General features: G+C 43.4%; 5 protein-coding genes across 7 annotated transcripts; 3 read left to right on the forward strand and 2 right to left on the reverse strand.

Moving 5' to 3' along the window:
• Positions 1–27,423: 27,423 nt before the first annotated feature.
• On the forward strand, positions 27,424–35,510 carry lfng (LFNG O-fucosylpeptide 3-beta-N-acetylglucosaminyltransferase). Its single transcript, XM_014193069.2, has 7 exons — positions 27,424–27,997; positions 32,452–32,500; positions 32,801–32,903; positions 33,020–33,170; positions 33,300–33,551; positions 33,666–33,751; positions 33,897–35,510. Exons 1-7 carry the CDS (start codon positions 27,566–27,568, stop codon positions 33,961–33,963), a joined length of 1,140 nt encoding a protein of 379 aa, XP_014048544.2. The 5' UTR covers positions 27,424–27,565; the 3' UTR covers positions 33,964–35,510.
• Positions 35,511–45,015: 9,505 nt separating this feature from the next.
• ttyh3a (tweety family member 3a) lies at positions 45,016–109,030 on the reverse strand. Of its 2 annotated transcripts, none has more exons than XM_014193067.2 (14): positions 107,927–109,027; positions 91,090–91,259; positions 75,904–76,015; positions 75,441–75,661; positions 74,279–74,374; positions 70,129–70,201; positions 69,451–69,526; positions 64,351–64,406; positions 63,148–63,240; positions 62,140–62,232; positions 59,177–59,313; positions 57,009–57,185; positions 56,295–56,373; positions 45,016–48,783 (listed from the first exon to the last, which is right to left on the reverse strand). In XM_014193067.2, exons 1-14 carry the CDS (start codon positions 108,050–108,052, stop codon positions 48,613–48,615), a joined length of 1,680 nt encoding a protein of 559 aa, XP_014048542.2. In that variant the 5' UTR covers positions 108,053–109,027; the 3' UTR covers positions 45,016–48,612. The 2 variants fall into 2 exon arrangements, with proteins under 2 accessions (XP_014048542.2, XP_014048543.2); XM_014193068.2 differs by lacking the exon at positions 45,016–48,783 and adding an exon at positions 55,719–55,817 and having other exon boundaries at positions 107,927–109,030.
• Positions 109,031–110,220: 1,190 nt separating this feature from the next.
• LOC106601123 (sorting nexin-8) lies at positions 110,221–125,325 on the forward strand. Its single transcript, XM_014193065.2, has 13 exons — positions 110,221–110,365; positions 114,167–114,294; positions 115,042–115,171; positions 118,185–118,375; positions 118,895–119,015; positions 120,653–120,789; positions 120,925–121,005; positions 121,210–121,370; positions 121,617–121,746; positions 121,848–121,916; positions 122,259–122,408; positions 122,923–123,072; positions 123,317–125,325. The coding sequence occupies exons 1-13, from the start codon at positions 110,344–110,346 to the stop codon at positions 123,404–123,406; spliced, it is 1,560 nt and encodes a 519-aa protein (XP_014048540.2). The 5' UTR covers positions 110,221–110,343; the 3' UTR covers positions 123,407–125,325.
• Positions 125,326–125,566: 241 nt separating this feature from the next.
• nudt1 (nudix (nucleoside diphosphate linked moiety X)-type motif 1) lies at positions 125,567–128,105 on the reverse strand. 2 transcript variants are annotated; one of them, XM_045714266.1, is made up of 5 exons: positions 127,962–128,105; positions 127,208–127,388; positions 126,778–126,934; positions 126,368–126,513; positions 125,567–126,169 (listed from the first exon to the last, which is right to left on the reverse strand). In XM_045714266.1, exons 3-5 carry the CDS (start codon positions 126,927–126,929, stop codon positions 125,997–125,999), a joined length of 471 nt encoding a protein of 156 aa, XP_045570222.1. In that variant the 5' UTR covers positions 126,930–126,934; positions 127,208–127,388; positions 127,962–128,105; the 3' UTR covers positions 125,567–125,996.
• LOC106601122 (rRNA methyltransferase 2, mitochondrial) lies at positions 127,193–133,813 on the forward strand. The gene is made up of 3 exons (XM_014193063.2): positions 127,193–127,198; positions 128,004–128,217; positions 132,774–133,813. The coding sequence occupies exons 1-3, from the start codon at positions 127,193–127,195 to the stop codon at positions 133,187–133,189; spliced, it is 636 nt and encodes a 211-aa protein (XP_014048538.2). The 3' UTR covers positions 133,190–133,813.
• The last annotated feature ends 10,366 nt before the right edge of the window (positions 133,814–144,179 follow it).

A 144,179-nucleotide genomic window follows, 5' to 3' on the forward strand; every position in this document is an offset into this window, starting at 1 on the left:
GTATGTAAAGAAATAAAACAACAGTAAAAAGACAGGCTATATACAGTAGCGAGGCTACATACAGACACCGGTTAGTCAGGCTGATTGAGGTAGTATGTACATGTAGATATGGTTACAGTGACTATGCATATATGATGAACAGAGAGTAGAAGTAGCGTAAAAGAGGGGTTGGCGGGTGGTGGGACACAGTGCAGATAGCCCGGTTAGCCAATGTGCGGGAGCACTGGTTGGTCGGCCCAGTTGATGTAGTATGTACATGAATGTATAGTTAAAGTGATTATGCATATATGATAAACAGAGAGTAGCAGCAGCATAGAAAGAGGGGGGGGGGGGGGGAGTTGGGGAGGAGGGGCACACAACGCAAATAGTCCGGGTAGCCATTTGATTACCTGTTCAGGAGTTTTTAGAAGCCTTTTTGTCCTAGACTTGGCACTCCGGTAAAGCTTGCCATGCGGTAGTAGAGAGAACAGTCTATGACTGGGGTGGCTGGGGTCTTTGACAGTTGTTAGGGCCTTCCTCTGACACCGCCTGGTGTAGAGGTCCTGGATGGCAGGCAGCTTAGCCCCAGTGATGTACTGGGCCGTACGCACTACCCTCTGTAGTGCCTTGCAGTCAGAGGCCGAGCAGTTGCCGTACCAGGCAGTGATGCAACCAGTCAGGATGCTCTCGATGTTGCAGCTGTAGAACCTTTTGAGGATCTCAGAACCCATGCCAAATCTTTTTAGTTTCCTGAGGGGGAATAGGCTTTGTTGTGCCCTCTTCACGACTGTCTTGGTGTGTTTGAACCATTCTAGTTTGTTGTTGATGTGGACACCAAGGAATTTGAAGCTCACAACCTGCCCCACTACAGCCCTGTCGATGAGAATGGGGCGTGCTCAGTCCTCCTTTTCCTGTAGTCCACAATCATCTCCTTAGTTTTGGTTACGTTGAGGGATAGGTTGTTATCCTGGCACCACCTGGCCAGGTCTCTGACCTCCTCCCTATAGGCTGTCTCGTCGTTGTCGGTGATCAGGCCTACCATTGTTGTGTCGTCTGCAAACTTAATGATGGTGTTGGAGTCGTGCCTGGCCATGTAGTCGTGGGTGTACAGGGAGTACAGGAGGGGACTGAGCACACACCCCTGGGGAGCTCCAGTGTTGAGGATCAGCGTGGCAGATGTGTTGCTACCTACCCTCACCACCTGGGGGCGGCCCGTCAGGAAGTCCAGGATCCAGTTGCAGAGGGAGGTGTTTAGTCCCAGGATCATTAGCTTAGTGATGAGCTTTGAGGGTACTATGGTGTTGAACGCTGAGCTGTAGTCAATGAATAGCATTCTCACATAAGTGTTCCTTTTGTCCAGGTGGGAAAGGGCAATGTGGAGTGCAATAGAGATTGCATCATCTGTGGATCTGTTTGGGCGGTATGCAAATTGGAGTGGGTCTAAGGTTTCTGGGATAATGGTGTTGATGTGAGCCATTACCAACCTTTCAAAGCACTTCATGGCTACGGACGTGAGTGCTACGGGTCTGTAGTCATTTAGGCAGGTTGCCTTTGTATTCTTGGGCACAGGGACTATGGTGGTCTGCTTGAAACATGTTGGTATTACAGACTCAATCAGGGACATGTTGAAAATGTCAGTGAAGACACCTGCCAGTTGGTCAGCACATGCCTGGAGCACACGTCCTGGTAATCCGTCTGGCCCCGCAGCCTTGTGTATGTTGACCTGTTTAAAGGTCTTACTCACGTCGGCTACGGAGGGCGTGATCACACAGTCATACAGAACAGCTGATGCCCTCATGCATGCCTCAGTGTTGCTTGCCTCGAAGTGAGCATAGAAGTGATTTAGCTTGTCTGGTAGGCTTGTGTCACTGGGCAGCTCGTGGCTGTACTTCCCTTTGTAGTCTGTAATAGTTTGCAAGCCCTGCCACATAAAACGAGCATCGGAGCCGGTGTAGTATGATTCAATCTTAGCCCTGTATTGACGCTTTGCCTGTTTGATGGTTCGTCGCAGGGCATAGCAGGATTTCTTGTAAGCTTCCGGGTTAGAGTCCCGCACCTTGAAAGCGGCAAGGTGCGGGACTGCTAAATTGTAATTCTTCGCTACTATGGCCTATTTATTGCCTACCTCCTCATGCCTTTTGCACACACTGTATATAGACTTTCTTTTTTTCTACTGTGTCATTGACTTGTTTATTGTGTTATTGGCTTGTTTGTTTACTCCATGTGTAACTCTGTGTTGTTGTCTGTGTCACACTGCTTTGCTTTATCTTGGCCAGGTCACAGTTGTAAATGAGAACTTGTTCTCAACTAGCCTACCTGGTTAAATAAAGGTGATTTATTTTTTTTATTTTTTTATTAAATAACAGGGATGTTGGCCCTGTCGGGTGTTTGGAGAATGTCCTGTGCGTCTTGCTTGTTGAAGAAAAAATCTTTGTCTAATCCGAGGTGAGTGATCGCTGTCCTGATATCCAGAAGCTCTTTTTTTGCCGTAAGATACGGTGGCAGAAACATTATGTACAAAATAAGTTACAAATAACGCGAAAAAAACCACATAATAGCACAATTGGTTAGGCGCCTGTAAAACTGCTGCCATTTCTTCTGGCGCCATTTTGTAGAGAAGAACATGTCAGTGGTCATAGGTCAGTTAGATCGGTTCGCAGGATGTTTACCAGAGAATGGCAGAGATGTATTAATGGTGAGGACAGTACCAGGATGGGAACACAATGGACAAAACATCTTTCTTTTTTTGTATGGGTTAGTGCTATTAATAAACCAACTGAAGTTATGGGTCAAACAACATGAGATAAGGCTTTAGCAGAACAGTTGAAAGTTAACATTTATATTCAATTGATTTTAAGGCATGGCTCCCACATTCTGTAAGACTGTCTTTGCTAGTCAGGATTAAAGACTAATTCAAAAGAGTGTTTCACTGTGAGCGTTTCTTGTCTTCTTTTGTTGTAGGGTAACCTGAGCGTTCCACTCTTGCTAGAGACAGTATAGACCTACTGTTATCAGAGAGGAAACCCAGGCCGGAATCCTCTCCTGTCTCTCCCCACATCCATTTGTCACAGTTAGCCCTTGTTGTGACATTCACTTGAGCCCGTTACATCAGTTCTAGTAGAATCCATCTTGTCCCAACAACAACACACTGAATAAAGGACCCTCTTTAATAAGATGAGACACCAGTCAGTAATCTGCTGATATGGTTACTTTATTACAGTAAGCTTCGGAAAGCATATTAGACAAGTATAACTTTTGTTCTTCTGAGTGACAATTTTATCCAGAAAAAAAGATTGTCATTCATAATAGTTCCTATACAAACATTAGAAAAGAAGGATATGAGTCATTTGACATAACAAATAAAAACTTTCAAACAGAGAGCTCTTTTGATTTTCTGATGTTGTGAAGTCCTGTCCCAATAGTGTACGGATGTATTGGGGACAAATATAGCTCCTCTGTATTGTCTATCTGCTGGAAAGAGCCCCTCTAGATCAAAATGGACAGTTCTGCTCCAAGACAATGGGTGCTATTGTTTCCTCCTGAAAGGGGAGCATGTGCTTTGCTAATGCCGCACTTGCAGCAGCCAACCTCCGGGACAACTTCTACATTCAGTCTTTGATTAAGGAGCATAGTTAGCCATGGATGACTTCCTCCAAGGTGCCTGGAGGTTGTGGGAAAGGCCCAGTGAGCGAGTGTGGCGTCGATTGGGGCTGGCACTGGTCACAGTGAATGGGTCTGCGGAGGTTAACGATATTGGGGGGTGTCCAACAGAACCAATGGATTCAGTGTGGGGAGATTACATGATTACAGTCTCGGTCACAACTTGTCTTGGGGACAAAAGTGATGGTGTGTGTGGGTTACTGTGGTTGCGTGTGTGTTTACTAATGAGGCCTTAGTGGGGGAGCTTTAGCGATCGTCCCCTCCCCACCACATCATCAGGTCATATGAGCACAGATGCTCCGTCATCTCTCGCTCTCGCCTTGGTCCCCACAGAGCTGCCTTGAAAAAAATATGCATTGAGGGGAAAATGACAATGTTTAACGGGATATTTTACTTTGCCAAACTTAAGCTGATATAGTTAAATGTTCTGTCAAAAAGGAAGAACCAACATGTGGGGAGATGACACTTGAAGATACAGAGGTATGAATGCAGTAGGCCTATTTCCCAGTGAAGGCAAAGCCTGCTCCCCATGATCCATGCTAAGGGGGTGTTAGCTAAACACAGGCTAAACACAGGCTAACCCAGGCTTTACAGCCTAGTCCATACCCAGACTTCTGGGCTGGCCTGGGCCGGGGTGTTTATGTTCAGTCTGATCTCAGGCACATCTGTGTTGGGCCGTGTGGCTGGCAGGCTGGGCTGTGACTGTGATTAGCATGGCGCCCGTATGGAGCAGTCTGAGGGCTGAGGGGGCCGCTGCCTTGTGAAGGAGATTACTACACGAGCATAGGCAGGGAGGAGCACCTGCTGCTCTACTACTCTACAGACTAGCCTACCAGAGACACGGGCTCTCAGAAAAACACCCGGCATCTCCATAAACTAACACTATCTAATCTGTCTTTGGGACTGTTGTCACCCCACGCAATGCTGCAAGTCTGGCTCACATACTATTTCATCACAATACATGGCATCTAATTACCTGCGAGGAATTCTTAGTTGACAATTGTGCAATGTCATAGTATAACAAACTGATATATTATAACATCGTTGTGATGGTAGTCTGTGATTATTAGTGTTTATTCTAGAGAGATTATTAGACTAATTTTACTCATTTGACTGACCTGCTCCATGGGATCTTTGCCTATAGGTAAATTGACCCATTCTGTCCAGTCGTATAATGGACCATATAGTTGCACCAGGATCTTAACCTAACCTGGTCCTCATTGATGCTCCCTGAGGGAAATCAAAATGCTTGTAACGTGCAATAATCCTACAGTTTCCCACGGTTACTATGAGGGCTTAGCAGAAGTCTAATTACCCACAGGGGTCAGATATGCAGTATGTTTTCCTAATACCACGTAGGTAATAAGTCGGAACCATAGCCAAATGTAAAAGCACAAAATACAAACAATACCATGATTCATAATCTATTTACTACTTTCAAGTAATAAAATGAATATTGCATATAATATTAATCATATATATTAATTTCGTATTTGTCTTTATGTTATTTATAAAGGGTAAACTTAGATAAGCCCCTGTTGCATTCAGTAAAGGCTGACAGTTAAACAACATTTTACATTTCAGTCATTTAGAAGACGCTCTTATCCAGAGCGACTTACAGTTAGATTGTTCATCTTAATATAGCTAGGTGGGACAATCACATATCACAGTCATAGTAAGTAGTTTTTCTTCAATAAAGTAGTCATCAGCAAAGTCAGTAAACTTAGATATGCCCCTGTTGTATTCATTAAAGGCTGACAGTTAAGCAGGGTCTAGGATAATCCACTTATTATGAGAGGATCAGCTCTGTTAGACCCTCCACAAGGGGTAGGCTGCTGCCTTGTGTGATGGCGACATGGAGGTGCTATTGTTTTCCCTCAATGGAGCTGTGCCAGGAATGAACCTCCCTCAGCAGCAAATAGAGCAGAAGATTCCCTCAGCTGACTAGGATGAACAGTCTGGGGAGCAGAAGGCTGTGCGTGTATGTCTGTCTCTCTGTGTTTGTGTGTTTTTTTGGTTTTACTATCCTTGTGGGGACCAGAAATCCTCACTAGGATAGTAAAACATGGTCCCCACGAGGACAAAGGCTATTTTAGGCTTAGGGGTTAGGTTTAGGTTTTGGGTTACAATTAGGGTTATCGTTAGAATTAGGATTAGGGGTTAGGTTTAGGATTAGGTTAGGGTTAGGGATAAGGGAAAATATAATTTTGAATGGAAATAAATTGTAGGTCCCCACAAGGATAGTAAAACATATGCTTGTGTATGTGTTTGTGTGTGTGTGTGTGTGGGTGTATGTGTGTATGAGTGTCGGTGTGTTCACTTGAGTGCAGACGTGTGTGTGTGGGGGACACCTCATTATCATTCTGCTCTGCTGATATTCCAGACTGAGAGACAGACTGGCATTTCTGCCGAGCAGGTTGTATCCTCAGCATGTAGCATGTGGCCAGGCCTGCTCTACCCCAGTCATACAGACGGCCAAGCACGACTTTCAGTAAGCCTTGTTTACGTGTGGTCCTTGGTTTTTGAATTATTAATGGAGAATGTCTAATCAGTATTGGGCCATATGCATGTCTTGGAGTAAATTATGCATCACAAGATGGTAGTGGAATAAACACAGTTTAGTATAACAACAATCACAAATATGTATGTGATTATGTTGGACTCAATTTGCTAATGGAGGAGCCAAGAAGTGGTATGTGTCATTTATCACAAAAGGAGAAATGGGAGTAACTTGACATAAATTCTATGTGGGTTCCAACAGGAAATGCAGTCTTAGCATTCCATGTCAGTTCAATTACCAGTTAGTCTTTAGTAATTAGCTAGTCCTCTTTGTGTCATCTCTCACTGGTTTTCACATGGCAGTAAAGTAATTTAACAACCTTACAATCACATCTGCTTTACATTGTCGGCTGGTAATTCCCCTGGCCTCCCATGGTGCTATCCATTAAACCCTGCTCTCTGCTCAGCGTCACTGCTTTTATTTACCCTGGCTAAAGGCTAGGACATGATAGAGGGATGCTACTCTCCAGATTGGGCTCCCGAGTGGCGCAGCAGTCTAAGGCACTGCATCTCAGTGCTAGAGGCGTCACTACAGACCCTGGTTCTGATTCCAGGCTGTATCACATCCGGCCGTGATTGGAAGTCCCATAGGGCGGCGCACAATTTGTCTGGGTTAGGGTTTGGCCGGGGTATGCCGTCATTGTAAATAAGAATTTGTTCTTAACTGACTTGCCAGGTAAAATAAAATAAAAATACCTTACAAGACACAAGCCAGAAGGTTATCAATCAGGAACTGCTTGATAAATGAAATAATATGAATTTAGCCATTTAGCAGATGCTCTTATTGTCACGCCCTGACCTTAGAGATCCCTTTTATTCTCTATTTGGTTAGGTCAGGGTGTGACTAGGGTGGGAAATCTATGTTTCTATTTCTTTGTTGGCCTAGTATGGTTCCCAATCAGAGGCAGCTGTTTGTCATTGTCTCTGATTGGGGATCATACTTAGGCAGCCTTTTTCCCACCTTAGATTGTGTGATCTTGTTTTTGGTACTGTGCTGTATGCCCTACTGAACGTTACGTTTTCATTTTGGTTTATTTTGGTTTTATTTCGGTGTTCATCTAATAAAGAATGATGTACGCTTACCACGCTGCACCTTGGTCCAATCCTTCCATCGACGATCGTAACAGAAGATCCCACCACAAACGGACCAAGCAGCGTGGCCAGGAGGAGCAGACATCCTGGACATGGGAGGATATCTTGGACGGAAAGGGATCCTGGACGTGGGAAGAGATCCAGGCAGGAATGGATCGCCTTCCATGGGAGCAGACGGAGGCAGCGAGGGAGGATCAACGGCGACTCCGAAGTTCACGACCACGACGGAAGCCTGAGAGGCACACGGGGTGGTCGGCGGAGTCGAGGTGTGAACCAGAGCCAGTCAGGGAGTCGAGTGAGGAACTCGACGAAAGATTCCAGAGAGAGGTGTTGGCATTGAGAGCGCTGCAGAGCGGGCGTGCTGAGGAGTGTGACACTAGTCCGTTGTCATATGCACCAGTTTCACGCATCTGGCCTCCAGTGCGCCTCCCCAGTCCGGTACGTCCTGTGTCTCCTCCACGCACTCGCTCTAAGGAGCATGTGACCGTTCAGGCACCATGTTATGCGGCGATTCGCACTGTGTCGCCGGTGCGCCTTTACAGCCCGGTGCGTTCTGTGCCAGCTCCTCGCACTTGCCATGCGAAAGTGAGCATCCAGCCAGGACGGGTTGTGCCGGCTCAGCGCTCCTGGTCTCCAGTACGCCTCCTCGGTCCAGGATATCCTGCGCCAGCTCTACGCACTGTGTCGCCAGTGCGCCTTCACAGTCCAGTGCGTCCTGTGCCAGCGCCCCGCACTTGCCGGGCTAAAGTGAGTATCCAGCCAGGACGGGTTGTGCCAGCTCTATGCTCCAGACCTCCAGTGCGCCTCCATGGTCCAGTATATCCTGCACCGGTTCTATGCGACAGGTCTCCAGTGCGCCTCCACAGCTTAGTACGTCCTGTGCCTGCTCCTCGCACTCTTCCTGAAGTGCGTGTCACCAGTCTGGTGTCACCTGTCCCGGCTCCACGCACCAGGCCTCCAGTGCGCCTTCACAGTCCAGAGCTTCCGGCGACAGTTCCCAGTCCAGAGCTTCCGGTGACAGTTCCCAGTCCAGAGCTTCCGGCGACAGTTCCCAGTCCAGAGCGTCCGGCAACAGTTCCCAGTCCAGAGCTTCTGGCGACAGTTCCCAGCCCAGAGCTTCCGGCGACGGTTCCCTGTCCAGAGCTTCCGGCGACAGTTCCCAGTCCAGAGCTTCCGGCGACAGTTCCCAGTCCAGAGCTTCCGGCGACAGTTCTCAGTCCAGAGCTTCCGGCGACGGTCCACAGTCCGGAACCTCCTGAGACGGCTTACAGTCCAGAACCTCCTGAGACGGCTTACAGTCCGGAACCTCCTGAGACAGCTTACAGTCCGGAACTTCCTGAGACGGCTTACAGTCCGGAAACTCCTGAGACGGCTTACAGTCCGGAACCTCCTGAGACGGTCCACAGTCCGGAACCTCCTGAGACGGTCCACAGTCCGGAACCTCCTGAGACGGCTTACAGTCCGGAACCTCCTGAGACGGCTTACAGTCCGGAACCTCCTGAGACGGCTTACAGTCCGGAACCTCCTGAGATGGCTTATAGTCCGGAACCTCTTGAAACGGTCCACAGTCCGGAACCTCTTGAGACGGTCCACAGTCCGGAACCTCTTGAGACGGTACACAGTCCAGAACCTCTTGAGACGGTCCACAGACCGGAACCTCCAGTGATGATCCATGGCTCGAAGCCTCCAGTGATGATCCATGGCTCGAAGCCTCCAGTGGTGATCCATGGCATGAAGCCTCCAGTGGTGATCCATGGCACGAAGCCTCCAGTGATGATCCATGGCCCAGAGCCTCCAGTGGCGGTCGGCGGTCCAGAGCCTCCAGCGATAAGCCCCTGTTGCATTCAGTAAAGGCTGACAGTTAAACAACATTTTACATTTCAGTCATTTAGAAGACGCTCTTATCCAGAGCGACTTACAGTTAGATTGTTCATCTTAATATAGCTAGGTGGGACAATCACATATCACAGTCATAGTAAGTAGTTTTTCTTCAATAAAGTAGTCATCAGCAAAGTCAGTAAACTTAGATATGCCCCTGTTGTATTCATTAAAGGCTGACAGTTAAGCAGGGTCTAGGATAATCCACTTATTATGAGAGGATCAGCTCTGTTAGACCCTCCACAAGGGGTAGGCTGCTGCCTTGTGTGATGGCGACATGGAGGTGCTATTGTTTTCCCTCAATGGAGCTGTGCCAGGAATGAACCTCCCTCAGCAGCAAATAGAGCAGAAGATTCCCTCAGCTGACTAGGATGAACAGTCTGGGGAGCAGAAGGCTGTGCGTGTATGTCTGTCTCTCTGTGTTTGTGTGTTTTTTTGGTTTTACTATCCTTGTGGGGACCAGAAATCCTCACTAGGATAGTAAAACATGGTCCCCACGAGGACAAAGGCTATTTTAGGCTTAGGGGTTAGGTTTAGGTTTTGGGTTACAATTAGGGTTATCGTTAGAATTAGGATTAGGGGTTAGGTTTAGGATTAGGTTAGGGTTGGGGATAAGGGAAAATATAATTTTGAATGGAAATAAATTGTAGGTCCCCACAAGGATAGTAAAACATATGCTTGTGTATGTGTTTGTGTGTGTGTGTGTGTGGGTGTATGTGTGTATGAGTGTCGGTGTGTTCACTTGAGTGCAGACGTGTGTGTGTGGGGGACACCTCATTATCATTCTGCTCTGCTGATATTCCAGACTGAGAGACAGACTGGCATTTCTGCCGAGCAGGTTGTATCCTCAGCATGTAGCATGTGGCCAGGCCTGCTCTACCCCAGTCATACAGACGGCCAAGCACGACTTTCAGTAAGCCTTGTTTACGTGTGGTCCTTGGTTTTTGAATTATTAATGGAGAATGTCTAATCAGTATTGGGCCATATGCATGTCTTGGAGTAAATTATGCATCACAAGATGGTAGTGGAATAAACACAGTTTAGTATAACAACAATCACAAATATGTATGTGATTATGTTGGACTCAATTTGCTAATGGAGGAGCCAAGAAGTGGTATGTGTCATTTATCACAAAAGGAGAAATGGGAGTAACTTGACATAAATTCTATGTGGGTTCCAACAGGAAATGCAGTCTTAGCATTCCATGTCAGTTCAATTACCAGTTAGTCTTTAGTAATTAGCTAGTCCTCTTTGTGTCATCTCTCACTGGTTTTCACATGGCAGTAAAGTAATTTAACAACCTTACAATCACATCTGCTTTACATTGTCGGCTGGTAATTCCCCTGGCCTCCCATGGTGCTATCCATTAAACCCTGCTCTCTGCTCAGCGTCACTGCTTTTATTTACCCTGGCTAAAGGCTAGGACATGATAGAGGGATGCTACTCTCCAGATTGGGCTCCCGAGTGGCGCAGCAGTCTAAGGCACTGCATCTCAGTGCTAGAGGCGTCACTACAGACCCTGGTTCTGATTCCAGGCTGTATCACATCCGGCCGTGATTGGAAGTCCCATAGGGCGGCGCACAATTTGTCTGGGTTAGGGTTTGGCCGGGGTATGCCGTCATTGTAAATAAGAATTTGTTCTTAACTGACTTGCCAGGTAAAATAAAATAAAAATACCTTACAAGACACAAGCCAGAAGGTTATCAATCAGGAACTGCTTGATAAATGAAATAATATGAATTTAGCCATTTAGCAGATGCTCTTATTGTCACGCCCTGACCTTAGAGATCCCTTTTATTCTCTATTTGGTTAGGTCAGGGTGTGACTAGGGTGGGAAATCTATGTTTCTATTTCTTTGTTGGCCTAGTATGGTTCCCAATCAGAGGCAGCTGTTTGTCATTGTCTCTGATTGGGGATCATACTTAGGCAGCCTTTTTTCCCACCTTAGATTGTGTGATCTTGTTTTTGGTACTGTGCTGTATGCCCTACTGAACGTTACGTTTTCATTTTGGTTTATTTTGGTTTTATTTCGGTGTTCATCTAATAAAGAATGATGTACGCTTACCACGCTGCACCTTGGTCCAATCCTTCCATCGACGATCGTAACAGAAGATCCCACCACAAACGGACCAAGCAGCGTGGCCAGGAGGAGCAGACATCCTGGACATGGGAGGATATCTTGGACGGAAAGGGATCCTGGACGTGGGAAGAGATCCAGGCAGGAATGGATCGCCTTCCATGGGAGCAGACGGAGGCAGCGAGGGGAGGATCAACGGCGACTCCGAAGTTCACGACCACGACGGAAGCCTGAGAGGCACACGGGGTGGTCGGCGGAGTCGAGGTGTGAACCAGAGCCAGTCAGGGAGTCGAGTGAGGAACTCGACGAAAGATTCCAGAGAGAGGTGTTGGCATTGAGAGCGCTGCAGAGCGGGCGTGCTGAGGAGTGTGACACTAGTCCGTTGTCATATGCACCAGTTTCACGCATCTGGCCTCCAGTGCGCCTCCCCAGTCCGGTACGTCCTGTGTCTCCTCCACGCACTCGCTCTAAGGAGCATGTGACCGTTCAGGCACCATGTTATGCGGCGATTCGCACTGTGTCGCCGGTGCGCCTTTACAGCCCGGTGCGTTCTGTGCCAGCTCCTCGCACTTGCCATGCGAAAGTGAGCATCCAGCCAGGACGGGTTGTGCCGGCTCAGCGCTCCTGGTCTCCAGTACGCCTCCTCGGTCCAGGATATCCTGCGCCAGCTCTACGCACTGTGTCGCCAGTGCGCCTTCACAGTCCAGTGCGTCCTGTGCCAGCGCCCCGCACTTGCCGGGCTAAAGTGAGTATCCAGCCAGGACGGGTTGTGCCAGCTCTATGCTCCAGACCTCCAGTGCGCCTCCATGGTCCAGTATATCCTGCACCGGTTCTATGCGACAGGTCTCCAGTGCGCCTCCACAGCTTAGTACGTCCTGTGCCTGCTCCTCGCACTCTTCCTGAAGTGCGTGTCACCAGTCTGGTGTCACCTGTCCCGGCTCCACGCACCAGGCCTCCAGTGCGCCTTCACAGTCCAGAGCTTCCGGCGACAGTTCCCAGTCCAGAGCTTCCGGTGACAGTTCCCAGTCCAGAGCTTCCGGCGACAGTTCCCAGTCCAGAGCGTCCGGCAACAGTTCCCAGTCCAGAGCTTCTGGCGACAGTTCCCAGCCCAGAGCTTCCGGCGACGGTTCCCTGTCCAGAGCTTCCGGCGACAGTTCCCAGTCCAGAGCTTCCGGCGACAGTTCCCAGTCCAGAGCTTCCGGCGACAGTTCTCAGTCCAGAGCTTCCGGCGACGGTCCACAGTCCGGAACCTCCTGAGACGGCTTACAGTCCAGAACCTCCTGAGACGGCTTACAGTCCGGAACCTCCTGAGACAGCTTACAGTCCGGAACTTCCTGAGACGGCTTACAGTCCGGAAACTCCTGAGACGGCTTACAGTCCGGAACCTCTTGAAACGGCTTACAGTCCGGAACCTCCTGAGACGGCTTACAGTCCAGAACCTCCTGAGACGGCTTACAGTCCGGAACCTCCTGAGATGGCTTATAGTCCGGAACCTCTTGAAACGGTCCACAGTCCGGAACCTCTTGAGACGGTCCACAGTCCGGAACCTCTTGAGACGGTACACAGTCCAGAACCTCTTGAGACGGTCCACAGACCGGAACCTCCAGTGATGATCCATGGCTCGAAGCCTCCAGTGATGATCCATGGCTCGAAGCCTCCAGTGGTGATCCATGGCATGAAGCCTCCAGTGGTGATCCATGGCACGAAGCCTCCAGTGATGATCCATGGCCCAGAGCCTCCAGTGGCGGTCGGCGGTCCAGAGCCTCCAGCGATAAGCCCCTGTTGCATTCAGTAAAGGCTGACAGTTAAACAACATTTTACATTTCAGTCATTTAGAAGACGCTCTTATCCAGAGCGACTTACAGTTAGATTGTTCATCTTAATATAGCTAGGTGGGACAATCACATATCACAGTCATAGTAAGTAGTTTTTCTTCAATAAAGTAGTCATCAGCAAAGTCAGTAAACTTAGATATGCCCCTGTTGTATTCATTAAAGGCTGACAGTTAAGCAGGGTCTAGGATAATCCACTTATTATGAGAGGATCAGCTCTGTTAGACCCTCCACAAGGGGTAGGCTGCTGCCTTGTGTGATGGCGACATGGAGGTGCTATTGTTTTCCCTCAATGGAGCTGTGCCAGGAATGAACCTCCCTCAGCAGCAAATAGAGCAGAAGATTCCCTCAGCTGACTAGGATGAACAGTCTGGGGAGCAGAAGGCTGTGCGTGTATGTCTGTCTCTCTGTGTTTGTGTGTTTTTTTGGTTTTACTATCCTTGTGGGGACCAGAAATCCTCACTAGGATAGTAAAACATGGTCCCCACGAGGACAAAGGCTATTTTAGGCTTAGGTGTTAGGTTTAGGTTTTGGGTTACAATTAGGGTTATCGTTAGAATTAGGATTAGGGGTTAGGTTTAGGATTAGGTTAGGGTTGGGGATAAGGGAAAATATAATTTTGAATGGAAATAAATTGTAGGTCCCAAAAAGGATAGTAAAACATTTGGTTGTGTATGTGTTTGTGTGTGTGTGTGGGTGTATGTGTATGTGTATATGAGTGTCGGTGTGTTCACTTGAGTGCAGACGTGTGTGTGTGGGGGACACCTCATTATCATTCTGCTCTGCTGATATTCCAGACTGAGAGACAGACTGGCATTTCTGCCGAGCAGGTTGTATCCTCAGCATGTAGCATGTGGCCAGGCCTGCTCTACCCCAGTCATACAGACGGCCAAGCATGACTGCAGTAAGCCTTGTTTACGTGTGGTCCTTGGTTTTTTAATTATTAATGGAGAATGTCTAATCAGTATTGAGCCATATGCATGTCTTACAGTAAATTATGCATCACAAGATGGTAGTGGAATAAACACAGTTTAGTATAACAACAATCACAAATATGTATGTGATTATGTTGGACTCAATTTGCTAATGGAGGAGCCAAGAAGTGATATGTGTCATTTATCAGAAAAGGAGAAATGGGAGTAACTTGACATAAATTCTATGTGGGTTCCAACAGGAAATGCAGTCTTAGCATTCCATGTCAGTTCAATTACCAGTTAGTCTTTAGTAATTAGCTAGTCCTCTTTGTGTCATCTCTCACTGGTTTTCACATGGCAGTAAAGTAATTTAACAACCTTACAATCACATCTGCTTTACATTGTCGGCTGGTAATTCCCCTGGCCTCCCATGGTGCTATCCATTAAACCCTGCTCTCTGCTCAGCGTCACTGCTTTTATTTACCCTGGCTAAAGGCTAGGACATGATAGAGGGATGCTACTCTCCAGATTGGGCTCCCGAGTGGCGCAGCAGTCTAAGGCACTGCATCTCAGTGCTAGAGGTGTCAATACAGACCCTGGTTCTAATTCCAGGCTGTATTACATCCGGCCGTGATTGGGAGTTCCATAGGGCGGCGCCCACAATTGGCCCGGCGTTGTCTGGGTTAGGGTTTGGCCGGGGTATGCCATCATTGTAAATTAGAATTTGTTCTTAACTGACTTGCCAGGTAAAATAAAAATACCTTACAAGACACAAGCCAGAGGGTTATCAATCAGGAACTGCTTGATAAATGAAATAAATTCCTTCACAATGAATCTTGACATTTTAGTCATTTAGCAGATGCTCTTATTGTCACGCCCTGACCTTAGAGATCCATTTTATTCTCTATTTGGTTAGGTCAGGGTGTAACAAGGGTGGGAAATCTATGTTTCTATTTCTTTGTTGGCCTAGTATGGTTCTCAATCAGAGGCAGCTGTTTGTCGTTGTCTCTGATTGGTGATCATACTTAGGCAGCCTTTTTCCCACCTTAGATTGTGTGATCTTGTTTTTGGTACTGTGCTGTATGCCCTACTGAACGTTACGTTTTCGTTTTATTTTGGTTTTGTTTCGGTGTTCATCCAATAAAGAATGATGTATGCTTACCACACTGCACCTTGGTCCAATCCTTCCATCGACGATCGTAACACTTATCCATAGCGACTTAGTGCATTCATCTTAAGATAGCTAGGTGAGACAAGCACATATCACAGTCAAGTACATTTAACCTCGATTAAGTAGTTATCAGCAAAGGCAGTGCTAGTAGGAAAAGACAAGTGCTAGTGTTGCTGTTTTTTGCATGAAATGAACAATACTTTTTTAAGCCTGAGTATAATGAAAAATGAAGTAGACTCCCAAAATGACGAGTGTGTAACTGACACTGTGGCAATGCATTAAAAGTAGCTGTGAAGCTCTAAATAGATTACAGATGCATTATAATATCACTGATTGTGGTGAGAATTGACCCAGAGAGCCTAGCCCATCCGTCATTGTTCGTATTATGAAGGACACAATGATAGCGCTCTGGCAGGGCGAACGCCCTCGGCATCACACACGTTACAGGCAGGGCCTCTGTTGATGTAGACAGTGTCTCCCCTCTGCCTGTTGGGAGCCCCCAGGCTGCTGAGGGTAGGGAAGTTAGGGGTTTACACAGAGTTGTTCATTTCCAAACAGATCATGTATCAGTCCCTTCTGAAGAGTGAGACTCAAGGGAAGATATTTTTACCTGTGGTCGGAAGGAGACTGGTAGGAAGACAAGTTACACGGTTCAACGAAGAGGAACTGTTGATGAGGGAAGTCAGGGGAGGGGGGGCCGCGATAGCCGAACAACTTTCATGGCTAGTCTGAACCGAAACCACCTCAGATAAGTTGTTGATACTAATCCAATATGTAATTGTTCCCATTTCATTTAACATTTACATATTAGTCAGCAAACAATCATATCCAGAGTGACTTAAAGTTAATGCATTCATCTTAAGGTAGATAGGTGAAACAACCAGATATTACAGTCATAGTTAGCAAATGTTTCCTCAATAAAGCAGCTATCAACAAAGTCAGTGAGTGCAAGAAAGGTAAGGGTGTTAGTATTTTTATAGATTTTTTCAAGGGGGGGGGGGGTGCTATGGAATTAAATCTCATTTCAATTTGAGATGAAGTAATTCACACAATATACATATCACCCACATAACCCACACCTAACCTCAGCTGAGTCTAACCTCAGCAGTTTCCCATCTGAATCTCTCCCAGGCCAGCTCAGCAGTCAGTCCTGTGAGATTCTCACACATACTGTCATTTACACAGTATCAGTTCCCAGAGTTCCATTCTTCCACCATAATACACAGGCAGATCGGGTCCCCAGCCTGCATCTCTTCAGATTGCACATCTTACAAACACAAAGCCCTCCCAGGAACATGGGTGACAATTGAAAACAATCAAAACAAATTCAAAACCTGCCTCTCAGTGTCCCCCCTAGCATCCATAATTAGAACTGTCCAACTAAAGACAGTTAGTTGTCCCTCCCCCTCCCCCAGAACCCTATAGTCTTATGAAGGGTAGACTAGATCTCTCCCAGTGTAACCTGTCAATCAGCAGTGGTTCCCAGGACAACATGGGGTTAGACAAGGGGGAAGTTATGGGAAGCGTTAGTTAGGTTGAAAGAGTGGAAGTAGGGCAGGGACGGGGGGAGAACAGTGGGAGTCTGAACAGTTTTGCAAATGGACTGTGCAGCTCTATAGTTGTGGAAGAGAAGAGGAGGGTTGAGGAGAGAAGCGGCAGACTAATTATGACTCTGAAAGAACACTACGCTCACTCTATATAATACACCAGGGACAGGAATTGTATTTTTATTTAACTAGGCAGGTCAGTTAAGAACCAAAAAAAAATATAGATGTACTATTGTAAAGTGGTTGTTCCACTGGATATCATAAGGTGAATGCACCAATTTGTAAGTCGCTCTGGATAAGAGCGTCTGCTAAATGACGTAAATGTAATGTAAATGAGAGGTGGAGGCGGCAGTGGAGCCATTGTCCTGGTGGCATTTGTGGAAGGGTGGGTAAGCTCTGCACACAGAGATAGCTGGAGCTTTGCAGCATCATCGCTGTTGGGCTTGGCGGTGGCCTCGGTGGTTTGATGCTGTTGCTCATCACTCTCCTTCTCCTTAGTTTTGGTACTTTGACGAAGCCAATTTCTGATATCCATTGTGGCAGATTAGCTGGTTCGAGCTAGCTAAATAGGCTAAGGGTAATAACAGTAATGCTTTTAACAGCTAGCTAGCCTAGTGTGAAGCAGCTTCAATGGTAAACTTGACCCTGCCCTTACAAATTGAAATCAAATATTACAGGAGGAGGTGTATCACGTTATTCACTTAGCCTACCACAAAAGATGAGATAGAAGAAGCGTTCCCCACGCTTTTTAAGGATAGGTGATACGCACACACCACAGCACACCTGTCCATTATATAGGTATATAAAACTAAAAGTGAGGTTGCTAAAGTTTGAACTGAAGGGGCTAAGCCCCCTTTAGCCCCCTCGTCGAGCTGGACCAGTTATAAGAGTTTGTAGCTCAAACCGTTAGACTTTTACAGACATTTCCGTGAGAACAACTGTATTTAAAATAATTCACACATTTATGGGTAAATTTGATGTTTAAAAATAGACATGTTTTCATGTTTTTAACAGTAATTTTGATTAATTTCATCCATTGCAACTTGTCATGAAAATGTTTCTGTTATTCATTTAAAGTGTTGTGTTTCTGTCATACTCAGAGGCAGAGTAATTGGCAATTGAGCTAATCTGACATAGCCTACTGCAGGGTCATGGACAGACCTTTGGGGCGACAGGTGCTGTAAAAAAAAGGGGGGGGAAAAAGGGCCTTGCATGGTCACTGCATGCAAGTCAGATGACTGTGCACCTGGGGTGGGGGGTATTCTCTGAGATTCAAGAGCTCATGAAATTAGATAGATTGATGTGCAATTCGTTACATTCAAAATAAAACAAAAAATGCAAAGGGACTCAAAATAGAATGACTAAATAATTCCTTAAATTACTCAAATCCACCGAGCACTTTTTTATAGGAGCGCACAAGCGCAGGTGCTCGGGCACTGGTTGAGCCCTATCTGTACACGTGCCTGGTCTACTGGAATGACCTAAGATGGCTGCCGATATTGGAGATTTGGCTGCCAGTGCCATATCAACTTTTAGCTCTAACTTTCAACTCAGTTTCAATTGCTTCATCTGAGTTTCATCTGAATGATGACATTCTCAACTTGGTATAGAGAAATTGATCAAATGTATTTATAAGGGTAAATATGTGTTTGTATTTTTCAGTTATAGTGGCAAACTATGGGTACTATAATTTGACAAAGAAAGTGCCCAATATAGGGCACAAATTGAAGTATATTAATCGAGGTATCTCTTGAGAAATACAGTCTATCCTCTAGGGCAGGATAATTAAAATCTGACCCTATGAGGTGCAGACTACTGATGGTTTTCTGTTCTACCTGATAATTGTGTCCCAGTTATAAATCAGTCCATAATTAGAGAGAGAGAATGAAAAAAAGCAGTGGAACTGGCTTCGAGGTCCATATTTGAATTTGAGGGCTCTAGGGGTTTAGTGGGACCTCTACTACATAGACATCTCCTTCAGAAGGGGTGCCAGAGGACTGTTGGTGCCTGAGGGCTATTGAATGCAATGACAGTGGGCTACGACAATGTAAAAAAATCTAGCTATCGGAGTCAGATTTACTCTATAGCTAGATTTCGCTCTCTCCATAAATCTATCTCTGTCACATATTTGGTGCCTTTCTCTCAAAACAGTCCTCCTGAATTGTCCAACAATGTTACCATAGAAAAATGGCTGCCCAGGGCCCTAGGGGCCAAATCCGGGGTGGCTCTTTATTTTTGACTCAAATTGTTCAGCTTATTTTTAATTCCTCCATATTTACACAGAAATCATAGCAAATTGAGGGGGTTTTGTTGGTAACTACTTGCTTGACAAAGTCCTAACATTTTAGAAGGATCAAATATAAGGCTTTTAAAATGATGCCGTTTTTAAGTTGGCACTTTTATGGTTAAAGAGATAGTTCACCCAAATGACAAAATTACTCACTGGTTTCCATACCCTGTAAGCAGTCTATGGACAAGGTTTGACATCAAAATGACATATTGGTTTCCTTACCCTGTAAGCAGTCTATGAACAAGGTATGACAGCAATCCAAGGTATGACAGGTTTTGTTTACTTGGCCACTGTTTCAAATGCAAACTTTTTACACATACTTTATAGCGCGGATCAGAGTACCAAATGCTCCAGGATGCGGATCATACAGGGTATATGTGAAAGCACCCTGGGCCTCCTGAGTGGCGCAGTGGTCTAAGGCTGTGCCACTTGAGATCCAGGTTCGAGTCCAGGCTTTGCCGCAACCGAGAGACCCATGGGGCGGCGCACAGTTGGCCCAGCGTCATCCGGGTTAGGGGAGGATTTGGCCGGCAGGGATGTTCTTGTCCCATTGCACACTAGCGCCTCCTGTGGCGGGGCGGGTGCGGTGCATGCTGACATGGTCACCAGGTGTATGGTGTTTACTCTGACACATTGGTGCGGCTGGCTTCCGGGTTAAGCAGGCATTGTCTGAAGAAGCAGTTCATTCCAACAGAGACTACTTGTCTTCAGGCCCTAGCTGCCACAGCCAGCACCCACACAGTTCAAATTAGTCATTTCCAAATTTCTCATCACTTATAGTTCCATGAGCATAAAATATAAATTACATTTGTCAACAGGTATTAGAAGTTCTGATGATTACAGAACAATTAAAACTACGGATGCTGTAATACATCTCTTTATTCTCACTTTTCTCCCTCTTTCTAACTCTTTCCAAATATCACAATACTTGTAGCAGTAATGCAGCAGTAACTTCGGGAAGAGAGGCTGTTTGGGGTGTAATTGAGTCATCAAAATGTTTTCACTCTGCTCAACATGGGTACCATAGCAATATGTTAGTGTTGCAAGCCGAATAGAAGAGTTTCACCCAGGCCTTTATGGCAGAACAAGATGGAGTCAGTTGAACATGCCTGGACATGTCAGAGTGTAACCTGACCTGGAGCTGAATTAGATTGGTCATCTAATCCACTGTCATAGTACTGTAATCAATTAGATTAGCTGGAAATAAAGCACAAACCGCCCAACTGCAACTGGCAACCACTGCCAACGCTGCAGAAAAGGACTTCCAAAAATCTAGAAATATTCTGTCATGTCCAAAGAATTTAATGTATAAGTCAAACTTGTTTTAAAACAAAAATAATTCAGATCTGCCTAATAGCCTGCATGCAAGTTTAAGTGTTGAACATTGGGAAAGTGGTAGATACACAATATATGCAAAAATAGTGGATTCGGCTATTTCAGCCACACCCGTTGCTGACAGGTGTATCAAATCGAGCTGACCGCCATGCAATCTCCATAGACAAACATTGGCAGTAGAATGGCCGTACTGAAGAGCTCAGAGACTTTCAATGTGGCACTGTCATAGGATGCCACCTTTCAAACAAATCAGTTTGTCAAATTTCTGCCCTGCCATAGCTGCCCTGGTCAACTGTAAGTGCTGTTATTGTGAAGTGGAAACATCTAGTCTGTCCTTGGTTGCAACACTCACTATCGAGTTCTAAACTGCCTCTGGAAACAACATCAGTACAAGAACTGTTCATCGGGAGGTACATGAAATGGTATCTTAGGGCAGCCATTGGTATCTTAGGGCAGCCTAAGATATCAATGCGCAATACCAAGCGTTGGCTGGGGTGGTGTAAAACTTGCCACCATTGGATTCTGGAGCAGTGGAAACGCGTTCTCTGGAGTGATGAATCACGCTTCACCATCTGGGTTTGGCAGATCCTAGGAGAACGCTACCTGCCCGAATGCATAGGGCCAACTGTAATGGTCTAGGGCTGTTTTTCATGGTTCGAGCTAGGCCCCTTAGTTCCAGTGAAGGGAAATCTTATCTCTACAGCATACAATGACATTCTAGATGATTCTGTGCTTCCAACTTTGTGGCAACAGTTTGGGGAAGGCCCTTTCATGTTTCAGCATGACAATGCCCCCGTGCACAAATCGAGGTCCATACAGAAATGGTTTGTCGAGATCGGTGTGGAAGAACCTGACTGGCCTGCACAGAGTCCTGATCTCAACCCCATCGAACACCTTTGGGAGGAATTGGAACGCCGACTGCGAGCCAGCCCTAATCACTCAACATCAGTGCCAGACCTCACTAATGCTCTTGTAGCTGAATGGAAGCAAGTCCACGCAGCAATGTCCCAACATCTAGTGGAAAGCCTTCCCAGAAGTGGAGACTGTTATAGCATCAAAGTTATAACTCCATATTAACGCCCATGATTTTGGAACGAGATGATCAACGAGCAAGTATCCGCACACTTTTGGTCATATACTGTATCTTAGACTTGTAACTGCAAAAAAGTAAATATGCATATTTTAGAATATTAGTTATACACTGAGTGTACAAAACATTAGGAACACCTGCTCTTTCCATGACATAGACTGACTCAATGAATCCAGGTGAAAGCTATGATCCCTTATTGATGTCTCTTGTTAAATCCATTTCAATCAGTGTAGATAAAGGTTAAAGAAGGATTTTTAAGCCTTTAGACAATTGAGACATGGACTGTGTATGTGTGCCATTCAGAGGGTGGAAGTGCCTTTGAACGGGGTATGGTAGTACGTGCCAGCACACCGGTTTGAGTGTGTCAAGACCTGCAACACTGCAGGGTTTTTCACGCTCAACAGTTTCCCACTTGACACAACTGTGGGAAGCATTGAGTCAACATGTCCCAGCATCCCTGTGGAACACTTTAGACACCTTGTAGAGGCCATGCCCCAACGAATTGAGACTGTTTTGAGGGCAAAAGGGGGTGCAACGCAATATTAGGAAGGTGTTCCTAATGTTTAGTACACTCAGTGTAGTATGCCTTTAAAATATGTGACAGTGAACATTTGTTTCTCTCTCTCAGAGAAGGCATGTGGGCCTGGGCCAGAGAACCAGTAAATGAGAAACGGGCAGCAGGAGAAGCCCCTGCCTCTGCTTATTCTCCCAGCATGGACACACTAGCACTGATAGGATTACAGGTCACACCAGAAGTGAGAGCCAGGGGACTGGTCGGCCCCTCAGAAGTGGGTTTCAATTTCCTTGCCCCCCATGCAACATTAGAGGATGCTCTCCGCAGGATCATAAGAGGCAGAATGGCTCACTGCTTGACAGACAAATAAATAGAGCCTGTTTTTCTATATCGGTCCACAATACACAGATAGAGTTTCCATCAAGTTGAATGGAACCGCTCCAAAAAGACATACATGGGTTGATTTCTCTGTAAAGTAGGCCATAAGTCAGGTCTGGGTCTGGGACACTCCCTCTGTGGGATATTAGTGTTTTCCTGCTCACCCAGCAGAGAACAGAAAGACACTCTATCAGCAGGGTGTATGAGCAGGTCTGTGTCAAGAAACAATGAATCAAAGGCAGGAAAATATGGCTTTTATCACTGCGGCTACTTGCAAAATATGTCGACTAATCAATTTTTCAAAGAGAACGAAAGAGAGAAGAAGACAAGAAGACAGAGGAGTGGTTTGAGAAGGTCTTCCTCTCAGACTCAGAGCTGTGTTCATTTCCGCTTACTGGCACCATATTCAGGAACAACAGCATGACCGTGACTCAAGGCTTACAGGAGGCTTAACATTTTCCAGATCTCACAGAGAATCCAGAGGTACAGAGAGCTCATAAAATACTTCAAATAAATACAGCACACAGTTCATTCAATAAAAGGCAGGGATGCATTCAATTGTGGTCAACTAGAACACTGGTATAGTTATATTCACACAATTATACTTTCCAAGTTTTCAGTTCTTTTCGAAGTGTGCAATTCCTTTGACAATAAGTTGGTCTATGGCCAAGTCTAAGCATGTGATTGATTGATGATCTCCTCAGAGATACATTATCATTACTGTTTGTTTCCTTTAATGTAAAGTGCCTTCGGAAAGTATTCAGACCCCTTGAATTTTTCCACATTTTGTTACGCTACAGCCTTATTCCAAAATGGATTAAATAAATAAAAATCCTCAGCAATCTACACACAATACCCCATAAAGACAAAGCAAAAACAGGTTGTTAGATTTTTTTGCAAATTTAAAACAGAAATACCTTATTTACAGAAGTATTTAGACCCTTTGCTATGAGACTCGAAATTGAGCTCAGGTGCATCCTGTTTCCATTGATCATCCTTGAGATGTTTCTACAACTTGATTGGATTCTACCTGTGGTAAATTCAATTGATTGGACATGATTTGTAAAGGCACACCTGTCTATATAACGTCCCACAGTTGACAGTGCATGTCAGAGTAAAAACCAAACAATGAGGTCGAAGGAATTGTCCGTAGAGTTCCGAGACAGGATTGTGTCGAGGCACAGATCTGGAGAAGGGTACCTAAAAATGTATGCAGCATTGAAGGTCCCCAAGAACACAGTGGCCTCCATCATTCTTAAATGGAAGATGTTTGGAACCACCAAGACTCTTCCTAGAGCTGGCAGCCCGGCCAAACTGAGCAATTGGGGAGAAGGGCCTTGGTCAGGGAGGTGACCAAGAACCCAATGGTCACTCTGACAGAGCTCTAGAGTTCCTCTGTGGAGATGGGAGAACCTTCCAGAAGGACAACCATCTCTGCAGCACTCCACCAATCAGGCCTTTATGGTAGAGTGGCCAGATGGAAGCCACTCCTCAGTAAAAGGCACATGACAGCCTGCTTGGAATTTGCCAAAAGGCACCTAAAGACTCTCAGACCATGAGAAACAAGATTTTCTGGTCTGATGAAACCAAGATTGAACTCTTTGGCCTGAATGCTAAGCATCACGTCTGGAGGAAACCTGGCACCATCCCTACAGTGAAGCATGGTGGTTGCAGCATCATGCTGTGAGGATGTTTTTCAGCGGCAGGGACTGGGAGACTAGTCACGATCGAGGAAAATATGAACAGAGCAAAGTACAGAGAGATCCTTGATAAAAACCTGCTCCAGAGTGCTCAGACTGGGGTAAAGGTTCACCTTCCAACAGGACAACGACCCTAAGCACACAGCTGAGACAATGCAGGAGTGGCTTCGGGACAAGTCTCTGAATGTCCTTGAGTGGCCCAGCCAGAACCCAGACTTGAACCCGAATGAACATCTCTGGAGAGACCTGAAAATAGCTGTGCAGCAACGATCCCCTTCCAACCTGACAGAGCTTGAGAGGATCTGCAGAGAAGAATGGGAGAAACTCCCCAAATACAGGTGTGCCAAGCTTGTAGCATCATACCCAAGAAGACTCGATGCTGTAATCGCTGCCAAAGTTGCTTCAACATAGTACTGAGTAAAGGGTCTGAATACTTACATAAATGTAATATTTCATTTTTTTATTTTTATAAATTTGCAAAAATGTCTAAAAACCAGTTTTTGCTTTGTTGTTATGGGGTATTGTGTTTAGTTTGATGAGGAAAAAAATAAATGTAATCAATTTTAGAATAAGGCTGTAATGTAACAAAATGTGGAAAAAGTCAAGGGTTCTGAATACTTTCCAAAGGCACTGTATGTGTCTGTTTATAGTCAAGAGCAGCAAATCTTGTCAAATGCTGAAGGGGATGAGAAGCGAAGATGTAAATTAAATAAATAGAAAATGTATGTGTACAGGATTTGCCCAGAGCGATATGCAACCTCTTTACCATGTACAGATGCTTCCTATGGACGCACAGAGCAAGGCGAAACTGGATGTAGTCAGTTTCAACAGTGAGTGTGCAATCTTTCAGCACTGAGTGCATGTGTTTTGTAAGTTTCAGTGGTGAGAATAAGGCCTTAACAATAAGTGGTCTGACAGAGACATTTTTGTGGCTAGACACAAACAATAAAAAACAATAGTAATATTTCTCAATCTGACCTCAGAACTGACAGAAATGCTTTACCTCCCCGTTGTGCATAGATCCTACAGTGAATGAGGAATATAAATAGCACCCTTCTAATCATAACCACCCCACTCAGCCCCCCCAGGCCCTCTCTATTCAGATCCCCAGAGATGTTCAGAGAGAGATCAAGGGCTATTGTGTTTATTGGTGGGTCTGTGGGCACTCTCTGGTGGAAGTGGAATACTCTTTACAAAGGGGATTTAATTTAATTGAAATTCAGCGGTAACATCGTTAGAAGGGCTCAGGATGGGATGGAATGGGGTACTGTATGGTGTGGTGGGGCCGTTTAAGGGGAAAAGAAGGTTTTATGTTTTTGTTGTTGCTGTTGCTGTCAGTGGAGGGAAGACAGGAGCAAAAAGGGGGATGGCTGGCATGAAGCTGGTATAGAGAAGGACGTTCACTTAGTACATTTCACCCGCCATTTTAACAACTGTCATTGTCCCAGGAGTCCAAGGAGCTGTCTGACCAAAAGCCTTTTTAGAGGTGGGACGAATCTCTTGCAGAACCAGGAGAAAGAGCCTGTTGATCCAAGAAGAATGAGGGCCAGAGAGACAACCCCCTCTCCCTGGTTTCTTATACTTGTTTTTTAGCTTCCTTATTGTGAGCAGTTTTAAAAGATGCACAAAAGGACTTGTCGGCAGGAACAATTTAAAGTGAAAGGATTACTTCTCAGAAACATTTTGTGATTTTTGTTTGATTAAAAGCCCACCTTTCAGTTTGTTTTATAGGGACATTTATGGAGAAAGGCTTACTGGTTCTTCTCCTCCATCTCACAGTGTGTTCTCTAACTGGTTCTTCTCCTCCATCTCACAGTGTGTTCTCTAACTGGTTCTTCTCCTCCATCTCACAGTGTGTTCTCTAACTGGTTCTTCTCCTCCATCTCACAGTGTGTTCTCTTTTAGCTCAACCAGTCCTTGTGATGTTGGGTAAAAAAGAGGACTAGAAGTATAAAGGTTGTATCCATACCAATTTACTCTGGTTTACTTAGCTCAACAATAGAAGTGGTGGGGTAGGGCTTTAGCTAGATGACGGCAAATAAGGATAGTCAGTGTTAGAATATTCTTAATATGGCTTTAAAGCTAACCCCTATAACCAAAAGATGATTTGACATGATTCACATGCTTTTTCACATCAAACAGTGTTTTAAATTTAGAAACATGAGATTATAATTCTCATCCAATAGTTTGCTTGGTCCATTGGCCATTCTCTGGTCTGAGACTGAGACTGGTGGGAATGAGTGTGGGTATTCAGACCTGTCACTGCCAGCTGCACGGCAGTCGGTCTGCTGGAACTCATGTCACGTCTAGGGGTCAGCCACCCCACTGGTTGAGAGACAGAATTTAAATAACAAGGGCTGAGGAATTGCCAACTGTTTAAAGCCCTTACAAGGTCCATGCAGAATAATTGCATTTGCTTGGCTGGTGAACAAGCTGTCCAAACTTGGCAGAATTTGAATAAGTTCACAAAGAATTTCAATGAGGAGTCCAACTTTTTATATCTGAGAGACATTTGTAAGACGTTGAACGTAGCCAAATGTTCCAGAATCCACCGGTTCTAAATGGAAGTTTCCAATGGTAGGCCTAATCAATCATTGTGAACTCATAATCCTGCTCTGTAACCAAACTAAAGAAATGCTTCATTCTCAAGGACGTATGTATAAGTAGCCTAAATATAATCAAGATTTATTCAATTAGGCACCATCTGTTGTAGATTGTGAGGCTCAGATGTTCTTTCCACAAACAGGCCAACTAAAGCCAGATAGGTTTGTTAATTATTCAAGCCTATTTGAAAAATGCTACTTTTCACCACCACCAGCTGCAGACAAGGTGCTAACTGAAAGCATTAACAATGTCCACCTGCTGCTTTCTTAGAGTAAATCTTTCACTCTTATCTGTAACTGCCATGGGACTTCCCTGATAAGGAAAACCATAGGATTTGATGCCATCCTTAATCTCCTCAAGCTAATATTACTTCTTTATTCAAATGTATATGTCGCATGCTCACACAGAAACATATTTGATGTTCTATTTACCAAATGACTATAAAGGCCTACTTATAGTAGATTCAAGAACAAGCAAAGTGCCTATAGAAAATTGCTGTCGGCTAAGCAGAATGTGAAAACTTTGGCGGGCAAGGAATTCAAAAGTAACAAGGGGCTTAAATAATTTATTTCACACACACGCAAACACACACACACACACACACACACACACACACACACACACAGCACGCACGCTCGCACGCACGCGCACACGCCTCATGTCGTGGGCGTGTCTACGATTTAGATCTGCCCGGGGGAGAGTCTTTTCTCAGCGTCCCCACAATATAGCACAGTGGCACATTACAGACCGCCCATGAGGCGTGGCTAGCTTGAAGGGCAGGTTATAAAGTTGGGCTAGGACAAAATTGCATTGTATTACAATAATGCAGACGCACGGGACGGCTGTTTAATTTTTTGTTCTATCTGGAGAGAATTACTATATGGACTTTCAATTTAGGTGATTCTCAGTATACAACTACATATTGTAGTTTTGACATATATCAACATGTCGAAAAGTTATGGTAAGAAAACGGTTATCTCTATAACCAGTGCAGGATTCACCTGCCTTATGTTGCTCTTGGTGGTCGCGCAGCATCAAAGAGTTCAGGTAGATGAGGTTCCAAACCAGAGAGAGATGGGGACGCGCTCACTCCAGAGCATGGACACCTTGGCTACGGACGGAGTGAAGGCTGTTCAGCAACCGGTCAACACGGAGGCGCAGGCAAAGAAAGGATTCTCTGCGTATTTTTCCAAGTTGACCCGGGGACGGAGAGAAGCAGACAAGCCTGCAGGGTCCGCTCAGTCAGCGACAGACGCGTCCCCCGCAGAGGACATCAGTGCAGATGACATCTTCATCGCTGTCAAGACCACAAAGAAGTTCCATCAGTCTCGACTAAATCTCCTTCTGGATACCTGGATCTCTAGAAACATGCAGCAGGTAAGCCAACAATACTACATTATTATCAGAAGAATATGGTTAATTTGAAATCGTTCATGGACATAGCCTAGAATAAAACAATCACATATTTCCACTAGGTTTCCTTTAGTAGGCTTAGGCTAGGCAATTTACCATAGGACAAAATGCTTTTACAAAAATAGGCAAAAAAAACTAATATTCTCCCATAAAATATGCTTCACAACAAGCCACCAATGAGAGTTAAGTGTTGCTGCTGACCAGCTCAAACATCTGTTCCACTCATGTCAGGTGAGATGGGTGATAACTGTTTGTTCCTGAACTGTCCATGTTACCCTCTTAATTATGCAGAGTTCTTTAGGCTCTGTCACTTTATTCTTCCTTGAGTGATGCCCCTGAGAACATGGGGAGCAGTTTCAAGCCTCTGCACCCCCCTCGTTTCCCCTCTTTTTCACCCCCTCTTTTGGGAGTCCCTGTGAATGCCCTGGTGCAATGTATGTCTCACAGCAGCAGCTCCAGTGCTGTCCCCTCTCCAGGGCTAACAAAGCGTCTTTCTGAAGGGGGAAGAAAAGCTTTCCCAGCCCCCTTGTCTCAGCCGCTCCATGGGAACGTGGGAGCTGAGTCTGGGTCAAGCAGCCAAGGGGATGCTTGGGACAAAGGGGTGCCTTTATAGGGAAGTTTGTGCTGGGAGCAACACGCTGAGTTTGAAAATGCAGCCCTGAGAACCAAGCTCTTTTAGGCTGGTGCACAAAGGCACTCACAGCCGTAGTCGAGAGGAAACAGAGGCTAGTCATAGTGATTTTATCCACTACCCAGAGTTGTCACGCATATTTCTCAAAAGTCAATTAAATTCTCCTCAGGCACAATCACACATTCTTTATCCACCTTCTTTTGAGAACTCTTCTTTCCATCCCAAGCCAAACCCCACTCTGTTTTGGGTGTTTTGAAGGTTAGTCATGGCAACACTGTCTCTCTTTGTATGCAGAGGAAGTGGGGTGAGAAAATTGAACTTTGAACACATAAGATGCATCACATGATCAAATACAGTAGCCCATTCAAAAAACTCCCTCAAGTCCCTCCATTCTATAATGGTCTGTGGTGCGTTTTCTACACCCAATACAGGGAAAGTCTAGATCTGACATCTGTCCAAGTTCTTAAACTAGCCCCCCCCCACTCCAGGACAGGTTTATGCTCTGTAAGATGGGCTGTCAATAGAGTTTGGGGAGTAGCAGTTTACATGGCCATTGAGTGTGTTGTGCTTACTGTAGTGGTGGATGATGTAAGTTAACTCTTTCTCTCTCTCTGAGATGGGTTAACAGCAGGGTTTAATCAGGCAGCTGGTGGGAGCCAGTGCAGGCATAAAGAACAGCCTGGGCCCACAATACAAATGGGAGTTCCTGGAGGAAGGCTGACAGGTGGCCAGAAGTTAGAGAACAAAGGATGGTTCTAATGCCAGTCATAGGAATCAGGTCATTCCCAGCACATATGGACATCTGCACCCAGGCTATATGATACTGCTCAATTGATGAACACCTGTGGAGCTCAGCTGACTGAATCCAGTTGGTCATGTTTGTAGCTGGTATCTGAAGCTGGTAGAGATATCATGGCATTCTGCCAGCAGGTGAGGCCTAACTAGAACTGTTCACTGGGCAGATCAGAGCCCTGATTTGTATTTCCAGCACAGGATATACACCTTTTCTGTTTCCTTAAGCCAACGGACGTGCTATCAGATAATGTTTACATGTAAATAGAGGGTAGATCCAATCTGTGATTACCATGATAGAATTGTGGCTTACTGTGCCTGGCAGAATAATTTATCTGATTTAGTATTATGGTCAGAAGTGAGTTTTTTTTCTTACATCAAACGAAAGTAGTTATTGGTGGAAAAAATGATTTGGTTCAGAGAGTAGTTGGTGTAGTGAAAGGCCCAATTGTTTTTTGTGAGTCATAAGTTAGTGAGTAAGCAAAAGTACTGTGACATAATATGATAAATACTATGTTGTTTTTTACAAGTTGTTATTATGCACGGGTTGTTCAAATAGTAGGCCCTTGTTTCCGGTGTTTCAGCAGATTTCCCCCCTGGAACAATGCAGCTTCCCTAGTGAGTGAGCCTCAAAACAATGAGAGAACAAACTGTGCAGCAACAGCATTCTCTGGCTTGTAGTACTCTGGGCTCTGCAGTACATAACTAGCTACAAAACACAGGTTGAAATCTAGCTCTAAACTACACATCAATGGGCATTATAAGGGTATTGACTTTGGTTGTGTCTGGACAGGACAGCTGGTAGCCTGGCACTGGCAGTGATGTCATAGTGGTTTGATATGCATTCCATTTTTTTATTTAAATTATACTAATTTGCCAGCACTCCCAAAACGAACGTCTGTACGTCTGGCAGTTTGGAAGAAGACTTGGCTCCATTGTTGAGTTAATCAAATAGCCCTTCACAGTATGAAGGAATGAGTCTGAATATCTAGCTGGTCAGAGTGGGAAAGTGTCATTGTGTGTCTGTAGGTGGCCTGTTCTCTGTCCTGTACTGTAGTCCACACTCCCGTGACTTTAGTGCTGTGCCAAAGCTAAAGGGAAGGGAGAACGTGACATGGTTGAGTGAGGGGGGGTGGGGGGGTGCGGAGTAGGTGGTTGTTGATGGAGGGAGATGAGTGGAGGGGAGTGCAGTCCGTGCCCTTCCTTCCCGGAGATCTAGAGACAGCCAGCCAGGCACCATGCTCTGCTCAGACTGGGCTTTGCCCGGCCTTTCTTTTGCGGGGAGGAGTGCAGTCACGCCCCACAACACAGCCCTCATATCATTTGTGGTTCAGACAGTCATCATAAAAAAAAATGTTTATTCTCCTCACGGGGCAGGACTTAATATTTATGAAACCATGGGTGTAAATGAATTAGTATTCCATTTGAGTGACTTCTTTAATGTTTCAGTTAAGACAAAAGCCATTTAGCCCTTTGGAGACTTTTCTTTAGTTAACTGCTGCAGCTGTATGCAAATACCAGCAAACATAGTTAGAATTTACCCAGTGGAGGCCCTTAACCAGCATGAAAACACCCAGCATTGTTCTATTGAAGAGGGACAGCGTATGGGGTGGTGAGAGAGGGGGGGAACGGGGGATGGGTAGGAGCTTGAAGTGGGGGTGAATGACCACACACAGATTTCGATTTACTAATCAGCAGTGAGACCCCCCCCCATCAGCCCCTCTCGACCCCTTTCTGTCAGTACCCAGGCCGCTCTGGCAGCTGCCTCAGTGATTAGGCTATCCATTCAGCGGGACTTAAAGCAAACAGCGCCAGCCTCTGATCCCTTTACCAGTGAAACCACCACCCTTCCTTAACCAAACACAGGCCCAGGGCCTTGCAGCATCCATCGCACAACATCTGCTCCCTGTTTGTTGGGCAAACCAATCAGATAAAGCTTTGGCACCGATGGCAGATAGTACTGAAGTGTAGAAATGGGAGGGGAGTTATTAGAAAAGTGAATGTCTTTGCCTTATCGCCCTCTGGCAGGAACTCAGCCAGCCCCACTGTTAAGATACAGATCTCAGATGGCTGTTGCTGCTCAACAGTCAGTGGCAGCAATCAATTAGTGGGAATGTGGGGTTGGTTCAGTTATAATAAACTGTTGGGAGGTCGCGAGAAAGGGTAGGAGGGAGTGGGGCTGAGTGGGCGCTGCTACCTGGTGTGTTGGGGCACGCGGCGGAGATAAGGCAGGTGCTGTCTCACAAGGGGGGAAGCGTAAACGGGCAACGGCAGACACACACAAACAGGCAACGGCAGACACAAACAGGCCATGGGGGCTCTTTCATCAGCCCTGTCTGACTGAGGAAGAGCTGCCTAGCACCTGCTAAGCCCTACCCACCATAAAACAACTCCTAATCCCTACCTGCTCTTTTAAGTGTGCCACTGAGGCTGCCTTTTGTTGTTAACTAATCACCAGCCTGCAGTATTCTAACCTTGACAGCTTTATTCTTTGGCTGCTAAGACCTTACTCTGTGTCACACAGGTGGTGCTGAAATTATCATTGGTGATGTCCCCATTGATATCTGTATGATGGCCATCGAATTTATATTTGTATTTCTAGACAACATGTTGGAGCTAGGGAGTGGGTACAGATCCAGAATGGAATTGGGTCTTAATGGTATTGGGGGTTAGGGGGGTGATGGTTGCCTCCCTCTTTGTTCTATGTCTGGGATACTTTTGGGGGGCCTGCACAGTTGCCATGGAGAGAGGGGAACCTTGCATAAGAGGCCTTTATTAGAGTGGGGCTTGTTTAACTCTGTGTTCTCCACATGCATAAACGACTGCTGATAGATGTTCATCACACTGAATTCAATGTGTAGTGAACAAGGACATCAGACACACTGTAGTTTGGACTCCAGTTGATTCTTGTGCCACCACTTGTTCTGTGAGGGGCTTTGATTTCATGGATTTCCACTCCCACAATGTGATCTGATGTATTTTCCCTCCTTTTCAGACATACATCTTCACAGATGGAGAAGATGAGGAGCTGAAGAAGAAAGTTGGTGAGTTTGGGATTTTTGTAGAAACATTTTAGTTCTCATTTTATATTTATCTTAACCTGAACAGTAGCTGGGATTAGTTCATCATTAAACGTCCAGATTTGATAGTGAGAAACCAAGCCCCTTTTTTAATCCCCATGGAATGTGTTGCTTTGAGCTCCTGGGGCATGTAGTCTTAGTGTCAGGTGGTGTTAAACTGTGTGGAAAAGGCTCTAACAGCACTATAGTTACAATTACTGGCATTAACTACCTAGTAAGGTACTAGTTTGTAACTCACAATCTCCTCCCTCATTGTTCCTACAGGGAGTCACGCCATCAACACCAACTGTTCAGCAGCACACAGCCGCCAAGCTCTATCCTGCAAGATGGCTGTGGAGTACGACAAGTTCATTGAGTCTGGGAAAAAGTAAGTGTCTATTTAAAGTGATGAATTTACCCAGGCTGTATATCATTCTAGACTTGATCGTGATTATTGTTCTAATTGAAATATTGTAACGCTTTAACAATGGTTTCCCCTCTTAGGTGGTTTTGTCACGTGGATGATGATAACTACGTTAACATGAGGACTCTAGTGAAGCTGCTGTCCCACTACCCCCACACCCAGGACATGTACATTGGCAAGCCCAGCCTGGACCGGCCCATCGAGGCCACAGAGAGGCTAGGAGACAAGATGGTAGGTGGACTTAGTCCTCCTGGCCTATGACAACTTTTCAATTGGATATTAAAGTTTGAGGTGCTTCAGAAGGGTTGCATAACAACAACCTAACATGCTCGCTGTCTCTTTTTTTAAATTTTCTTCCAGAGACCAGTAAACTTCTGGTTTGCTACTGGGGGAGCCGGCTTCTGTGTGAGTCGAGGCCTGGCTTTGAAGATGAGCCCATGGGCCAGTGGCGGCCATTTTATGAACACGGCAGAGAAGATTCGTCTGCCTGACGACTGCACCATCGGCTACATCATCGAGTCGGTGCTGGGGGTGCCTCTGACCCGCAGTAACTTCTTCCACTCCCATCTGGAGAACCTCCAACAGGTGTCCAGATCTGAACTTCACAAACAGGTGAGATGTGAACGTGTGTCCGTCCGTCGTTTCACTGTGAGAATAGAGTTTCAGCATTTATCAGAACTTATTGGGCAGTGTTGCTTATTTCTTTCCCGTATTTGCTTATTCCAGATCACATTGAGTTATGGAATGTTTGAGAACAAGAGGAACATCATCAATATGAAAGGGGCTTTCCCAGTGGAGGAAGACCCATCAAGGTGAGACATTACCCTCTGCATGACTACTAATACACATGGCGATCCTACTCTACTTGAACTATCTTGACTGTAAAGAGGGTATATCTATTTTTTCTCTGTTAATCTAACCTCCATGTCTCTCTCTCTCTCTCTCCTTGTGTTCCAGGTTTAAGTCTGTGCACTGTTTGCTGTACCCAGACACCCCTTGGTGCCCGCTTCAGGTTGCCTACTAGGTGACCGGCTCCTTTGGTATCCTCGTCCCCGCCGTGCCTCGGTATCTGAAAGGCTGGTGGGGACCCGTGTTTGGTATCGGACTGTGATGTCACTGTATTTTTGTTTCAGTGGCACACGGACTCCGATAGTTTTACTGGGCTGCTGTGCGGCCCGCCTTGGGACGTTTCCTTCCTGTGTGGTGTCTTGGCTTCCTCCCCTGGCATAGGGGCAGAGGAGCCAGGCAGGCACTTAGTGGGAAGGAGCTTTCAGCATTATGGCTTTGCAGGCAATCAGTGCGTTGTGTTTTAAATGTTGCTTGTAAATGTATTTGCAATTCTTATAGAATGTACTACTTATATATCCAAGCCTTTTGCCAGCTTTACATGATTAATTTGTTGAATTTCCGTTGAATTGTTTGCCTTATTGTTCAATTTCTTCTTGTTTCTTCTGGGTTTTGGAAGCCATTCAAGGCGATCCTTTTAGGTTCTATAGAAATAATCAGACGGTCAGAAGTTGTGAGATTGTGGAGGAAATGGTTTTCATTTCGGGATTTTTGGTTGTAGTTTATTTGTTTTGTTCATTTCAGAAGACTCCGGACAAAAACAATAATATGAAGATATTTTGGTGCTTTTTGTTAATGATTTGTCAGTGTTATTACTAATATGATTTGAGCTGGCAGAAGGCAGTTTTCCAAATGTGCCGTCAGGTTATAAAATCTGAGGTATATCAGGAATAAGCACTTTTTCCCTTATTGATAGTTTTAAATGAATGAATTGACAGAACTGACGTCCTTAGATATGTTTCACAGCTGTGTTAAAACCAACGGATGTAATGACATAAACCCCAAAATATCAATATCTCTAGATTTGATTGTATTTAATAACATTCCTTGCATTTGATAAAATCAGGGAAAATAATATATAGCAAAGATATTGATTTTTTTTTTTTTATGTTACAATCAACTGTTGATTTGTTTGAAGATGTTCTTATTTAAAAAAATTGCACGGCTGGGTTTCAAATGAACTTTTGCTTGCTCTTGTGAAGTATCTAAATTACCGCCAACTCTTCCACTGAGTTTATATTTACCTTTTAGATTACCATCAACACATGTAATACTCTCTGATACTTTTTTTGCACAAAATGGATCGATGGAGAGCCATGTACACTAGTCTAACTTATTCCTCAGTGAGTATGCGGGTTGGTTTTGTTTTGAGCTTTGCAAGAGCAACACCAGTGTTTACACATACAGAGGTGTTGTTCCTCTGTAAATGACCCATATTGGGTAGGATTGTATATGTTAATTATAAAGCAGTATTTGTGTACTGTGCCTTCTTGTTGAAATGCTAAATGTGTATATTGAGGATTAGAATGTAAATGATTTTGATGACCCGGACATGTTTTTTTATTGCTTGTTGTAACTGCGCTAAATGGCTGTTATTTATCCTCCAGTATCTGGATGGTTCTGTTTGCTTCTCAGGGATTATGATCAAATCCTGTTATTACCATAGGAACCACTGTGGTGCCTGAACATGACGCTTTGAAATAAAGTTGGATAACCGCTGAGAAACAGTCTTTGTTTCGTATTTTGGTTTTCTATTACATTCCATTCATAGCATGAGATTACAGATCTACTTCTACATAAAGGTTAGAATGGAATAAACCATCCTTGTGTTTTACAGATAGTGTGTGTGAACAAAATATCAGCTTATTCAATCACGTCCTTATTATTTAGAAGGGATGAAATAGGGTGTCATAACTTACCATGATTTTATATGTAACTGTCTGTTAGAGGGCACACCCAGGCATGACGATTTAAAAACTAATTGTGAACTCGGTCATCTCTCTCAACCATGCCAAAAAAATGGGCGAAATGGTAATGCCCAAATGCTTATGTACTCTGTCTAAAGCTCTGTGCTTGTCTCACTAAAGCATTTAGGCAAACAACCTCAGTCTGAATGTTGGCCGAGGCCCAGGGTGTAAATTATAATTCTAATTGGATGCACTTAAAAGCCACAACTCAGACTTTTATTTATTAGTCTACAACACTGGGTATGGGAAAGGACATTGTTGCAATCGAAAGGATTGCGAGGAAAATAAACAGAGAACCGCAGTTCTCCATGTGTCACAATCCTAATTCCACTGAAGTGATCAGATGTGACATTTGTGTGTGTCTGACAGATGGAGCCACTGCTTTTCTTCAGACATTAGAATTCTATGCAGAAGATGGAAGTCATTCATCATAGTGTGACACAGAGCCTTGGGAAAACAGTTTGGCAATGATGCATTGTGTATCCCATATTGTACCCCTCTTACTGTACATAAACAGTAGCCCTGCCTGATCTGAAAGATATTCGACCCAACAACGTCCATCACTCAACCAATGCAGTCTCACCTATAACATAGTGCAGAAAAGCTTCTCAGAAGTTTTCCTCCCTCTCGGTTTTGAAATGACTGACCACGGTAATGTTTCTGTAACCCTGTGAGTCAGACCAGACTTTAGAGCCAAAGCTATAGGAGATCACGTTACTCTTCAATTAAGGATTTGTTATTCATATAAAAATGTTGTTTTTCCTAAGTGAAAGATCAAACCGCTCTCGGTGCCGAAGAAGACATGTTATTATGAGGACACATCCGCGACTTACCACTTAATTGTACAAGAGTTTATATACTTTAGCCATTTTGATGCTGTTCACATGGGTCCAGTGCCAGTAAAGAACCCCTTACTTCCTCTGGGTTACAGTCAGGATACAGTTTTACCCAACCAATAGCCACTGGTTAAATGGATATGGTTACTTGAGTGATGGCTTTAACATGCCTGTGTCATATAATACATTTCACCCTCAGTTCAAACCTCCATAAAGATTGGGGGGTCAGTTATCATTTCATGTGTCACGAGAGAGAGAGAGGGAGAGAGAAAAGAGAGAGAGAGAAAAGAGAGAGAGAGAGAGAGAAAAGAGAGAGAGAGAGAGAAAAGAGAGAGAAAAGAGAGAGAGAGAGAGAGAAAGAGAGAGAGAGAGAGAGAGAGAGAGAGAGAGAGAGCGCGCGCTTGATGACAGATGTCTGTTTGAAACTGAGCTTCAGACACATTAATGGCCTGTAACTTTTCCCACTACATATCACCAAGCCAAGCTATGATTATGGCTTTGTGGTCTGGATGTTTTCTCTGGTAATTTGTCTCAAATGCTCAGCTTCACTGATGGGTCCTTTATCCCTTCACATGAAATGTTTTCTAAATGGACAAATGACTGTAAATGTAAAGTTGGTGTGTCAAAAGATGAAAATATGCTTTGAGAGATAGGACTTCCATTCAGTGGGACTGTAGCCTGAGTGTATGAGACAGACAACCTTAGACGTGTAGTTACAGACACAACAGCAGGTGACAGATGACAAACAGAAAGACATGGAACTGGTGAGAGGGTTATCAGAGAGCAACAACAGGATGCTACAGCCCTGTAACCTCATCTCTTCTGGTGACTAGACACAATGTTGAAACAGAACCGGGGGGTGTTGTGCCTCATCCTGTTATCACTGATAAAGATTTTAGGAACCAAACCAGCCCACTCTCCAAATTCCGTTTTTTAAATGATGAATTGTCTGCATTGTTGATAATGTTTCTCCACACACTGATGCCAGTCGATGCTCGATCTCCAGTCTCCCTTGTGTTAGCTTCTCCAGAATTGTGTCAGTCAAACTGTCTGCCCTCACCGTACTTGTGGCTTTAACCCTGGGCGTCTGATGTATCTAGTCTCTGTCTGTCTGCTCTGCCCCTCTTTTAATGATAGTTAGTTCTGAGAACTCCCATGTGGCAGTTGACATGAAATCATAAGTACTTTAAACACACATGGACTTAAGGTTTTATATTTGTTTTGACTGGTTCCCCTCCACTTCAGAAGCTACAGACTGTCTGAGTTCCGCCTTTTCCCAGACGGTCCATTTAATGGGTGCTTCCTGTCTAACAAAGCTCCCAACCTACTTGAGAATGCGTAGGCCAATAATAGAGCGAGTAGGATTCCAAACATTACAACTATAACTATACTGCTCAAAAAAATAAAGGGAACACTTAAACAACACATCCTAGATCTGAATGAAAGAAATAATCTTATTAAATACTTTTTTCTTTACATAGTTGAATGTGCTGACAACAAAATCACACATAAATAATCAATGGAAATCCAATTTATCAACCCATGGAGGTCTGGATTTTGAGTCACACTCAAAATTAAAGTGGAAAACCACACTACAGGCTGATCCAACTTTGATGTAATGTCTTTAAAACAAGTCAAAATGAGGCTCAGTAGTGTGTGTGGCCTCCACGTGCCTGTATGACCTCCCTACAATGCCTGGGCATGCTCCTGATGAGGTGGCGGATGGTCTCCTGAGGGATCTCCTCCCAGACCTGGACTAAAGCATCCGCCAACTCCTGGACAGTCTGTGGTGCAACGTGGCGTTGGTGGATGGAGCGAGGCATGATGTCCCAGATGTGCTCAATTGGATTCAGGTCTGGGGAACGGGCGGGCCAGTCCATAGCATCAATGCCTTCCTCTTGCAGGAACTACTGACACACTCCAGCCACATGAGGTCTAGCATTGTCTTGCATTAGGAGGAACCCAGGGCCAACCGCACCAGCATATGGTCTCACAAGGGGTCTGAGGATCTCATCTCGGTACCTAATGGCAGTCAGGCTACCTCTGGCGAGCACATGGAGGGCTGTGCGGCCCCCCAAAGAAATGCCACCCCACACCATGACTGACCCACCGCGAAACCGGTCATGCTGGGGATGTTGCAGGCAGCAGAACGTTCTCCACGGCGTCTCCAGACTGTCACGTCTGTCACGTGCTCAGTGTGAACCTGCTTTCATCTGTGAAGAGCACAGAGAACCAGTGGCGAATTTGCCAATCTTGGTGTTCTCTGGCAAATGCCAAACGTCCTGCACGGTGTTGGGCTGTAAGCACAACCCCCACCTGTGGACGTCGGGCCCTCATACCACCCTCATGGAGTCTGTTTCTGACCGTTTGAGCAGACATTTGTGGCCTACTGGAGGTCATTTTGCAGGGCTCTGGCAGTGCTTCTCCTGCTCCTCCTTGCACAAAGGCGGAGGTAGCGGTCCTGCTGCTGGGTTGTTGCCCTCCTACGGCCTCCTCCACGTCTCCTGATGTACTGGCCTGTCTCCTGGTAGCGCCTCCATGCTCTGGACACTACGCTGACAGACACAGCAAACCTTCTTGCCACAGCTCGCATTGATGTGCCATCCTGGATGAGCTGCACTACCTGAGCCACTTGTGTGGGTTGTAGACTCCGTCTCATGCTACCACTAGAGTGAAAGCACCGCCAGCATTCAAAAGTGACCAAAACATCAGCCAGGAAGCATAGGAACTGAGAAGTGGACTGTGGTCCCCACCTGCAGAACCACTCCTTTATTGGGGGTGTCTTGCTAATTGCCTATAATTTCCACCTGTTGTCTATTCCATTTGCACAACAGCATGTGAAATTTATTGTCAATCAGTGTTGCTTCCTAAGTGGACAGTTTGATTTCACAGAAGTGTGATTGACTTGGAGTTACATTGTGTTTAAGTGTTCCCTTTATTTTTTTGAGCAGTGTATATTTAAATCATGAAATCCCCCCCAAAAATGAACAATGTAAACACCAGAACAACTGGTGCATTGATAATGAAACATGAAAGCAAACCTGTTAAACACTCGAGGTAAGATAGATGCATTGTGACTCACTGACTCATTTGGTGGACACATTCAACAGTTAATCCAACTATCATTTTATCTACAGAGAAGTGTCAGAGATGGCTATAGATAGTGATGATCTGGAACTGTTTGTATCCTGCTGATAAGACACTAACACCTCGGAGATGCTATAGCCTCATAGGTGTGACATCTTGCACCTCCCTGCTTGCTGTTGGTTCAGATGTGTCAAAGTACACACAAAAAGTCTGTTTTATTAGGGAGGTCTGCCTTGTTTTCATTCATACCCACTGGGCACACACTGGTTGAGTCAATGCTGTTTCCACATCATTTCAATTATTTTTATTTATTTAATTTAACCTTTTTTTTTTTAACTAGGCAAGTCAGTTAAGAACAAATTTTTATTTATAATGACTGCCTACACTGGCTAAACCCGGACGACGCTGGGCCAATTGTGTGCCGCCCTACGGGACTCCCAATCACGGCCGGTTGTGATACAGCCTCGAAATTACATTGAACCAATGTGGAATAGATGTTGAATTGACGTCTGTACCCAGTGGGTATTATCTCCATTTATGTGTGAATTAATAAATGACTGCCTGACAATGGAATGGCCTTGGGCAGTGGGGCAATGGAGTAGGAAACTCCTACAGTGATGTTCATGGTGAATCCTGGCACAAGGCTAAAATCTGGCGAGGTATGGAAGGCGTCCAATGTTGGAACAACTGCCAGGAGACAAACATTCCACAGTGCGCCGGGGATTGCGGAGACGCTGGTGACTCGCACGCTGTCACCGTGGCTTTCCCCTGCAGATCACCCACCCAGCCAGTCTCCAATTAACAGCCCACGGTGTCTGTAGGATTAGGAGTGGCTGGAGTGGCAGGACGGTTCTGTATAGCCCCACTGGGAGGGAGCACTCACAGCAACTGGCTGAGGGCTTAATCCGCTTTCTCAACATGTACTCAAAAGCTGGGAAGGCTGTCTTTACCATAATCCAGGTATCACATATCTCTAGAAGTGAAGGCTCGCTTGAACTACAGAGTGGCAATTATTTTTGAAGACACTGTCCTTGAACAGACTATAGTGAAGATCCAGCCTTAGAAGAGTGCTGCAGACTCCTCCCAGACCAATCCATCTATATACCGTAGCCTCTTGAAAGGTCCATTGGGTAAGGTAATACATAAGGGACCTTCTGCAGTGTCCCACAGCAGGCGAAACAGTTCCTGTGTGTTCAGCCAATAGCTTGATCTCACCCATCCATTCCACACCGACTCGGAATGGCTGTGCCTGTAACTCATGATTATTGAGTTATTTGATCTGAGTGCTGGGCAATTAATTCCTGTTGGCACAAGCTGTAATTGAATTATCCATCAACAGTCTTATAGTGACAATGATAATGTACTCGAACACTTTCCATGACATTGTCCTAAATTGAATCATGTGAATGATCTGAAAACATCCACTTATTTCATCAAAGACATGAAAGGCTGTCCCGCCTGTTCCGCACTCATATATCATTGCTGCCCTAGGCCCAAAGTACTTTCCTACACTTAAAGAAACATACACTGAGTATATAAAACATTAGAAACATTTCCTCTTTCCATGACATAGACTGACCAGGTGAATCCAGGTGTAAGCTACAATCCCTTATTGATGTCACTTGTTAAATCCACTTCAATCAGTGTAGATGAAGGGGAGAAGACAGGTTAATGAAGGATTACGCCATTCATAGGGTGAATGGGCAAGACAAAAGATTTAAGTGCCTTTGAACAGGGTATGGTAGTAGGTGCCAGGCGCATCAGTTTGTGTCAAGAACTGCAACGCTGCTGGGTTTTTACCACGCTCAACAGTTTCCTGTGTGTATCATGAATAGTCCACCAACCAAAGGACATCCAGCCAACTTGACACAACTGTTGGAAGCATTGGAGTCAACATGGGCCAGCATCCCTGTGGAACGCTTGACACCTTCTAGAGTCCATTCACCGACGAATTGAGGCTGTTCTGAGGGCAAAGGGGAAGGGGTACAACTCAAGGTGTTCCTAATGTTTGGTATACTCTGTGTATAAGAAAGCTCCACTGTGAGGGAGAAACGCTAACTCTATTATACTTGGGGAACAAGGATTAGCTCATGAAGTCAGTACTGTATGCCCTGGGGTTTAATACTCTTCCCACTCCAGTGTTCTACAGTAATAACATTGGCACCTGCAGGGCTGTTGAGTGACGCTTGGGCCCACACCCTCTGCGTTAACATCATAACAGTAACAGCAGATATGCAAATATCCCCGTCAGCTCTTACACAAAGACATGCTGGATGTTGGGGAGATGAAGACTGACCATCTTTACCAGTTGAACACTAGGTTGGCATGCCTATAGTAATTTGAGCCCCATTACCACACATTCTGAAATGTACACAAGGAAGGAGGCCTGTTCTTACTGTATAACACCAAAGGGATCTTCAGCAGAGATATGCAGGAAAGATTGATTTGATAGTGGAGGCAACAAAATAGAAAACTTCCTTTACACATGTAGGGAAACAGTCCTAACTTAGGGACTCAAGCACACATTGAACTGAAGAAATCTGGTTTCTTGTGTAAGTGACTTAGGGGTGTGCGAGACACAAGCTTTTGCATGGAATGCAAATCCAGATGCAAATGAATTCTCTGGACAGATAGCAACTTCTCCAGGCCTCTGCCCCAGCAGACACTCAGAGATATATGACTCCAAGCTACGAGTGTTGACTGTAGCTTGATTACTGCCATGTATGCCTCATAGCCACCTGTCCGGAGATTTTCAGTTAAATACAGTATATTACAGCTATTGCATAATGCTGTTTATTCATAACCTATACCAAATCCAACTAATGCATCTGTGATCTAGGATTACTGTTATAGGTGTGCCACACTTCAAATGGGGCTCAGTTCAATCATTCCATTGCCGTATATATATATTAGGCCTAAGAGCCAACCAGCAAACAACCAGCAACAAGACAATCGTTACCACAGAGGAAGACCCGTTCTTTGTAGCGATATACAAGTCTCCCTGCCTTCTAACACAATAGCTCGTTCTGTAAATGCCATTTCCAGCCATTGTTGCTTCTACAGTAGGAATGTGGCCACATTCACGGCAAGTGTGGCAAACTAATGTGAAAATGTACCTTGTAAACCTGTTAAACCAGAGGTGGTGGAAAAACATTGGTTCAAGACATTAGTTTTGCCCAGGAGGCAAGACGGCCCTCAAAGCCTAGGAACGAAAAGGGATACGGTTTAGATCAATGTAAAAAGTAGGACAGTGAGAGGGAGGAGGGGATTTGCTTGAGAAGTTAACTACCCTGCACCAATACCAATGATTGCTTTTGAAATGACTGGTTTTCCACACAGCCATGGAATAAAAGGTTAGGGAGGGGATAACAGAGTAGCTCCAGCGATCCCTCATTCCCCCTCCTGGTGTGTGTGGGATGTGAGTAACACAGACCCCCCCCCCCAAGGATACAGCTGCCTCTCTCTTTTGAGTCCAGCCACAAAGGAGGGACAAGCAACCCGTCCTGTCTCCTTGACTCCCGGGCCCTCCCATGACTCCAACTACAATGTGCCTGGTAGGACGTCCTTCCAGTCAAAGATGCCCAGAGACCTGCATTCACTGCTCTTTGCCAGGCTCGGTCCCACAGGACAGTACTGTACATTGTGTTAAAAAAAGGGTGGATCAGAATACACAGACATGCTCTAGAATTAGACTTTTCTAATTCTAGAGCATGTCTGTGTAGAGGAAATTGACTTTTAGACTTTTCTAATTCTAGCTAAAATGGATAACAACTTAGAGGCATCTACACTAATAGGCTTCATCCGTCTGGTCTGTCATGCAGCTGCTCTGAGTCCTGGAGAGATAGCTGGGGTTAGAATCCTCCAGAGGAGAGTTAGCTGTGCTAGTGTAGGAGCATCTGGCTACGCGCCCAGGCCCGACTCAGGAAGTGTCTGCTGGGGGTCAGAAGGCCCTGGCACCATCTCGCCCCGCTATTCAGCCCTCCACCTCAATACATTAGCAATGCATTCCTCCAATCCAACAATGGGGAGTAATTCAATTTCCTCAAGAGTAAGACTGTGTGAAATGTCATTAGCGCGCTCCTTCTCGCTGAATACATTTCCGGTGCATTTGTGAAAAACTTGGCTGCCTCTTCAGGAGAAACAAGACTATTTAAACACCGTTCTGCTTTGTTTCTTTACTTCTCAGTCAAACTGAAACTTTGCGAAGCAGGGAAGGAAGGAGGTAGATGTGATTGCTATATATTCAGACAAGAATATTGAATTAGAAAACTTTTTTTTTTTAATTCAGAAAATATCGTAAGCATCATAAACCATTTACATGTAAGACGAAATAATATGATCTGATAGGCATCGTCTCCATGCATACTTAACGTATATCCTAAAGGGTTACCAAAAAGTTCACATCTGGTGTGAGATACTAAATGGACCTTCCAAACTGATGATAGTGCAGTGAGTGGCCAGAAGGAATAGACAGCTGCTGAGTTCATCTACTTCTCCAGCTGTTCACTTATCATCATCCTACGATCCAGGAAGAAGTGTTGACCAGTTTTCTTTGTTCATACTATGTTGGAAGAACACATGACAACCGATTTGATTTAAAAGGATTTGTTGGACATTTCTGTCATGTTTGTGAAATGAATGTATCGTAAAGGCTGAGTTCCTAACATTACATTTGTTGTAAAATGGGATGAACAAAATACTAGGATTAAAGTACTTTGGCTCATGATCTTTCAGGATCGAGGGACCATTCACTCCTCCATCCACGTTCCCATCCCTCCAACCCTCCTAGACTAGACAGGACGCCAGTCTTGGAGAGACAGCAGCTGCCTGACGTTCTGCCCTACAGGAAGGAGACAATGCTGGACGTCTGTCCTGTTTGACACTGGCCTCTCGCCTGCCGTCGGCCCAGTGAGGTTACACAGACAACACAGCCTTTCTCCTCCAGTCAACAGGACATCCAGGCCTATAGCCTTTCAATCTGCACATCACAGAAATACATTTGAGCTATATTACTGCCTGTAACAAAGCCTGATGTGTTGAATATCAAAATACTTGTATCAACAAACCACCATCACCTCAGAGTACTATGCGCAGATTTATTTACTGAGACACTGTGCAGTTCTGCTGTGACTAGTAGCACTAGGTAGCAATGTCAGCCAAGTGGAGCAAGAAATCTGTTATCTTTGTTCTACCATTGATAGCTGCACATAGGCTACATTATTTTACAGTGGAAGCCTAAATTAAAATCAAACTCTCGTATAAATCATGCATTTCTGTCCATTTGAAAACAGTTATGATCAACATTGTCTATTCTTCACTACATGTAAAGACAAGTCAGGGTTCTACAGGTAAGGTTGGTTTAATCTCAAAACACCGAGTTCAAGCTCAATAAAACCACAGGTTTAACATGTACAATATTTTAGTAATTGCTTTAAAATAATATAAAAACAATGAGTAAATCTACAGGGAAATGTTATCAAAACAAAGCAATGAAAGACAAATTATATCGTATTCACATAAAAGAAAAACATTTTCTGCTTGCAACATATCGTAATATATGCAATGAACACTAAAAAGAATCAATGGTAAATTACTTTTTTGTTTTTATGAAGCAAAAAGAGATATCACAATGACAAAGAAAATGTTAGTTTCACCAGCTCATTTAGCAAACATGTTTTAAAGGGATACTTCAGGATTTTGGTAATTAATGCCCTTTATCTACTTCCCCAGAGTCAGATGAACTTGTGGATAGCATTTTTATGTCTCTGCATGCAGTTTGAAGGAAGTTTCTAACTAGTGTTAGCGCATTTGCTAGTAGATACCATACACTTCCACTCATTCAGCTATCGCTAGTTAGCATTGGCTCGCAGATCTACCTCATACTGGATGCAGAGACGGTGGTCTATTAGTGCATCTGACTCTGGGGAAGTAAAGGGCTTAATAGCCAAAATCCTGAAGTATCCCTTTAAAGCCTGTATATTAGTCTAGCATTACAATATTAACAAAGAGAATATGACTACTCTAAAAACAGTAAAAATGCATCATTACTATCATAAATGGTCTTTCACACAGAGAATAAAAGAACAAGACATTTTCAGTTCAAAATGTAGGGCTCATTTTCCTCATTTGGTTGCTCAGGCAACCACAGTGCTATGAACTGTACAAACAGGCCTAAGTGAGACATTTAAAAAGATCATAGTAAAGGTAAGGTGTTGCGTTTGGTTATTGGCACAGTCTGAAGAAAGAACCACACCTCTCATATTGATTACAACGCAGAACGAAGAGGCGCCAAGAGAAGCGTCGGTAGCAACAATGTACAACAATATTTCACTCTACGTTTGAAGGGGCACCATGCTTTAGGAGTCCACAGGAAAGTAGGATGCTCTTGCTGAAAAGGTAAAAATGGTACAAATGAACCTGTGTCACTACAGCATTTCTTCAATTTACCCATTGTGAAACAACTCCTGCAGTTTCATTTTTTCTCTCCAAAATAGTTCTTTACGCCAAAACACATCTTTGTGACAATGAAATGCTGGTGCATTAGGATGTCCATTTTGCAGTTCTCTTGGCTGTTGTAACATGCATAATTGTACACTAGAATACATGTATTCTACCCCTCTTCAGAGGAAATACATACTAATTAATGTACACAGCCTCCAGATACGGGATGTAATGTGATGTTACAGTCTGTGACTATATCCATAGGGTTCAGCAGAGGAGAACATTGCGAGGCGGTCAGAGATCTGTTGGGAGGACAGGAGACTGGCAAGCAAAAACACCGACCACTGTACGCAGAGGAACACCAACACAAGATGCCTGGCTAATAGAAGAGCACTGCAAATTATATTTTAAACGAGTCTTATAATGGTGGAGGAAAACTCCTCTTTTGTTTTGTCTCTCAGCAATCAGGAACCAGTCCTCATATGTCTGTTGGAAAAAAAGCTTGCGCTTCCGTTAGTTTCGAAATGTTTCCTTTCCTCGTCTGAATAGTCTTCCGTTTGAGAAGAAAACCTTACCATAGAAGTGTGAACATTTTGTTAAGCATATTCTCAATTAACCAAACTCTTCAATGTAATGAGAATTACAGTTCTGATAACAGCGGTCTGTGGTATTGATGAGAGGACAGCGGGTCCCACCGTTCACAGCTGCCCTTCTTTAGTGAGCTTTATCCGTCTCTTCAGTTCACAACATCCAAGAGCAGACGCTGGAATCGAAAATAAACTTGTTTTTCACAGCAAAACTCTCCAGTTCAAAATCCATGTAGCTTCAGTCATTTTTCAGGAATAGTGGCATACTGTATCACTCCAATGAAAAATCTCCCTCGGGGGGGGGACAACAGCCACAAACATGCAGGTCAGGACTAATGTAAGAGTTAAGAGGTCCCAGTCTTTTCCAGTCATAGACCTACTACTGTAAGACATTATGAAAAAAGATAACTGGTCCCACTCACAGTGTGTTTGTACAGACAAATGCAATAACAAGCTGATGTCTATGTAGATAAGAAATCAGTAGTCTCTCAGGTTGTTAGACAGTAGTAATGATATGTCAATGTGATCTCGTCAGACACATGGATTGAGAGACCGGATAATACAACTGATGTCAATGCCCTTTCCTCGATCAGGCGTTCTACTGGTCGTGTTGCAAGTCCTCCAGGTAACAGGATTACACGAGGAACTGAGATGTTTCACTATTATGAAGAACACTCACACGGAACGCTTGAGAAACACTGGTCTTTGAGACATATCATTGCCATAGTATTGTTGAGGTACATCCAACCGTGGAGGAACTGTGCCTGGATCCCTACTCGCTATGACAGAGGCCTAGTTCTGTAAAAGTGTGTGAGGGAACAGTAGTTTCTAGGCCTTTCCACAGCTCTCTGTGTAAGGCATTATATATATATATATATATATATAAATGAGAGAGAGAGAGAGAGAGAGAGAGAGAGAGAGAGAGAGAGAGAGAGAGAGAGAGAGAGAGAGAGAGAGAGAGAGAGAGAGAGAGAGAGAGAGAGAGAGAACAGTACATAGCAACATATTGAACAAAATCACTATCAATAGTAATCAGTGCTAGCCTAGATATTCCCATAACGGTCTCAGTCCTCACCAAAGCAATGGCACTTTAGTTTCATTATCTAGTCAGGTGTTCTCTCCTTCACAGCACCATAACTAGTGCTTTCTGCAGTGGTTAACACGGTGACCATTTGATGGTGGATGTCTCCTTCATACAATATCAAATACAGGGAGACCCCAAAAGTGGCAGACAAATAAAACCAAAAGATGTTGTTTGAGCAACATATCCTCACATAAGACATTATCACTCCGTTCAAGATGATATTTGGTGGACTGAGCAGACAGAGGAGAGGAAAAGAAGCAGAGATCGTTCATGAAGAGCTGGAGGCCAGTTGCCTCATTAGTCTGTATTGTCCCTGGGCCACGAGGATGGCCCAGCACTGAGGCGAGGCGGTGGTAGGGGGTAGCAGGGGAACAAGGGCCACCACTCAGTCAGTCCACTAGCAGCCCATGAAGCAGATGGCAGTGATCACACGATGCTGGAAATAACCTCCCACTGGCTCTCACCATGCACTGGCTAGCTGCTCTGCTGTGGCCCAGCCCAGACTGGCCATCTGGAAACATCATGAAAGGGCCTACGGAAAACGTTGTAATGACGACAGAACTATTTACATGATGCGTCTGCCTTGCGCGTTCCTTCCTTAGCTCTGCCATCAAGCACACTTCAAAAGACATATTGGGCTCAGATGTTTGAAGTTGCTGGGGGAGAGGGCTAGTAAGAGCGAAGAGGAAAGGAGATTGAGACTGTAGCCTGGATGATGATGGAGAAGACGTCACAGAGATGTTGAGGGGCATTGAAGAAGAAGTTCCAGAGGCTAGGTGGTTCCACACTGGTGTGTCTGTTGGTGGGTCACGCCCCCGGTGTTGTCTAGAGCTGTGCCGCTGGGTGATGTGGTGGGCGGTGTGGAGTGTGCTGTCGTGAGTGGTGTGCAGAGTCGTGTTCTTGGTGCTGTGATGGGTGCTGTGGAGGAACAGGGGTGGAGGTACTGGGACCCGGTCCGCTGTTGGCCAGGTACTTGGCCCTCATGCTGGAGGTGTACTGTTGAGAGAAAGAGACAAGTAGGCGTAACAAAACAGCATGGGATGACCCGTGTATTCACAGATAAAACATTTTTCATCCAATAGAGAACTATAAAAAAATTGAAAAGTCATGAAAGGGCCTCCGGAAAACATTGTAATGTAGACAGAAGTCTTTACATGTTGCCTCTGCCTTAGAAAATATCAAAGATACACCACTATGTTTGAAAGTGCAGGTCTTTGCCCTGACATCAAAAAAGCAATACTAATGTAACAAGCTGAGAACAGTTCACCTTAACAAATCAATAGAGAGGGTTTGGTTTTGAGGGCTGGAGAATGAACAAGCTCCACACATCACAGATGACAACACCAAGAGAGAAAACATTCAGGGTCCCCCATTCTGACGCTGCAAAACAGATGCAGCACTAGTGTCAAAAAAGAAACATGACCATTCATTTTAAATTGAGTAACTGTGCAGAGTCCATGCAGGATACAGCACCGGGGTTTTGCATTGTGGGAATGTCACCCTGGGAGTCATTTGGAGAGCCTATTGTGGACACCTAGGATCAGCAGTATGTTCTCAATATCTCAGGTTCCCCTACCCTCAGATTTGGCTCTGAACGGTCTGTGTGTGAGATCAGAAATGTAACTGCCTGGTGCATAAAATCAAGCTTCAGTCTGTATTTTGGTTGGAAATGGCAATAATTAACTGCATGCTCAGTCTGTGATGGGAAGTAAACCTGAAATACAGATAATTTTGTCCCTTAACTGCCTTACCTGTATACCATTTGGAATTCTACCACAGAGATACAGCCTGGATTCGAACCAGGGTCTGTAGTGAAGCCTCTATCTATCTACAGTACCTACTTATAGTATCTAAAGTATCTATCTGCAGTATCTCCCTATAGTATCTACAGTATCTACCTATAGTATCTACCAATAGTATCTACCTACAGTATCTACGAGTAGTATCTATCTACCTAAAGTATCTATCTATAGTATCTTCAGTAACTACTTATAGAATATACTTATAGTATCCACAGTATCTACATATAGTATCTACAGTATATATATCTACTTATAGTATCCAAAGTATCTACGTATAGTATCTACATATAGTATCTACAGTATCTACATATAGTATCTACAGTATCTATCTGCAGTATCGACAGTATCTACTTATAGTATCTAAAGTATCTACTTATAGTATCTATCTGCAGTATCTACTTATAGTATCTAGAGTATCTATCCGCTGTATCAACAGCATCCATCTACCGTATCTACTTATAGTATCTACCGTATCTACTTATAGTATCTACCGTATCTACTTATAGTATCTACCGTATCTACTTATAGTATCTACCGTATCTACTTATAGTATCTATCTAAAGCATCTACTTATAGTATTTACAGTATCTACTTATATGTAGTATCTACAGTACTTATAGTAGCTATCTACTTATAGTATCTACAGTATCTACTTATAGTAACTACTTATAGCATCTACAGTATCTACTTATAGCAACTACAGTATCTACTTGCAGTATCTATCTACAGTATCTACTTATATGTAGTATCTACAGTACTTATAGTATCTACAGTATCTACCTACTTATAGTATCTACAGTATCTAATTATAGTAACTACTTATAGTAACTACAGTATCTACTTATAGTAACTACAGTATCCGCTTGCAGTATCCGCTTGCAGTATCTACAGTATCTACCCGCAGCATCTACAGTATCTACCCGCAGCATCTACAGTATCTACCCGCAGCATCTACAGTATCTACCCGCAGCATCTACAGCATCTACCTGCAGCATCTACAGCATCTACCTGCAGCATCTACCTGCAGCATCTACCTGCAGCATCTACCTGCAGCATCTACCTGCAGCATCTACCTGCAGCATCTACAGCATCTACCTGCAGCATCTACAGCATCTACCTGCAACATCTACAGCATCTACCTGCAGCATCTACAGCATCTACCTGCAGCATCTACAGCATCTACCTGCAGCATCTACAGCATCTACCTGCAGCATCTACAGCATCTACCTGCAGCATCTACAGCATCTACCTGCAGCATCTACAGCATCTACCTGCAGCATCTACAGTATCTACCTGCAGCATCTACCTGCAGCATCTACAGCATCTACCTGCAGCATCTACCTGCAGCATCTACCTGCAGCATCTACCTGCAGCATCTACAGTATCTACCTGCAGCATCTACCTGCAGCATCTACCTGCAGCATCTACCTGCAGCATCTACCTGCAGCATCTACCTGCAGCATCTACCTGCAGCATCTACAGTATCTACCTGCAGCATCTACCTGCAGGATCTACAGTATCTACCTGCAGCATCTACCTGCAGCATCTACAGTATCTACCTGCAGAATCTACAGTATCTACCTGCAGCATCTACCTGCAGAATCTACAGTATCTACCTGCAGCATCTACCTGCAGCATCTACAGTATCTACCTGCAGCATCTACCTGCAGCATCTACAGTATCTACCTGCAGCATCTACCTGCAGCATCTACAGCATCTACCTGCAGCATCTACCTGCAGCATCTACCTGCAGCATCTACAGTATCTACCTGCAGCATCTACCTGCAGCATCTACAGTATCTACCTGCAGCATCTACCTGCAGCATCTACAGTATCTACCTGCAGCATCTACAGTATCTACCTGCAGCATCTACAGTATCTACCTGCAGCATCTACCTGCAGCATCTACAGTATCTACCTGCAGCATCTACCTGCAGCATCTACAGTATCTACCTGCAGCATCTACCTGCAGCATCTACCTGCAGCATCTACAGCATCTACCTGCAGCATCTACAGTATCTACCTGCAGAATCTACCTGCAGAATCTACAGTATCTACCTGCAGCATCTACAGTATCTACCTGCAGCATCTACAGTATCTACCTGCAGCATCTACCTGCAGAATCTACAGTATCTACCTGCAGCATCTACAGTATCTACCTGCAGCATCTACAGTATCTACCTGCAGTATCTACCTGCAGCATCTACCTGCAGCATCTACAGTATCTACCTGCAGCATCTACAGTGTCTACCTGCAGCATCTACAGTGTCTACCTGCAGCATCTACAGTATCTACCTGCAGCATCTACAGTATCTACCTGCAGCATCTACAGTATCTACCTGCAGCATCTACAGTGTCTACCTGCAGCATCTACAGTATCTACCTGCAGCATCTACAGTGTCTACCTGCAGTATCTATCTAGTGTCCATCTGCAGTATCTACCTATAGTATCTATCTGCAGTATCTATAGTAAGTACAGTATCTACCTATAGTATCTGCAGTATCTATAGTATGTACAGTATCTACCTATAGTATCTACGGTATCTATCTAGAGTATCTACCTGCAGCATCTACCTGCAGTACCTATAGTATCTACAGTATCTACCTATAGTATCTATCTGTAGTATCGACAGTATCTACAGTTGAAGTCGGAAGTTTACATACACTTAGGTTGGAGTCATTAAAACTTGTTTTTCAACCACTCCACACATTTCTTGTTAACAAACTATAGTTTTGGCAAGTCGGTTAGGACATCTACTTTGTGCATGACACAATTCATTTTTCCAACAATTGTTTACAGACAGATTATTTGAAATATAATTCACTGTATCACAATTCCAATGGGTCAGAAGTTTACATACAGTAAGTTGATTGTGCCTTTAAACAGCTTGGAAAATTCCAGAAAATGATGTCATGGGAAAATCAAAATCAGCCAAGACCTCAGAAAAAAAATTGTAGACCTCCACAAGTCTGGTTCATCCTTGGGAGCAATTTCCAAATGCCTGAAGGTACCATGTTCATCTGTACAAACAATAGTACGCAAGTATAAACACCATGGGACCACGCAGCAGTCATACCACTCAGGAAGGAGACGCGTTCTGTCTCCTAGACATGAACGTACTTTGGTGCGAAAAGTGCAAATCAATCCCAGAACAACAGAAAATGACCTTGTGAAGATGCTGGAGGAAACCGGTACAAAAGTATCTATATCCACAGAAAAACGAGTCCTATATCAACATAACCTGAAAGGCCGCTCAGCAAGGAAGAAGCCACTGTTCCAAAACCGCCATAAAAAAGCCAGACTACGGTTTGCAACTGCACATGGGGACAAAGATGGTACTTTTTGGAGAAATGTCCTCTGGTCTGATGAAACAAAAATAGAACTGTTTGGCCATAATGACCATTGTTATGTTTGGAGGAAAAAGGGGGAGTCTTGCAAGCCGAAGAACACCATCCCAACCATGAAGCACGGGGGTGGCGGCATCATGTTGTGGGGGTGCTTTGCAACAGTAGCGTATAGTGCACTTCACAAAATAGATGGCATCATGAGGGAGGAAAATTATGTGGCTATATTGAAGCAACATCTCAAGACATCAGTCAGGAAGTTAAAGCTTTGTTGCAAATGGGTCTTCCAAATGGACAATGACCCCAAGCATACTTCCAAAGTTGTTGCAAAATGGCTTAAGGACAACAAAGTCAAGGTATTGGAGTGGACATCACAAAGCCCTGACCTTAATCTCATAGAACATTTGTTGGCAGAACTGAAAAAGCGTGTGCGAGCAAGGAGGCCTACAAACCTGACTCAGTTACACCAGCTCTGTCAGGAGGAATGGGCCAAAATTCACCCAACTTATTGTGGGAAGCTTGTGGAAGGCTACCCGAAACATTTGACCCAAGTTAAACAATTTAAAGGCAATGCTACCAAATACTAATTGAGTGTATGTAAACTTCTGACCCACTGGGAATGTGATGAAAGGAATAAAAGCTGGAATAAATTATTCTCTCTACTATTATTCTGACATTTCACATTCTTAAAATAAAGTGGTGATCCTAACTGACCTAAGACAGGGAATTTTTACTAGGATTAAATGTCAGGAATTGTGAAAAACTGAGTTTATAATGTATTTGGCTAAGGTGTATGTAAACTTCCGACTTCAACTGTATCTATCTACAATATCGACCGTATTTATCTACCGTATCTATGCATCTACCTACCGTATCTATGCATCTACCTACCGTATCTATGTACCTACCTATCTACCGTATGATACGACAGACAGATAGGGCAGGTAGGTAGATACGACAGACAGATAGGGTAGGTAGGTAGATACGACAGACAGATAGGGTAGGTAGGTAGATACGACAGACAGATAGGGTAGGTAGGTAGATACGACAGACAGATAGGGTAGGTAGGTAGATACGACAGACAGATAGGGTAGGTAGGTAGATACGACAGACAGATAGGATAGGTAGGTAGATACGACAGACAGATAGGGTAGGTAGGTAGATACGACAGACAGATAGGGTAGGTAGGTAGATACGACAGACAGATAGGGTAGGTAGATACGACAGACAGATAGGGTAGGTAGATACGACAGACAGATAGGGTAGGTAGATACGACAGACAGATAGGGTAGGTAGATACGACAGACAGATAGGGTAGGTAGATACGACAGACAGATAGGGTAGGTAGATACGACAGACAGATAGGGTAGGTAGATACGACAGACAGATAGGGTAGGTCGATACGACAGACAGATAGGGTAGGTAGATACGACAGACAGATAGGGTAGGTAGATACGATAGATAGATACGATAGATAGATACGTAGATACGAGGCAGATACGGTAGATTAGATACTGTATCCATCTACCGTATCTATCTACCTTATCCATCTATCTCTATCTACCTACCATATCCATTGTATCTACCTAATCAACAATATATATATATATTATATATATATATATACACACATCCATCCATCCATTTATCCAGTGTATATATAGTATGTTTCTACATGGGAAAGTAAGGGCTTATCATACTGAGATAATAAACCACACTGGAATTGGGTTGGGATGTCACATCTGTGTACATTACAATGTATTTATTGCAAAGGAAGGAGCAGACACAAAACCAGGTGCACTTGCAGTACATACTCTGTGAAAGGATGTGACAGGTTTACAGAACTAACAGGACTTATTCCACTTGCCTATAGCACCTATATAATATACATGCCATTTAGCTTTTATCCAAAGTGACTTGCACCCGTGCACCCAGGATCATCAGCGTTGCCAGCGCCATGCTCGGCCAACTGGATATAACCAGACGTTATATCCTGCACACGGTTGTACTGAAAAGTGGCCTTGCCAGATCAACGTGACTTTCAATGGGAGCATCTTAGACTTAGAGGTAAAGTGAAGTGGAGATCATCCCACTCCACACTCAGGAGCCATTCTACCTTTTATAGTGTACATCTATGAGCTCTGAAGGCCAGGAGAGAGACTGAGACAGGTGGAACAACCTGACAATAGCAGAAAGATGTTCTGGCTCACAGAAGAACTCAAGACTTCCAAAATGAACCAGTACAAGTCCTGGACCAGGGGAATCTCCTGGCAACAAACTGGATAAAGTTGTTCTCCTCTACAGTAATTAACTCATTTTTTAACCCAGTCATTTTTCAAAACCGTCAATCCCTAAAGAAGTCCACTCAGATGTCATTCACAGTGTCCACTCCTTTCCAGACCCTCCCTGGTTCAGGTGGAAAGGGGAATGCAACAGTCTGAAGGGCTCGGCAGACTGCAACGCAGTTACGTGGATGTTGGTTTTTGTTGGACGTAGGCTTAAATGTTCATGAAAGAAAGGCCATGGTGGGGCCTGAAGGCAGGACAAGAACGTGACGTGTACCACCTAAAACAGCTGCAGTGCTGGGGGATAGGAAGGCATGCTGCCCAAGGCCAAAGTCAGGGGACACGCGTTAGGTGAGGGGTCACACTAGCAAGACACAGGAGGGCAGTGGGGTGGCAGGTAACTCTGGTTACGGCATGGGTGGTTGGGGTGGGTAGACTTGGTTTGGGGGGGAAACACAGGCCAGTAAGTGAAGGTGGGGGGCATTGTCTGTACCTGTTAGCATAGCGGAGGAGGTTACCAAAACGATCTCTCACTCGCCGAGGGCTTTAACTGCCAGCTGTTGCGGCTGTAACTGTCCATGCCGGCAGTCAAATACAACTGTGTGGGTTTGCAGGAAAGAAAACAACAGCGACAAGACAGTATAGAGAAGATACACAGCGCAGAGCCTAGGCCCAAGCAGACACACTGACACCAAGGAGGGGCTCAGCCTCCAGGACAAGAGGGCAACCAGCCAGGGAGGACCAGGGACCACTGACAGAGGGATCCAGGTTGACTTACAACACACAACCTATGGAGACGTAGCTAGGATCGTCATGTTGACTCTCGCTCTTACTGTGAGCCAAACTCACTTGAATATGTCAAAATAAGAGGCAAAAACAATGCACTGACTGCACTGAGACATCATTTCCAAAGCCAGGCCCGGTTGGCAGACTTAACTTTAAAACAAGATCTCATCGGAAAGATCTTTCATTATCATCATCATCATTATCGTGTCCTACACAACGGCTGCCAAATGGCCCAGTCAGTGGAGGTGTTCGGTCCATCAGTGTTTAACGTAGACATTGGGACACTTACCGAGGGAGGAGGGGACTCTCTCTCTATCAGTGGGGTGTTCTCACACCGCGGGTTCTGGAAGGCATTGGCATTCTGGGTCCTGTGTAACAGAACAAACACACACACACTCCAAGGTTAAACACAGGCGGGGTTTGAACTACAGCTGCAGAACCTGCGCGCGCGCACACACGCACAGAAACAGGTGCACAAACACGTACATGACTTACTGACCCTCAAAATATACTTTCCATGCCACAGAAGCACGTACACCCACATATACAAATAGTTCATGATACCATGTCAACCCCTACAGGCACCACAGGCACAGAACCCCACAGTACATCCCAGGCTGTACTGTGCTGGACAATCCACCAAAACCAGAAGTACCACCAAATCCCCTCCCCCAGCCCCCATCCTAAGAGGTCCATTCATAAGGCTGTTGGCTTTGGGTTTCAAAGGGCCACAGCTGGAGAGCAACAGCTGCATCGCTCGTGGCCGCCAGAATGTGACCCTCTATGGGAGAGCAGAGCACCGCTCCTCTCGTTCTCAGCGGTGCCCTAAACGTTGGAGGCTGTGCTAGCACAGCCCTGGGTCACATGGTATCTCACATTCCTCACCACCACAGCCTGCTTTGAACCTTTCAACAGTGAGAAAGTGGAGGGGAAGTGCACCCACTGTTCCCCAGTGATTGTCTTTGAGACGAGTGTTCCATAGGACTGGTGTTACTGTACTCACATGTACTCCGTGACAGGGGCGTTGCTGACGGTGTGTGCTGCAGCAGGGATGCTGGTCTCGCTGCCGTAGCTGCTGCCACAGCTGTACAGGCTGGGCATGTGGACGCGGTACAGGTTGTCATGGTTCTGCAGTCTGCCTCCGTGGGCCATGGACTCCTCCTCGCTGTCCGCCTCGTTCCTATAGAGACAGACATTGCTGAATCACAATTCAGGAAGAAAACAGAAATTCCAATTCGACTTCCACATTTTCTCATAGAAAATCATTGAGGAAAAGGCAACAGAAAACATGTCATACCCTAAGAAGGATACAGCGCCCCCTGCTTGGACCAATTGAGATATTACATGTGACTAACACATTTCAGTTAATTACTATAGCTCCTGCCTTGGGCAAATCAGTGTCATTTTGTAAATGTCGGATCTCTATGGAAAGATGCATCATTTACCCAAGTTTAGTCAAAATCGGGCCAGCGCTGTCTGAGATAATGCATATGACGAACGTACAAACAGACAATCCACAGATCCACAGTCCCATTCTCAATTTCATCATGGGGGACAAAAATTGGAATGATAGTTATTTCCAAATTGAAATGGAATTGACTGGAACCCTGCAGAGTGACACATGGCCACAAGAGGGAGCCCCTCTCCCACTGATGGGGAGAGCAGCAGCAGCACACAGGCACAGTCACGTTTTGCATTCATCCACAGCCACGTTTCTATTCAATTTCTTCACTGCCCAAGGGGAGACGAAAGATGTGTTCCCTTTGAAACAGGGAAAGCAGCAAATCCCCACTGAGCTTAAGGAATAAAACCACGCTTCAGTAAGATAAACATATATTCAGTTTCCACACGAATATTACAGATTGATCTGCTACAATACGGATTGGTTCACTTTGCCATTTCTGTTCAAACATGAGCTGTGATCGTGACTACCGCAAGGGCACCCCTGAAAGCCCACATTGTCACACTTTCAAAAAACAAAAGACATTTCCTCCTGTAGCACAATGGTCAAGATATAAAACATGGTCAACAAAAGAAGACAAAAATAGCCCTTGTGGCGCTGCAGTGAATAGCGCTGCTGCTGATGATAATATGGTGGAGGTTGTCTCCCTCTAGTGTTCAACACGCCACCCACAGCTAATTAATGACATCATCCCATTCAGGGCAGCAGCACGCATTCACCCATAGTAACATTACAAAGACAGTATGTAGTGGGGAGACGGGGGATATAACTAATTTACAACATTACCGTGTTCATATATAAAACCTACCAATGGAGTGGCTTATGGCATTAAAAGCAGTAAAGCTTAATGGTGGGTTATTAAGAACTACATGCATCATTACAACAATGAGCTATTACTCAAACAACTGCATGTCACTTAGAAGATGTATTCCTATAAAAAACCCTTTGCTGTATAACAGGAACAGCGAGCTGAGATCAAACTGCAGGAGATAACATATTCACCAGTATCCTCAGATACTCTGCTAATTACAGAGTGGAGTTAAACTGGAGGCGTGGCCTGGGACAGATAACTCCCGTCTCTCTTACGAGGCATTATGATTAATCCTCCCCATCTGCTGCTGATAGGGTCGCCCAGCGGAGGGAAATCAGATGGATTTCATAAAGTACAACGTCAACCTCCAAAATTACACCACTCCACGCAATGGTTGCAATAGATTTAGGCAAAGCTTTGCACGATTAGGGAGAGGGGGATAACAGGAAGTGATATATTTCCTGGCCAGGTCCCATGGAACTCGCTGCCAGTGTTCCACACACTAGCAGCGGAAGATTTAAAGCAGCTAACACATTTAGTCAGGGGTTTAGAAACTCATCAGAAAAAAAACCTATTAAATTCTATAATAGTATTGTCTCTGACTGTCTACAGGCAAATCATTATCATGAGTCATTTCAGTGTAATGTAAAAATGGGACTCCGAGGCTACAGTCCGTGGTTCAGGCAGAAGCTCTATTAACTCATGTATGAGTTCTATTGGAAGCAATTCTAAATGGTTTCTCAAACCCTGAAATACCTAAAACATTGTTTCTTTTCTGAACCATTTTCCCCATAGACATGGAGCACTAACATAGAAACAGAAATAGCATTGAGGTCCAATTGGACGGACTGTATGTGGTACTGGAGGATAGTGGTGTGTACGGTGGATGGGTTCTGACCTCTTGTTGTTCCAGGTGTGAGGTAGGCTGCAGACGATGGAGCTGAACATGAGAGCCGTGACGAAGGAGAAGAGCACCAGGTAGATCAGGCCCTCCAGTCCATCATAACACAACCCTGTTATAGCCTGGACATAGTCCTGGAACACAACACAGCAACACAGTTAATAACACAACCCTGTTATAGCCTGGACATAGTCCTGGAACACAACACAGCAACACAGTTAATAACACAACCCTGTTATAGCCTGGACATAGTCCTGGAACACAACACAGCAACACAGTTAATAACACAACCCTGTTATACCCTGGACATAGTCCTGGAACACAACACAGCAACACAGTTAATAACACAACCCTGTTATACCCTGGACATGGTCCTGGAACACAACACAGCAACACAGTTAATAACACAACCCTGTTATACCCTGGACATAGTCCTGGAACACAACACAGCAACACAGTTAATAACACAACCCTGTTATACCCTGGACATAGTCCTGGAACACAACACAGCAACACAGTTAATAACACAACCCTGTTATACCCTGGACATAGTCCTGGAACACAACACAGCAACACAGTTAATAACACAAGCCTGTTATAGCCTGGACATAGTCCTGGAACACAACACAGCAACACAGTTAATAACACAACCCTGTTATACCCTGGACATGGTCCTGGAACACAACACAGCAACACAGTTAATAACACAACCCTGTTATACCCTGGACATGGTCCTGGAACACAACACAGCAACACAGTTAATAACACAACCCTGTCATACCCTGGACATGGTCCTGGAACACAACACAGCAACACAGTTAATAACACAACCCTGTCATACCCTGGACATGGTCCTGGAACACAACACAGCAACACAGTTAATAACACAACCCTGTCATACCCTGGACATGGTCCTGGAACACAACACAGCAACACAGTTAATAACACAACCCTGTTATAGCCTGGACATAGTCCTGGAACACAACACAGCAACACAGTTAATAACACAACCCTGTCATACCCTGGACATAGTCCTGGAACACAACACAGCAACAGACAAGTCATTTATAACATCATTTATGAGCACAGTATGCACAGGGTGGTACAGAGCATCAGTCTCTTCAATTATGTGATGGTGCATGATGTTAGATCACCAGTAGATGCCATCCAGCCAGCCAGCCATCCATCCATCCATCCATCCATCCATCCATCCATCCATAGTAGGCCTGTATGACAGGACATTGATGCAATTGTGCATGAGCAAATGTGAAGTTTTGCAATGTCTAGATACAATACCACTAACATGGTAACAGATCTGTCTGCACATAGTGTATTCCACTGTCTAGTAGGGCGATACTTAGGTGCCAATACGATATGTATTACGATTCTCACAATTGTAATATGTACTGCCATTCGATACTGTGACTTTATTGCGAGTCGATCATTCAAAAATACTGCTGCTGCAGAGGGACAAGACAGAGCCATGAGAAAACGAGATTTGATCAGTCGCGGAAATAAAAGTGCTGAAAACAAATGGGCTTCCTATTTAAAGCTATGAAGGACAAATACTGGCGTTTTGGTGCAGGTAAAGCCAAATAGCTCACAGATGATATTGCGATATTGTCAAAACTATGCGATATCTCTTCAAAATAATACCCCAATATGTAACTGCATGGATCTTTCCTCCCATCACTACTGTCTGGTTCGTTGTCATGTCATATACATGCATCTATGACAACTAGTGCACAGGCTAGAGATTCACATCGTCATAGAAACACAACTAACCTACCAAACAGAAGCTACATTTTGCCTGTCTGCTACACAGGGTTACTGTACACAGCGCCCTTATCTGACACACATGCCACACCAGCTGGGGGAGCGAGGTTAGCCATGACTATTTAATGATACAACGCGTGGAGGAGTGAAAGCAGGCCAAGACGGTGCTTTTCCAGCGCCTTGCTTCAGAGCCAAACAAATTACAGTCATCATCGAGAGGAAGTAGCTCGACAACATGTGCAATCCCCGGGAGCGCTATTCAACATGACAAAAGCAGAGGAAGTTGGGAATAATATTGTCCAGCTTTTAAAGAAAACATTTCATGACGGCCGCTTCTGCTTCCTGCATTTGCACTGAGAGACGTCTTGGTTGTTCCCTCTAGGTACAGTATGTTTACATGTGACGTAGTGGCAGGCACGTTACACCATCCTCCTGGGTCACGCTCAGCACAATGTTCAGAAAGAAATATACGATTCAGAACAAAAATCCCTCTCTGTAGAAGAACAAACCACGTCAGCTCTATTCACGTCATGACATTTCTATCTGCTACTGAAAGTGGCCCTGGTTTAGGCTGAATGTGAGCTCCTGGGCTACTGCTTGATTGGCTCAGGTTCTCCTGCCCTCTGCTGTGAGGGCTGTGAGTGGTGGGGATGAGAGTGGGAGTGACAGTAGGAACAGTGAGACCCAGGCAGGGTTCTGACAGTGGGCACCGGCCACATAGGGGTTAACAGGGGAGGACGTGAAGAGCAGTCAGGTAGGGCTGCTACTACAGATCAGAGAGATATGCAGCCCAGCCCAGGGCGGCGGATGCACTGCAGGCAGAGAGGAGCAGGTCTGAATACAGGGTTGAACCAAGAGCAGTGGAGCAGAGTTGAGCTCAGCTAAGCGGAGCACAGACACACGTCCACAGGAGTGTGAACTGTGAACATGGTCCTCTCCATCACACACTGCGGGTCGCGCAACGACTCACTGGACCGTTTAGACACCGCTTGCGCACACATCTGCAAACATCATCGGACTGGACATGTACCGAATGTACCGTACATGCTAACAACCACATCCCAGAGAGGGATACGTACACATGTAGACCGTGACCACGCAACACAGAGAACATACGACATCCCCTGTGGAGTACGGATGTTAGCCATGGTCCCCCTGGTGTCCCAGGCAGGAAGGCAGCTCACCATGTGAAGGCTTCGGCAGTCCACCAGGGCAGTGAGCTGATGCAGGCCGATCTCTGTGGTGTTCAGCACCCCCTGGATCTGTTCTAGATCCCCCTGCAAGACACACACAAACACTTTAAAAAACAGGGCCAGGTCTACATTTAACACAGCAAATTAGGCCAGACCACTGTCTCAGTCAGCGTGTGTGTGTGTGTGTGTGTGTGTGTGTGAGATATACTGGCAGTACTTAATTGTGGTGTCCTACTTAAACTAGTAAAGAAGGTTGGTATGACGTCAACAAAAGTAGAGAGTCTGCGAAACTTTGAGAAAACTCCCAAACCAGAACAGAGTCAGCAACCCTGACGCCTCGTGCAGACAGACTCCAGGGTTTTAATGGTGCGCACCACATTCCATTGAAATGAAGGTACTTCCTCCGAACCTCAAACTTAGGCTATAACGCCGTCTGTCTGCACGAGGTGTAATAACAAACCACGTCCTGATTCTCCTGTGGGCTGTAACGGCCGGCAGAGAACAGCGTCTGTCCAGAGGTCTATTTGAAATGACTATATGGGACATGAGTGTTGATGGAGTTCTACATCTCTGGAAGCCCAACAGAATGTGAAAGGTTCCCATGAACTCAGCATTTTGTCTCTTCACCGTGCCACTGAAGTATGCTCTGTGCACACAGTGGAAAGATCAGCGCTGGACAATACAACACAGGGCTGTACAGAGGAGGCCAGTGAAAGTAACAGGAGCACAACGCAAAGGTGACGTGTCAGCAGACTTTTGTGGCCTGGTGCACTCGTCTCCTCTCTCTCTCTGCCTCTTGGTCCTTTGGTTCCATTCAGTGGACTGTTCAACCCTTAGAATTGCTACAATAGTACAGCCGGTGTATCCAGACCAGGGGGAAGGCAGGGTGTGTTTGTGTGGCGTGACTGAGCCAGCAGGTATACAGTAGTATCAGTACACCGGCAGGTGGCGTTCACAGCAGGAAGTAAAGTGATGGATCTCAGGAGTCAGGATGCACACCTTGGTTTGGGGGTACTCTCTGGTGGCCGAGCGGAGCAGCTCAGACACGTCGTCCTGCATCTCCACTAAGGCTTTGTGGCTCCCGGACAACTTCTACAACACAAGAGGGAAACACAACCGCCTGCATCAGACATGGCATTGAGTACTGCGCTACTTGTTCAATGTCGGCACATTGACACCTTGTACCTGTGAGATAAATTATATATCAACCCTTTTTCTTAGCAGATGTAGCTGTGATAGCTAGCCTGGGCTTGTGCTGCACTGAGAAGAGGGGAAGAAAATACTACCGTCCATTAAAAGCAAGTCACGGATAGGGTCTTACGGTAGGCTCTTCAAATATTTGACACTTGCAGTGGCCTTAGTGGCTGTTTCGCAGTTCTACATTTACACCTCCGGGAAAAGCTGACATTTGGCCTAAAAGATGAAAGGCACAGGGAGTTTGTGCACTCTGTTCTGTCTCTCCCAGCACGACCACTCCTCTCTAGGTGGACTGGTACAGAGTGTACGTCATAATATGCTTTTTGTGACCCAAAAACAGTCTTCTTTGAACAAAAAGCTTTTCTGGGAGATATGTTTGTCAGTAAACATCTACTGTACATCAATGTTTTGCGACACTTTAATTAGTCAATTAAAAGCTACAAAGTCTAAGTGAAAAGACGATATTTTCCCTCTGAAGTAGCTGTTGTTGACTAGTCTTACTCTTATTAAGATGATATGTTTTGGCCAGCAGGCAGAACATGTTCTAATGACGTCATTTCCACCAACTTCACCCGCTGGGTTAAAGCTGCTGCTTTTTAGGCCGAGGAGTTGGTGTGAAATGTTCATCTGAGACGGCAGTCCACAGATGAATCTATAAAGGCTGCACGTGATCATCATCGCCCTTCCTTTTCGTCCAATGGGATCATCTCATTCACACGCAGAGGTCATTCGGAGGTCATAGACGAGTGAGAAGATATGTGCGTACGTTATACTGTGTGCAAGGTAGCGAGACGCATTAGCTAGATGAGTCATCTCAGTAGATGAGATAAATTATAACCCGCATCAAAGTTACATGTTAGCCTGATTCACGCATATACTGTACACTGAAAAAGATATGAATACTAAACATGTTAGAAAACCAACATCCCTGCTGCCTGTGAGGCCTATATCAAAGCGCTTTGCTAAAATATAATGGCCAGTGTAAGTCTGTTTGAAGTAGCCTACCTGTTGGAATGGGTTGGTTTGGCCCACACTGCATGTCATGTAGTACTGCAAAATGTCTGTGGAAAAACACACACAACAGGCCTGGATCAGATGATGTGAGCAGTACCGCAGACAACCTCAGTCTAGTTAGTTTTGGTAGTACAGAGACACTACTATAAGGTGAATTGCATTACCACATTCTCACAGAGGACATCATGTTTTCTCCAACCATTTCCCCTGTGAAAGCAGGTCCTTTAGGAGCTGCAGTATGTGGGAGCTCTCATTCACCACCATGGTGACTTACTGGATACTATTTCAATTCCCTAACCTTGACATCCCATAGCCTTTATATGCCACTGCCTGAAGCAGTGCCCAGCCTACTGAATGTCAGCTGGGAACCCCATAACCTACAGCGATGTGGTATCATCTCAGGTCAGCTTCCCCAGAGAGAGACAGACAGAGATAAGGTTATCTTTGGGGCTGCTTTTCTGAAGAGGGTGAATAATGATCTTTGGGAGGGCCTGCAGAGTAATCAATGGCTACCGATTAGCTGGGGGCTCGTGAGGAGACTGGGGGCTCGTGAGGAGAGGAGACTGGGGGCTCGTGAGGAGAGGAGACTGGGGTTGCGTCTCTAATTGGCACCCTACACCCTGGTCAATAGTAGTGCGTTATATAGGGAATAGGGTGCCATTTGGGGCAGAACCTGGGTCGATGGGGACAGTTCAGAGCTCCGTAAACAATGCTAATGGGTTAGCTAGCAGCACGGTCAGGTACACTGTGCCAGTAGGATTAACAGTATCCTGCTTTAGGGAACTCAATCTGGGACGGTGTGAGAAGGAGACATGTATTCTCACTCACACACTCATGCAATTTAATAAATAATGATATTTGGGAGTTCGTGACTCAAACAGAGCACAGGTTTGAATCAGAGTGGCTCTACTTCTGGTCCCCAGTATTACTCAGAGAATATCACCAGCACCACCAACATAACACATGGCATCCTATTTCTGATGTCACACTGGTCTGTGACGTTCACCGATTACCACACAGTCAAATGGGTTCCGGATATACCGCACTGCACCCACGCACGCACGCACGCACGCACGCACGCACACACACACACAGAGTGGTAGAGAGAAGAGCAAGTCTGCTCTGGTTATGGATGCGCCAGTTCATTCTGCCGTAGCTACTCTAAACTGAGCTCCCTCCCTGTGAGTCTCATAAACAGTGTAATTATGGCACTGACAAGGGAAATGAACTGCTCATTCAATTATATCCTTGGATGGCCATATACAACAGGCTGAATAGAAGACCTCTCATTTACGGCTTGTCATAGCGTTTAAAGCAGCCAGTCAGAGACGACAGACTCATAACTTATCTTTGTGGGAGCTGCAATAATTTGGTTCAGGATTATACTCACACAATGGCGGTGATGTAAAAGAGAAAGAATGGCCGAAACATTAAGCAGAAAGCGGGAGAATAGAACAGTCTTTCTGTTGGGGCTAGGACAGGGCAGTAAAGATAGACATATTACAGCCAGCGAGGAACAATAACATGAATATTGGAAACAGAGCTGTTGAAATGATTCCCAGAGAGACCTCAATGCTGCAGAGTGAGTTTACCAGGGCAAAATAAACAGGAAATCGTGTGCAGTAATAAAACCAACTGCTTGTCCGGGGCGGCCACTTCCTTCTCCTGACGACAGGTATGAAATAAGGACAGAACGCAATAAAGGTAATGAAAAGGACGACCTTTTCAAAGGCTGCCTTTTGCAGATTGAGAACAACAACCTTAGGGGTGGAAGGCAAGGTCATTCTTAGGGGTCACAATCATGTACTGGACACCATGTTGAAGAGAGAGAGAGACTCTGAGTCATATCACCAATAGCGTAACAATTTAAAATCAAGTCTTGCAATGCCACATAAATGTTCAGCTCGCTTCTAAGTCTAAACCACCTTACATTCTTTTGAAATAATTTCCATTGCTGCTTTTAAAAACACACAGGCATGTTAACACGCAGGGAAAACAGAACACAGTAACAACCCTGAATGCCTGAGTCCAGCCTCAAGGCAGTGGGTGAAGATACTGTACTGAACAGAGATGAGATGACGCACATACAGTTGAAGTCGGAAGTTTACATACACCTTAGCCAAATACATTATAAATTCAGTTTTTCACAATTCCTGACATTTAATCCTAGTAAAAATTCCCTGTCTTAGGTCAGTTAGGATCACCACTTTATTTTAAGAATGTGAAATGTCAGAATAATAGTAGAGAGTGATTTATTTCAGCTTTTATTTCTTTCATCACATTCCCAGTGGGTTAGAAGTTTACATACACTCAATTAGTATTTGGTAGCAATGCCTTTAAATTGTTTAACTTGGGTCAAACGTTACGGATAGCCTTCCACAAGCTTCCCACAATAAGTTGGGTGAATTTTGGCCCATTCCTCCTGACAGAGCTGGTGTAACTGAGTCAGGTTTGTATGCCTCCTTGCTCACACACGCTTTTTCAGTTCTGCCCACAAATTTTCTATGAGATTGAGGTCAGGGCTGTGTGATGGCCACTCCAATACCTTGACTTTGTTGTCCTTAAGCCATTTTGCAACAACTTTGGAAGTATGCTTGGGGTCATTGTCCATTTGGAAGACCCATTTGCAACAAAGCTTTAACTTCCTGACTGATGTCTTGAGATGTTGGTTCAATATATCCACATCATTTTCCTCCCTCATGGTGCCATCTATTTTGTGAAGTGCACCAGTCCCTCCTGCAGCAAAGCACCCCCACAACATGATGCTGCCACCCCATGTGCTTCACGGTTGGGATGGTGTTCTTCAGCTTGCAAGCATCCTACTTTTTCCTCCAAACATAACGATGGTCATTATGGCCAAACAGTTCTATTTTTGTTTCATCAGACCAGAGGACATTTCTCCAAAAAGTACAATCTTTGTCCCCATGTGCAGTTGCAAACCGTAGTCTGGCTTTTTTCATGGCGGTATTGGAGCAGTGGCTTCTTCCTTGCTGAGCGGCCTTTCAGGTTATGTTGATATAGGACTCGTTTTCCTGTGGATATAGATACTTTTGTACCGGTTTCCTCCAGCATCTTCACAAGGTCCTTTGCTGTTGTTCTGGGATTGATTTGCACTTTTCGCTACAAAGTACGTTCATGTCTAGGAGACAGAACGCGTCTCCTTCCTGAGCGGTATGACGGCTGCGTGGTCCCATGGTGTTTATACTTGCGTACTATTGTTTGTACAGATGAACGTGGTACCTTCAGGCATTTGGAAATTGCTCCCAAGGAGGTCTTGGCTGATTTCTTTGGATTTTCCCATGATGTCAAGCAAAGAGAGGCTGAGTTTGAATTGACTCAAATTATGTCAATTAGCCTATCAGAAGCTTCTAAAGCCATGATACCGTTTTCTGGAATTTTCCAAGCTGTTTAAAAGGCACAGTCAACTTAGTTTATGTAAACTTCTGACCCACTGGAATTGTGATACATTGAATTATAAGTGAAATAATCTGCCTGTAAACAATTGTTGGAAAAATTACTTGTGTCATGCACAAAGTAGATGTCCTAACCGACTTGCCAAAACTATAGTTTGTTAACAAGAAATGTGTGGAGTGGTTGAAAAACAAGTTTTAATGACTCCGAAGTGTATGTAAACTTCCGACTACAACTGTAGGCCTTAACAACAGTTCCACTAGCCAGGATCTACAGTTAATGTCGGCTTTCTTTACTGGAGCTCCTCCTCTAGTGTTCCTATTGGGAGTAGGCAGAGAGGGCTTAACAACGACAGAGTAGAGAGCTCTATTCTCTGCAGCAATGACTTGACAACGGAGAGGGAAAGCTGGAGCGGCGATTTAGAAAGAGGATGACACTAACCGGGCACTCGTGATGGGGGGAAAACATTGTTAGTCGATACAGTTACATATCGTGGTATTTCTGACGATATATCATATAGTTTTGACAATATTGCAATAATAGTATTTTTACTTCATAGCTTATTTTGTGAAATATGGAGCCAATTTGTTTTCAGCACTTTTATTTCCATGACTGCTCAAAACTTGTTTTCTCATGGCTCCCTTGTGAGAATCGGAAGGCACCTAAGTATCGTGATTATATCGTCCCTGGCAATTCCCAGCCCTACTGGTGACTGTGTCAAATGATGCAGTACTTTTCCACAGATACCGTCGACTGCAGTAGGAACAAACACACACACACCCACCCACTCTGCCTGCCTTCTTCACCATAACGTGTCTCTCCTCACCCCCCCTCCTCCACTGGTCTTATCTCAGTCACACACACACACTACTTCACACACCCCTGGCTCCATCTCTCTCCTCATCATGGGACCAGATTGGCCAATTACGCCACAGGCCGCATTAGACACTGAAAATGCAGCGCAGCCCGTCACCCCTGGCTTGTCTGCCCGACCACAGATGCTCTATGGGTAATTTATTGAGTCCTATTACAGGTTTGAGGAGGTAGCTCATGCACCCCAGCCCAGGTCCATAAATCTGAAAGCAATACATTTCACCGCTGGCCAGAGAAAAGAAAAAGGTTTATTTCTCTCTCCCCAGGGTGGGATGGGGAATTGATTGAGCATCAAAGTGATTAGGCTTGTCTGGCACATATTAAAGCGCTTTAGGCATTTGTGTCGTTGCTCTGTCATTATTTCTGCATCATATCCCAGCGTGCATGTTACTGAAGAGAATGAATACAATCATTTGTCAGCTATCAAAAACATCCTCCAGATGAGTACCCGACGACAAAAGAAACACTCATTGTATCAAACAGTGTTAAAGCCACACTTTTCATTGGTGTTATGCATTTCCCCCTACAACGATTTTCTACAACTGTTGTAGTGTTCTGTCAAGTTGAAGAGAGAACGCAATTCATAGTCAGCAGACGGTTCTCCTCCAAAACAAACAGGATATGAAAGCTTACGTGACTGTGAGAAATCTAACAAAAACTTGCCTCTCAGCAATCTTGCACAAAACAACTTAGAAGTACAGTTAGACGTGAATCTCAGACAGCCGTGTCTGAACTTCACTTTATGATTGATCTCACAATAAACATGACAAATCTAAGACACTGACGATCCTCTTAATGAATCTATACCTTTATTGAGCACTCCATACTGTTCGGTCATTTGGGTGACAAACATGTCAGGAGCAACGCAGAAGTCACTGGAGGTCTGCAGAGAGGGAGTAAAACACATTCACACAGTGGGGAAAAACCAAACAGTCAGAAAGCACAACAGGACATTTCCCAACAACACAGTAGTTAGAATAATGAGAATGTTTAGTCTGTAGGATAATCAGTCTCACTGGAAGCTTCCATCAGGAGATAATAAAGATCACATGCACCATCGTATCACGAAAGGAAGACGAGGCGGGGTCATCTCTGATTCATATGCAGGGGAGGGAATTATCCATTTGAAATGGTGTGGGAGGGGGATTTGCATAAAGACAGATCCCACTGGGTCCTAAATATTTGATAAAAGGCATGCTGCGCACAATGAACGGCACACTGTACCAGCTATAAATTGTAGTAGCGAGTCTGCCTCGCAATTGTCCCTAGATAAACTTGGCAAGTGTTAACAAACCTAACTTCATGAATCATACTGATAAAAGTACCTTATGCCAAACATTCTATTTTGTTCAGTGTCAGCTGGCCCACTGCAGTGACTCAGGTAAAAGGTTTTACAGGTTCTAACTCCCACACTACTGGGACTGAGCTCTGGGTTCCAAGCCTCAACATAGAGATATAGAGCCATGTTCCCATGGAGACACTCACGGCAGACACAGCCAACTCCAGACCCAGAGAGGCCCAGCTGATGACCAGAGCCAGGATGCCCAGAAGACACACTCTGGGGAAGGAGAGAGAAAGAGAGAGAGAGGGAGGACAGAGGTTAGAACAGGACTGCCGCCCAGAAGAAATATCAGCCCGCACAGAGACGCACGAGACTGAACTTCACTCAACTTTACTACAGATTCACCCCGTTAGTTTACACTATCAACGTTTCCCTCTACTGTGGGAATTGTGATCGAATCAACATAATATTGGTGCCTTTCAATGCAACATACCGGGAAAAAAAACGTCTGAGATTTTGTTATAGGCAGAGCGCATCGGAGGAGGATTCTATTGCATTGACAGGCACGAGCGACCGCGAGTAGATGCACTTGTTTTGCAATCAAAGTGGATAACCGCATGTATCCGCGTGCACATTTTAGGGCTGACCCCATTTAGTAGACTGGTTGATTGTTTGGTCGACCGAGATTTTTGTTTTTTTAATTATCATCATTGTTTACAAGACATCTGTCTAATTGGCACCTGTCTGAGTGGACTAATCCATTGTGGAGGCCGTGGGGATGGCACAGTCCATCAATAAGACGTGCTACTGAAATTGTATATGGTTATATTACATAAGAACAATGCTGCAACACTAATAAACATATTACTTTATAACAAATGAGCATACTCCTGCGTTGGATAGAGGTCGCTGTCCGTGGTTCTGAAATATCAGTACGCTGTTGAATTGGTGCTTTTCCTAAACCATGTTGCTATGTGCATAATAGCAAAGTAAAGCAGCATATGTGGGAGGCAGCAGCAGAGTTCGGAGACGAGAAAACAGCCCTTGCCTTAATTGTCTAAGAAAAGTGAGGAGAGAGGAAACGCCATCTTAATTAGGTCTGTAATCAATAGTCGTAAATGTTAAATGGGATTGGCTTTATAAATCACCGATATACATCTACAGAAATAAGACAGATCCTGCTTCTGTTGCCTGTTTGAGTGTTTGTTTAATAGCCTACTGATTCCGTGAGCACCAAGCCTCACGCAACCACAACAAGTCGGATAAACAATTTCACAAATTGGGCTGTTTTTAAATCTACCCTATGCTGTAATAAAGTCTTTACACATTCTTTTTGTTAGAACAGCCTCTCTGGTATTATTTATTTAGTGTTTACACGGTTCCAAATTGTCCGAAAAATTATATTTATAATAATAATTAAAATGAAAATAATAATAATAGCAACCCTCCTTTTTCTTGATCTCTTTGTTATTATTACTATTATGATCATCATTATAATAATAAGTAATGTCATTGTCATTAGTAGGCTTAGTATAGCAGTCTTGTATAACCACCATCAAGCTGTAGGTCTAAGAGTGCATCCTGTTTAGTCTTAATACAGTAACTCACTGAGGACTAGATTTCAATAGTTATATAGGCTACAGCACTGTATCAATCAATCATTCAGCTGTTCATGTCATCACACGAGTCATTAATGATTTGAAATGCAAATCAAGCATTTTAGTTAAATAAAATAAAGCACTCAGTGCTTGCTCCTTAACTTATTTTTATTGATCTGCAGTATTTTCCACAACTAGTGAAATTTATTCCACACATCTGACTTCCCCTTTACCTCCTGAGCAACCAGTAAACATTCCGGTTTCAAGTTTATTTGTCACGTCCTCTGCATCCCTTTTGCTGCCACATGTTACGGTGTTCAGAGTTTGTTACAACTAATTGATTGATGTAATTATGATATGCTATAGGTCAGGCCTTATTGGTCATGTGCATGCGATGCATACATGTGTCACGTTAAGAGCAAGGGTCAAGGGAATGTTTTTCCTAAACAAATGAGGGATTTAGATAACAGAATTTTTCAGTCAGAAATGGTTATAATTATGTTGCATCTTCAACAACACGGACAGATCGATGAACTCTGTTGATGTTATGTGGTGGTCGCTGCAGCAGGGAGAAGAGAGACAACGAGTGCTAGTCACGCAGTCATTCGCTGTCATTTCTTTAAAAACACAAGAGCAGCAAGTCTGAGCCCGGTCTGGCACAATCAAATCAACTGCGGTCGGACTCCCTCTAGTCATTTGTGTGTCTTAATTATTTCATCAAACAGTGTGCTTAAAGCATCAGACAAGCTCAGTGCATATCGTTGATTTGATTAAAACAAACGATGTGTCTATATATGAAAAATACACTTTTAAAAATTCTGACCAATAGAGTGGTCGAAAGAACAGATGGCTCTTGGTCGACAAAGTTTATTATAATTTTTTCTCTTTGCTAGTTAGTGCGCTTTTAGCCCAATTATACTGTAGCACATTTTTGGTAAGCAATGGGGGAGTGATTTCTTCCTACAAGAGCACAAAACTATTGATGAAAAAAAAAAAACGATAGTTATATATCTGGATATAATTTTGGGGATATTTTGTATCGTTTTGACAATGTCGCAATATTATTTTTGCGCTAGTTGGCTGTACCTGCACAACTCCAGTACTTGTCCTTCATAGCTGCTTCTCAATCTTCTTTATAAATAGGGAGCCCATTAGTTTTATTTCCATGTCTGTTCAAAACTCATTTTCCATGGCTCTCCCTTGTGAGCAATATGTTCGGAACGCCAAATCGCAATAAAATCACAGTATCGAATCACTAATACATATAGAATCGTGAGAACCGCAATAAATATCATATTGGCAATATTGCATTGTGATGTCCTTGGCAATTCCCAGCCTTCACAAAATGTGTACATTTCTAGCAATCTTTGAAAAGCGAGTCAGGTAAAGATCTTTTTTTTATGGCTTCAAGGGGCAATGTTGTATTTTAAGACAGACTTGAATAAGCTAAGTAGGCAATATGCAGAGGGCAGAATACATTTTTGTCTGATCCTCTGAAATAATAATACCGTTATGGGAATAATAATGCATTTTATTTTGTAAAGTGGCCTCAACACAATACAACAACAGTTCCAGTCACCTCCTTGTCTGAAGAACAAGTGGCTAAACAGGTTAATGTCAAGCCCTGCATGTTTTCAAAAGTGTCATGGAATGTAGGCCTGTATCATAGAACAGTTATTTCAATAGTTATTTCCATGTTAAAATGTTATGGGATGCACTCTGGTAGAACGACATTATGATCAAATGGCCACAGCAGCCCACTTGGCCACAGCAGCCCACTTGGCCACTGTTAAAAAAAAATAAAAAATAAAACTGGGTACAGCCTCAGATCACACAGTAAACACACACTGGAAGTTGCACAGAATTTTCATAACGTTCAAGTTTGCTCCCAGCAGACAAATGTTCTCAACGCCGCAAAACAATTGAGGGAACATTGCCTTGGATTGGGAGTTGCTTAGCCTTAACACCAAACGATGGCTATTACACATTATGCCTGATCTAAATAAAATGCTGGAGGGTTTAATGTTGAGCTATGAAAAAGGAAATCTTGATTTCAACCCTAAACACCCACAGGGACTTGGGATAATGTTTCCCTCATCTCACAAGGAGAGTTGGGGTTAATTATGTTAGAGGAAGTACCCCTTCATTGGTCTCTAGGCAGGGCTTGAGGATGACCTGGGTCTGATTCACTGAGGATGCGTGAGATAAAAGGACATAGGAGGGATAGGAGAGGGGGACCTGGGGGAACCATAAAGCCCGACACTCTGGAACTGACTCACATGATAATGAGCCACCCAAACTGACCCCGCTGTATCCACAGACACAGATCATTAAATTAAATAGAAGGGGAGGGACTGAAGAGGAGGACAGGCCATGCTGAGTCTGTGTCCTTGATGCCTTTTAAAAAGGATCTAACATACTTTCCAGCAGAGTTGTCAAGAGTTGAGACAGAGGAATCTTCTGAGAGATTAGTTTTAATGCACGTGCCAAATGGACTGTGACTGGCTGACACTTAATGAAGCGTGAATTCGTCTCACATCATCGCAATGACAAGGTTGTTCAGCGTACAGTCAAAAGTCATTTGCAACGGGCGAACAAAGTGATAATTGAGATAAAACTTGACAGGTTTGAGGCTTTCATTTTGTTTAAATAATTCATAATTAGCATGACAATTGCTATAAATATATGGCCTAGCAGAATATGGACCCCCTCCCCACAGTTCTTTTGGTTCACTCCCTCACATGGTAGGACTCACCCAATAAGTGTTCCCTTGGAGTTGCGAATGAGGCCAAACAGCACCAGCAGGCAGATGAGGATGTTGAAAAGCAGCAGTCCTAAGTATCCCAGCCACCTGAGGTGGAAAACAACAATAACAACAGTCACGAAACCAACACCCAACCACAAACACAACAGAACTATAGACCGACTGACTGAAGAAACCCCAACACAGTACAGCAAGAAGAAGAAGTTGTTATCTTTGAACACATCACATTAGTACTGCTAAAGAAATCAAAAGGATACAAACATGGGGATTGCTTGAAACATACATGAAACAAAAAGGAGATGCGATTTTGAAGTCCACGTCTCCTGCGAGATGCTGAGTGAGGAAGTGTTTGAGATGTCAAGAGGAAGTAGCAGGGAGGGTCGGCTGCAGAATCGGACTGATTTAAATGTAAAGGCCTTTCTACTGTTGACTGCAGTCATCTCTGTTAACTACTTTCACATTCATACAGATCCAACTGAACATCACTGACTGGCTGGCTGGACGGTCTCACCAGGAGACCAACTATCCAACTGTCAAATGTACTGAGGATATATGAACTATCTTACACTGCAGGGTCGTTAACACCAGTTACAGGAGGGAGGGAGGACTGTGCTGTGGGTTTTATCTAGTGTCTCCTCCCACTAAATGGTTCATTTGAAGGGTTTTCCCAGACAACTGAGGTCTGTTGTGGTTCATATTAGCCTTTTCTGAGTATCAACTGAGATGATTCTCTCTCCAAAAGGCCTAGCGGTAGAATTATGCAGCATGGCACCAGCATAAACATAAATCTATGAGGGATGATGTACTGATCACGTAAACTGCTAATCCTGTAGTGCAGGATTCCTCTGAGTGGAAGCTGTACATGTAGTTCTGTTCACACTCCATTAAACCCATGTTGCTGTGAGCTCCTGTATGTAAATGAGGCAGCAGCAAAAGTAGCTAATAATAAAAACTCCCTAATACCCAACTTGAAATACAAGCAATGTGTCATACACCATGACAGGAAAACAAACTCCAACTACATTCACCTACAATAGACAAACGATGCAGTAAAACAAACAAGCCTCAGTTCTGGTGATGGTTTTGGTGAACAATAGAAATTGTATGTCCTGAGATGTCATGTATTGAGTCTACCAGTCTGTCCATCTCTCACCTGTACCAGTCGTAGAGCTCGATGTTGACAGCCAGCTCCTCCAGGGAGATGTCTCTGTTGCCCCAGAAGGGGATCTCCACCATCTGCCTCACCAGCTCATCCAGCTGGCCCTGCACCTTCTGGATGATAGACAGATAGTCTGTGTGCTTGGCGTACTGGCCCTCCAGCTGCCCCAGACTGCCATCCACCGTCTGCTTCAGGGAGCCCGTGCTGTCTGATACCTAGGTAGTAGGCACAGGGAGGGACACCCAAGGTCACAAACAACCCACTCCTTATGGGGATAGACAAAATCAATAGTGTTTATTATATTATATCGTATCTATTTGGGGCTAGCAGGGGAATCGTTGCTCCTTATAGGTGATCAACAGTATGATAACTGTGAATGGTGGGCCCAGCCAATGTTATGGCTGTGACAGAGATTTTGCTGAGGTGTCATTGTTTCATTGGGAGTTCTGAGTATTACCAGTTTCTGCACTCCTGCCACCGTGCGGTTGGCGTGGCGCAGGGAGTACGTCAGCCTGTTCACTCCGTCACAGGTCTCGCCGTTCCCATAGAAACCAACAGCAATGCCGGCGCTGAAGGGGAGACAAAGGGGAGGAGAGGAAGTGGTTAGGAGGAGGAAGAGGGGTCGGCAGACAGACAGACGTAGGGGGTAGGCGGGTGAACCCTGCATCAACCCTGCCAGGGATAGATGCTCCTAAACAGGCAGCATTGAGCTCCAGCAGAAAGCCTATGCAGAGTCCATAGCAACCAAGAGGAATGGGTCAGCAATGCCCAGAGCACCACGCCAAAGCTGACAAAGGCTGCATTGACACAGGACATCAACCCTTGCCCATTCATGGAGGCCGGAGATTATAGGGGGAGCCGTCCTGGCTATGACAAAGACCTACTGCCTGCCAGCTAGTGCTAGACCAGTGGTTCCCAACCAGGAGTACCAGGAGCCCTAAGGGTACTTGGCCTATCCACAGGGGTACTTGAGAAGACTCATGAGACCATAGGCCTACTGGTAAAATGCACATGAGGGGGTACTTCAGGGGTACTCCAGGCAGAGCAAAATTCAGATGGTGGTACAGTAACCAAAAAAGGATATTGCCAACTCTAATGCATTTGATTCCACTTGGGAACCATTGCGCTAGAGTGGTTCCCAAGTGGAATCAAATGCATTAGGAGGTGGCAATATCCAACGCACGTATCATCTAATTATTTACACAAACATTCTGATTATTAGCTACCAATTAAAAGCTGATACCAGTAGGCCTTTAGAAGTCTGTGTTGTACTTTAGATTAGAATGCAATTGAATTTTGTTCAACAGTGAAACCCAAGAAACTCAGTAGGAACTGAAGACCTGGTGAGAGTGGGACTGTTGCTCAATACATGTGGGGGGTAATCAATTGAATCAACAACGAGAACGATATCAGGGGGTAGCTTTGTCTAAGGAGGAGTTGTCACTACTTTTAACCTCTTTCCCCTTTGGGAAACAAATACCTCACCACCAGGTGTCACTACAGCATCTCTCTCTCTCAATTCAATTTGCTTTAAATCGGCATGACGTAAAAATGTACATATTGCCAAAGCTTACTTTGGAGATTTACAATATTAACATAATTAAAATAATAAATATTCTCTCCTATTGTGAGCAGTTCAATAGGCTTCACAATCACTGCCTCCCTGTTGACAGAGAGACTGCCGAGCCAGACCAAACAATAGCCTATTGACCATATGGTCACTCTCAGCTGAACACATGCAAACTGGAGGAGCGTTCCATGTGTACAGCAGCTTGTTGAAGGACAGTCCATTTACAGTTCACACACACGTGACATCAGATGGAGGACAGGCTCCATACAGAGAGTCCTTCAGCGCTATAAACTAAAGCAAATAGGCCGATATCATGATGACATCATTATAAGGCAGTTGGAGAGACTGTACAAGCAAGATGGAAGGAGGTCCGAGGGCAGTGTATCAAAAGAGACATGCTGGTCAAACAGACTGGCTTATAACAGGATATTGCAGGATTGTATTGCAGGATTTCAAAGCTTCACTGCCATTATCCTACAGTATGTTTAAAGCAGTTACGTTCAGTTGAGGTTCTCAGACAGACGTCATCTTCCTAAGGCTATGGTTACATGGTTTCCTGCAGCCGTAGCAGAGTTCCCATCATTCCTGCAAGGCAGTACATCTGCCAGGATGATCTGTATAGGGTGTGGGTCTGGGGTAAAGGCCAAACAAATGGCTCCTCTGGCATTGATAATCATCTAGCTTGTTCAGCACCAATGGAGCCAAGACTAGGCCATTGCAGTAGTAGTAACCAAAACTTTGAACATTTCAAAAGAGATGTTTGAGTGTCATGTATTTAAGGCTGCAGCAATAACTAGGCTATATCAACAGAAACTAGGCTTACTCAACACAATGTCTCAGTTGAAGTAGAGAATCTTCAAGGACAGATGCGGAGAATATCTCTGAACAAAGAGTCAAACTGAATTCTACGATGCCGCCACAGCAACAGTGATATCACATTTTGATGTACCATCAATGACTTATGAAATTGCCATGGCAACCACTTTTCAGCAACGTTAAAGCTGTACAATACGACAATTACCTCAGGGAGGGGAGAAAGAAGCAGAGTCAATCATTATAGACATAAGACAAGGTAAACTACTTCAGAACAAACCTGGAGTAAGACATTCAATCATCCCCTGCATTTGATCATATTACTCCAGTGCTAGCCTCCCTACACTGGCTTCCTGTTAAGGCAAGGGCTGATTTCAAGGTTTTACTGCTAACCTACAAAGCATTACATGGGCTTGCTCCTACCTATCTTTCCGATTTGGTCCTGCCGTACATACCTACACGTACGCTACGGTTACAAGACGCAGGCCTCCTTATTGTCCCTAGAACTTCTAAGCAAACGGCTGGAGGTAGGGCTTTCTCCTATAGAGCTCCATTTTTATGGAATGGTCTGCCTACCAATGTGAGAGACGCAGACTCGGTCTCAACCTTTAAGTCTTTACTGAAGACTTATCTCTTCAGTAGGTCCTATGATTAAGTATAGTCTGGCCCAGGAGTGTGAAGGTGAACGGAAAGGCTGGAGCAACGAACCGCCCTTGCTGTCTCTGCCTTGCCGGTTCCCCTCTTTCCACTGGGATTCTCTGCCTCTAACCCTTTTACAGGGGCTGAGTCACTGGCTTACTGGTGTTCTTCCATGCCGTCCATGGGAGGGGTGCGTCACTTGAGTGGGTTGAGTCACTGACGTGGTCTTCCTGTCTGGGTTGGCGCCCCCCTTGGGTTGTGCCATGGCGGAGATCGTTGTGGGCTATACTCGGCCTTGTCTTAGGACGGTAAGTTGGTGGTTTGAGACATCCCTCTAGTGGTGTGGGGGCTGTGCTTTGGCAAAGTGGGTGGGGTTATATCCTGCCTGTTTGGCCCTGTCCGGGGTTTCATCGGATGGGGCCACAGTGTCTTCTGATCCCTCCTGTCTCAGCCTCCAGTATTTATGCTGCAGTAGTTTATGTGTCGGGGGCTAGGGTCAGTCTGTTACATCTGGAGTATTTCTCTTGTCCTATCCGGTGTCCTGTGTGAATTTAAATATGCTCTTTCTAATTCTCTCTTTTTCTGTCTTTCTCTCGGAGGACCTGAGCCCTAGGACCATGCCTCAGGACTACCTGGTATGATGACTCCTTGCTGTCCCCAGTCCACCTGGCCGTGCTGCTGCTCCAGTTTCAACTGTTCTGCCTGCGGCTATGGAACCCTGACCTGTTCACCGGACGTGCTTGTTGCACCCTCGACAACTACTATGATTATTATTATTTGACCATGCTGGTCATTTATGAACATTTTAACATCTTGACCATGTTCTGTTATAATATCCACCCTGCACAGCCAGAAGAGGACTGGCCACCCCTCATAGCCTGGTTCCTCTCTAGGTTTCTTCCTAGGTTTTTGGCCTTTCTAGGGAGTTTTTCCTAGGGAGTTTTTCCTAGCCACCGTGCTTCTTTCACATGCTTTGCTTGCTGTTTGGGGTTTTAGGCTGGGTTTCTGTACAGCACTTTGAGATATCAGCTGATGTACGAAGGGCTATATAAAAATACATTTGATTTGATAAAATCTATAGACAAAGTGTCAAAAGCGTTCCACAGGGATGCTGGCCCATGTTGATTCCAATGCTTCCCACAGTTGTGTCAAGTTGGCTGGACACAAACCGTTCTTGACACAAACCGGTGCGCCTGGCACCAAGTACCATAACTCGTTCAAAGGCACTTAAATCTTTTGTCTTGCCCATTCACCTTCAATGGCACACATACACAATCCACATCTCAATTGTCTCCAGGCTTAAAAATCCTTCTTTAACCTGTCTTCTCCCCTTCGTCTACACTGATTGAAGTGGATTTAATAAGTGACATCAATAAGGCATCATAGCTTTCACCTGGATAGTCTATGCTATGGAAAGTGCATGGGGTTCTTAATGTTTTGTACACTCAGTGTATACTGTGAAGACTAAGCTGATCTAGCCCTCCAACGCTGTCTAGACAACGTGTGAAAAAAACAGACTTCAACGAACCACCCTACCAATAAGATTAATATAATATCAAATGTTCACCACCCCCCCATAAAACCAAGCAGTGAATTTGAAGCTCAGATCTTTCCATTTTTAAAAGCAGGTCTGTATAGGCTTAACTCTTTGTGCCTGTGACATAACATCCCCAGTCCCTCGCCCCAGTCCTCTTTACACAAGAGCATCTGACGTCAGACGGGATTAAATCAAATGTCATGTTGACATGGGAAACAACTCCTGTTAAAATGGGAGCCAGTCCACTCCTCTTCACTTTGCATCCAATGAGTGGATGGGATTGGCCATTTCCTGAACTGCTGCTAGCTAGGGCAATCTCTTCCTCTCATACTCTGAAGGATGGAAAGGTGAGCTGGAGCTATGGGTTTGTGTTCAGGGCAAACAAAGCAAACTGTGGTGGAAACGTAGAACAGGAAACACAGCCAGAGTTTTAATACAACAACCACCACACAAGTTTGTTGGTTTAGTGTTCTCCTCGACCACCCTGATAGCTTAGGAGTTTGTAATGTTTCCTAGACACATCCGGTTTGTGTCGTTCATATTACACCCCCGTGCTGTTTCACAGAAATGTACAGAGCGTTGTTGTTTCTCTCACTGTAAGGTCAGTGATTCAGGACTGCCAAAGCAGCCAGACAACATGACTTAAGTGCTTCATGTTTAGGTGTTCAAAAAGAAAACGCCAGAAATGACATATGAGTTCCATCTCCCTGTCATCGACCAGCACAGTGAGTTAACAGCAGGCTGAAGACAAACCAGAGAGATGTTATCGCACACTCTATGTCAAGCCTAAAACCGGATTTACATGAAAGGCAGTTCTGCTTCCTGGGCTCTTCCTGGGATTTTAATTATGCAAGCAGCAACAACTCCTTTGATCTCGACAACCTCAAGTTTCGCAGCCAAAATGTAACAGAGTGACAGAGGATGGGCATGTGACTGCGAGGACTCCCTCAAATCATGAGCTTGTGCAAGACTTCAGTAACCAAAAAAATGCATCGAGATTCTCTCAAGTTTCATGACAGTTGGACCATAAACTTACACTGCCTGTCATTCACGTGGCATTAAACTGAATTGACATACCTGATGCGGCATTTTTACTCATTGCTCTAATCCCACTTTCCCCACGCTCTCACCACACACACACACACAACGACACAGACGATGACGACGACACACTGGGAGAGAGTAATTGTCATGCAGCCCACATGCTCATCAAGTCTCCATGCTTTTGTGAGCCGCTCTGCAGTGATTTCAGCTGAATCCAACAAGATGGCTCTGAACTGATCCAACTCAGGGGGAGTGAAAACATGACTCAGAGAAGCCCAGTGTTAAAATGGATGTGACAAAAACAGAAAGATTCCACAATTGAGTCAGCAAGAAGCTCATGCTTGGCTTTCACAAGCTCTCCCAAATAATTTAACTCTTTATTGGGGATATGGAAGCTTTTAATGTGTCTCTCTCTTGGGCGTCCTCCATTTGTAAGACATTTCTCAGTTTTCTGCATGCGTGGGAGTTCTTCGCTCTGCTCTCATGTTGTTCTTCCCTTTCTCACGACTCCTCTGAGACTGTATGCTTATACAAGTATCTGGCCTAACAGTCAAATCCCAGAGGATTACTTACATAGTATTATTCTATATATTTATTTATTTAACCTTTATTTAACTAGGCAAGTCAGTTAAGAACAAATTATTATTTACAATGATGGCCTCTCATCTATACATGAGACAACAGGCTTTGTTTCCAGGCAGATACGGAGTGGAATTTTGTTTTAGGCTGTGTTTTCACACCTCCACAATGCTGAACATAAACTGCACAAAGCAGATGGTTGGATTCTTAAAAAGGTGTCCTTGAACGCAGCGCAATACAGAAAACTGTCTTATTGCATTTATTAGGGTGGACCCATGAAGAGCCGATGCCTCTTTTTCCATGTGGTCAACAGGTGAACAGGGAAACATTGAAAAAGATCACGAGCAGAAGATATCGGCCCTTTTTAATGTCTGTCTGTCTGTCCTTCCTTCTCCTGTCACTTGCCATGAGGCCATTTTGCTCTGCGTTTGTGGCTGCTTTCCTATTTCCGCTTTGATCATCTATGTACGAGCTACAGACAGTGACTGTCCACAGTTTGCCGTCTGTGTGTCCATCTGTCCGTCCCTAAATGAGTAGAACGACTTCCATTTCAGCGCCTTGAGACTCCTGGCTGGGCCTCTGTGTAGACAACGATGCCATAATCTGAGAAGTGCTAAACAAATAGAGGAAACAGACTAAACTGTTTACTTGTTTGGGTGGCCTGGGGGCTGAACCCACAACACAAAGCTCATGTTTTCTAAATTACAGCTGAAGGAGCTGTTTCCTCATCCTCCCATATCTTTATTGGCAGATTATTAAACACACAATACAAAGTGCATGACAGTTAAGATTCTCTGTTACAAAACCACCCACTACTTTGGTTACTGTTTATCATTAATGGCAGACCGGATTTGTTTTCTCCCCCTCCAAAAGGGCTTCCATGCACACAGACTAGGGATGGGCATTTGAAATATTTTCCCTATTCGAATAATATATGAATATATATAGTATTTTTTTTAATCGTATATACGGATAGTCGAAATACATGTGTTTTTGTGTGAAACTTTTGTAAAACTCTGTTTGCTGCTGTAGCAGGGGGATGGGCAGGGGTCAGTGTGGGTGAGACCGCGCTGCCCTTCCTTGTCTACAAGTACAACAACTCCTAGCCCAGAGTGGAACCCAGGTCTAAGCTTATAACGTATACCCACCTTGAGAGTTATGTCCCACCCCGCTGTTGGCTTTTCATTTGAAGGGGTGGTGGTGGCATCAAACTATTTGATTGAACACTTTCTTGGGCACTGCTCGGCCATGCACACTGCAACCTTTCCATCAGAACCATCTACCGATTACGGATACAGTCCAACGCGGGACACGTGCTGCTATAACAGGTACAGTCATTGTACTAATCTCTCACGCTTCTCCTATGTAATGCCCTACAATGGAACATTAACTGTATACGTGACGGCGAGCTTCAGATTAAACAACAGTCTAACTTCCGTCATTTCTATTCCTTTATGCATTGATTAGAAATGTCCCCACTCACCTGCTAGGGTACATATCTAGCCTCTGACTGTAGTGCCGCTTTGATTGCCTCACAATAAACCAAATCAAACTTTGTCACATGCGCCGAATACAACAAGTGTAGACTTGACCGTGAATTGCTTACTTACAAGCCCTTAACCAACAGTGCAGTTTAAGACAAAGAAAATATTTACCAAGTAGACTAAAATAAAAAGTAACACAATAAGAATAACAAGGCTGTATACACCGGTACCGAGTCAGTGTGCAGGGGTACAGGCTAGTTGAGGTAATCTGTACATGTAGGTGGGGGCAAAGTGACTATGCATAGGTAACAAACAAACAGCGAGTAGCAGCAGTGTACATGGTGGGGGGGGGGGGGGGGTCAATGTAAATAGTCCGGTGGCGATTTTATGAATTGTTCAGCAGTCTTATGGCTTGGGGGTAGAAGCTGTTGAGGAGCCTTTTGGTCCTAGACTTGGCGCTCCGGCACCGCTTGCCGTGCGGTAGCACAGAAAACAGTCTATAACTTGGGTGACTGGAGTCTGACAATTTTATGGGCTTTCCTCTGACACCGCCTATTATATAGGTCCTGGATGGCAGGAACCTTGGCCCCAGTGTTGTACTGGGCCGTTCGCTCTACCCTCTGTAGTGCCATACGGTCAGATGCCGAGCAGTTGCCATACCAGGCGGTGATGCAACCGGTCAGGATGCTCTCAATGGTGCAGCTGTAGAACCATTTGAGGATCTGGGGACCCATGCCAAATCTTTTCAGTCTCTTGAGGGGGAAAAGGTATTGTCGTGCCCTCTTCACAACTGTCTTGGTATGTTTGGACCATGATAGTTCGTTGGTGATGTGGACACCAAGCAAACTTAATGATGGTGTTGGAGTCGTGTTTGGCCACGCAGTCGTGGGTGAACAGGGAATACAGGAGGGGACTAAGTACACACTCCTGAGGGGCCCCAGTGTTAAGGATCAGCGTGGCAGACGTGTTGTGGCCTACTCTTACCACCTGGGGGGCGGCCCGTTAGGAAGTCCAGGATCCAGTTGCAGAGGGAGGTGTTTAGTTCCAGAGTCCTTAGCTTAGTGATGAGCTTTGTGGGCACTATGCTGTTGAACGCTGAGCTGTAGTCAATGAACAGCATTCTGACAAAGGTGTTCCTTTTGTCCAGGTGAAAGGGCAGTGTGGAGTGCGATTGAGATTTTGTCATGTGTGGATCTGTTGGTGCGGTAGGCAAATTGGAGTGGGTCTAGTGTGTCCGGGAGGATGTTGTTGATGTGAGCCATGACCAGCCTTTCAAAGCACTTTATGGCTACAGACGTGAGTCCCACGGGGCGGTAGTCATTTAGGCAGGTTACCTTCGCTTCCTTGCACACAGGGACTATGGTGGTTTGTTTGAAACATGTAGGTGTTACAGACTCAGTCAGGGAGAGGTTGAAAATGTCAGTGACACTTGACCCGCGCATGCTTTGAGTACATGTCCTGGTAATCCGTCTGGCCCAGCGGCTTTGTGAATGTTGACCTGTTTAAAGGTTTTGTTCACGTCGCCTACCGATTTACACGCGTGAAATGTGTGAAGGCTACCAGTGTCTCTCTTTTTATGGGGCGCACATCATAAAAACTATATTAAAAAGTTTGTTGTTTTATTAAATGAAGAATGTCAAGGTATTTACTTGTATATAGTAATGTCACATTATGGATCATTTTAGTTCATTCAGACAAAGGCTTTTCAATGTTAAAATAGACCTACACATTTTTGCAACAAAAAATGTACACTCACAAATAACCAAATACTAACGTCCGTTCGATTAACCGGGCCCCTCCCTTGCACAGACCACATGAATTACACAATAGCATTAAGCACAGAGAGTAGTCTTGCTCAATTCATGATACCTCCGCTGCTTATTATGGGTTGTGCTCCTTCCCAATGGGGAGAGACCCTCTCATAGCCTGTGAAAGGAGGGTAGGGCGAAGAGAGTTTGATGAATCTCTCCCCCTACAAGCATAGATGGGAGTCGATAAGACTCCCACAGCCGGGAAGAAATATTTTCAGCTGCCTGGGCTAGCAGAGACTTGCATCATGTGGATGGATTCGTTCTCACAGGAGGGCCAGGGCCAGAGAGGTGGGCAGAGAGACTCCAGAAGCTCCCTGTTAAGGCAGCAGCAGGTACAGACGGTCATTACTCACTGGGGGTTCAGGGAGGACAGATATCCATCATTCAGATTCAGCCAGAGATGCAATTACAGTTCAGGGAGAGGTACCATTCTCCATCTGGGTCACAGCGCCTTGAAACAGTTGGCTGGGAAGAGCCTATCCCACAGACGGATGGAGGGAGACTGAGAAGACTCCCTTTAAGGCTCCTCCGCTCTCTCCACTGGCTTCCAGTTGAAGCTCGCATCCGCTACAAGACCATGGTGATTGCCTACGGAGCTGTGAAGGGAACGGCACCTCCATACCTTCAGGCTCTGATCAGGCCCTACACCCAAACAAGGGCACTGCGTTCATCCACCTCTGGCCTGCTGGCCCCCCTACCTCTGAGGAAGCACAGTTCCCGCTCAGCCCAGTCAAAACTGTTCGCTGCTCTGGCACCCCAATGGTGGAACAAGCTCCCTCACGACGCCAGGACAGCGGAGTCAATCACCACCTTCCGGAGACACCTGAAACCCCACCTCTTTAAGGAATACCTAGGATAGGATAAAGTAATCCTTCTAACCCCCCCCCTTAAAATATTTAGATGCACTATTGTAAAGTGGTTGTTCCACTGGATATCATAAGGTGAATGCACCATTTTGTAAGTCGCTCTGGATAAGAGCGTCTGCTAAATGACTTAAATGTAAATGTAAATGTAAGACCAACAACCTTTCATCAGTCAGAAATACTGGGCTGTGCCCCAGACACTACAGAGTGGCCATTCTGGCCAATAGTTTGTCTTAAGAGATCACTCACAAAGGGGCTGCATAATCGTAAAGGAAGGTTTTTCTAAGAATTCTAGGTCCATTATTTTGACAGACAGCACTGTTCATTCACTTATCTGTCACTGCCACTCAGAACATGACCCTTTGTGAGACATAGGGATTCCAAAGCTTGTCTGTGTGACTGTGGTGGACTCGCCTGTGGTTATTCCAGACAGCCGTGTAAATCATTGGTTGGGAGGGACTCCGGAAGGAAGGACTCAGAAACAGACAACAGTTTGGTCTGGTTTCCCACTATACTAGACACAGAGCTACTCTTTGATAGTGAAAGGGTATATCGTCCTTAGCATTTACCCCAATGTGATACTTTGCCATCCCACTGAAGTATACTGTACAAAAATATAAAAACAGGCAACATTTCAAAGATTTTACTTACTTACAGTTCATAGTCGGAAAACAGTCAATTGAAATAAATAACAAAGATTTCACATGACTGGGCAGGGGCGCAGTCGTGGGAGCCATGCTCAGCCAATCAGAATGAGTTTTTCCCCACAAAAGGGCTTTATTACAGACATAAATACTCCTCAGCACGGTACTGACAAATTCTATAAAACGTTGTTGGAGGCGGCTTATGGTAGAGAAATTAACATTCAATTCTCTGGCAACAGCACCGTTGGACATTCCTGCCAATTGCATGCTCCCTCAAAACTTGAGACTTCTGTGGCATTGTGTTGTGTGACAAAACTGCACACTTTAGAGTGGTCTTTTATTGTCCCCAGCACAAGGTGCACCTGTATAATGATCATGCTATTTAAATCAGCTTCTTGATATGGCAGAAGAAATGCTTACCAACAGGGATGCACACAAATTTGTGCACAATATTTGAGAGAAATAAGATTTTTGTGTGTATGGAAAATGTCTGGGATCTTGTATTTCAGCTCATGAAACATGGGACCAACATTTTACATGTTGTGTTTACATTTTGTCCAGTATAGCAGGCCATCTAGTGTGATTAGCTCTGCAATTTTTACACTTCTGCTGAACTTTTGGGGTAGCCTACTTCTAGAAAATACACCACCATTTTATTGTCATTCAAAGGGTTCTAACTCTAAACCACCAGAGTCCCGGAGCCAGCCCTCTGCCTGCCCGGAGCCAGCCCTCTGCCTGCCCGGAGCCAGCCCTCTGCCTGCCCGGAGCCAGCCCTCTGCCTGCCCGGAGCCAGCCCTCTGCCTGCCCGGAGCCAGCCCTCTGGGTCTTCTCCTGTGTCCCGAGTTGGCTTCTGAGAGAATGTTGCCATGGAAACTACGGTGGGCGCTCATTTGTCGCATGATTTCAGTTTGAATGTGGGAAATCCTTTGTTTTCCTAACCTTCTCATTACTTTCCAGTACATTGCTTGAGGACTACCTGCAGAGACGAGGCCTCACAAGCTCACGGCCATCATGTCTACCTCAGAGCATAGGGACGTTGGCATGGTGTTTGGTAAGGAACCAACATTTCACACAGAGACGCTGAAAACTGGCAAGATTCTATGGCAATTTTGACTGCAGTGCAGCGCAGCAACTTGCAAACACCAATGATGCAAACTAAAGCCTAAATATGGATGGCCATTAAAACAAGTTGTGGTTCAGTCTAGAGCCGTTCAACAGCTGACCTACCTAGTTAAATAAGGGGTTTAATAAAATAAATAACCGTTCAACAGCTGAGACCCATCACCTGACCACAAAAAATGCATTCTGTGTAACACTCTTCACTGTTCATAATCACACAGAAGATTACATGGCACAACAATGCCTCTCCAACGTCCTCATTCCACTTTTGCAGTGTTCTGTGGCATCAACTTACTCTCTAAATATAATCCATATGGCCTCATCTTCATAATAGCATCTCTCAGTCAGACAACAACCACTTCAACAGCTTTAAACAAATCAATACCACTCCCACTAGAATTAATCCACATACAGGTGAAGTCGGAAGTTTACATACACCTTAGCCAATACATTTAAACTCAGTTTTTCACAATTCCTGACATTTAATCCTAGTAATAATTCCCTGTCTTAGGTCAGTTAAGATCACCACTTTATTTTAAGTTTGTGAAATGTCAAAATAATAGTAGAGAGAATTATTTATTTCAGCTTTTACATTCCCAGTGGATCAGAAGTTTACATACACTCAATTAGTACTTGGTACCATTGCCTTTAAATTGTTTAACTTGGGACAAATGTTTCAAGTAGCCTTCCACAAGCTGACAAAGCTGGTGTAACAGTCAGGTTTGTAGGCGATCTTTGTCCCCATGTGCAGTTGCAAACCGTAGTCTGGCTTTTTTATGGAGGTTTTGGAACAGTGGCTTCTTCCTTGCTGAGCGGCCTTTCAGATTATGTCGATATATGACTCGTTTTACTGTGGATATAGATACTTTTGTACCCGTTTCCTCCAGCATCTTCACAAGGTCCTTTGCTGTTGTTCTGGGATTGATTTGCACTTTTCGCACCAAAGTACGTTCATCTCTAGGAGACAGAACACGTCTCCTTCCTGAGCGGTATGATGGCTGCATGGTCCCATGGTGTTTATACTTGCGTACTATTGTTTGTACAGATGAACGTGGTACCTTCAGGCGTTTGGAAATTGCTCCCAAGGATGAACCAGACTTGTGGAGATCTACAATTTTTTTCTGAGGTCTTGGCTGATTTCTTTTGATTTTCCCATGATGTCAAGCAAAGAGGCACTGAGTTTGAAGGTGGGCCTTGAAATACATCCACAGGTACACCTCCAATTGACTCAAATGATGTCAATTAGCATATCAGAAGCTTCTAAAGCCATGACATCATTTTCTGGAATTTTCCAAGATGTTTAAAGGCACAGTCAACTTAGTGTATGTAAACTTCTGACCCACTGGAATTGTGATAGTGAATTATAAGTGAAATAATCTGTCTGTAAACAATTGTTGGAAAAATGACTTGTGTCATGCACAAAGTAGATGTCCTAACCGGCTTGCCAAAACTATAGTTTGTTAACAAGAAATTTGTGAAGTGGTTGAAAAATAAGTTAATGACCCCAACCTAAGTGTATGTAAACTTCCAACTTCAACTGTAAGTAGTTAGATAACCTAGACTAAGAAAGGAAAGCTAATAGCCTAGATACAAAAAAGTAGCAGTGACTGAGGACGATTTAAATTGAGGCAGACTGCAGAAAGTATCTAGTAGAGGGATTTGTGGTGTCAAGCCTTTTAACCCTGTGCACCTCACATTCTCTGCTTGAGCAGACGCTAGATTGTTTAAAAAATGCGAACACCAGACGAGGAAGGGGTTAACACCAAGCAGCAAGCGCCCAAGTAGCCTACCTTCCAATTGAGAGCTCCAATGAAGTAAGCGGAAGATTAGTTCTAAAAATACAACCATCTCACCACAGTAGTTAGACACTAAACCAGCAGCTTTCAGATGCTACACTCTACCAAACTTAAACACTACATCCCTTCCACTGCAGAGAAATTGTTTGCCTACACAAAAACAGAATCATTTCTCAACGGGATTAAGTTTACGGGTCAAAGTTTAGAAGAATTGTGGGGGTCCTGTCGGTCATCCCCAGACTACAGCATGCAACTCATGGTTTGTGAAGTCCAATGTCAAATGAAGGTCTGCTCTTGTATCAGTTCAGAAGGGGAGAGGTGTAAACAACAATAAAAGCGGCATCAGACAGTGTGTGTCAAATACCTCCTGTGTCCATTATGAGTTAGGAGACAGGTCACAGCTCTGCTCTCCTTAGAGCTCAGCCTCCGGCAGAGTAAACTATCCATAAATTCTAGGGGTGTAACGGTTCACCAAACCCACGGTTCGGTACGCATTTCGGTTTTGGAGTCACGTTTCAGTTTGGTTTCGGTACAGCGGGAAAATTAAATGCTATTCACAATGTTCAGCATTCACAATGTTCCTAGCATTGTCTGTTGTGACAGAATTGTTATGTTGGGCCTCTCAAGTTTCCACTATGATGCTGCGTTTCGAACTATGTGAGAGGTGGGAATTTGCCTGTTGGAGGGCCATTCAAGTGGATTTTTCCCAGTCGTATATATAAAATGTACCCTTCCCTCTTGCTTATGAACGCACCATGATAGTTGCTCGAGCACTTTTACGAGGGGCTGAAACCCCCCCATTCTCAACCACCGTGAATGGTCGCGGCTATAAACCGAAGACAGTAAAAAATAAAAAAAGTCTCCCAATCGCTCTTGGAATTTCTTTGGCCAGGTCAGAATCAGCTGCCAAAGAATGCATGAATGCAGAGGGGAGACGATGTTGTTGTTGCATAGGCTATTCTCCTAGAGCGGAACGACATACTGTTAAGCATTTATCCACAACTCTCTGTCCATCGGCGTTGTAATCTACTGGGAAGCCAAAATGTTCCCAAACTGGAGATTTAAACGATGAATGAAGATCCTCCAATTCTGGTTAAATCAATCCCACCACTCGCCATCATACAAAATTAACTTCTGAGCCTCACAAAAGTACAGTTTGATATTAAAATGTTGATAAAAATGTACGCAAAGGCTCTAGCTGTTTTAACAGAATAGCCTGAAATGTACTCAAGAGACATAGGTCTCGTGTTTTTATTTTGGGCTGTAAATATCTTTTATGTATTCATTTGGGTTCACAGTATGGACCGAACCGAGGTCCCTGTACCGAATGGTTCGGTACGAATACACGTACTGTTAAACCCCTAACAAATTCCCTCCGGCAGACTAGGCATGAGGTCTTAAAGCCAGACATGTATGACACCATGGGAGGTGATCACTCACCTCAGAGGAAGACTGTTGGCAATGTGTTAGATAACAAAGGCATCAAAGAGGAGATTAAAAAGGCACAAACTGCTCCATCATGCATGGAACACGCGTATTTATGTCTGTGCACTACAGGGCCAATCGAGGAGGTTAAGGGGTGATGGCGAACATTGCTTATCCTTGCATTGTCGTCTGCAGTCCCAGGCTTTACATGTTAAAATTAGAGATGGCCCACCTCATTACAGCTAGGCCTGTATTTTGGGCAGTGAACCAATGGTCTGTTGAGTGATCAGAGCCTTACGTCTTTCCACGTGGGACTCACCTGCAGACGAGCGTGGCGATGATGACACACCAGGCGGTGCAGCAGCAGTCGGCGTTGGGCTGCTCCTCGCTCTTCTTCCGCCGGCAGCACAGCCAGAAGGAGTAGAAGAGCAGGAAGAGGAGGTCCAGGGCCAGGCAGGCTAGAGCCACGCCTCCCAGCAGCAGGATGGACTGAGGGGGGAACAAGAGGACGATGAGACGTCATCTCACACACATAATGAATAATAGCAACGGAAAGCTTTGTGGTTATTACACACACACACACACACACACACACACACACACACACACACACACGCTGGGGAAAGCTTTCAGAGAGATTTTGTAGAGATACAGGATCCATTTTGTGGTCCTAGAACAATATTGTCTAATTTAGACGAAATGCATTTTTTTTACTGCTGCCCGTTGGAATGATATTGGGGGAAAGGGGATAGTTGCACAACAATGCATTCAACCGAAATGTTTCTTCCGCATTTAACGCAACCCCTCTGAATCAGAGAGGTGTGCGGGGGCTGCCTTAATCGGCGTCCATGTCATCAGCCACCGGGGAGCAGTTGTTGTTGGGGGTTAACTGCCTTGCTCAAGGGCAGAAGGGCGGATTTTTCCACAACGCCGGCTCGGGGCTTCCAACCAGCAACCTTTTGGTTACTGGCCCAACGCTCTAACCGCTAGGCTATCTTGCACATCCAGTCTGCAAGGAATGAGAAGCTACTAAATGAGATATACACTCTGACCACCCAGAGGAATCACATGGTAATGAGATGGTCTCTCTGATTATTAGCTATGCCCTTTGGCTCGTCATAGCTCATTTACACCAGATCACATGTAATTAAGGCTTATCTTCATAACTTTGAGAATAACGTAGAAGGCAAAGGAGAAAAACCTCAAGCCTCATTAAAACCCCCCATCATGAACAAGCACAAACACACCACCATAAAAGACGCATACTCTGATAAAGCCTACTGAAACACATAGAAACCTTAGAATCTTAGTCTCTAACGTCATAACATATGAATAATCTGTGCGTTTCCCTGGCCTCATTTTGAAGTTTCACTTAAAGCCAGTTCTCATAATACAGGGGAAGGCCACAATTATTTCAAATCAAGCCCAAATTTCATAGAGGATATATCCATTACGATGAATCATAAAAACAGAAGCTACTGTAAAGCATATTATGCTCCCAATCTGTCTGCTGTACAGTACCTTCAGTCTTATGATTCATCGTAATGGATATATCCTGTATGAAATTTGGGCTTGATATCAAATAACTTGATTTTTGTGGACCCAGTGAACTCCTGTTTCCATGTGAGCACTTCAAAATGACTGGAATCTTTGGACGCTCACAAGCTGCCATCTTTCCCTTTCAATGCGTGCAAAGTATGTCTCACCTACTCTGTGTGGGCATACAGAACGGGGTGCTGGAGAGAGCATTGTGTTGGCTCAGGCCAGACCAGAGAGCTTGTGACTTTATAGGAAGTGGGGAAAAGAGAGTCAGGGTTCGTGTGAGGCGACTTCTCCAGCAGAGGGAAAATAGAAGAATGACTGTCACTCCACTCCAGACAAAGTCTTGAGTGACCAGGGCCCTGGGGTGACTGAGGGGAAGGCCACTGTTTGGGTTTCGCACCGCTCAATCGCTCTTTACTGCTGTCAGATGTACATTTGCAGTGATTTGCCCATTGCAATACTGTATATGATTAAAATGCCCAGATAGCAGTGGTAATTATTTGGCTTCACTACCTCATGGATATCAAGTTGAGAACAAATGTGCATAGGAAATGGTCTTTTAGGTGATTGTTCTTCTCCACCTTTTCCTGTTGTTGTAACGCCTTAAATGAGAATGAATCCAGTATTACCGCACGTTCCCTCAACAACAGCTGCTCTGAGCTCCTTTGAGATAGGAAATGATTTCCAAAATGCAAGACAGCCCAGCTCCTTTGAGCAAATGCTAAATAAGGATCTAATTTTAGGCGCTGCCTGGGCTTCAGTCTTCTGCTCATGCGTGCGGACAGTGAAAAGCGAACAAAAAAACAAAGCATTCTCCCTAAAATGGAACAGTAGATAAAGGGAAATGAAGGCTCCGAAGTAAATCCATTAAGACTTCTTGACTTCAATGATATTTAGATGCATTTACTTATCGAGCCCATCTCAGGCAATAAGGCATTAATTCTTGCACAGGAAAAACAAAATAGACTTTATACTGCGAACTGTTTGCCAAGTAAAGATTGTAATTATTTGTTTTCTAAACAATCTTTAAATGAAAAAGGATATATGCAGAAGTTGGTAACTATCTGTTTTTATAAACTGGGTGGTTTGAGCCCTGAATGCTGATTGGCTGATAGCTGATTGACAGGCACTCCACGTTGTGTCGTGCGAAGAACTGGCATTAGCCGTGGTATATTGGCCATATACCACCCCCTGTGCCTTGTTGCTTAAATGAACAAATTCTTTTGGATGGTGTTAAATGAGTGTCGGGTTACTGTTTATTATCTATCCGGAAGCCTAGTCACTTTACCCATACGTATATGTACATATCTACCTCAATTGCATCGTACCCCTACACATTCATCCCGTGTATACGGCCAAGTTTTTCTATAAATGCTCTTTTTTTCTTTCTCTGCATTGTTGGCAAGGACCTGTATGTAAGCATTTCACTGTTGTTTCCGAAGCATGTGACAAATAAAGTTAGATTTGATCAGTGTAATCAACTGGGCAGAGCTAGTTATGAGCTTTATAAAGCATGAATCAATCATTAAGACATGATTTGGAGTGTGCTATAGTGGCAAATGAATCTCTCTCACATAGCCTCATTTCAGAATAGGGAAAAGAGAACAAGGGACTATGTGGAAACTGCCAACTGGTTTAAAAGGCAAAAGTGAACGGGAAACAGAAAGCTGCAACTGAGCAGGAATGCAGCTAAAACAAGCCAAGCTGGGAGCATGGCCCGTATCAATTAAGATATGACTGCTCCCCTGGTTTAGCCTAATGTTGAAAGAATAGCAAGAGTTTGTCTTCTCTATTGGCAGTGTAGCCTTCTCAACTTGGAGTGTAAAATCATATCAGCAAGACAATGTATGTAGGAGTAGGACACTTTATTCACCTACAGGTAATGTGGATGAAAATGATAAGAAAGTGGGTTCAATACTGACGTAAAGTCCTGGCTGGGCTGCAAGGTAGATGTGATATGGTCTGGGATCAGATCTTACGATATAGAGCTTTGATGTGAAAAGGCACCCATCTGCTGAACCTTGGAAGTCTTAGGGTGAATGTGAGTGAGTGAGTGATTTATTTTCCCTTTTGTACTTTTACCATTTGTACATCATTACAACACTGTATATATAAATAGTATGACATTTGTAATGTCTTTATTCTTTTGGAACTTCGGTGAGTGTAATGTTTACTGTTCATTTTAATTGTTTATTTCACTTTTGTTTATTATCTACTTCACTTGCTATGGCAATGTTAACATATGTTTCCCTATGCCAATGAAACCCCTTGAACTGAATTGAGAGAGAAAAAGAAAGAAAAGAGAAAGAAAGAGGTGAAGAGTAATGAAAAGGCATGTCAGTGAGTGAACTAACAAACTGAATAGCTTAAGTGAACCAGTTTAGGCTAAATATGATCAAACAGAACCAGCATAACACCTATTATCAAATGCATCTCACGGCCTGATGACATGTTAAGTACTGTGCTAGAGAAACGGGTCTATTGCTGAGTACTCTAGGTCCAGCACCAGTCCCATACTTCAGCCTGCAGCACACAGGGAGAGGGCAGGCACTTCATATGTAGTTCACACAGGCCTCTCGCTCGTGTTTGTATTCCTGTGGGGGAATACAGGTTGGGAGTTCATTGTACTTTACACAGATTACGATCCAGACAGTTTCTCTTCCCCTAGTAGTCGGATATATTAAACAGGAAGATACCAGCACTGGTTCTTTAAACAGATGCATTTTTCAGTAAGATCAGCCTAATGGGCTGCCCCTGGGCTCTTGGTGAATAGAGGCCTCTCCATTGAAGCGCTTTATTGAGACGGTTTCCACACCAGGAAGAAACAAAATCTGAAGTCAAATTACAGTATCTCACTGAGCGCCATCTCCTGGGCAGCCATCTTGTTACCTAGTGATATTATACCACTACTTCATGGATACACTGCGCAAACATTTTCAAATACTACATATGCTGAAATGCAAGTACAGAAAATTCATACAGTGAGTGGTTAAATAAATGGAAAATAGTCAATGTCACTGTCTGACTAAGTGAAGTTCAAAGGGGCTGGAGAGGAGCCGTACCATCCTGTGAACAGGATGCTGGCATTGTTTCAACCCCTTCTCATCTTCCCAGCTTCTGATCCAAGACGATGGGAATTCAATGCTGACTAATAATGACCTTCAATTTAAGTGTCATTCTATACCTTTTAGTCATGATTTCTTTCATTTTCACTCCCCATTGTCAAGAAAAGGAAATGGTCCTTGTTTTATGTTGCGATTCAAATTTCAGGAATGGGAGTTCCGTTTTACACATACCGGTAGTCAAAAGAGCAAATCGTGGTCCATATGTGTTCAATTAAAGGGCACTTAAGCATGGCTTTGAATTAGACACATTGCCATGAAAGAATAGTAGACCCAAATCACAAGACAAGAAGGGAAGAGAGAAAGTAACATGTGCAGACTTAACTGTCCACTTTGTCCTTTACAATCAGGTTTCACTTCCAGGTCAAATTCCCCACATCCAAAATGAACTGCTTGATGAACATATGCAGATGGATGCAGTGACAAACAGCCCGTTTCCTGTAACAGCTAGGAGTCTTGTGTCACACCAGGTGAACAAGCTGACATAACAGATTATCATCCTGTTGCCCTTTTCCACTTCCTGTACATCAAGGCACATCATTAGATGACATTATGTAAAGACAAAGTAAATGGATAAATACAATTTCATTTTTGGCTAATGTGCAAACACTCCACCACACCAGGTACATAAAAATCGGTTCTCTCGTACATCTATCTCACTGTGCTATTGGCAGTGTGGATGTCAACATACTTGCCCTAACCAAAGAAACCTACTTTTAAAAAAAAAGGCATTTCTGGCCAAATATGGCCTAAATCTATATATTTTCCCACTCCTCAGGCTAGCCTGGCCTCTCTCCTGGTTCTCTGACCCAGGTAGGAGTCTGAAACCATGCTGGCCCTGTCTACTCTCCTCACCCCAGTCTGCCCACACCCAAACAAACCCAGCTCCAGTCCCATCCATCACAATGGCAATAGACTTGCCTCTCTTCTTCCACCTCGCAAAACCTTGGCTCTGGTCCACAACTTACAAAAGCTGCCTCTTGACAACCCACCACTATGCTGGCCTTCTAACGTGAAGGAATTTGTCAGACAGCCATCTTCATTCGTTTCTCACTATTGCCAAAACGTTTCTATCTATAAAGCACCAATTAAGAAAAGTGGATGACTGTCTGTCATCATTAAGACATTGGATATCAGAATAAAAGGTGTGATTACTGACAACATGCTCTTGAATACAAGGTGGGTGTCATTTCAATCGTAGAAATATAATTAATAGAATGGCCCTATCCCTTCAGACCACTGCAACACCTTTGACATTTTAAGTGAATTGTAATTTTAACTTCTAATTAGTGCCACAAAGATGGCCGTCGGTCCACCCAATGTGCAATGTCAACTTAAATGATCATGCCAATTGTAGTATTTATATTATTTCCTACGGAGGGAGGGTGTGTGTGTGTGTATATATATACACACATATACATACACTTAGGTCGGAGTCATTAAAACTCGTTTTTCAACCACTCCACACATTTCTTATTAACAAACTATAGTTTTGGCAAGTCGGTTAGGACATCTACTTTGTGCATGACACAAGTCATTTTTCCAACAATTGTTTACAGACAGATTATTTCACTTATAATTCACTGTATCACCATTTCAGTGGGTCAGAAGTTTACATACACTAAGTTGACTGTGCCTTTAAACAGCTTGGAAAATTCCAGAAAAGGATGTCATTGCTTTAGAAGTTTCTGATAGGCTAATTGACATCATTTGAGTCAATTGGAGGTGTACCTGTGGATGTATTTCAAGGCCTACCTTCAAACTCAATGCCTTGTTGCTTGACATCATGGGAAAATCAAAAGAAATCAGCCAAGATCTTAGAAAAGAAATTGTAGACCTCCACAAGTCTGGTTCATCCTTGGGAGCAATTTCCAAATGCCTGAAGGTACTACGTTCATCTGTACAAACAATAGTACGCAAGTATGAACACCATAGGACCACGCAGCTGTCATACCACTCAGGAAGAAGATGCCTTCTGTCTCCTAGAGATGAACATACCTTGGTGCGAAAAGTGCAACTCAATCCCAGAACAACAGCAAAGGACCTTGTGAAGATGCTGGAGGAAACAGGTAAAAAAAAGTATCTATATCCACAGTAAAACAAGTCCTATATTGACATAACCTGAAAGGCCGCTCTGCAAGGAAGAAGCCACTGCTCTAAAACCACCATAAAAAAGCCAGACTACGGTTTGCAACTGCACATGGGGACAAAGATTGTACTTTTTGGAGAAATGTCCTCTGGTCTGATGAAACAAAAATAGAACTGTTTGGCCATAATGACCATTGTTATGTTTGGAGGAGAAAGGGGGATGCTTGCAAGCCGAAGAACACCATCCCAACCGTGAAGCACGGGGGTGGCAGCATCATGTTGTGGGGGTGCTTTGCTGCAGGAGGGACTGGTGCACTTCACTAAATAGATGGCATCATGAGGGAGGAAAACTATGTGGATATATTGAAGCAACATCTCAAGACATCAGTCAGGAAGTTAAAGCTTGGTCGCAAATGGGTCTTCCAAATGGACAATGACCCCAAGCATACTTCCAAAGTTGTGGAAAAATGGCTTAAGGACAACAAAGTCAAGGTATTGGAGTGGCCATCACAAAGCCCTGACCTCAATCCTATAGAGAATGTGTGGGCAGAACTGAAAAAGCGTGTGCGAGCAAGGAGGCCTACAAACCTGACTCAGTTACACCAGCTCTGTCAGGAGGAATGGGCCAAAATTCACCCAACTTATTGTGGGAAGCTTGTGTAAGGCTACCCGAAACATTTGACACAAGTTAAACAATTTAAAGGTAATGGTACCAAATACTAATTGAGTGTATGTAAACTTCTGACCCACTGGGAATGTGATGAAAGAAATAAAAGCTGAAATAAATAATTCTCTACTATTATTCTGACATTTCACATTCTTAAAATAAAGTGGTGATCCTAACTGACCTAAGACAGGGAATCTTTACTAGGATTAAATGCCAGGAATTGTATTTGGCTAAGATGTATGTAAACTTCCGACTTCAACCGTATATATATATATATCAGAGAATGTTTACTTGAATGGATATATATATATATCTCCATTCAAGTAAACATTCTCTGATGTGTGGACCTCCAGTGAGCTTTGTGGTAACATTTGAAAGTCAAAAATGTAAATTATATTCCTATTAGTACATTTATCAACCAAAACATTACACCCACGCTGTATTCAACAAAGATAGGAGATTTTGTAGATAATTGACTTCAGGTAAAAAAAAAAAAGACAGAATTGTAAAAAAAAGAAGAAAAGAGGAAAAATTATACAGTTTAACAATACAGTTTGTAAAACTTTTAAATTCTATCTCAAACATTTATCTTTCCTAGTGATGAAGACATGTCTCATGGTATGGTGGGGTATGCAAAATAAGTCAACGTTGAGCACCTTAATCTCTTGAAGGTTTTGGCATTCAGGTCCAAAAAGTCACTTTCTGAGCACTTCTACAATGGGCAAATGTGTATGGTAGGTTGCGTTCAAATCAAAAGGGGTGTTGTCAGAAAGTGATTGAATTCAAATGGATTTACCCGTTACAGTTGTATGCCTTGTTGCTATTACCTTGCTGCTTGAACCAGAAAGAGCTCTACAGGTGCAGAAATTAGGTAAGGATACTGATGGTCATATACTGTATGTTTCAATCGTGTTTACAGTAGTCAGGTGTGAGGTATGGCATATGTAGGTATAGATAAGAGTTGGGTTGGAGAGTAGAAGATGGGTAGAATATTTTTAGGAATCGTCAAGACTGTCGAGAGAGGGAGAGGGATGTTGGAGGGGATAAGCCCTTAGTCACCAGGGACGGCAAGAACGTCAGCATCAATAATCTGTCCGACTGTCTAATTATTTCCTGACATACTTGGCCCAAGACAAAAGCTGTCCCATAACCCTGAAAGACCTTTGAAGACTGAAAGCACATTATAGCCTAGTGAAGAGTGTGCTGGACAGCACAGTTACTGTCTGTAACATCCAGTGGTGTAAAGCACATAAATAAAAATACTTTAAAAGCACTACTTAAGTCGTTTCTGGGGATATCTGTACTTTACATGTAAAGCTAATTTCTAAAAAATGTAGTGCACATCCCTGTTAGTGAGCATTTCTCCTTTGCCAAGATACCCCCCTCTGACACCCAGGTGGCAACACGCGACTTGGATGTCGGCGCACCACCTCAAGCTCAACCTTGACAAGACAGAGGTGCTGTTCCACCCGGGGAAGGCCTGCCTGCTTCAAGACCTCTCCATTAGAGGTCGACCGATTATGGTTTTTCAACTCCAATACCGATGCCGATTATTGGAGGCCCAAAAAAGCCGATACCGATTAGTCGGTCGATTATTATTATGACTTACATACATACATACATACATACATACATACATACATACATACATACATACATACATACATACATACATACATACATACATACAGCTCTGAAGTGACAACAATACTGATGAGTCTGCTTAGGAGACAAATACTCTCAACTGTTTGAATAAAAAAATTGAGTTTAAGTTACCTGTGATGAATGCTGAAAACTGTAATTTCTATATGCAGGAAATCCTATTTTAATAATGGGCATGGTAAGAATTGACTACCAAAGTGCGAGTCATAATTCCCATGACACCTAGCAAAATCTGAAAAGCGGTTCCTTCATTTATTCCATAGGATATTTTTAGATTACCTTAACCTGTTGGGGATAGGGGGCAGTATTTGCACGGCCGGATAAAAATTTGGTAAGTGGTTGATCTGAGAACAATGAGACTGGCGCGCATGTGCACGTGAAGAGTCCATTTTACTTTTTCAGTCTTTGAACGGAAACAACGACTCCCGGTCGGAATATTAGCGCTATTTTACAAGAGAAAAATCGCATAAAAATGGATTTTAAACAGCGTTTGACATGCTTCGAAGTACGGTAATAGAATATTTTGAATTTTTTTGTCACGATATGCGCCGGCGCGTCACCCTTCGGATAGTGTCTTGAACGCACGAACAAAACGCCGCTATTTGGATATAACTATGGATTATTTGGAACCAAACCAACATTTGTGGTTGAAGTAGAAGTCCTGGGAGTGCATTCTGACGAAGAACAGCAAAGGCAATCCAATTTTTCTTATAGTAAATCTGAGTTTGGTGAGTACCAAACTTGGTGGGTGTCAAAATAGCTAGCCTGTGATGGCCGGGCTATCTACTCAGAATATTGCAAAATGTGCTTTCACCGAAAAGCTATTTTAAAATCTGACACCGCGATTGCATAAAGGAGTTCTGTATCTATAATTCTTAAAATAATAGTTTTTTTGTGAACGTTAATCGTGAGTAATTTAGTAAATTCACCGGAAGTTTTCTGTGGGTATGCTAGTTCTGAACAAAACATGCTAATGTAAAAAGCTGGTTTTTGATATAAATATGAACTTGATTGAACAAAACATGCATGTATTGTATAACATAATGTCCTATGAGTGTCATCTGATGAAGATCATCAAAGGTTAGTGCTGCATTTAGCTGTGGTTTTGGTGACATATATGCTAGCTTGAAAAATTGGTGTGTGATTATTTCTGGCTGGGTACTCTCCTGACATAATCTAATGTTTTGCTTTCGTTGTAAAGAGTCTTGTCTTTAAAATGGTGTAAAATAGTCATATGTTTGAAGTTTTTGCATTTTTGAGGTATTTGTAATTCGCACCACTCTATACCATTGGATATTGGTGAGGCGTTCCGCTAGCAGCACATCTGTCCCTAACAGGTTTAACTAGGAAAATTGTGTCACTTCTCTTGCAACAGAGTCAGGGTATATGGAGCAGTTTGGGCCGCCTGGCTCGTTGTGAACTGAGGGGAAGACTATTTCTTCCTAACAAAGACAGCCAACTTCGCCAAACGGGGGATGATTTAACATTTACATTTTACATTTTAGTCATTTTAGCAGACGCTCTTATCCAGAGCGACTTACAGTAGTGAATGCATACATTTCATACATTTTTTTCTCCGTACTGGTCCCCCGTGGGAATCGAACCCACAACCCTGGCGTTGCAAACACCATGCTCTACTAACTGAGCCACACGGCACATTTGCGAAAAAAGCACAATCGTTGCACGACTGTACCTAATCATAAACATCAATGCCTTTCTTAAAATCAATACACAGAAGTATATATTTTTTAACCTGCATATTTAGCTAAAAGAAATCCAGGTTAGCAGGCAATATTAACCAGGTGAAATTGTGTCACTTCTCTTGCGTTCATTGCACGCAGAGTCAGGGTATATGCAACAGTTTGGGCCGCCAGGCTCGTTGCGAACTAATTTGCCAGAATTTTACGTAATTATGACATAACATTGAAGGTTGTGCAATATAACAGGAATATTTAGACTTATGGATGCTAGATAATATATGGAACGGTTCCGTATTTCACTGAAAGAATAAACGTTTTGTTTTCGAGATGATAGGTCATTAATATGGTCGAATCCGGAAACTAAGACTCGTATTTCTGTGTGTTTATTATATTATCATTAAGTCTATGATTTGATAGAGCAGTCTGACTGAGCGGTGGTAGGCACCAGCAGGCTCATAAGCATTCATTCAAACAGCACTTCCGTGCGTTTTGCCAGCAGCTCTTCGCAATGCTTCAAGCATTGCGCTGTTCATGACTTCAAGCCTATCAACTCCCGAGATTTGACTGGTGTAACCGATGTGAAATGGATAGCTAGTTAGCGGGGTGCGCGCTAATAGCGTTTCAAACGTCACTCGCTCTGAGACTTGGAGTAGTTGTTCCCCTTGCTCTGCATGGGTAACGCTGCTTCGAGGGTGGCTGTTGTCGATGTGTTCCTGGTTCGAGCCCAGGTAAGAGCGAGGAGAGGGACGGAAGCTATACTGTTACACTGGCAATACTAAAGTGCCTATAAGAACATCCAATAGTCAAAGGTATATGAAATACAAATCGTAGAGAGAGAAATAGTCCTATAATTCCTATAATAACTACAACCTAAAACTTCTTACCTGGGAATATTGAAGACGCATGTTAAAAGGAACCACCAGCTTTCATATGTTCTCATGTTCTGAGCAAGGAACTTAAACGTTAGCTTTCTTACATGGCACATATTGCACTTTTACTTTCTTCTCCAAAACTTTGTTTTTGCATTATTTAAACATGTTTCATTATTTATTTGAGGCTAAATTGATTTTATTGATGTATTATATTAAGTTAAAATAAGTGTTCATTCAGTATTGTTGTAATTGTCATTATTACAAAGAAATAAATCAAATAAATGTATAATATATATAATAAAAATAGGCCGATTAAATCGGTACCGGCTTTTTCGGGTCCTCCAATAATCGGTATCGGCGTTGAAAAATCATAAAATCGGTCGACCTCTAACTGTGAGGAACTGCTATAAATTTGAATGGACATAAAAAATGTATTAAAAGAAATGCACTTCGTTGAGGTGAAGAAAAACTGAGAAGCCCAGCTGGGCACTTTCCTACATTTTACATTTGCGAGAAGCAAGCCAGGTACTTCTATGCGTGCTCCGTCAAAATTAACAGGACAGAGAAACCAGATGCTCATTGCTCATATGGAGCATGTCAATTATGTTATGAAATAAACCAAAAGTTGTTTCTCACAAGCGTACGAGATTTTGAACTGTGCAAACAACTTTTCCACTCCGAGAATGAGAGCGGTAAATTAATTATTACGGTAAATTGCCTGTTTTACAAACGGTAGGTTACACAGACATTCATAAAAGTGTATTGCAGGCCGACACAGTATAGCCTAGGCTACTATTCTACTTTGCGGGGATAGGAGAGTGGCATTTTTTTTGGTTCCGCCTAGGGCGGCATATCGGCCAGGACTGGGGCTGACCACCGTTGATTAGTCTATAAAATAAGAAAATATTCCATATCAAACTATACCATGCCAAATTGGAGGATTGGTGCATTCATTGTCCATTTGACACAACATTAGGCACATGTCGTAGGGACCAGATGTTGGAGCAGCCTTAAGGGCAGTCAGTAGCAGGCAGCAGGATCAAGTGCAAAATAGTGTCCAGTGAAACAGTGAAAGGTAATTCCCGGTGAATGACAAAACCCAATTAAAATGTACATAACCTACTAAAAGGTATTTACAAAATGAACAGACTCAAAATACAGGGTTGAATATGAATCAAAAACCTAAACCTCCCTACCCTGCCAAACCAACTATATCAGGTTGGGGTATACAAGACTATGGACAGCCTCCCCATACAGCTCACATAGCAGAGCTACAACATAACTGAAGCTCACAGGTGAAACAGGTACCTTTATACCTATGGCCCCTCCCTATGAACCGTACCATTAACCCAAATATGGCATATTAAATCATGTAACACACACTTCTTTAAACCTACATTAACATATTCTGTCTAAATAATATGCGGGAATAATTTCCATTAATGAATACACAATTCCTAACAATAGTTCTGCAGGCCAACAGGAGGCAAAACATATTACTTATGGAACCGCGCTCCCATTATGCACGGAGAAAACCGAGACGCGCATAACTTCAAAACACAGGACACATTACAATATGGAAATAAACAAACATTGCATCCACTGGGAGGATTGCAAAATGGTAAATTACTGCAGTTAAATATGAAACTGAAATGAGACAATGCAACTCGACCAAACATTTCCTCGACACATTAACCTCACAGTAAATACCATGACACTGGCAAAAGAGGAAGCAACAGTATATACATTTAGAAGAAATTAATTACTAGATATATGTGGAAACATGAACACCCTAAACAATTTATAAGGGGAAATAAATTATGCTCGTTGGTGACGAGAGCTACTAAATCAGCTTCCTCCGAGACAGAACAACCTGTCAAATGAGGAAGGAATAGTCAGACACATCCAAACTTTTTTTTAAAGATCGATTTATATAATTACTAGCAAGCAATGAAAACATGTATTGTGTAAAAGACATGATCAAACATGATTTTTACTAGTGCCATAGCCTATAGTGAACTACACCCCCGAAGCATCTAGCAATTAGCTTCTCCAGCACATAAGGACATTTAGACAAACATGTATACTGAACACAAATATAAATGCAACAATTTAAGATTTTACTGAATTACAGGACATATAAAGAAATCAGTCAATTGAAATAAATTCATTATTCATTAGGCGCTAATCTATGGATTTCACATGACTGGGAATACAGTTCTCCATTGGTCAGATACCCTTTATAAAAAAGCTAGGGGTGTGGATCAGAAAACCAGTCAGTACCTGGTGTGACCACCATTTACCTCATGCAGCGGGACACATCTCCTTTCGCACAGAGTTGATCAGGCTGTTGATTGTGACCTGTGGAATGCTGTCCCACTCCTCTTCAACGACTGTTGCCATTGAAGTTTCTGGATATTGGCGGGAACTGGAACACGATGTCGTACACGTCGATCCAGAGCATAGCAATGGGTGACATGTCTGGTGAGTATGCAGGCCATAGAAGAACTGGGGACATTTTCAGCTTTCAGGAATTGCGTATAGATCCTTTCGATATGGGGCTGTGCATTATCATGCTGAAACATGAGGTGATGGCAGCAGATGAATGGCACGACAACGGGCCTCAGGATCCCGTCAAGGTGCACCTGTGTAATGATCATGCTGTTTAATCAGCTTCTTGATATGCCACACATGTCAGGTCGATGGATGATCTTGGCAAAGGAGAAATGCTCACTAACAGGGATGTAAACCAAATTTGTGGACAGAATGAGAGAAATAAGCTTTTGTGCATATGAAAAATTTAACAGGTTCCCCTTGTGGTTGGGAAAATAAAAGGCCACTAAAATGTGCAGTTTTGTCACACAACACAATGCCACACGTCTCAAGTTTTGAGAGAGGGTGCAATTGGCATGCTGACTACAGTAATGTCCACCACAGCTGTTGACAGAGAATTTAATGTTTATTTCTCTACCATAAGCTACTTCCAACATTGTTTTAGAGAATTTGGAAGGTACATGCAACCGGCTTCACAACCGCACGTCCACCGGCCTCACAACCGCAGACCACGTGTAACCACGCCAGCCCAGGACCTCCACATCCAGCTTCTTCACCTGCGGGATCATCTGAGACCAGCCACCCAGACAGCTGATGAAACCGAGGAGTGTTTCTGTCTTTAATAAAAAAGTCCCTTTGTGGGGAAAAACTCATTCTGATTGATTGGCCACCCACAGCTGCGCCGCTGCCTAGTCATGTGAAATCCATAGATTAGGGCCAAATTAACATATTTCAATTGACTGATTTTCTTATATGAACTGTAACTCAGTAAAAATTGACATTTGCGTTTATATTGTTGTTCAGTATAGATTTTCCAAATCTGGTATAAGCAGGTCCAACTCCGTGCAAGCAAAGGCACTTGCCGTCAGAGGTATACCACCAGTTCCCAGAGGTCCTGAGTCCCATCTCAGCTGCTGGTTGAATATCTGCCTGAGCCCCTGCCTGCTCCGTCTCACCCTCTCCTTTCTCTGTCATCCTCAATCTGTTGAAGATCTTCGTCTGTGTATGCCGGCTCAAATAAATAAGGCTTGCCTGCAAATTCGAACATTTCCTCCTCATATTCTCTAGTCAGACATGTTGGTAGCATAGTAAAAAACATTAGCGAGCAGCAGCTAGCTAGCAGCCCTGCGTTTACAGTGGACACGTTGTTGTGGACTGGCTAGTGTGTTTATTAAACACGTCCCCCCTAACTTATAGGCAGAAGCGAGAGGAACAAGGAAGTAAACGCATGCACACCAATATGTGCACGCTAGAAATTATCGCTTGAGTTAAAAAATACATTATAAAGTTGTGGATAAAGTTCAGTATGACAAAATGTAATGTGTACAACATCTAAAGACCTGCATCAGGATACTGAGAGCTTTGCCGTTTGTAAAAGGACGTATTTGGAGCATCAGTTCATGTTTTCTGGATGCCTTGTAACTCCAGAATAAGGCTCAGGAAGTCAATTGTTGGTGGGATAAGTTTCTCAAAATCAAGTGAAATTGCAAATAAAACTGTCTGGAACCTTCTATAACATGCCATTTACATCAAAAATACAGATTATGGTCCTAAATAGTGAAATTCTTCTTTAAGATGAATGTTTTAACTTTAAGTCACTCTGGATAAGAGCATCTGCTAAGTGACTAAAACGTAAAATCGGGCAGCCAGATGACCTTGGGGGGTCACAACCTCAGGTCAAAGGTCATACATCAAGGCTCTGTCTCCTGAGGAACAGAGTTACAGTATGACAAGAATGCAGAAAAGAATGCAAATAATGCCTAACAGACTAATCATCAGCTAACACATGGCACATTACAGACATGACTGAGTCTCATTCACACTGACATGGCCCACAGCCTGCTTTGGTTAGGACAGAGTTATCTCAAGAAATTTGAGAAATAACTTTGTAGGTTGAGGATAGTACATTCAATTCCTTCAGCATGACTTAATCTGGGGTTATCTTGAGATGTGTAGGCTGGATGAAGTGTTCGGTCAGCAGGCCCATGGCCCAGTATTACGTCTGATAACTGACAGGTTATCTTGGTCCTAGAAGCTGTGAATGAGCAGCTCTGGCAATCTCCCTTTCCCTTCTCCCTGAGCACTCAACTGACAGTCACACTCAGTGCCAGAAAATACAGCCCTCTTTTTAGAGCCTGTTGTGACAACTGTCGTTGTGATACCCACAGCAGCTGACAGGGAAGGGGAAGCCATCTGTTAATCTCATCCTCCTCCATACACTTTGGAAGCAGACAAGCTCATTTTGGAAATCCCCATCTCCTGTGATTAGCTAATTTAAAATGTCCAAAGTTTCTGTTTGCAGTTGCACAGGCCAAAGCCATAACGGCCACACCGTAAATGGGCATTATGCTCCCCCTCACACACACTTAATTAGGAGAACGGGAAAACATGCCTAGATGAATAGCTATGATTATGCTGCAATTTATGAAATATGGGATCCCTGTTATGACTCGGTTTAAAGACCACTGTCTTTAATCCATCTCCACCCATCCCTGGAATCCATACATGTCATGTCTTGTCAGAAGGTAACAGTGGCTGTTTCTGCAATGGGAAGTCAACATGACAACAGTTTGAGAAACATAGCCTGCAAGAGTAGTTGTTAGTCACCCCTCCAGTCTCAGTAGGGACTGGGTCTATGTGCTGTACCATGCCTAGGGAACCACGGTTAATAAGGAGTCTTGAATACTCTTGCAAAGGCTCTGCGCCAAACAAGTTTAATAGGCATTGTCAGTGCACCGGGGTATAACACTGCATTGGTCTGTGCTGATGCCTGCCCCATTTGTTCAACTCCCCAAAATCCTCTATCAATTGCATCATCCCAGAATATTATCATACATCAAACAGCAACCCACTGGCAACTGCTTTGTTTACAAACGTATAACGTTTGACAGACATTTATTGCTTCTGATTCACAAGACACAGTTCGAGTAAGTGCATGTCATAAAGTTACCTGTTGATATGACGAGTCCTCCGGGCGAAAATCACTGCTTGTCTGTTCGAATTGAAGGTTGAAATGAGGGAGTCGGTGTAGCAGGTTGACCCACCACGGCGGTGAGTAGTTGACAACCGCTGCCATGGTATGAGAGCTGTGGACTCTTTAGGGAAACTGATCTGCGTGGTCAGTCAAAAATGAAATAATGGACTGAGCCCGCGTCATAAAGTTATTGTTAGCAAGCGGTCCAGTAAAACCAAAGAGATCCCTATGTCCGAATGCAGCACGTCAGACCTAATGCATTGTGGTCCAACGCTTAAACTGTACCTGAGATATCGGTTGTCACTTCTTCCCAACGGTACTAACAAACGGGTAGCTAACTATATCCATTGTCCTATAACACTCCCATGTTCACTTCTGTCATGTGTAATACTAAACTGTGCCAAACAAGCTGAAGGAGGAATAATAGGCTACCCAGTCAACTAACGTTAACGTCACGAACACCCCCACGAAGTTGACAGTTCATCCACCTTGTTGTAGTTGCCTGTCTGTCTGGTTAACTACTGTACAGATGACGTAACGTTATTTGGCTAAATGGATAGCTTCCCAACTCAACATGCAAGTAACCTTAGCTAGCTAGCCGGCTAACTATTGTTGTTGAGCAATTGTACAGAACGCATCCATTTCATTCAAATACTTTCGTAAGTTAAAAAGCGTAGCTAAAACATTTGATTGATTCTCAATAATTCCTTCTGGGTTATAATTTGACTGTCCTTTCCTCATTATCAGTCATAGCCAGTTGATTGTTCCTCGTGTTCCAATTTGTAAAGCTAGCAGCAGGCTAGTTGGCTTGCTAACTAGCTTAACGGATATATCCGTGCTCCGTCCGTGGTTGCTCCAGTTCCATTTGCGCCCTTTGTCTTTTCTTCAATTTTCCTAAATGCTTTGATGGCGACCAAGTCTTTTACTGTATTGCAAAGTAGTTTAAAGTCGACAATTCCTGTTCATTCGCTAAAGATAAACAACAATCCGGTGAACTGTTCGGGAGACTACGACACTGCAACCTCCACACCATCCGATGCAGATTGCAGTCCCGCTCGCACCCACAACCGCACTCCTCACGCAGCGCCGCTGTCTCGTGCAAATGATTTGTGTGTAGTGGCCTCTGGTGGCGAGATGGTGGAGCTGCACACACCCAGGCATATTTTCAGTAAGAGCGAGTTGTCGAGTCGACCTGCTGAGTGAAGGGATAAATGAACAAACTATTGGGCTCTATCCAGGAAATCATTGACACACACACACTGTACAATAACAACATTTTTGTCATTATGAATTTAGGGTCCTGCTAATTACTTGACTGTTTTTTTTCTCTCCTTCGGGGTCTATTGGAGGAGACAAATCACCCTTCAAACTTTTAGACCGTCTGAACCCATTGAACGACCAACAAGTAAAAATAGCTTACAATGTAATCATATACACATTTGTATATCAATATACAATACATAGATTTGGTGCACTGGTCCTCAAAGAGATGTTCTTTGATTTATTTGGCTAGATTTGTTTTCAAATCAAGTTATGGTTAGGCAGAGGTGGAAAAAGTACTTGATTGTCATACTTGAGTAAAAGTAAAGCTACCTTAATAACCCAGTAAAATACTACTTGAGTAAAAGTACAAAGTAAAAGTAAATGCTATCTATAGATCAAATTCCTTTTATTTAGCAAACCAGAGGCACAATATCCTTTTTTTATTCGTTTTTTTGACAGCCAGCGGCACACTCCAACACTTAGACATAATTTACAAGGGAAGCATTTATGTTTAGTGAGTCCACCAGATCAGAGGCAGTAGGGATGACCAGGGACTTTCTCTTGATAAGTGTGTGAATTTGACCTTTTTCCTGTACTGCTAAGCATTCAAATTTTAACTACTACTTTTGGATGTCAGGGAAAATGTATTGAGTAAAAAGTACACTATTCTCTTTAGGAATATAGTGAAGTAAAAGTAGTCAACAATATAAATAGTACAGTAAAGTACAGATACCCCAAAAAACTACTTAAGTAGTACTTTAAAGTATTTTTACTTAATTAAGTACTTTACACCACTGCGGTTAGGCTATGTCGGTTTCCAAAGTTGGACTGAGAGTGGGAATGCAATTATATTCGAGGGCTGAGGCATATTTGAGGTTTTTCAAGCCTTTGTGGGGGAGGGCCCATATACCATAACACTTGTTCACCTATGCTCCTATGTTCTGGATTCCTAATATCCAGTTTGCAGTAATCCAGGTCTTGTCTAGTGCCTACAATAATGCTGCATAAGGTCTGAAATCTGGCAAAAATCCAAAGTTCACTACAACTTTAAGAAATAGGAAATTCTTCGGGGGGGTTTTCTTCAGGAAATCACATGGAGGTGCTGTCGTGCTCACATGACAATCTGAACTATGGCAGGCGAGCTCAATGAAGGTAATTCGCTAAATACATGTTATGTTCCACATCTTTATGTTGGATTTAAGAATGTGTTTTCGACTTTTTGTAAACGTTCTACGTGGCGACAGGCGAAATAATGTTTTTTTTTTGGGGGGGGGAGGTTATGTTTGTTCATTGAATTCAGACTAAAAGAGAACGCGGTGTGAAGTGTTCAGAGCTAAATAGTGCAGCCTACGATTCGTGATGTAACTATAAAACCTGTCAACTTAAGATAAACAGTAATATAGTAGGTTTACTGCGAATTGTAAAATGCAGGCTACTCATCTGAGCATTAGATTACAAGTTTAGCAAGGGTGTTTAGTTTATTAGGATCCCCATTAACTACTGCACATGCAGCAACTACTCTTCCTGGGGTCCACATAAAACTTTCAAATACATACAAGTACAGAACAGTAATAGACAAGAACATAAGATAGGTGTAATTAAGGGTGATTTGACAGATAACTAGTTTTTTTATACAGGCTGCTGTACTGTTGCATTGGTCTGCTCGTTGTCATGTTCTCACCTGTTATGGATGTTACATGTCCCATAGAATTACAATCTAGATTATATTTCTATGACCTGTCCAACTCACGTATTCAACGTTCCATAGCATAGGACTAGCCTGGTTGTCTTCTGTTTAGCTATTATAGTCCACTACTTGCCTCTCCTGTCATTTGCCTGAGACTTTAAGCACTCTTCATATGAACATTCTATCATTCAGATTTTATCCTGATTCGATAACCCTCACAGCTATCACCCAATCACAATATTTATGCAAGTTAGACTGAAAGAAAAACATGAATTTAATTCATACATTTGATTAGAAACATTCTAACATTGGGTATTCTGACGTAATACATGCCATTGTAAACATAACGTTGGGTGTGGGGAGAGCAGAGGATTCCCGTTTTGGATTTTGTTTTTACCAGCCTCTTGGCAAATGACAGGAGTGGAAAGTTAGTTGGTACCCAGACTACCATAGGAAAGTTGTCGATAGTTTATTTGACATTTTTTTTCATTATGAAAATTACATATAATGGAAATGAGGGATACAAAGTTGAAAGCAGGTGGTTCCTGAGTTAATTAAGCAATTAACATCCTATCATGCTTAGGGTCGTATAAAAATGCTGGGCAGGCCATTATTTTGGCTACCATGACTATGCTATCGATTACAAAGCCCCGATCCCACAGGGCACGATTGGCCACTGAATGGTTGATGAGCATGAAAACGATGTAAACCGTATGCCATGGTTGTCTCAGTCACCAGATCTCATCCCAATTGAACACTTATGGGAGATTCTGGAGTGGTGCCTTAGACAGTGTTTTGTATTCAGGACATAAAATTTGTTTCTTTGCCACATTTTTTGCAGTTGTACTTTAGTGCCTTATTGCAAACAGGATGGATGTTTTTGAATATTTTATTCTGTACAGGCTTCCTTCTTTTAACTCTCATTTAGGTTAGTGTTGTGGAGTAACTACATTGTTGTTGATCCATCCTCAGTTTTGTCCTATCACAGACATTAAACTCAGAAACTGTTTTAAAATCACCATTGGCCTCATTGTGAAATCCCTGAGCAGTTTCCTTCCTCCCTGGCAACTGAGTTAGGAAGGACGCCTGTATCTTTGTAGTGACTGGGTGTATTGACACCATCCAAAGTGTAATTAATAACTTCACCATGCTCAAAGGGATATTCAATGTCTGCTTTTTTTTTTACTCATCTACCAATAGGTGCCCTTCTTTGAGAAACATTGGAAAATCTCCCTGGTCTTTGTGGTGGAATCTGTGTTTGAAATTAAGTGCTCGACTGAGGGACCTTACAGAGTGTGTGGGGTACAGAGATGAGGTAGTTATTCAAAACTCATGTTAAACACTATTATTGCACACAGAATAAGTCCATGCAACATATTATGTGACTTGATAAGCAACTCTTTACTCCTGAACCTATTTAGGCTTGCAGTAACAGGGGTTGAATGCTTATTCACTCAAGACATTTCAGCTTTTCATTTTTAATTAGTAAACATTTCTAAAAACAAAATTACAATTTGACGTTATGGGGTAGTGTGTGTGTGTGTGGACCAGTAACACAAAATCTCAATTGAATACATTTTAAATTAAGGCTGTAACACAACAAAATGCACTGTAGATCCAAGTTGGCTAGACTTTAAATATAAAGATTATCTGGCTACTCACTAGCAGGTGGGCTTGTGCTTGAGATTGTTTATGAGATCTGTGTTAAAGATGCACTATGCAGAAATCACTCAGCCATTTCCTGGTTACTAAAATTTGACTAGTTTGCCTAATTTCAGTTTGTGACAAAACAAGCAAATACAGTGTAGAGCATCATTGTACCATCTAAACCACTGTGAAATATATTTTCCATAAGAAAAATATTGTATTTTCAGCTGTTTGAAGCTGATGTACAGAACCCGAAAGTAAAAGACGCAAAAACAAAACTTAAGTACAGGAAGCATAGAAATGGCGCAAATAAAACAGATCTACCGCTTCTTAGACTTGCTTTCAATGAATGACAGATCTATAACTCACATTTCTATGTGAATATGCTGGGTCCCCAAAAAGTTGCATTTTACACCTTTATTTTTCTATAATGCCTGTTACCAGAAGTTGGTCATTATTAGTGGATGTGCATGGCTCTGGTAAAAATTATAACAAAAAGGGCATTTTCGTAGACTGATTTGAAAGCCAGATCAGTGATTTTGCAAAAATGCAGGTTAATCTATTATTTGATCAAATAATTATATTATTAGTGGCTCCTATGTTGAAGGCTTATTTTTTTAGCTGAGGTTTAATTTTATAAGCCCTGAATTCAGCCCTACCTGCACCTTAGAGACTGCTGCCCTGTGTATAGTCATTGAACGCTGGCCACTTTAATTATGTTTACATACTGTTTTACCCACTTCATATGTATATACTGTATTCTAGTCAAGGCTCATCTTATTTAACTACTGCTGTACTCACCTTTTCTATTCATATACTGTCCATATCTTCACACCATTATATGCATATACACTGAGTATAATAAACATTAGGAATACCTTCTGGCCCATGTTGATGCTGGCCCATTTTGACTCCAATGCTTCCCACAGTTGTGTCAAGTTGACTGGATGTCCTTTGGGTGGTGGACCATTCTTGATACACATGGAAACTGTTGAGCGTGAAAAACCCAGCAGCGTTGCAGTTCTTGACACAAACCGGTGTGCCTGACACCTACTACCATACCCTGTTCAAAGGCACTTAAATATTTTGTCTTGCCCATTCACCCTCTGAATGGCACACATTCACAATCCATGTCTGAAGGCTTAAAAATCCTTCTTTAACTTGTCTCCTCTCCTTCATCTACACTGGTTGAAGTGGATTTACCACGTGACATCAATAAGGGATCATAGCTTTCACATGGATTCACCTGTTCTTAATGTTTTGTACACTGTGTAAAATGTATTATATATATATATATATATATATATATATATATATATATATATATATATATATATCCAGACTCTGACATTGCTCATTCTGATATTTCTTTATTTCTTTTGGAGTGTGTGTGTTTCTGTATTGTTATATATTACTGCACTATTGGAGCTATAAACAAGCATTTCGTTGCACCTGCGATAACATTTGCAAAATATGTGCACGTGACCAATACATTTGATTTTGTTTAGGTTAAATGAAATCGATTTTGCCATGATGTTTATCCACAAATCATGCAATTAATAGAAATGTCTTCATCCACATAAATCCATGCCTAATGGTTTGTGCACCTCCTCTGTCAGGATCAGTCCCTCCATACTACAGGGAGGTGTATGAGGCCATCCGGAGTAAGATAGATGAACGAGTGCAGGTGGAGGTCTTCCAGAGGTTGCTCAGCAGAACAGATCTTCCCAGTGCTGTGCAGGGCCAGGTGAACACAACTTTTTCTTTAGTTGTTGTCACATCTATGATTTAGAATGCCCGCCAAATGTGGAAAGGGAGTTCTGGCTGTTTGTGTTTTTTTTTAAATGTTGTTATGAAACAGAAGCACAGACTGGTTTGTAATGTATTAGACCTATGGGTTTTCTATCCTCTTCCCTTCTTGGAACTCCAAGAAAAGTGAACAAGAAATTCTGCAGAATAGGAAGTAGACACTAAACAGAAAATACTTGAAAAACATCTAGCGCTCTTTGATACAAACCATTCAACTCTATTCAAAGACCCTCTCAAGCCTATATTTGTTTTACCACTAAGTACTAAGGGGGTAATTACAATACTAGTTCCAACACCAGTTATTAGAAAGGGAGGTTTCTGCTAACTATCTCCTTGCTGCCATTTAATTAGTGGTATTTGCTTCAGTAAAGCTTACTGAAAAGTGATGGTATTTGCTTCAGTAAAGCTTACTGAAAAGTGATGGTATTTGAGGGGATGGCGTTTAAAAGTTGTGTTATTCAAGAGCACATGGGACGTGAAAAATACAACGTGTTAACCATTATCCATGGAAACGCTTCATAGATGTATTTCAGCTGAGACCACATGGTTCAGTTTGATGTTTCTTACTGTATGAAATCATTACTAAAGTGTTTTCTGCATTTTCTTGTCAACCACTGCTGAATTTAGACCTTGGATTGAGCAATGACCTGTTAAGAGAGTCCTGTAATGTCCTTGTCTTTTTCAGATTGCTGAGCATGTTGACTACACTGATGGATTCTTAAGCAAGTTGTCCCTATATAAAGCACTGGCGTTGATTGCGCTTGCTCAGCAAGGAAAGCAACCAAGCCCGAAACTTTTAGAGAACTGCATACAAGGTAAGCCTTTGAACTAGTTGTTTTCAAGGGAGGACACAGCAGTAAATGTGTAGCTTAATGAGTAGCTTGACTGTTTAGTATCTAAGGTCAAAAACCTTTGTGACCCCTATGAACAGCTTGTGTGAGAAAGTTCAGTTCACTATATGTTTCTTGTGTGAAGTTGAATATGCATGTGACAAGCTAAAGTACACATTGCATTTGCACACAAAACAAGCAAGTGTGCTGTGCTAAAAAGCTGGTCCTAGTTTTATCATAGTGTGTCGTATTTGTTGGCCGGTTTCCTCTAACCTCTGGGCATTGCGTCCGGGAATACACCAGCTCCCTTCCCATGTCTCTGTAAAAGACCTTTCCCTGCCCTTTTTTATTCCTCTGGAACAGCTCTGTGAAAATCATAATGAAAGTTACAGGAAGACCTCTTCCCTCTCTCTTAAGTACACTTGTATTTCTTGATTGTATGAATCAATTTACTTTCACATTCTGCGGCTAGGTTTTTGTGAAGAAAAGCATGACTGTTACAGTGTACAGTACCATTAAGTTGGAGAGGAGTCATCGTCTTTGGTTTTTCAGAGGTAGCCATTACTCCGAACACAGCCCTGAGTTAGAGCTCTGTTCCAAAGCTCATACGATTATTTAGGGCCCTCTTGTGTTATTTCAAGTCCTGCCAATATGGCAGCTGACTACTTTCTGTGAAACTGATGTCACGTTTTCTCTGCTGAGCTATGGTAGAGCTGGTTTCCAGGTTGTTGTAGGAGGACTATTAACTCTGCTCATATCTCTGTGGAATGTCAAGGAGGGTTAAATTCAGGATCGCATGAATCACACCATCATAATTGTTTGAAAGACCTAAGAGACATTTGAGTTTAGGGAGAGTCATGTGTGCTTTCTAATGGTGTCAAGTCTAGTTTCCTCAATATTACCTAAGGTGTACCGCAGGCGTTGGTATTGGGACCTGTGCTCTTTACTATTTATATATAGTGCCGTGAAAAAGTATTTTCCCCCCTTTCTAATTGTCTCTACTTTTGCATATTTCTGATACTGAATGTTATCAGATCTTCAACCAAAACCTAATATTAGATAAAGGGAACCTGAGTGAACAAATAACACAATTACATACTTATTCCATTTATTTAATAAATAAAGTTATGCAACACCCAATGCATCTGTGTGAAAAAGTAGTTGCCCCCTTACACTCAATAACTGGTTGTGCCACCTTTAGCTGCATGGCTCCAACCAAACACTTCCTGTAGTTGTTTATCAGTCTCACGTCAATGTGGAGGAATTTTGGACCACTCTTTCATGAAGAACTGTTGTAACTCAGCGACATTTGTGGGTTTTCAAGCATGAACTGCTTGTTTCAAGTCCTGCCACAACATCTCAATTGGGATGAGGTCTGGACTTTGACTAGGCCATTCCAAAACTTCAAATGTATTGCTTTTTAGCCATGTAGACTTGATTGTGTATTTTGGATCATTGTCTTGACGCATTACCCAACTGCGCTTCAGCTCCAGCTCACAGACGGATGGCCTAACATTCTCCTGTAGAATTATCTGATACAGAGCAGAATTCATGGTTCCTTCTAATGAGGTGATGTCGTACAGGTCCTGATGCAGCAAAGCATCCCCAAACCATCACACTACCACCACCATGCTTGACTCTTGGTATGAGGTTCCTACTGTGGAATGCAGTGTTTAGTTTTCGTCAGGCATAATGGGACCCATGTGTCCAAAAAGTTATACTTTTGAATCAATCATAGAACATTCTTCCAAGAGTCTTGATGATTATCCAGGTGTTTCCAGGTGCTTTTTGGCAAACTTGGATGACATAGGGTCGCATTATGCCTGACGAAAACCAAACACTGCATTCCACAGTAAGAACCTCATGACAACGGTCAAGCATGGTGGTGGTAGTGTGATGGTTTGGGGATGCTTTGCTGCCTCAGGCGATGTGAGATACTGATCAACAACAACAGGAAGCATTTGGTTGCAGTCATTGCAGCTAAAGGTGGCACAACTAGTTATTGAATGTAAGGGGCAATTCATTTTTCACACAGGGGAATTGGGTGTTGCATAACTGTGTGAATTAAATAAATAAAATAAGTATAACTTTTTTTGTTATTTCTAAACTCGGGTTCCCTTTATCTAATATTAGGTTTTGGTTGAAGATCTGATAACATTCAGTATCAAAAATATGCCAAAAATTTCGAAAATCTGAAAGGGGGCAAATACTTTTACCAGACTGCAGCAAGCCACTACTCTTAAACCGTTGGATGCCGTCTACCGTAGCGCGCTTCACTGACAGTTTTAATACTCATCGCTGCATCATGTATCAGAAGGTTGGCTGGACCTCACTACAATCCTGTAGATCAATTTATTACTCCTTTCTTGTTTACAAAGCTCTGCTCCACAAGATTCCAACATACCTCACTTCCCTGTTGAAATATTTCAATATGAGATACCAATCCCGTTCGGAGGTTTTCTTAACTCTTGAGGTACCGGTTGTCTCCACAAAGTTTGGTAAATTCGCCTTTAGTTTTAACGCACCACAGTTATGGAATACCTTACAAACAATTTCCACCTGGATTCCCTGGTGCCGATAGGGCAGTTTAAAACTGTTGCTAAATGAGTTCACGGAAGTGTGTCCTCAGGGCACCATTGCAAATGAGACACTGGTCTCAATTGGGCTCCCTTGATTAAATAAAAGTAATCAAAAAAATGTGAATGGGAGAATTCAAGTGTCTGAAGGATCAGAGGGCAACTAAGGGAGGTGAAATGTCAAATGTACACTGGAACATGCTTGCTTTTCCCCACACAACATGGATGTGTGTAGGAACATTGGTCTCAATTACTCATGTTTGATTTGACAGATTTTTTTATATTCAAACTTGCACTACAGGAAATCATAAATGATGTCTATTAGTTCAATAGAGCTGGATGTGTACACGCATAGATGTTCTGATTGCCTTCTAGAGAAATGAGTAGATGAGAGCATTGTTTACTCATGCTTGATTTGACAGAGTTCCCTAAGCCCCAACTTGGTGAGTTCAAGGACCTCCAGACTCTGAGGATGCAGCCAACTCAGGAGAGCCCCCTCACGGTGTCCCAGACCCTGGGCAAGCTGCTTGCCAGGGATACAGTCCAGGTGGAGCTAATTCCTGAAAAGAAGGGTCTGTTCCTCAAACACGTGGAGTACCAGATCACCAGCCAGGTGAAGGCTGCATTTAATTACGTATGAGTGTAACATAAATGGGCTTTGTTAGAAGAACAGTCAAGGAAATTATTCATAGAAAAGGTCAAGCACATACTTTACCATGTATTTACCTTTTTACTTCAAATAGGTCACAATTGTGCATTATGAGCAACATATTTTTTTTGAGGAATTTTGAACTCAAAAAAGCCTGTAATTCCATCTGGCTATGTTCCTGGCTCCTCAATTATTTCTTCATTATTGGCTTGGTGAAACGAATGGCTTTAATGCTTGTTGGTAAGGGTCCATCTAAAAATGAATGTATACATACAGTACATTGCATTGTTTACACTGGATGCCTAAGCTGAACAGAGATGGTGTTGTTTCTGTGCAGTGAACATTCACAAACAGTATGAACTAAAGCCAACCCTTGACAAACACATCCATTGTCAATATATTTGTTGAATTCACAACCCAAAGCATTATGTTATTTTGCACATCTCGGTTATTCACAGATAATATTTGTTTTAACTTTTTCAGCATTTTAAGATATCTGTTTACCGGCGGTACAGTGATTTTGACGTCTTCCACGAGCTCTTGCTGCAGAGGTTTGCCTACAGAATGGTGCCTGCGCTGCCGCCTAAGAGAATGCTGAAAGGAGGTATATAGAGGATGTCAGTCAGATCGTTTGATTATTAGGAGGAGAGTGAGGCTTTGATCTGTAAATAATAGTGTTCCACTCTGCATCGGAGCTGGGGTCCCGCTGCTCCAAAGGAACTCCAATTCTATTAATCCAACTTCACCCGTGTTCCCACAGCAGACATGAACTCTGTCTTTATATTACCATTATTAGATACAAATGTTATTACTTTATTCAGGGTTGGGCAGATAACTTGAAAAATATAATCCGTTACTGATTACATTTACATGATAAATAATCCTTTGGATTGCTCCAAAATAAGTAACCTAATCCGATTACATTTTGATTACTTTTGCATTACTTTCACTTCTAACATATTTGAAAACGTTTAAAACTGTTGATTTAATATAGTATTTTTTTCATTTAGTAACATTATTATTTCCAAATGGGGTGAGAGCCTAAAGGTCCTATAATTCATGTTATATTCTATGTGTAAGAGCAAAGTCACAGGGCTCCATACTAACATTTTCACTTGTTGGCACCAGCCCATGATTTGGTTGCACCACAATTGCTGTGGGGTCACGCAATAGAAAAAAATGGTTGCCTTATTGTCTTATAAAGTAATTCAGGTTTTTTTTTATTCAGTGGTGTACTAGACTACTAACACGGTATGACTCAAGAAATGCATGGTTTATTCTAACATGTTCAAGTACAACTGCATGATTCCAGCTGTTTTGATTTGCAACCTAAACCGGTGATTGTCATGGATTTGGGGTTTGGCAACTAGGCAGTTGTTGTTATTTTACTATGAAAATAGGGTTACAGAATTTTTATATTGTTTTGTTCAATAGATATTCATTTGTCTACATCTTTTTGGGCACTAATTTATATTTTGAGGCTAATTTATTTGGGACTAATTCACCAGCTGAGGAAGTGGTTAGCTATATCGCTAACTCAAAATATAGCATATTACTGATAGTTAGCCGTGAAATGTATATCTAACAGTACATTTAATATATATGCCTATACACCCACCTTGAATGCCCAACGTGAGTGCCCTTTGTTGAATATTAAATACAATTCAGACCAGAAAGCTTAGACCCTTTTCTCTTAAACAGTAACAACATTGGTTGCATTCAATAGTTTTTTTCCCATGATTAGGCCTACATTTTGAAATATTGTGCAATCAGAAAGCATTTCACAAAGGAAAGAGAGTTTGAAACTGCACTGCTTCAAAGCAGCAAGCAGGAACTCTGTAGTCCAGATGATTTGCATTGACCAGTGAGCCAGGTGTAAATGTTTTGGAAGCCTTACCAATTCATTCAACCACATAAGAAGCCATCCACCCTTGATGGGCGATCAGCAGAATAGAATCTCTGAGAGCATGTGAGAAGTGCTGATGGTGCGCTAAATGACAGCAATGATGAAAAAGTTTTATCAAGATGAAGTATAGATAGATGAAGTAATCCCGAAAGTAATTAGCTGTTTTTAAGAATGTAAGTAATCCGATTACACTTTTTTAAAAGTAATCCAGGTTGATTAGTTACTTCAAGAGCCAACCCTGACTGTATTACATAAAACGGTATGATCTCTTCTGTTTTACGGAAGCAGAACAACTGAATATGCTGGCTCTTTAACTGACCTCTGTCTGTCTACAGTCCTGGCCTCCATGTCTGAGAGGGACTTTATAGAGGGAAGGCGGCGTGCTCTGGGCCGGTTCATCAACCTAGTGGCACGACACCCCTTCTTCTCCGAGGACGAACTGGTCAAGACCTTTCTCACCTTCAACGGCTCGGTACGTCTCTGCTACTGAAAAGACCACCTCGCTTCATCTCTGCTAGTTGTCTATGCCAAGATCGCCTTGTTCTTTGGCTTGCCATGGATAATGACCGTACTGCTCACACAACTTTACTCTCTCTCTTACTCTCAGGACGTTCAAGTGAAAATGCGTGACGCTTGCAAGAAAATGGGAGATGAATTCATGACTAATACAATGGCAAGTCTGGCAAAGGTTTGTATTGTTTATATTATGAAATAGTGCATCAAATGACTGTTTGATATCCTACAGCACAGGAAAAAAAATGTATGAAATATATGCATTCACTACTGTAAGTCGCTCTGGATAAGAGCGTCTGCTAAATGACTAAAATGTAAATGTAAATGTAAATGTCTACTGAGATGCAGCAGTGTGAGTCTTGGTACATCTGTGCTGTAGGAATATCTCCCAGCTGATATCCAGGCCCAGTTTTCATCAAGCAGAGAACTGATCAGGAATATCCACAACAGCTTTCACAAGCTGCGGGACCGGGCAGAAAAGATGGCTGAGCGCTCCAAGGAAAATGCCACTGATTTGCTAATGTTTGGAAGGGAGCTCAGGTACAGAACTCAGCATTTAAGGGCATAAAGTTCTCTTTCTCTATCGCCCCTCTCTACAGAAGTGTTTTGGCCCAAGGAAACGTATTATGCTAGCTGCTCCACCCATACAACAGTTTTGGGGAAGAATATGTTGGCAATTGTAAAGGATTTGTTTTCTTTTCCTTTTCAGGGTTTTCACTTCAAATCGTTTTTGTCAGCCAAGACACCGTACTGGTCCAGCTTCTCTAGTTATGCTTTCTGTTGCAGTACACTGGGCTCCGATGGTTCACCCATTCCCTCTCTGGCCTCATCCCAAAGCACCTGGGGCATTCTCCGTCAGTCTCTGAAAGGCCTTTCCGTGGAGTTTGCTCTGCTAGCCGACAAAGGTGCTCAGCAGGTACAATCCAGCTCACTGTATACGTACCACCTGCTCTACTGTGCTATTGCCAAACTCTACCTGCGTGCAAAACATAATCATTTATTCATTGATATCTTAAGGGGAGGAGAGAAGAGGACGATGTTGTGGAAAAACTGAATCTATTCTTGGATTTGCTGCAATCATACAGAGTGAGTTTGAGAAATGTAAAAAATGCAGTTACTGAAGAACTATGTGTCATGTTAACGCAATGTTACCAGTGTTATTACAAATGTACTACACAGGTATAGCAGCAACTTCATTTAAGAGCGTTAACAATACATCTCTGACCTGTGGGGCTCAGTTGGTAGAGCATGGTGCTTGCAACGCCAGGGTTGTGGGTTCGATTCCCACGGGGGACCAGTACGAAGAAGTATGCACTCACTACTTACTGTAAGCTGGACAAGAGTGTCTGCTAAATGACTATATAATGTAAAAAGAAATTGTAGTTATTTCTTACCCAGTGTGTGTGTGTGTGTTGTTGTGTCCCATAGGATCTGTGTGAGCGGCATGAGAAGGGAGTATTGCACGAGCACCAGAGAGCGCTGCAGAAGTACGGTATGATGAAGAGGCAGATGATGAGTGCCACAGTGCAGCCCAAAGAGCAGGTGTCAGTGGAGCAACTGGAGTCTCGCATTGTGCAGGTTCTCTTTCTCATTCATTCTACCTCCTTCTCTTCCCCGCTCTCTCTCACTCACTCACCCAGTGTGCTTGAAAGCGCTCTTCCTTCCTCATTTACTCAGTGTTGTCACATGTCAAATCAACACTGTTGACATTATTTAATCTTCATTATCCTGACATCACAGGCCAACCCACCCTCCCTCGGAGAGACTGTGTCCTCTCTGACATTGAGAGGAAGGAGGGAATAGCATTTTCCTATATGCCATCATTGTGGAGTTGATTGATACCCTGGTATAAGGATTGATGTCCTTGTATATCCTACCACATTTCTCATACTAAACCATTTTAGGACGATATTGCATTTGACATTTGGGCATTTCAGCCTTTAGAATGGATCTCATATGTCATGTTTTTCAACACTGACTTCTACAGACAAGGCCATGACAGCATAGTCTTATGATCAATGAGGTTGTTCCTCTTGATAACCATCATATGGTTGTGGTTTGTGAAGTAATGGTTTGTATCCTCCCCCAACAGCAGGAGAACGCCATTCAGACCATGGAACTGCGGAACTACTTCTCCCTGTTCTGCCTTCACCAGGAGACTCAGCTCATCTTCACATACCTGCCCATCACCTCTCACATCCTGGGAGCCTTCGTCAACTCACAGGTCCAAGGTCACCAAGAGGTGAGACTCACCTGGAAATATACAGTGTTAGGCATGGATTTCTAAGGATTGAGTTGAAGTAGTGGAGCACACAGTTCATAGGTTTGTGTGTGTGTGTGTGTGTGTGTGTGTGTGTGTGTGTGTGTGTGTGTGTGTGTGTTGATTCTAATCTTTAACAGATACACAATTATAAGATGATCGTCTTGGAATTTTGGTCAGAGGATGCTTTCACTATAACAGACTACTTTGTTTGTTCGATAACTAGATGGGTGCAGTGTGGAATGATCTCCAGCAGAAGCTTGGGTGTCTCTTCGGTGTCGATGAAATGCAATCCCCTCCTCTTACACCCAAGTAGACGCCCATGTCCCCTTCTCTCTCAACAAGCAATGAATATGCTGCTTTGCAAGCCAAGATACAGTCAGTCTCAGAAGGGACTGATGGTGAACTGTTTTCATAAAACCTTGAAAAACACTACAAACTGTGCCTTAAGTATCAATCAGTGGCGAGTAAATGTAGTTTGTGGGACAGTTTATCCACCTTTTGCGGAAAAATGCATTGAAGTATAGGGAGCGCTACTTTTTTCTCTGCTACCTGGCGATCAGTTTACCCACTTTTTTTTTTTTACCACTACGTCACTGATTTCAATGAATGGATGTGGTCTGCAGCTCAAGATATATTATACTGTACGTGCATCCTCACTAGGGATGTCACAGAGGTTGATCAGTCAAAGGAGCTCATTGGGAAGTGGAAGAGTGCTTTGAAGAATGTGTACTGCTGCCTTGCTGTATGAGAAGAGGAAAATATTGATTTCATAATTGATGTATAGGGAACATTTTGTTGAAAAGCTGGACCTTTCTGTTATTTTGTAGCTCACTGCCTTTACCATATGAGGGACTTCTTACCTACACTTCTTGGAGGATCATTCGCCTGCGTTGAGGTATAATGTAGTGTCTTATTGCAGGCAGACAAATGTAAGAATACACTAATTAAGCTGATTGAAGATGTTGCCACACAGGGAAGATACGTTTCCTTACCGCAGCCAGGTGGTGGCAATATAACCTTTGTGTTAAAAATGACTAGCGTAAATATTTAAGATGTTTTAGAAAGATTCTAATCAGGGCACAGCCTCATTTCTGATAAAGACAGGCAAACCAATATATATTAAAGTAAATGTAGTAGCAGCATGCTATTCAATGGTTTGTTGTGAAGTACAACATAAGTATTAATCATCCGACTGACCACACTTGTACAACTGGGCTTGCTAGCTTGTTGTTGTCTTGATATTCATGCAAAGGACTTCAGATTCCTTGCTTCAATTGAATCTTAGTTGCAATACTGTGAAAAGCTACTTCAGTTTCTACGCCTGAGCTGAGCAAGCTATCAAGAGGAAGAAGTTTGATCAAATGTAAATAATTTATGATTTATGGCTGATATAACACTCCACCTGACCAATGGTGAACATACCAAAGAAACATGCTACAATGCCACACAGTCATTAGTGCAATTATGAAGTAATTATCCTGTAATATTTTATTTCAGGTAGAAATTAAATGTGCTCTGTGTTAATGCTTCTGACATGTTTGTAATGTTTCAGTTTCAATTAAGCTGCAGTGGTGGTTCAGTGTTTACTTAATGTAGATTTGAAGAAAACTAGATTTAATATTTTTCTGTGTATGTAATATTCAAGAATATTCTCTGATTTATATTTTTCAAGAATATACCCAATGATTTATTGTCCTCTTATTCAACAGTATACATTGATTCCATGTCTAAAGCATAAGATTATGTTGGTAAAGTTTATCTCATTATTTGATCTGATGAAGAATTCCATTTTTCACTCACAATTTTGAAAGTTTACGTAACCTGTTCTTGCAAAATTCACCCTCTTCTTGCAGGATGTGCAAATTGCATGTGTTTTACATGTAATTAAAGTACATAAATGAGGCTGTGTAACAAAATGTTGTCTCCCAATTAGAACTGAGTAATATTAGAGAGCTCCGGGGCAATACCTTTTGTTATGCAATGCATTCTTTTTTGTCTTCTCTGTGGAACTGTTAATTGGTTCCTCACAAGTTCTTATTATTGTGTCAACATAAGATATTGTCATAACCTTATTTTTTTTGGCAAGCCTTAAATAATAAGAGGAACAAATGCTTTATATGATCTTTGAGAAAGAAAATTGGAACTAGGTGAAGGATGTAGATACAGGACCGTTTAACTATTGTACAGTTTTATGTTGAATCTCACTTAATGTTCAATAAAAAGTATCAGATACCCGTCTCATTATTATTTGGCTCCTGAGTGGCGCAGCGGTCTAAGGCACTGCATCTCAGTGCACGAGGCGTCACTATAGTACCTGGTTCGAATCCCGGCTGTATTACATCCGGCCATGATTGGGAGTCCCATAGGGCGACGCACATTTGGCCCAGCGTTGTCCGGGTCTAGCTGGAGTAGGCCGTCATTGTAAATAAGAATTTATTCTTAACTGACTTGCCTAGTTAAATAAAAAAATTACCCTGATACAACATTTTATTAAACAGGATGTTGAACAATCAAAATCATTGTCATTCCAGTTTACCATACCACCTGTTTGATAAAGTAACAGAAAAGTTGCATTCTTTACTAAAGAGCACACTGCATTCACACATACTTTAAAAATGTAATATAAACACAATAGTGGAATGGGATACGTATGTCAGCAACATTTACACATCCAGTATTCAGTTTTGGCTCAGTGGGAAGTATTACTGATTCACAGGCATATGGTCACTGGCAACAAAGTGTTTGTAAATTTACAAAGACCTGGTGATTTCTTGGCACTGAATATGAACAAGGGTAGCTGGAATCAGTAGGAATTCTGCAGTATTTCTCCAGGGATGTTTCAGGTAGACATGTGAGAATGCTCTTTGATACAGTATGAATGAGTCAGAGACAAGTAGTCTGTCTTAAAGCTTTTCGACCTCCTCCAACTTGTGATCGATGATCAAGTCATGACCCTGAAATTTGAAGTAGCCCAAGAACTTCTTCTTTTGAAGCATCAGTGGAAACCACAGAATATCGTCAACCCACATTTGACTGAAGGGTATCTTGTCCGAGTCGAACCACTGCGGCCGCATCTCTATAAGAGAAAAGGTATAAGTTTGTGAACTTCGTCAGACATCAGTCTAAAATGTCCATAAAAAGGCACGTAGTATAGGGTCAACAGTTTTTTTACCAGGAAAACTATGGGGTCTATGATTATAGCCTATTGGGCTATGAGTTTATCCTGGTCACAAACCTGGCCCTAAATAGAATGCATGAGATTGAGAATGAATACCATCTGACTCTGTTGGCTCCCCGTTGTAGTTGTCAGCTCGGAAAACATGGACATCAAGCAGCTCTGTTTCTCCGATGAATTCAAATTTGATATTTCCAATCTTATCAAGTGCATCCACTGTGAGGCCACTTTCTTCCTGCAGTTCTCTGGAAAAAAAAAAAAAAAGTAGAGAGAAAGTAGCAGGAAAGTGTGTCGCTTTCAGACCAGAGTAGGAACAAACTAGATAGTAGGCCTCAGGCAATAATCAGACCATGCCTACTGTAACATCGCAATATCACATTTATGGGGGTATGTAGTATCAGATGCTGCCCAGTGCTGGAATCTGTTAACATGATTTTACATGCAAATTGTTAAACCAAACAGTAGGGAAACCTTTCAAGACATCTACTGAGGACTGCAACCAATCTCACCGCCTGGCAGCCTCTTCAATAGTCTCCCCAGGTTGGACTTTGCCACCAAACCCATTCCACTTCCCTGCGCCGAACCCTCTCTTCTTCATGCCCAGCAGCACCCGTCCAGGCTGTACCACCAGCACCAGGGTCAGCAGCTTGTTGGTAAACATTGTACCTGTAATATACATAATCAATGTGTAATAATCAGTAGACCACAATCCATGGATGACCTCACTCTCTTGGTTGCATCGAAGCTACAGTATCTCTAGAGATGATACATTGTAGATTATTGAGAAACATTCTGTAAAGTTATTTTCTGCCAAAACACTATTGTAAGAGTTCTGGTATAAAAGACATCACAGCGGTGCACAGCAGCAAACTTAAACAAGTAGCCTTTTATTGCATTCTTCAAGTAGACTAGAAGTAAAACTCCATGCAAGTAACTTGCCTTAATAGCAACTTTTAGGTTGTCAATCTAGTCCTTTAAATGGTTTTCGTAGATTAGAGTTATCCAGAATAAATAACGAATTTCTCCAATCCCGCGTTGACAGTGGCAAGGCCTGCCATGTGATCGTATTCAATGTGTCCGGCACTGCCATGTGATGGTATTCAATGTGTCGGGCACTGACCTGTAGCATTCGACATGGATAAAAACAATATAGGATAAAGTTAGTAGTTTTAGTTAAAGATCTGTGAAAATGTGTTACTCTCAAATACTGTCGACTGGAAACAGAAGTATAATGCCACATCATATCAAAACAATTCCATAGCTGGTGATATCAGTTGCTGTAGTATTACGGTAACATCTTTAATTACGCATCCTCATATAATTTAACACGTTTGAAAACAAAATAATTGCCACCCGTTATAACTTCTCCAAAATATGTAGATCTGCGCAGATTATGTGCATCATTGACGTTCTCGGACACATTAAATAGCTGCGTTCAATTTAGCTCGCGCGGTGCGCCGGGTTGGCGGATCACGCATGATTTTAATGTCGCCCTGCGGGGCTACCGGGAGCGCTAAATCGCGGAGTCGGCTGTCTTTGACTAAATCGAGCGTGTCCAACAATCTCATGTGATCAGGAAGTGCAACTACAAAATCGAACGAAATGCTGTTTGCCAGCAGCATTAGCACATCGTTGCCATTACATTTAGCTAAATAATGTGGTACTCAGTGTTACAAAAATCACATCTACATACTTCTGTACATCTCCTAAAAAAAGTCTGCGCATAATCTGAAAGGAAAGAGTACTGCCGATCAGCGTTCGGCAGCTTAATGACCCCTTTGTGAAGTCTGCCCATGTGCACAACTACCGGTGTAGAAGCGCCTTCAAACTGCTGGAGATTGATGACAAATACAAACTTTTAAAACCCGGATTCAACGTAATAGATTGTGGTGCTGCACCGGGTGCTTGGAGCCAGATAGCTGTTCACAGGGTCAACTCAACTGGGGCTAGTGAGTCTATAATTTACCCAACTGGCAGATTAACACATGACATGCTGTTATAATTAACCTACCAGCCAGGCCAAATATATATTTTCCTGCATCTGATATTGTTCTGACTGCCATGTTTATTTGTATTTATTTATCTAACCTTAATTTTATCAGGGAGTCATACTGAGACCAAGGTCACTTTTACAGATGAGCCCTGAATTACATAAACTACAGAAAATACGCACAATAGAAATACAAAAAATACAAGCAGAAAGAACACATTCATCAGTAATACGGTCCTCAATCAGCCTTCTGAATTGCCCTAGAGGCACCAAAACATCACATTTAAGATCATTTTGAAGATTGTTCCACGAATAAGGTACAAGAAGGGTAAATCAGCTTTTAGTTAACTTTGAGTTAATTTCCAGAGTTAACCATCCCTGAGACCGGGTGTGGTAACTCCTATGTCTAAAGTTTAGTTAAGATGTTAGGTACAGTGGGACTTTTTGTAAAAGGGCTTTATAAATGAAAACATAGCAATGTGACATCAAAGAGGGCCAACCAACTTTTTGGTAGAGAATGCAGTGATGAGTACTACAATTGTCGCCCGTTATAAAGCGTAGTACGCTATGTTAAACGGTATCTAATGGCTTTAATGAAGTGGGAGCTGCGTTCATGTAGATGATGTCGCCATAGTCTAGGAACAATTGGAACGTCAACTGAAGAATCTGCTTTCTACTATTTAGCGAGAGGCAGGTCCTATTTCTATAGAAGAAGCCCATTATATTTCTATATAGAAGAAGCCCATTATATTTCTATATAGAAGAAGCCCATTATATTTCTATAGAAGAAACCCATTATATTTCTATAGAAGAAGCCCATTATATTTCTATAGAAGAAGTCCATTATATTTCTATAGATGCAGCCCATTATATTTCTATAGAAGAAGCCCATTATATTTCTATAGAAAACGCTTCTTACTAACTCATCAACATGCTTTTTAAAGACAGTTTTCATCTATCCCTGTAAGCAGGGACACGATCAATATGAACACCATCCAAAGGACGTATGCTTAAATCATCAGTTATTTTTATGCGCTCTAGAGAACAACATGTACTTAGTTTTACCTGCATTCAGTAGGCTACTAATTTCAGGTCAAGGTTTTTCTGCAATACAATGAAGGCAGACTGTAGTTCAGATAGATAGAGCCTGGTCATCTGTGGGGGCAATAGGATACACAACAGTATCATCGGTGTACAAGTGCAGGTAAAAAAATGTTTTACAGACAAGTCGATATTGTTAATGTAAACAGTAAAAAGTACATGACCCAGAATCGACCCCTATGGTACACCTTTCGTAATATCCAGGAAACCTGATTTAACACCATCAGTAGATACACATTGAGTTCTATCTGTCAAGTCATTTTTAAACCAGTTACATTCAACCTGGTCTAGACCAATTGAGGAAAGCCTCTGAATTAGCAGTGAATTATCAACAGTATCAAAAGGTCAGTGAAGAGGGCAGCTCAATGTTGCCTTTTATCCATAAAGATAACCACATCATTTACAACTAGGGATGCAGCAGAGATAGTGCTACGACCTGGTCTAAAACCCAACTGATGTACATTTCAAAGATAAGAAAGTTCTTTGCTGAGAATTAATCAAGGATTCTAATATTTTAGCGAGGCAAGAAAGTTTAGAAATAGGCTGATAATTATTTAGCTCACAAGGGTCAACACCTTGGTGAAGGGGGAGTACATGTGCTGCCTTCCAAACCTTGGGGATAGTACCAGATATAATCGTCAGGTTAAACATATGGGTTAATGATTCAGCTTTCAGGGGGGCAGAGAGCTGCAGCAAAAATGGATCAAGCATATCAGCCCAATCTTAAGCAAGGCATCTAGCACATCACAGATAGTACATTTTTAAAATGAAAACAAAGATTCACTAGGGGTGCGTTTGTAAATTCACTCTGGATTGGTAGGTAAATGCCAGCAACAAATAAGTGTGTATTCTGGTTTATGGGCACATCTACAACCAGGAGCTAACATTTATGGGGAATATAAATATTTAAAGATTGGGACACCATGAAATTAGATTTGACATATATGACCACTCCTCCCCCTTTCTGTCGCATCTAAATACATTATAATATTTTACTTCAATGTCTTTATCAGATACAGAACCATTTAACCATGTTTCCTAGAGAACCAGAACGTCAGGACACGAGTCCTGCACCCAAATGTCAATTGTGTCCATTTTTTAAATCATACTTTGCACATTTAGGTGCGTCAGCCCAAGAGCCTTGGGATTTAAAGTCAGAGGGCGTATTCTGCTCAGTCACATAAGAGCTAACAGGAATAGGGTCATCTGCAGCTATTTGCTGAGTGAGCTGAGACTTTGCCAAGGTTTCTGGCCAACCCACGTGAGAGCAGAGTAGACAGTATTTGACAGACCTCCCCCAAGTCGTTGGATACAGTGGCTGGGGCGGGAACTGGGAGAGCAGTGTTGGCAGAGCTCAGTCCACCCTGATGAAGCTCCTGCCAAAGGAGGTGGCTGCCAATGCTCTATTCTGGGTGTGCACAGGAGGCCTTGGTGTGGCTCCTGTTGCAGGGCTGGAGCTGCTATGGGGGGCAGGAGTGTCCCAGGCCTGTCCTGGGGATGGAAGTAGGGAGTGTAACCAAAACTAGCCCGGGAGGGAGGTTGTGGGGGAATTGAGGAGGGTGGTATGGAGGACAGTATGGCTGATTATGTGAATGATACATGGTGTGGACTGCATCATGTGGTGCACTACCTTCAACAGTGTTTTGCTAGACTATATGGCAGTGGTCGGTGCAGTGTAGAGCTGAGTTACATATTTACATTTTAGTCATTTAGCAGACACTCTTATCCAGAGCGACTTACAGTAGTGAATGCATACATTTCATACATTTTTTTTTCTCCGTACTGGTCCCCCGTCGTAATCGAACCCACAACCCTGGCGTTGCAAACACCATGCTCCACCAACTGAGCCACACGGGACCAGTTGAGGTGGGCCTGGTCTGGTACCATGGGAGGGTGATGGTGGTGTGGAGGGCAGTGTGGCCGGCGACGCTCCAAACTCTGCATGGGGCCTCTGACTGTGTACGGCTTGGGCATAGCTCAGTGTATCTGTATGCAGTTCCTTGGAGAGAAGTGGTAGAGGGTGGTGTGTGGGGGGGGGGAGTGTTGCTGACTGTTCTCCGATCTCTGTGTGGCGCCACCAGATGCAGGCCTAAAGGAGCGTCTGATTTGTCTCAGGTAGTTGGTGCCTGTTCTGTTGCTCATGTTAGGTGGACTGGCCACCCAGAGCAACATCCTTTAATGTCCTGGCAAGAGAGGCTGGCATTTACCCTCTGGATGGTGGCAGGGTGGAAATCTCTCCTCTGGAGCAGGGCAGATATTACTATGTTTGCGAAGGGGAAGATGGTGGATGTCCTTTCTATCACTCCCCTTAGTGATGTGGCCACTCGCTCCTATTGGACACACAGGTCATTGGTCCCTGTGTGAATGATGATATGACTGGGGGAGACAAGCTGGGCCACAGTCAAGATCTCGAAAGCTCTCTCTGTTGTGGGGCACCATAACTTTGACACATTTTTATTTTGGAAGAGTTTATTCTCTAATATAAACTTTCCATTTGAGTCCATCATTAATATAATGTCTGGTTTTTCGTCAGGTCTATGGAGGATGGCAGGAGTGATTGGAGAATTACAGGCTGTGAGTTGGGGATGGAGTGGTCAGTTGGGTCAGTGCATTGGTTGGTTGGTTGGGTTGGTTGGTGGGTTCTGATTCAGCTGTTCTGGTTTTTGTGGGACTCTTTGTAGAGTGGATGGTTGTGGCTGAGAAATGTCTGCCTTAGCTCATGTAGCTCCTTCTGCAGATCGTGCATGTGGCTAGTGTTGACTGTGCTGGACAGTTCCTCTCCAAGTCTACACACTTCCATCCTGAGAGCCTGGTTTTCCTCCTCAACATTATTCATTGCACACTGTGGCTCCCAAACTTCATCCCTATGCTGAAGCACCAGGCTGATCTCCTCCTCTAGAAGATGCTGTGGTACAGCAGGTGTCACATGTGAGAGAGGCATGCTCAGGGCTGTGTCTGCTGCAGGCGAGGGAGGAAGAGCGACACTGGGGACTACATACTAGGGCACAGAGGGAGTGGAGGCTGTTGTAGGTAGTGACAGTGGAGAGGTTTTAAGTTCAGGTACAAGAGGTTTTATTTGGTCGAAGTAGTGGACAAATTGATCCAAACTGGCCTCTGAACTTTGAACCGTCTCAGTGCCGTTATAATAAATATGAATGTTACTTTTGGGGGTGGAATCAATATACAGTTGCCTCATTGTTCTGTTTTTTTACATTTTAAGTTCATTGTTGGTCTTGTGGAGAGCTCTGTGCCAAGCATTATGATAATCTGTAGAACATCAGTGTGCCATCAGTGAAATTAATTGTCAAGGCTTGACAGTGTTATCCAATGTCCTTTTACCACAAGAAGCTGTGAAAATGAGTTATGACCGCAGTTCTACACTTCATGACCTCTTGCATGTTTTGTTACTTCCAGATGGAGAATCCCCCCGTGGCACTGTGGTTGGAATTGACCTTCTGCATATAGCACCTCTAGATGGAGCTCACTTCCTGTCCAATCATGACATCACTGACCCAGTCACACTTGCCAAGCTGCTTGAACTTCTCCCTGGTGCCCAGCCTCATGTCATCATGAGTGATATGGCACCCAATGCCAGTGGTTTCAAGGAGATGGACCATGAAAAACTCATCACAATGTCATTGATTGACTTGGCTGAGAAGGTGTTGCAGACTGGTGGCTCTCTGATTTGTAAGTATTGGGACGGGGCATTGGCGCACCAGCTTCAGCAGAAGCTTTCAGCTGTGTTCCGTGACGTCAGGACAGTCAACCCAAAAGCCAGCCGAAAGGAGACGTCAGTTGTTTTTCCTTGCCCGGTCGTACAGAAAAAATAAAATAGTCTGGCTGTATATTTTCATGCGTGTTGTAAGCTTTGTTCACTTGCAGTGAAAGGCTTTAGGTGCTCCAGCACTTGAGTAGCCCCTCTATTTTTCCTTCCTGAATGTACTTTTTGTAAAAATCTATAGTGTTTTATGATATCTTTACCCAACTCGTTAAAATCGATGGATATTCTACAATGATTTACATTATTCAACATCTACAATTCTTGAAACCTTCCCTAAAATATTTTTAACAGACTTTGTAAGTACAAGTCACATCCATACCACATCTGTAAATCCAACAAGAAATTTGGATCAAGCATGCATTATTCATTTCTCAATTGAGCTGAAATATTTAGCCTACCAGAAGATGGCGCCGTTGAGGTATCAATCTGTGCATTTGAAGGCCAATAATTTCTCCGTATGGGCTGTTTTCATCTTTACCTACAGACAAGGTGGTATCAACATCTATGGGCCAGAATGTATTGTATGTATCAAGCCCTTATCATCAGAGCCACCGTGTTCCTCAAGTAAATTTCTGTGCACGTCAGAACTATTATTTTTTCCTTTGTCAGGCATGTTTGAAGTATTACAAAGTACATTTGGTATTTGTTTGATAATAAATATTCCAGTTTGCCATTTGTAATGCTTATAATCTGTTTTGCCAGCCATGTAGTAACATGTAATCATTCTCTCATTTAGGGCTTATAAAGGGAAAACGGGCTGGATGAAAGAGCCATGGACAGCATGACTAATGAAAAGGCTGATGCCACTGAAGCCGTGTATTATAAATAGTGTTGGTCTTCGCTCTCAGAGAGCGGGGATGTGCTCTTCAATACAGCATCACGCTGGCATTTGAATGCTCTGCTTGAAATGATGTGATTTAGAATAATTTTAGCCAAGTGGACTGCCACTGATTGAGATTTCCATCAGGGGGCGGCAGGTAGCCTAGCGGTTAGAGCGTTGGACTAGTAACTGAAAGGTTGCAAGGTCGAATCCCCAAGCTGACAAGGTACAAATCTGTCATTCTGAACAAGGCAGTTAACCCACTGTTCCTAGGCCGTCATTGAAAATAAGAATTTGTTCTTAACTGGCTTGCCTAGTTAAATAAATAAAATATACAGAGCTAAATACCCTGGGATGAAGGCCCACGGTAGTGTTGATTTGGCACTTTTTACTTTGCCTGTTTTTCTCTCTTGTCACTGACTACTTCCTGTAATTATATGGCTCTCAGGGTTTGAAAGTACCCTGCTGATTTTACTAGGAACAAAGAAACAAATGTATCAGAACTGTGCAATGGACTGAGAATACAATTACATGTGATGGGGACAGGAGAAACAGATACAAATGTCCCTTAAAATAGAGAATATGATGAAAAGAACCTCACCATAAAGATGCACATGGAAGGTTTCATATATTTGATACCATACATTGGTGGAGGGGCCCTGTCTCCATGATGCTATTATAAACCTTCATACAATTAGCCAGTGAGCTGTGACTTTCAAGCCATGAATACCTCCCTGTTATCTCCTCAGTTATATGTGATCAGCAGCTAGATTGTAAAGGGTTCATTGTTGGCGCATTGGGTTCCACATGACTTGTGTTACACAGCACATAGAATGAATAGTAATGTAGACATCAGAGCCTGCACAAAATGATTAGGTACGTGCACGACAAATCAACTTCGTTTTAAACATTGTCTTCATGGTATCGACCACTGAACTCAACCTTGAACTATGTTTTTCAAATGCCTTGACTTTTCACAAATCATTGATGACCAAAGACACAAATGTCCAGTTAAATGCCTTAGAACAGACTGAATGAGCAAGGCATTTCTATTCAACCTCACTGCCATAAATGAGACTAGCACTGACTATACAAGTTCCACCATAGATTAGTTTGGAGCCAGTCACCTTTACCATCAAGCATTGTGTGTAGGTAGGAGGGGACATAATAGATTACGTAGTACACTGTGTGAGCTGATATGCTGTCCAGATTTCTTTCCACCTCCGTTGTAACCTCAAGTTCGATTTGTTATTGCTGCTGACACAGAGGTCATTGTAGTACGATTAACCACAACACGTGTGAAGGTTTCACCTGCTCCAGCAGGAAAGTGTGCAAGGAACTTCTGAAGTAAACTAGACATGTTTAGAGGCGAAAGGTTAAAGGCCTAACACAATCATAAATAAATACATTGTTTTGGCATTCCATGTTCCAATATTGGTGCATTGCCTTGGTAAGAAGATCCAGATCTTCCTCATAGTCTCCGTGTAGTTTAGGCTACCTTGTGTAGTCATTTGCTTTTCCATTCTTGTCTTTGAAAAGTCCTCAATTTCCAGCTTCAGGGACATGTTGTGTTTCACCAGTTTCTGTAATGTAGTGTAAATCCACAATACAGGTGGTTGTGAAGTGCCTGGAGTTTTACCAGAGCCCTGATAGACCGCTTTACCTGCTGCTCATAGCGATGGGTTTAGTATACCAACTATAAGGCATTAATGGGGAATGATTTAAAAATCATAAATAAGGCATGAGGGGGTGTGGTATATGGCCAGTATACCATGGCTAAGAGCTGTTCTTGATAAAAGCTGGACAGTTTTATCTCAATCTCTTCATTCAAAGACTCAATCATGGACACTCTTCCTGACAGTTGTGGCTGCTTTGTGTGATGTAATGTTGTCTCTACCTTCTTGCCCTTTGTGCTGTTGTCTGTGCCCAATAATGTTGGTACAATGTTTTGTGCTGCTACCATGTTGTGTTGCTACCACGTTGTTATGTTGTGTTGCTACCATGCTGTGTTGTCATGTTGTTGCTGCCTTGCTATGTTGTTGTCTTAGGTCTCTATGTAGTGTTGTGGTGTCTCTTGTCGTGATGTTTTGTCCTATATTTTTTATTTTTAATCCCAGCCCCTGTCCCCGCAGGAGGCCTTTTGATAGGCCGTCATTGTAAATAAGAATTTGTTCTTAACTGAATTGCCTAGTTAAATAAAAACATTTATAAAATTATGCACGATGCATCGCGGTGTGTCTGGACACAACCCTTAGCCGTGGTATATTGGCCATATACCACAAACCCCCGAGGTGCCTTATTGCTATTATGAACTGGTTACCAATGTAATTAGAGCAGTAAAAATACTGTTTTGTCATACCCGGGGTATACGGTCTGATATACAGTTGAAGTCGGAGGTTTACATACGCTTATGTCGGACTCATTAAAACTCGTTTTTCAACCACTCCACAAATTTCTTGTTAACAAACTATAGTTTTGGCAAGTCGGTTAGGACATCTACTTTGTGCATGACACAAGTAATTTTTCCAACAATTGTTTACAGACAGATGATTTCACTTATAATTCACTGTATCACAATTCCAGTGGGTCAGAAGTTTACATACACTAAGTTGACTGTGCCTTTAAACAGCTTGGAAAATTCCAGGAAATGATGTCATGGCTTTAGAAGCTTCTGATAGGCTAATTGACATCATTTGAGCCAAGTGGAGGTGTACCTGTGGATGTATTTCAAGGCCTACCTTCAAACTCAGTGCCTCTTTGCTTGACATCATGGGAAAATCAAAAGAAATCAGCCAAGACCTCAGAAAACAAATTGTATACCTCCACAAGTCTGGTTCATCCTTGGGAGCAATTTCCAAATGCCTGAAGGTACCACGTTCATCTGTAGAAACAATAGTACGCAAGTATAAACACCATGGGACCATGCAGCCATCACACCGCTCAGGAAGGAGACACGTTCTGTCTTGCTGCTGGAGGGACTGGTGCACTTCACAAAATAGATGGCATCATGAGGGAGGAAAATGATGTGGATATATTGAAGCAACATCTCAAGATGTCATTCAGGAAGTTAAAGCTTGGTTGCAAATGGGTCTTTCAAATGGACATTGACCCCAAGCATACTTCCAAAGTTGTGGCAAAATGGCTTAAGGACAACAAAGTCAAGGTATTGGAGTGGCCATCACACAGCCCTGATCTCAATCCTATAGAAAATGTGTGGGCAGAACTGAAAAAGTATGTGCGAGCAAAGAGGCCTACAAACCTGACTCAGTTACACCAGCTTTGTCAGGAGGAATGGGCGAAAATTCACCCATCTTGTTATGGGAAGCTTGTGGAAGGCTATCCGTAACGTTTGACCCAAGTTAAACAATTTAAAGGCAATGCTACCAAATACTAATTGAGTGTATGTAAACTTCTGACCCACTGGGAATGTGATAAAATAAATAAAAGCTGAAATAAATCATTCTCTCTACTATTATTCTGACATTTCACATTCTTAAAATAAAGTGGTGATCCTAACTGACCTAAGACAGGGGATTTTTACGAGGATTAAATGTCAGGAATTGCGAAAAACTGAGTTGAAGTGTATTTGGCTAAGGTGTATGTAAACATCCGACTTCAACTGTACCACAGCTGTCAGCCAATCAGCATTCAGAGCTCAAAGCTCCCAGTTTATAAATGGGCATTTTGCTATCTTTACAAACCCTGATGTGAAGATAGTCCTACTATTCAACAGATACACGACACGACTTCTGATGCCAGCATTTGTGTTCAGCCATCCCCAAGTATAATATCTACCAACTGCTTTTCAGAATTGTACAGCCTTTACAAGTTACAAAAGCATGAGACATGTATTGTATGGGTCACAACAAAAGATAACCTCTTAAAGTCATTATTTTCAAATTGATTTTTCAAGTAGACATTTGACCGTACCTTTCAATTGGGGTTTTTCATACTAAATTGTTGAAACAAAACATCATTCTTTTAGCATAGTGCCTAACAGTGTTTTAACATTTATACTGAATAAAAACTCTCAACCGTTTCATTTTATTTAATTAATCAACTGCTCTCAGGCTTAGGCTGAATATACTCTACATGAATAAATGCCCTTCAAATTACCACTGAGTTAATATCCTTGTTGAAATCTGATTAAAATCTAAAATTGAGTTTTTAGAAGTCTGATTATCCCATGAAATCGAATTTTTAAACCTAATTATGACTTGATTTGCATGTATTTATGGCACCAATGAAATAGATAGTTCATGTTAATGTATTAATTAAATCTGCTTATTTGGTATCCTTTAGGCAACCTGTCATTTTCTTTAGGAAAGATGACTGAGTATACTTTGTTGAACACATTTCTGGCCATGCTGAAATTACGTTAATAAAGAAGAAACCTTCTTTAATCCCAATTGTTTGTCCGTTGATGGAGAAAAATGTGAAAAGCTGGCCCATTTTGTTTTCTGCTCATTACTTGTTGATCGTCCACTTCGTTTGGAATTCAGACCACATTTTAATATTATTCCCTAAACACTGTGCTGCTGACACATATTTAGATGCAATCCTACAATCCCTTTGCACTTGTTACTGCTGTTGCTGAAAGGGCCAGGCATAATGCCTTGCGGGTTAATTTACCTTTGTGGAGACAGCTGGTGGCTTGTATGTAAATAGTAGCCAATTAAGCTAAAAAAATAAAAATAATCATTTTAGAGGGACTATAAATTCCTTCAAATTCAATTATGGAAATGAGATCACCTCTTTAATCATCTGGTTTGCGAACAAACTTCTACTGCTTTAGAGGAACTGTTTGAAGTTAACTTTCTAATGTGTTTCCTTTCTTTCAGGCAGCACTAGGGATTTCAATACACTTTATCATGGATTGTGGTGGAAATGTATTCCCACAGGAATTGTTTATAGATGTAGCTACCTGGCTCCATCAGCAATGAGTTAATTTGCTTTTATGCTAAAAGCCTGTATCCTGGAGATTAAGGAGCCTCTCTTTTACTGGTTAAATTCAGGAAGTGGCTTGGGCCTGAATGTAAAGTGATGTTGTATGAAGTCATTTGAGTTCAGAGTTGGATGACACATGAGAAATTGATGCTTGTCAAGTTAGGATTCGGTCTTCAGAGAAGGACTAACAAAGTTTCCAACCGAGCATTTTATGCAGATCCTGACACTTGGCAATTATTTATTAATGGATTACCTTTGCTTAACAAAATGTGAAACTTGTGATGTGAAAACAGTAAAAACAAAAGTACATTTCCAGGAAACAGTATGTATTTTCTAGTCACCTCATCTTACTTTGACACTGCAGAAAAACACTAACTTTGGAGCATTGATTCACAGTGCTCACATCTGTATGACATGAAATAAAGCGTAAGATCACGTGACTGCATTAGAACAACACAGTTGTCTCAATAATCAGTTCACTGCATCAGGATGCTGCATTCACTTCTTGGAAGAAGAAATGGATGAAGTTAAACTATATCTACCAACACACACACCCTAGCTTGTTGAATAGACTTTTAGGCCATTATCCACTTATCCAATTTTATAAGCAAACACAAATTATGGTTGACTGGCCAAGCATTCATAACTACACTGACAGTTAAATTAACTTGAAATTGACATTTTACACATTTAGCAGATCCTCTTATCAGATGCTCTTATCCAGAAATCTCTTGATGTATGTTTGTCTTTCGTTGTGTTATCAATAACACTTACAGTTCATAGTTTTGATGGTTCAGCTACACCAATTGGCACAGAGACACTGAGAGACTTGTCTGCAAACATATAGGTGCAGGCCCTCCTGAAGGATGTGGGAGGGTACAATGAGGCATGCAATTGAATATTGATGCCGGTTCAGGCATTAGGTTGCCAATATACAACAGTATGTGCTTAAGTAGCTCTCTCTACACTATGAAGTCTTGAAATCAGGCAAAAGGCTTCAGACGGGTGTCCAAACTTCACTTTTCAATTCAACATTTCTCTTTCTAGCATAAATGTTCACAATTATACCCGTCCGGGAGTACTCAAGGGTTGGCTCTCCTCATCAGCAGATCAATTGAATTCCATCTTGGAGAGAGGGAGGAGATAGACGGAGGGCAGTTTCTCCATTAATTCAGGTAGTATCTGAAACCCCATATATGTTCTTACTGTATAAAGTACCTATACGCCACATGGACTTCCATACAGTCTCCATTAGAAGTTTCTCTTTTAATTGCATGACAGTTTGACAGAGCTATTAGGATCCTTTGCCATGGACCAATTATTCCTTTCATTTAATTAACTTGTCAAGGGACAGGTGTGTAACTGGTTTCTGGGGTTGCAGGGCTGGATCGCAGGCTGGTGGACAGTGTAAATGAGAAGTTACTGCCGGAATGGAGCGTGTGGTGAGACAGATGGTGCAAGGGTTGGTTCTGGGGCATCTTGCTTCGTTACCTGTCAGACAGGGGAAATTATTTGGATCCCACTACAAGGAAAACATGGGAGGTGTTGATGATTTATTCACAAAAACAGACCAAGTACATTTATTATCTGCACTTTCTAACTACAAATTAGCCCATGACGTCATTTGAACATGATATAGAATGGACCTCTCAGGGCAAGCACTAAAATATTGGAACAAATATATTTATTCTAACCCTGACTGATTTGTAAGTGTACAGTTGAAAATATTCCTGTTTAAAATTCACTGATGATGGTTAACCTCTCTGGTATCATTGGGACGCTAGCGTCCCACCTCAACAACAGCCAGTGAAATTGCAGGGCGCCAAATTCAAATAACAGAAATCCCATAATTAAAATTCCTCAAACATACAAGTATTATACACCATTTTAAAGATACACTTCTTGTTAATCCAACCACAGTGTCCGATTTCAAAAAGGCTTTACGGCGAAAGCACACCATGCGATTATGTTAGGACAGCGCCTAGCCACAAGAAACCATACAGACATTTTCCAGCCAAGGAGAGGACTCACAAAAGTCAGAAATAGCAATTAAATGAATCACTAACCTTTGATGATCTTCATCTGGTGGCACTCCCAGGACTCCATGTTACACAATAAATGTTAATTTTGTTCAATAAAGTCCCTCTTTATGTCCAAAAACCTCAGTTTAAATTGGCGCGTTATGTTCATTTACATTTACATTTAAGTCATTTAGCAGACGCTCTTATCCAGAGCAACTTACAAATTGGTGCATTCACCTTATGATATCCAGTGGAACAACCACTTTACAATAGTGCATCTAAATCTTTTAAGGGGGGGGGTTAGAAGGATTACTTTATCCTATCCTAGGTATTCCTTAAAGAGGTGGGGTTTCAGGTGTCTCCGGAAGGTGGTGATTGACTCCGCTGTCCTGGCGTCGTGAGGGAGCTTGTTCCACCATTGGGGTGCCAGAGCAGCGAACAGTTTTGACTGGGCTGAGCGGGAACTGTGCTTCCTCAGAGGTAGGGGGGCCAGCAGGCCAGAGGTGGATGAACGCAGTGCCCTTGTTTGGGTGTAGGGCCTGATCAGAGCCTGAAGGTATGGAGGTGCCGTTCCCTTCACAGCTCCGTAGGCAATCACCATGGTCTTGTAGCGGATGCGAGCTTCAACTGGAAGCCAGTGGAGAGAGCGGAGGAGCGGGGTGATGTGAGAGAATTTGGGAAGGTTGAACACCAGACGGGCTGCGGCGTTCTGGATGAGTTGTGGGGGTTTAATGGCACAGGCAGGGAGCACAGCCAACAGCGAGTTGCAGTAATCCAGACGGGAGATGACAAGTGCCTGGATTAGGACCTGCGCCGCTTCCTGAGTGAGGCAGGGTCGTACTCTGCGAATGTTGTAGAGCATGAACCTACAGGATCGGGTCACCGCCTTGATGTTAGTGGAGAACGACAGGGTGTTGTCCAGGATCACGCCAAGGTTCTTAGCACTCTGGGAGGAGGACACAAGGGAGTTGTCAACCGTGATGGCGAGATCATGGAACGGGCAGTCCTTCCCCGGGAGGAAGAGCAGCTCCGTCTTGCCGAGGTTCAGCTTGAGCTGGTGATCCGTCATCCACACTGATATGTCTGACAGACATGCAGAGATGCGATTCGCCGCCTGGTTATCAGAAGGGGGAAAGGAGAAGATTAATTGTGTGTCGTCTGCATAGCAATGATAGTAGAGACCATGTGAGGATATGACAGAGCCAAGTGACTTGGTGTATAGCGAGAATAGGAGAGGGCCTAGAACAGAGCCCTGGGGGACACCAGTGGTGAGAGCGCATGGTGCGGAGACAGATTCTCGCCACGCCACCTGGTAGGAGCGACCTGTCAGGTAGGACGCAATCCAAGCGTGGGCCGCGCCGGAGATGCCCAACTCGGAGAGGGTGGAGAGGAGGATCTGATGGTTCACAGTATCAAAGGCAGCAGATAGGTCTAGAAGGATGAGAGCAGAGGAGAGAGAGTTAGCTTTAGCAGTGCGGAGAGCCTCCGTGACACAGAGAAGAGCAGTCTCAGTTGAATGCCCAGTCTTGAAACCTGACTGATTAGGATCAAGAAGGTCATTCTGAGAGAGATAGCAGGAGAGCTGGCCAAGGACGGCACGCTCAAGAGTTTTGGAGAGAAAAGAAAGAAGGGATACTGGTCTGTAGTTGTTGACATCGGAGGGATCGAGTGTAGGTTTTTTCAGAAGGGGTGCAACTCTCGCTCTCTTGAAGACGGAAGGGACGTAGCCAGCGGTCAAGGATGAGTTGATGAGCGAGGTGAGGAAGGGGAGAAGGTCTCCGGAAATGGTCTGGAGAAGAGAGGAGGGGATAGGGTCAAGTGGGCAGGTTGTTGGGCGGCCGGCCGTCACAAGACGCGAGATTTCATCTGGAGAGAGAGGGGAGAAAGAGGTCAAAGCACAGGGTAGGGCAGTATGAGCAGGACCAGCGGTGTCGTTTGACTTAGCAAACGAGGATCGGATATCGTCAACCTTCTTTTCAAAATGGTTGACGAAGTCATCCGCAGAGAGGGAGGAGGGGGGGATGGGGGAGGAGGATTCAGGAGGGAGGAGAAGGTAGCAAAGAGCTTCCTAGGGTTAGAGGCAGATGCTTGGAATTTAGAGTGGTAGAAAGTGGCTTTAGCAGCAGAGACAGAAGAGGAGAATGTAGAGAGGAGGGAGTGAAAGGATGCCAGGTCCGCAGGGAGGCAAGTTTTCCTCCATTTCCGCTCGGCTGCCCGGAGCCCTGTTCTGTGAGCTCGTAGTGAGTCGTCGAGCCACGGAGCAGGAGGGGAGGACCGAGCCGGCCTGGAGGTTAGGGGACAGAGAAAATCAAAGGATGCAGAAAGGGAGGAGAGGAGGATTGAGGAGGCAGAATCAGGAGATAGGTTGGAGAAGGTTTGAGCAGAGGGAAGAGATGATAGGATGGAAGAGGAGAGAGTAGCGGGAGAGAGAGAGCGAAGGTTGGGACGGCGCAATACCATCCGAGTAGGGGCAGAGTGAGAAGCGTTGGATGAGAGCAAGAGGGAAAAGGATACAAGGTAGTGGTCGGAGATTTGGAGGGGAGTTGCAATGAGATTAGTGGAAGAACAGCATCTAGTAAAGATGAGGTCAAGCGTATTGCCTGCCTTGTGAGTAGGGGGGAAGGTGAGAGGGTGAGGTCAAAAGAGGAGAGGAGTGGAAAGAAGGAGGCAGAGAGGAATGAGTCAAAGGTAGACGTGGGGAGGTTAAAGTCACCCAGAACTGTGAGAGGTGAGCCATCCTCAGGAAAGGAACTTATCAAGGCGTCAAGCTCATTGATGAACTCTCCAAGGGAACCTGGAGGGCGATAAATGATAAGGATGTTAAGCTTGAAAGGGCTGGTAACTGTGACAGCATGGAATTCAAATGAGGAGATAGACAGATGGGTCAGGGGAGAAAGAGAGAATGTCCACTTGGGAGAGATGAGGATTCCAGTGCCACCACCCCGCTGGCTCGATGCTCTAGGGGTATGCGAGAACACGTGGGCAGACGAAGAGAGAGCAGTAGGAGTAGCAGTGTTATCTGTGGTAATCCATGTTTCCGTCAGCGCCAGGAAGTCTAGGGACTGGAGGGTAGCATAGGCTGAGATGAACTCAGCCTTGTTGGCTGCAGACCGGCAGTTCCAGAGGCTGCCGGAGACCTGGAACTCCACGTTCAGTAATGCATTGTTTCAAATAACATCCGGTGATATTGCAGAGAGCCAAATCAAATTACAGAAATACTCATCATAAACATTGATGAAAGATACAAGTGT

The sequence above is a fragment of the Salmo salar genome, chromosome ssa03, assembly GCF_905237065.1.
Source record: "Salmo salar chromosome ssa03, Ssal_v3.1, whole genome shotgun sequence".
NCBI classification, from domain to species: domain Eukaryota; kingdom Metazoa; phylum Chordata; class Actinopteri; order Salmoniformes; family Salmonidae; genus Salmo; species Salmo salar.

Excerpts from the sequence above, each read along its gene's own strand:
- lfng (XM_014193069.2), top strand. The coding sequence starts at position 27,566 with ATGTCGAAAAGTTATGGTAAGAAAACGGTTATCTCTATAACCAGTGCA. Across the intron at positions 27,998-32,451 it reads TCTCTAGAAACATGCAGCAG|ACATACATCTTCACAGATGG; the intron begins GTAAGCCAACAA and ends CCTCCTTTTCAG. Across the intron at positions 32,904-33,019 it reads TTCATTGAGTCTGGGAAAAA|GTGGTTTTGTCACGTGGATG; the intron begins GTAAGTGTCTAT and ends TTCCCCTCTTAG.
- ttyh3a (XM_014193067.2), bottom strand. The coding sequence starts at position 108,052 with ATGGCAGCGGTTGTCAACTACTCACCGCCGTGGTGGGTCAACCTGCTA. Across the intron at positions 62,233-63,147 it reads GAGAGTACCCCCAAACCAAG|GGGGATCTAGAACAGATCCA; the intron begins GTGTGCATCCTG and ends TGTGTCTTGCAG. Across the intron at positions 57,186-59,176 it reads CACACCTGGAACAACAAGAG|GAACGAGGCGGACAGCGAGG; the intron begins GTCAGAACCCAT and ends CTGTCTCTATAG.
- LOC106601123 (XM_014193065.2), top strand. The coding sequence starts at position 110,344 with ATGGCAGGCGAGCTCAATGAAG. Across the intron at positions 121,006-121,209 it reads CAATGGCAAGTCTGGCAAAG|GAATATCTCCCAGCTGATAT; the intron begins GTTTGTATTGTT and ends TCTGTGCTGTAG. Across the intron at positions 123,073-123,316 it reads AGGTCCAAGGTCACCAAGAG|ATGGGTGCAGTGTGGAATGA; the intron begins GTGAGACTCACC and ends TTCGATAACTAG.
- nudt1 (XM_045714266.1), bottom strand. The coding sequence starts at position 126,929 with ATGTTTACCAACAAGCTGCTGACCCTGGTGCTGGTGGTACAGCCTGGA. Across the intron at positions 126,514-126,777 it reads ATTGAAGAGGCTGCCAGGCG|AGAACTGCAGGAAGAAAGTG; the intron begins GTGAGATTGGTT and ends TTTTTTTTCCAG. Across the intron at positions 126,170-126,367 it reads GGAGCCAACAGAGTCAGATG|AGATGCGGCCGCAGTGGTTC; the intron begins GTATTCATTCTC and ends TTTCTCTTATAG.
- LOC106601122 (XM_014193063.2), top strand. Across the intron at positions 128,218-132,773 it reads GGTCAACTCAACTGGGGCTA|ATGGAGAATCCCCCCGTGGC; the intron begins GTGAGTCTATAA and ends TGTTACTTCCAG.